At 47.1% G+C, this 142625-nt stretch overlaps 3 protein-coding genes and 1 pseudogene across 3 annotated transcripts; 2 read left to right on the top strand and 2 right to left on the bottom strand.

Moving 5' to 3' along the window:
- Positions 1-22934: 22934 nt before the first annotated feature.
- LOC117038894 lies at positions 22935-23251 on the bottom strand (annotated as a pseudogene).
- Positions 23252-31185: 7934 nt separating this feature from the next.
- Positions 31186-48461, top strand: P2RX2 (purinergic receptor P2X 2). Its single transcript, XM_033174365.1, has 12 exons — positions 31186-31337; positions 34772-34907; positions 36470-36541; positions 36725-36791; positions 37447-37540; positions 38456-38536; positions 38794-38932; positions 43083-43213; positions 45656-45746; positions 46667-46732; positions 46848-46925; positions 48354-48461. The coding sequence occupies exons 1-12, from the start codon at positions 31207-31209 to the stop codon at positions 48456-48458; spliced, it is 1191 nt and encodes a 396-aa protein (XP_033030256.1). The 5' UTR covers positions 31186-31206; the 3' UTR covers positions 48459-48461.
- A 3808-nt stretch (positions 48462-52269) lies between these two features.
- POLE (DNA polymerase epsilon, catalytic subunit) lies at positions 52270-109432 on the bottom strand. Its single transcript, XM_033174364.1, has 49 exons — positions 109347-109432; positions 107258-107393; positions 105994-106074; positions 104661-104705; positions 103505-103597; positions 102185-102339; positions 100723-100864; positions 100447-100527; positions 99785-99892; positions 99357-99467; positions 98581-98666; positions 98205-98324; positions 97840-97972; positions 96556-96669; positions 94889-95101; positions 94167-94274; positions 93255-93383; positions 91330-91432; positions 91044-91190; positions 89553-89698; positions 88468-88616; positions 87777-87869; positions 86316-86460; positions 85893-86050; positions 85113-85308; positions 84590-84804; positions 82816-82918; positions 82623-82703; positions 81979-82101; positions 80797-81015; positions 79218-79427; positions 77784-77927; positions 75711-75851; positions 73994-74147; positions 73792-73898; positions 71258-71434; positions 69255-69478; positions 66539-66759; positions 64999-65203; positions 63736-63909; positions 61885-62010; positions 60259-60391; positions 59359-59554; positions 58098-58229; positions 57013-57206; positions 56603-56803; positions 54677-54802; positions 53517-53606; positions 52270-52785 (listed from the first exon to the last, which is right to left on the bottom strand). The coding sequence occupies exons 1-49, from the start codon at positions 109430-109432 to the stop codon at positions 52672-52674; spliced, it is 6888 nt and encodes a 2295-aa protein (XP_033030255.1). The 3' UTR covers positions 52270-52671.
- Positions 109433-110011: 579 nt separating this feature from the next.
- On the top strand, positions 110012-121992 carry PXMP2 (peroxisomal membrane protein 2). Its single transcript, XM_033135940.1, has 5 exons — positions 110012-110159; positions 116681-116785; positions 117783-117945; positions 119755-119874; positions 121471-121992. The coding sequence occupies exons 1-5, from the start codon at positions 110050-110052 to the stop codon at positions 121537-121539; spliced, it is 567 nt and encodes a 188-aa protein (XP_032991831.1). The 5' UTR covers positions 110012-110049; the 3' UTR covers positions 121540-121992.
- The last annotated feature ends 20633 nt before the right edge of the window (positions 121993-142625 follow it).

The following is a 142625-nucleotide window of genomic DNA, read 5'->3' as shown; positions in this document are numbered from 1 at the left end:
TGTAGATAAACACTTAAAGGATACAGTCGTACCTTGTTTTTCAAACGCCTTGGGAGTAGAACGTTTTGGCTCCCGAACAATCGGAAACCAGAAGTGATTGTTCCGGTTTTCAAATGTTCTTTGGAACCTGAAAGTCCAACGCGACTTCCGTGACTTCTGATTGGCTGCAAGGGCTTCTGCAGCCAGTCAGAAGCCGCGCCTTGGTTTTCGAACATTTTGGAAGTCGAATGGACTTCCAGAACGGATTTTGTTCAACTTCCAAGGTGCCACTGTACTTACTTTTGACAGTGAGTGAGCCACTACCAAGTCTCCACTGAGCCCAACTGATAGTGGACGGAAAATTAAGGGAGATCTGAGGGCCACTCTATCTGGCCCTTGAAACACTCCCCAGGTTGGGGTGTGTAATTGAACTCTGATCACAGGTGGGTAGCCGTGTTGGTCTGCCATAGTCAAAACAAAATCAAAAATTCTTTCCAGTAGCACCTTAGAGACCAACTGAGTTTGTTCCTGGTATGAGCTTTCGTGTGCATTCGTTTTGCTTGTCTCGATGCAGGACAGAGAGGGCTGTGTGCAGGAACTTGCTTTACCTGCAAAGGTACCACCTGCATTGGGTTGCCCCGCCCACTTTGCCTCTGGCCCTGCCCACTACTGTCTTGCCAGTCCCTGGAAGGTGGCCCAGAATGGAAGGTGTGCAATGAGTAGGACATAGCCTCCCTGCACCTCCCCCCTCCCCCCGATCTGCCCCATGGCTCCCATGCCCCATTCAGGCAAACCGACCCTGGGAGAACCCCATCCCGGATAGAGTCTGGAATTAGTTCCCCTGTGAAGAAAGGTTGCAGCATTTGGATCTTTTCAGTTCAGAGAATAGGCAAGTAAGAGGCGTCATGATAAAAATGTATACAGGTAAAATTATCTATGGCGTGGAGAGTGAAAAGTATTTATCCCTCTCTCATAACATCTGTGGTTGTCTGAACCTGGCCCAGCTGAAGTCTGAATCCCTCTGAATAGTCCCAATCTGGATCAGGATTCAGGCTTTGGATGACTCAGGCGTACAGCCCTAGCAATGGGATGGAGGACTACGAAGTGTAGTTGCCACCACGCTAAAGGCCTGATTCCAATATCAATGCATCACAAGGGGTTGGAGGAGATGACCCTTGGACTCCCTTCCAACTCTAGAATTCTGTGATTCTATTGATACATGTGAAATTGACACAAGCTAGAAATTGACCAGTCTGCCCACCCCCTGCCTGGAATCAACCGGTACACATTCATCAGAGTGCAAGGAAGCAAGGATATTCTGTGAAGCATCATCGGATTTCCCTCCCCAGGGTGGCTCATCCGGCAAAGGCACAGCTCTGAAAAGGGACTCAGATGCTGACCTTGTGCTGTTCCTTGATATCTTCAATGGCTACAACAAAGACCAGGAAACAATCAGGAGCTCTATCATCCAGGAGATTGAGAGGAGGCTCAAGGAATGCCAGAGAATAATACGGAGAGATATAGAAGTAAAGATTGAAAAATCAAAGTGGGAGAACCCACGTGTGCTCAGCTTCAAGCTTCGTTCTGACGATTTCACAGAGTACATTGAATTTGATGTCCTGCCAGCCTTTGACGCTCTCGGTAAGTCCACTTGCCTAGGGATGGAGGCCCCATTCACACCACCTATGGTTTAAAGCACTATTGATAGCACTGTGAGCAGTCATAGCTTCCTTGAAGGAATCCTGGGAACTGTAGTTCATTGAAGGCACAAGCCCCTCTAATCCCCTCAAGGGACTACCATTCCTAGAGTGGTTTAGCTGTCAATCCCTCATCATAGGGAATGGTGGGAATTGTTTCTGCAAGGAGGGATGGGGCCACAGCACCCTTAACAAACTACAGTTCCCAGGAAGGGAAGCCATGGCTGTTCCTTCTCCTTGTACTTGTGACTCCATTTTTGTTTTGAAAAACAGGTCACTACTGGGGTGGCATGCCTGACCCCCAGGTGTACATCAGACTGATTGACAGCAGCGACGGCCGTGGGGGTCAGTTCTCTCCCTGCTTCACTGAGTTGCAGAAAGACTTCATCAGGGATCGCCCTGCCAAACTGAAAAGTCTCATCCGTCTGGTGAAATACTGGTACAAACAGGTATACCCCCCCAAAAAAAACCATATGAATTTCGGATCACATGTGAATTCAAATTAGAAGCCTAGCACTGGAAACCCAGTGAGCGCACAGTAAATGGGAGAATGGACACAACCCAAGACTAAAAATGAGTACAAACTCTAAAAATCAGAATTCAGTTTAAAAACCTGCTGGAAAGAAAAGGTCTTCAGTGAAGTGGCAGGACCAGCAATCAGGGATGATGGGAATTATAATCCCAAAACAGCTGGAGACTCAAATTTGGGAAACTGTGTTCTAAAGGAAAGTATTTTGGAACACTGAAAACTCCAGGTTCTTCAGTTTCAAGAGAATAGGGTGCAAGTTCTGTTATGTACAATGGAACTTCACATCAAACACGATTTAAGTCTTTCCAAAGGGGGATATTGGAGCACTCCAAATCATTTGCCCATCTGTGTGTACAAAAAATAGTAAGTCTAGCCAAAAGGCAATACCTGGAGATCTGCACTGATAGCTTTGGTGCATCTCTATTTATTTATTTATGTATTTATTATTATTATTATTATTATTATTATTATTATTATTAATTAGTGTATAATTACAAGATCATTGCATAATCTTAGAAGGGGGCATGGCTGTGAATTCTGGTTTTAAGTTGTCAGGTACTGCCAGCCCATTCCGCTGCCTGATCCTTTCATATTCCTCCATTGGTCCTATCCTATCACATTGCTGTGGGTTATATTTAGTATGTCCTCCCATGTAACTGTAGCTGTCAGATTGGAAATCCAAGCCCCCAAAGTACGCGCTTGAGCTGCTGGCTGTCTACGCCTGGGAACAAGATGGTAAGAAGACTGATTTCAACATGGCGGAAGGTTTCCGGACGGTCCTTTGGCTCATCCAACATCATGAAGACCTCTGCATCTTTTGGACAAAGTACTATGACTTTCAGAATGAGACTCTCAAACAATACCTGCATAAGCAGCTCCGGAAACCCAGGTCAGTCTCCTCTGGGCCACTTTCTTATGCGCTGCCATTTTGCAGGTGAAAATAGGGAACCTCTTATGGACTAGTAACCCGCCCCCCAATTCCCACACCATGGATCAAATGAATAGCAACTACTCCATCTATATTGCCCAACTTTTCATCCTTCCCCAACTTTTTCCTGCATAGAGAGAGTTCTTCAGGCAAATCTGTTGTAGGTTTAAAGTGAGAGTTGAAATCCTGAGAATGGTGGTTCTCTGGAGAGATGCAGGAGATCTCTAGGGCTGCCATATTTTGAAGAGCAAAAAAGGAGAGACATTTGCCAACAGCAGGTGGTGCTGTGGGTTAAACACAGAGCCTAGGACTTGCCGATCAGAAGGTCAGTTGTTCGAATCCCCGCGACGGGGTGAGCTCCCATTGCTTGGTCCCAGCTCCTGCCAAGCTAGCAGTTCGAAAGCACCTCAAAGTGCAAGTAGATAAATAGGTACCACTCCGGCGGGAAGGTAAACGGCATTTCCATGCGCTGCTCTGGTTCGCCAGAAGCGGCTTACTCATGCTGGCCACATGACCTGGAAGCTGTATGCCGGCTCCCTCAGCCAGTAAAGCGAGATGAGTGCCGCAACCCCAGAGTCATCCGCAACTGGACCTAATGGTCAGGGGTCCCTTTACCTTTACCTTTACTTTTAACTATGGATCCCTGTTACGGCTCTACCCATAAAAAAGGAGGACGTGTCCTGGAAAAAGAGGACACATGGCAACCCAATCTCAAGCACAGGGTTGATCCCACTATAGAAGCAAAGTGGGTGTGGCTAGAGTGAGTGTGACCCATTGGGACTGGTAGGGCAAAAGGCAGGGAGGCCAACAGTAGGTGGCGCCAGAGCTCAGAATAAGCAGATCCAGAAAATGGACATGGTGAAAGTGAAAGTGAACCTTGCTTTGGCGCACTTTCAAACCCATGAACACACAGGTGCATCACAAACAAACAAACTGGCGTAAATGCAGCAGATCTTCAATGTGGGCTTCTATTCAAATACAGACCATAGCAGTGGTGAGAGGTGAGGAGAGGTATGTTTATTCAGGGCTGGTGATTCCTCATCTCCTGATACTTCTGGCCACAACCACCATGAGTGGGTTTGGAGGGGGAGCCTATACCACCCCAAAAAATTGCTTGGTGGACGATGGACCTGGCTTCTAGGACAGGGCTCTTTTGCTTCTCCCTGAGGCTAATGACTCTTTCCTGTTCCTGTATTTTAGGCCTGTTATCCTTGACCCAGCAGATCCAACCGGGAACTTAGGAGAGGGGAAACGCTGGGATCTGCTCGCACAAGAGGCCGATGATTGTGCTAGGCAGGCATTATGCTTCAGGAAACCCAATGGCTCCATGGTTCAACCCTGGGATGTGCCGGTGAGGGCAGCAGACAGTAGAATCATAGAATTGTACTGTAGTGTTGTAAGAAAAACTGCTCCCTTTCCCTTATGGAGTATTTTGGAGCCTGTATAGAATTCTTAAGTGGGTTCCCTATCGGTAGGAGAAAATAACAGAGGCCAACTAGAGCAGTGTTTTTCAACCTTTTTTGGGCAAAGGCACACTTGTTTCATGAAAAAAATCACGAGGCACACCACCATTAGAAAATGTTAAAAAAATTAACTCTGTGCCTATATTGACTATATATAAAGTAATTCTCTTGAATTTTTCAATTTTTCCCACAGCACACCAGGCAACATCTCGCGGCACACTAGTGTGCCGCGGAACAGTGGTTGAAAAACACTGAACTAGAGTATATTGAGAAGCAAAGCGGCTAGTAAGCCTCATCTTTATTAAACTGTTGCAACAGGGTCCCTGCTCACCACATGCAGGAGGGAGGAGAGAACCCGGAAAAATAATGTGCAAGCCCTAATATAGACTTTGGAAATTGCCCACCCTGTAGCCCAGGGTCAGCAAACATTTTCAGCAGGGGGCCAGTCCACTGTCCCTCAGATCTTGTGGGGGGCCGGACTATATTTTTTGGGGGGAGGGGAATGAACGAATTCCTATGCCAGACAAATAACCCAGCGATGCATTTTAAATAAAAGGACACATTCTACTCATGTAAAAACATCAGGTAGGCCCCACAAATAGCCCAGAGATGCATTTTAAATAAAAGACACATTCAACTTATGTAAAAACATGCTCATTCTCGAACCGTCCATGGGCCGGATTTAGAAGGTAATTGGGCCAGATCTGGCCCCCAGGCCTTAGTTTGCCTACTCATGCTGTAGCCCAAGACCAGCCCCCAAAACATCATACATACATCACAGAAGGTCTACAGCAGAAATTCATCACAGAAGGCAGCGGTCTACATCAGAAATCCTGTCTGCCAGGATACCTGATAATGGTCACTTGATTGCATTACCTGGGCAGCCTGGCTATTCTTTTGTGGTGGTTAATAAGTTTTCCATTTTAATAATCCCAATATAAACCACATTAAAACATTCCAAATTACAATAAAATAAAAAAGCCAACTATAAATGCCAAATTATAGATCTGTGGGTGACTTCCCATGCTCTGAATTTTGCGAAGTGCTGGTCATCTAATATCACATTGCATTTCAATAAACCATTCTAATATTAATCCTTCATTTAATTTTCATTTGTTTTTGCAACCACTGGTCTGTTCAACTTTTGCCTTCATAGTTCTGTATGAAATATTTCCCCCCGTTGTTATCCACACTCCGGCAATTCCATTTTTGGTTTCTGGTCACAGGAGCCATAATACACCACATCCCAAACATAGAGACGCCATTAGCCCTGGGCAGACATCCAGAATTCCCCTCTGGAGTCTCCATCTCCCAACATGCTGGTACCTCTGCAAAAACACAGTAACTCCAGTCCAAAATTCTTTCCATCCTTCCGCTGAGGGTAGCTGGCAGAATCCTCACCCAATCAGTATTAGTTATAGGTAGGTAGCCGTGTTGGTCTGCCATAGTCGAAACAAAATAAACAAATTCCTTCCAGTAGTACCTTAGAGACCAACTAAGTTATTTTGTTATTTAGTTTGTTACCAATAACAAACTTAGTTGGTCTCTGAGGTGCTACTGGGAGGATTTTTTTTTTTGTTCCAATCAGTACAGTCATACCTCTGGTTGCATTCGCTGTGGGTTGCGTTTTTGCGGGTTGTGAACGTGGCAAACCCGGAAGTGTTTACTTCCGTGTTTTGCCGCATGTGCAGAAGCTCGATATCGCCGCTCGGGATGTGGAGTTTTCGGGGTGCGAACGGCACCCCGGAACGGATCGTGTCCGCAACCCGAGGTACCACTGTATTATAATTAAATGGTAGCAGAATGCTCTTTCAGGCCCGCTTGTGTATTTCAAACAGTTGCCTTTCGGGGGAGGTTTACCAGGTAAAACTCTAAGTACAAATATATCAAAAGAGAATAATAGAGGCTCACCTCCCCCTGGGGCTATAAAAGTAATCCATCAGTTAATTCAACAAGCGGGTCAGTCCCTTGTCCTGTTGTTCTTGCTCCTCAACGATGCTACTTTTGTTTTCTGCTCAGAGAGATCATTTTAACTGCGTCACAGTCCACCATTAATCCCAGGCAGATAACTAGAATTGTCCTCTTTGGTCTCCTTCCAGCTGCCAATTAGATGGTGCCTCCGCACTAACACAATAACTCCCATCAGGAATTCCTTTCATCTTTCCCTTAATGGTCATTGCCGGAATCATAGTCAAAATTTCACACAGTCCATTTCTTAGTCAAGCTTAGCGTCCACTTACATATTTCAAACAGTTGTCCTTTAGTTACGGCGAAAGTCTTTCTCCAGATCAAATCCTTCTCAGTGGCTGGTTAAATTAGCAAGTTATTTTATCTCCGCTAGTTCAGAGCATGCCTGTTAATTAAGTCTGAATTTTTTTCTCAAAAAAACCAGGTGTCCTCCGCTCATGGCACTGGCTTTGAAGAGTTACTGAGACACGAGATGCGTTGCACTCAGCGGCCCCAGCCCCCCGTGTTCCTTCAGGGTGGGCAGCAGGTATTGCATGATCTGCGGGTGGGCTGCTCCCCCCCCTGGGGTTTTTTGGGGAGGATAATTACTCCCATCTTATCCTCAATTGGGCTCCGCTGCTTTGGGAACGGCTGTTCGCCATGGCAACCAAACAGGAAGTCCCTATCTGTGCTGAGTCCTAGAAGGGCAACACTGATACACAGTGAGGAGAAAGCCGGTAGGTGTGGTCACCCCTTGGACTGGTTGCAAGTAAGGAGGCCGGGAGCCGGTGGGGGTTGGTAGGGCAATATCCTATTTGCCCTGATGGACCGACCTCTACTGAGTGGGGATTTGCAATCCAGGTGAGCACACTCAACAGAAACTCCAATCTATATCATCTTGCATTTATGCAGGGGCGTAGCAAGCCTCTTTGCCACCCAGGGCGACGTGCGCAGAGGCAGCCTCCTGGGGGCGGGGCGCCGTGATGCGTGTGCCGTGACATCATGATGCATGCGTTATGGCAGGCTGGGCAGAGCCGCAGTACAGAGGCGAGGGGCAGGCCAGAGTGGGGGGGGGTGTCAACCCTCTTCGCTGGCCCGCCCCCACCTCCCCGCCGAGCCGAGCGCTGAAAAAAGCTCTTTTTAAAGGGCTTTTTTCAGCGCTTGGCTGGGTGCTGGGCAGAGCGAGGGGCGGGCCAGAGAGGGAGGGGTCACCCCAAGTGTCACCCCCCCAGGGTGATACATGGGGTGGACCGCCCCCATGCTCCGCCCATGCATTTATGTATCTCCTCCTTATTCCCCCCCCCCCAGCTTTAACCATCCTTCAAGCCCTCCCCTAATAAAAGCAACAGTTGGGTAATGGGAAGCTTGCCCCTCAATTTATGTACACAGAAATGCTTTGTTTCCCCAACATCTCTCCTGAATGGAACTGGAGTTTCTAGGGCCACATTCATACCATGCATTTAAAGTGTTAAGACACCATTTTAAACAGTCAGGGCTTCCCCCAAGGAAGCCTGGGATGTGTACTTTGTTGAGATTGCTGAGAGAAGAGGCCCCTCCAAACGTCTTATTTCCCTTCCAGAGCTACTACTACTACTACTATTATTATTATTATTATTATTATTATTCATTTCATTTCTATACCGCTTTATATTTTTAAGAAAAATATCAAAGTGGTTTATGGCATATTAAACATCAATAAAACTACTCAGAATCAAACATTTCTGAAGGAAGTCAAATATAAAGTATACAAAGCAACATATTTTTTTTAAAAAAAACAACCAATATTAACAAACTTATCAAAGCAAATTATCACTCAATATAATCAATTACATTTTTGCTCTAAATGTATGCTGTGACTGTGTTAGGGATGTTTATAATTCCAGCAGACCTCGTGGATTCACCAGGAATCACTTACGGACAGGTCTCTGTTTGCTTAATAAACAATTCCAGAAGCATTGCTTAATAAACCACTGAGAGATTGTTCCAGTATTAAGCGGCATGTAAAATACACAAAACGTGGGCAATTTGCAAACTACATTTTTGTTCATTTTCCTTCCAGCTGCAAGTGCCCCAGGAAGAGCCGTACTCTTGCGCCATACTCTGAGGAGACCCCCTTCCAGCCTCGTCATAAGATGAAGCACTCCATGGGGGTCTGAAGAGGGGGCATCTTATATTGCTTTCCAAGCTATTTATATAAAAAGAGGGGAGGATGCATCTTGGGAGCTGGGTTTCTGAATGCTAATACTGTAGTTGCTTGAGGTCTGTAGGCAGGGCCGTCTCATCCATAGGGGCTGGTGGTGCGGCGCACCAGGGCGTCAGGCCCCCCAGGGGCGCCCCCGCCGGCATACCGGGCTCCCCCTCCCCTCCCCAACCCCCACCCCACCCCCACGGGCAGGCTGCAAGCCGGCCGCCCTCGCCTCCTGGAGCCCCAGCTGGAAGACGGCCCTGTCTGTAGGTCCAAAGCCATGAACATTCTGGTCTCTTCTGGATAGAATTAGATGCCCCCCTTTGCTGCGACAGCACGGCACAGGCTTTAAAATTTTAAACCTATTTTAACCTATTTTAATAATTTTATTGCTTACCCTTTTATGGTGTTGTATGGTGTTTCGTGTAAAGGCATGGGCCTCACAAACCTAATAAATGATTGATTAATGGAGGTTATCCACTTGCAAGTCTCTGTAGCAAGAATTAGATGCCTGCTGACATCACAAAGAGCTCATAGCCCACCTACTCTCAGCAGCCAGAAGCATCATAGCCAGACACTGGAGAGACCTGCCAGGAGTAGGCATAGACCAATGGTATCGAACACTATGGGAAACAGCCTTATTAGAAAAACTAACCAACAAACTGAAACTGACACGTGGACAAACAGAAGAAGACACCTTCACCCCGGTATGGTTCCCCTTTATCACATACACAACCCAACAAGACAAGAACAAGAATCCACCAACAGCATTCGGATCAATCTGGCTAACCTGATCCAAACACACACACACACACGCACACACACGAAAACAAAGTTCACCATAGCCAATCACAAACAAACAACCACACCCTAGACCAGGGGTTGCCAACCTGGTCCCTACTGCCCACTAATGGGCGTTTCAGGATTCTAGGTGGGTGGTAGGGGGTTCTACGGCGCAAGCTGAATCCCTCCTTCCATCATGCCCTGGTGGGCGGTAAGGAAATTTTACCATAAAGAAAGCTGCATTAGTGGGCGGTAGGTATAAAAAGGCTGACTACCGCTGCCCTAGACCCAGGGTCGGAAGAAGAGGGGGGCGGGGGGAGCATACCGCTCCTGGAAGCGTGATCCCGGTGGGGTTCCATCAAGGCTGCCCCCCCCATGCTAGGTGCCCCGCCCCCAGAACACGCACTCCACCCCCAGGATGCCCACCCCGCCCCCAGGATGCATGCCAACCCCACACCCGCCTGCTCTCCGCCCCCGGTGCTGGAGCATGAAGCTCCACCACTGCCTAGAACAGTGTTTTTCAACCTTTTTTGGGCAAAGGCACACTTGTTTCATGAAAAAAATCATGAGGCACACCACCATTAGAAAATGTTAAAAAAAATTAACTGTGCCTATATTGACTACATATAAAGTAATTTTTCCATTTTTCCCATGGCACACCAGGCAACATCTCACGGCACACTAGTGTGCCGCGGAGCAGTGGTTGAAAAACACTGGCCTAGAAGACCAACCCCAACATCTCACACCACCAAAGGAATACAAGCGAATAGTAAAGAGAACCCACACAAGTGACGCTGACACAAAACCCCACACATGCACTAAAGTAGAGGAACAGAAGCATTGCCACCCTGCCCCACTCACCATTCCCCCCTCTACCTCTGTCCCCCTTTTCTTCCTAATGTAACACTAGTGTCTCACAATAAATGAAACTGATCTGTAGAAAGCGTTACTTGACAAAAGGGACATTGCACATACCATATTGGCCTGAATAGAAGCCTTACTTTCCCCCCAAATTCTGACCGTGAATTAAGTGCGGCTTAAATTCGCGACCATACAAAAATGGGCTACTGAAACAGACATACGGTAGAAGGGAACAGGTGTAAGTGCCTGCGGAAATTTAAGGGAGCTGCTTATATTTGGGTATTGTCTTCTCTCTCTCCCCCCCCCCCCAAGAATTTTAAAGGTTTGGCTTATGTTCGGGTGCAGCTTATATTCGGGCCAATACGGTACTTTTGTAAACCAAGAAATGTTTATGAAAAATATATGAAAAAACAAAAAGCAGCAGAGACTTAGCTCAGTGGTAGAGCATCTACTCTACTCACAGAAGATTTCCGGTTCAATCCCCAGAATTTCCAGGTAGAGCAGGGAATACCCAATGCCTAAAACTGTGGAGACTCGCTGCCAGTCAGGGTAGTAGACAGTACTGAACTAACTGGACCAGTGGTCTGACTTAAAGCACTGAATCAAAGTTATTTTGCTTCCTTCGGCGCTTAATACTTCTCTAGCCTTCTGCTGAGCTTCGAGCACTATTTCTATGGCCTTCGACATTAAATAGCAGGATTTTACCATTATAAATCTTCAAGTGCTGGAAGATGCCAGCTCCCATCAGCCCCAGCCAGCACGATCGCATTCTATAATTTAATAGAAAAGGGACGGAACCTGAAAATAAATAAATCTGCTTGTGCAATAGGATACTGTGTCTCGCTAGCACTCAGGTCACTGGGAACTGTCCAATAAAATATATTTTGTGAACCTTTTTGAATCCGCCTCTGTTTTCTGGGGAAGGGAAGGGAGCCTCAGGTTGGGGGGAGGGGTATGTGGCCCTCCATGCTCCTCTATCTGGCCCTTGGGGGTGGCTCCCTGGGCCACATTTCTGCACATTGTCCTAGAATGTTTTTGTCTGGCTGGGATGTATTCTTCGCTGGAGCTTGGTAAATATATTACCGCTCTATGCAGGATGAAATGGTAAGGCTGGTGGATGAAGGATAAAGAAAACTTAAGGTTTATTACTCAGAGTAAATAAAGCCAAGCACAGTGGTACCTTGATTCTCTAAATCTCTTCCGGAAGTCCATTCCAAAACCAAAGCGTTCCAAAACAAAGGCGCACTTTCCCATAGAAAGTAATGCAAAACAAATTAATCCGTTCCAGACTTTTAAAAACAACCCCTAAAACAGCAACTTGACATGAATTTTACTATCTAACGAGACAATTGATCCATATATTGACAGCAATAATCAATGTAAAGGGTAAAGGGACCCCTGACCATTAGGTCCAGTCGTGGACGACTCTGGGGTTGCGGCGCTCATCTCGCTTTACTGGCCGAGGGAGCCGGCGTACAGCTTCCGGGTCATGTGGCCAGCATGACTAAGCTGCTTCTGGCGAACCAGAGCAGCGCACAGAAACTTGCACTGGCGTGTTTTCGAACTGCTAGGTTGGCAGGAGCAGGGACCGAGCAACGGGAGCACACCCCGTTGCAGGGATTCAAACCACAGAACTTCCGACTGGCAAGCCCCAGGCTCAGTGGTTTAACCCACAGCACCACCCGCGTCCCTTTTTCAATGTAATCAATGTACTGTACTATAAAATAAATAAGACAGTATTGTAGATGATAAAAATTAAAATTTATTTTTCTTACCTGCACTGATGATAGTCATTGCTTATGCCTTCCCGCAGTTACACAATCAATCACACTAGACAACCTCAGCCAGTACAGGGCTAGTGCTACATGTACACTGGTTTGTAAGGAGATTAGCCCTATTTCAGTTCTTAAAAAGGGGGCGGGTGTACATTTGGGGACAATCAACAGTGACTTCAGGAAAGAGTTCTGCACCACTTCTAACGGGAAGACATTGCTATATCCCCAAATTTCTGCACCGTACAATAATTGTGGCACAATCTTCTTTTGAAATAGCTCAACTGTGGGGGCAACTATACTCCCACCCCCACCCGAATTCTGGAAAACCGCAATAAAGAGTGAATAGAGTGAGAGGATTCCAGTTTAGCTGAGATTAGGTGTGGCTTCCAGGACAGTTTTGAATTAAAACCCAAGCCCAGGTATTTATAATAGCATTGTTGTTCAATAGGTTTATTGTCCAAACTCCCATCTGTGAGGTTTTCTCTTCCATTCCCAAAAATCCCCACTTTGGTTTTAGAATGGTTGACTGTTAACTGCTCTTTTCTGCCAGTCAATTGGGGGAAATGGAATGGGGAAATAGATTCAGAAAGTTTAAGCAGATCCAAATGAAGCAAGTGCTATTGACCTAGGTCAAAATTACAAGACGTGTGTCGTCATCCTCGATGGCAACCCCAGAGAACTCAGAGAATTGTATGGCCATTTCTTTTACGTCCAGGGATTGCTCCACAGAAGATGAGAGCACTGTTCCCCCCCCCAAAAAAAATCCTGATACCGGTTTTGTCTTTTAAACGAGGGGTGGCGAACCTGTGGCAGGAGGTGGTTTTAAGCACCTCCTCAAAACCCATCTCCTCGAGACCCCCCTCCACCAGAGGACCCGAGGGGGGCAACACGAGAAAGGGCCTTTTCTGCAGTGGCACCCAGTTTAGTGCCGGGAAAGAACATTCCCCTTGAACCAGGCCTTTGGCTGATTGACATCCAGTGCCCTTTTAAAAGGTGTGTGCAGGGGGCATTATTGAGCTGGTTTTGTTTTCATTATGTATTTTGTGGTTTTTATATTGGGATTTTATGTTGTGAACTGCCCTTGAGACCTGTGGGTATAGAGCAGAATACAAACAAACAAACAAACAAACAAATGCCACCTCCAACTGTGAAGGCAGAGCATAGCCTTCGCGTCTAGCTGCCATGGATAGCTTTCTGTTCCGTGTATTTGTCTAATCCCCTTGTAAAGCCATCTAAGTGGGCGGCCGTCGCTGCTCCCGTGGCAGTGAGTTCCATAGTTTAACCACACGCTGCTTGTAAATATCAGCCCTGACTCTCCCAACATTCACTTTCATGCGAAGCCAGCGAGTTAAAGTGTTGTGGGAGCGTGGAAAAAACTTCATTTTCTCCATGCCACGCATCCTTTTTTTAAATGCACTTTTATCTCCCTGAATAGCGATTCCCATCATCGTGTCCCTATTTGCTCGAGCCTTCTTCTCTAAGCTTAAAAAGTCCTAGGTGTCGAAATCTTTCCTCTTGCAGGAGCCGCTCCGTCCCTTTGTTCGCCTCTCTCTCTTGCCCTTTGTTGCAAGATCAAAACAACGACCGGATCGTCAAGGTCTCTAATCGGTTTCCTTTTCTCCTTTGCTCGCCCAGGAAAAGGAAAGTGAAATCATCCCGGAGACGCTTCGCTCCGTTTTGCTTTCCCCAGAAGCGCCCCCTGCCGGTGATATCGCGAAAGCGAGGCGGCTATTAAACGCCAGTCGAGGCGGCGCTGCTGCCAAACCGCGTCAGCTGAGCATCCGACAGCAGCTGTTGGCTTCGGTGTCTCCATCGCTGTCTTCAGGCGTTGCTGCTACGATCGAGACGGCAAAAGTGCAGGATGGTAAGGAAAAGGTCCGCTAGCGGAGTGTGGGTGCCTGCATGGGTGTAGCCAGGATTTGGGGCGGGGGCGGGGGGGGGGAGACCGGTCTGTCATCATCCTCTTTCTGGCTCTATCTAGCGGATTCGGAATGAAACATCTCCACAACAGCTGTTTTAAATTACGGTACTTTCTTTTGACCCCAAGTGTTCAGGAAAATCTGCCAAAATCTTCCTAATAATGATAATGATGGTGATGATGGTGATTTATTTACACCCTGCCCATCTGCCTAGGTTTCCCCTGCCACTCTGGGCAGCTCCCAACAGAATATATATACAAAAAACAACAAAACATTAAAAAACTTCCCTAAACAGGGTTGTCGTCCCCTAACCCCCCCCCAACACCCATAGGTGTGTGTGAGGAAGAGGATGAAATGGGGCTGCCAACTGACCCAGAAAAAAATGGGCTTGTACTGCTCTGCCTGGTTCCCTGCAACCTCACTTTTCATGGTGAGGGGGGCACCAGAAGGCCCTCGGAGGTGGACCTCAGTGTCAGGAGCTGAATGATGGGGAGGGGGCGGGGGGCCCCGGGCAGTGCCCCTGCTGAGGGTGACAATTCGGGTGTTGGCCCCGCCCCTGGACTTTTTTTTTAAATGTAAAAAATTATTTAAAAATTTAAGGCTATTTTCGGCTCCGCCCCAGCAGCGCCGAAAATAGTCCCCCCCCCTTCCAACGGTGGAGCTCGGCATGGAGGCAAGGGGCGGGCCAGCGAGGTGGGGTGCCACCCTCTCCTCACTGGCCCGCCCCTTGCCTCTATGCTGAGCTCCGCTGCTGGCTGGCTTGCGGAGCCGGGCATGGAGAGGGACGGGCCAGCGAGGAGGGACACCCCTCCTCGCTGGCCCGTCCCTCTCCCTGCCCCAACTTGCGCTCCGCCAAGGGAGCCCGGGCGGTGGATTCAGGAGTCTTTGCAGCCCACAGAGACTCCCGAATCCGCTGCCCAGCACCCCTTCGTGCAGCCGCGGTACGAAGGGGTGTCGCCCCCGGGTCATGATGCACGCACCGCGATGCCCCACCCTCAGAGGTGCCCCTTGGGCCTTGGCTTCATGCCCCGGGCAGCCAAGGGGCTAAAAACGCCCCTGGTTGAGACGCTTTCAGGACCAGTGTTAGGTGGTCTCGGCGGCCACTCCCAGTCACCAGTCTAGCTGCCTCATTCTGTCTGGATTAGTTGTAGCTTCTTGATCACCTTCAAAGGTAGCCCCACGTAGTGCGCATTGCAGTAACCCAAGAGGTTAACTGGTTTAGGTTAGAAACACTGGTTTGTGCTTAGAGAAACACCTGAGAGCAGGATCACGTGCTCCTTCAGCAACAGATAACCCTAATCTCCCAGGTCCTAGTCTGATATTAACCACTACACCACACTCTCTGCTTCCTTCCCAGGCCCTGCAGTTGAATGTAAAACTCCTGTTGGGAGAGTCTTACTCCCTGGACACATTTGCCAGCAAAACTGTCTGGGATTTCAAAATCCAAGTAGCGCAGAAGACAGGGTTTTCCCCATATCAGCAGAATCTGCTCTGCCAGTCTAATGGCATCGACTACCTTCAGGACACCGACCAGCTCTCCAAATTCAGGCTGAAATCCGGGGACACCATACTGTTGGTGGTCAAGAGCGAGGAGTCCATCCCCATTTTCCTGCGTAATGCCAGGGGCCAAACCAAAAGCTACCTCGTCATGCCTTCGGATTTGGTTGGCCAGTTCAAAGCTCGAATTCGGCAGCAGGAGAACATCCAGGCAGATCAGATCTTGCTGACGTATGGAGGGAAACCCCTGGATGATGGCAACAAGCTGTCTCACTACAACATCGCTCCTCACACCACCATCTTCCTCAGCTCCCCGCCTAGTTTAAACACACACACAAACACACGGAACGCCCCGCAAGGAGAACCTCAAGTGAAGTTTAAGCTTGTTTTGGTTGGTGACGGTGGTACTGGTAAAACAACATTTGCAAAACGTCACTTGACTGGTGAATCTGAGAAGAAGTATGTAGCTTCTCTGGGTGTTGAAGTTCATCCTATGGTGTTCCACACTAACAGAGGTCCTATTAAATTTAATGTATGGGACAGAGCTGGACAGGAAAAATCTGGAGGTCTGCGAGATGGCTTCTACATCCAAGCTCAATGTGCCATCATAATGTTTGATGTAACATCAGGAGTTACGTACAAGAACGTACCCAACTGGCATAGAGATCTGGTACAGAAGTGTGAGAACATCCCCATAGTTTTGTGTGGCAACAAAGTGGATATCAAGGACAGGAAAGTCAAAGTAAAGTCAGTTGTCTTCCGCAGGATGAAGAACCTGCAGTACTACGATATTTCAGCCAAGAGTAACTATAATTTTGAGAAACCCTTTCTTTGGCTGGCAAGAAAGCTAAGTGGAGATCCCAACTTGCAATTTGTTGCCAGGCCTGCTCTTGCACCACCAGAGGTTGTTATGGATCCAGCATTGGCAGCACAGTATGAGCAAGATTTACAGATTGCTCAGACCACTGCATTGCGAGATAAAGATGATAGCCTGCTAGCGCAGGAACAGAGGTACAGGCAGGGCCGCCTTAAGTATATGAGGCGCCCTGGCGCGGCCGGCGAACTCGCGCTCCCACGCTCTGCCGGGCAGCTGGAGAATGCGGCGCGGCCGGCTAACTCGCGCTCCCGCGCTCCGCCGGGCAGTCAGAGAGCGTGGCGCGGCCAGCCAACTAGCGCTCCCGTGCTCTGCCAGGCAGCTGGAGGGCGCGGCTGGCCAACTAGCGTTCCTGCGCTCTGCTGGGCAGCCGGAGGGCACGGTGCGGCGTGGCCAATTCGCGCTCCCGTGCTCCGCCGGGCAGCTGGAGGGTGCTGCCGGCGGGCGCTGCTGGCGGGACTGGAGGGCGGAGGCACCCTCCAGGCCATTGCACCCTGGCGCCTTGCGCCAGTAGGCTCAATGGTTAAGACAGCCCTGGGTACAGGCACTTCCGCCTCCTAGGGGGCTGCAATTTGGGGGGTGGGACAGCTTTTTCTGGCTCGCTTCTAAGTTAGATCACTCTCTGCCCCCATCCTCAGTATGCCGCCAGCCTTATGGTCTATGTATTTGCAGCTGTACTGAGCATTTTTGGAAAATTTGTTAAGCCACCTGTTGCGCAAAGAGCTTCCGCCGGTGCAACTGCCAAGTTGAATTCCTCCATTGCTCAACATTAAAATCCAGCTAGCGCAGGTACAAAGAGACCTCACTATTATAGAAAGGTTGCAGCAGGTATTCCACCTGGCTGCAGACATTGCACATGGCTGCAGACATTGCTCTGCCCCCATTTGGCTACTCTTTGCCCTGAATTCTTTCCATTCAGGCTGGCTAATTGTCAGAAATTAAAACTTCCAACAGTTGGGCTTCCTTGTTTTCCTCTTCCCTCACCATCCCCTTTTCCTTTCGTTGTTTTATGTGAGCTGCTCTGGGAGCCTTCTTTGGGGGGTGGGAAGAGGGGGGCGAAAATGCTTAAAATAAATAGCAAGTGTTGATTGGCTCTTTAATTACTATTTTGTCCCTGCTTGGTTTCGCTCCGGCATTGTACTCAAGAGCTTTTTCGTACTTGCTTTTAAAGACACTGCTTTCAAAAATAAATACAAGAAAACACAAAAATGACTTGTGTGATTGCTGCTCTTCCTGTTGACAAAGATTTTTTGGTGGTTTGTACAGCTGTCAGATGTGGCAACGTCATTGGCCACAGTGAGTCATTTTAGGGCATTGGGGTGATCATATTGTGAAATTATGGGTGTGGTAGCTGACATGGGATGGGTGTATACATTTAAAGAGCATTCCCCCATCTCCATAGAGCCATGGGAACTGTAGTTTGTTAAGCGTGCTTGGAATTGTAGTTCTGTGAGGGGCAAACTACAGCTCCCAGGATTCGGGGGGGGAGGGTTGGAGATGTGCATTGTCAATATGAAGAAGAAGAGGAGGAGGAGTTTGGATTTGATGTCCCACTTTATCACTACCCGAAGGAGTGTCAAAGCGGCTAACATTCTCCTTTCCCTTCCTCTCCCACAACAAACACTCTGTGAGGTGAGTGGGGCTGAGAGACTTCAAAGAAGTGTGACTAGCCCAAGGTCACCCAGCAGCTGCATGTGGAGGAGCGGAGACGTGAACCCGGTTCACCAGACTATGAGTCTACCGCTCTTAACCACTACACCACACTGGATCTTGATGGTGCTTGTTGCCCGAGTCTGATGGTAGCCTGAAACAACTGGAGGTCACCAGGTTGGCTAAGACTGTTAACTGTACTTCTAGGGAGACCCCGGTTCGAATTCAGTCACAAAGCTTACTGGGCTTGAGCACCACATTAGGAAAAATGTTCTTGCATTGCAGAGGGTTGGACTAGATGGCCCTCATGGTCCCTTCCAACTCTACAATTCTATGATTCTAAGATGGAGAAGAGGAACCCAGGTGGCGCTGTGGTTTAAACCACAGAGTCTAGGGCTTGCTGATCAGAAGGTCAGCGGTTCGAATCCCTGCGATGGGGTGAGCTCCTGTTGCTTGGTCCCAGCTCCTGCCAACCTAGCAGTTTGAAAGCTTGTCAAAGTGCAAGTAGATAAATAGGGACTGCTCCGGCGGGAAGGTAAATGTCGTTTCCATGTGCTGCTCTGGTTCGCCAGAAGCAGCTTAGTCATGCTGGCCACATGACCTGGAAGCTGTCTGTGGACAAACGCCGGCTCCCTCGGCCTATAGAGCGAGATGAGCACTGCAACCCCAGAGTCGGCCACGACTGGACATGATGGTCAGGGTCTCCCTTTACCTTTAAGATGGAGAAGGGAGCGGGACAGATCTCTCAACGATTTTGCCACCTTGGTGACTGAAAAAAGGACTCTGGATTAGCAAGAGTCAAGAGCACTGTGGTTATCAGCTCAGCTGCTGTTTTCTGAGAACCAGATGGGAAGAGGACTCCCCTTTGTGTCTGCCACCTTATCAAGGAAGCAGCCAGCTTGTCAGGTTTGGCACACAGCCACTAAGCTCCCATGGCACTGTATTTATTATCATTATTAAATGGTTTAATAAAATTTATGCACAACTTAATTGTAAAAAAGGTCCCAAAGCAGTTTACAAAAAGGCTGAAGCAATAAAATGACCAATAAGAAAAACGAACGACAGTAATTCAAGCTAAAATAACTTAAAAACAGATTTTAAAAAATTACGCATCAACTTTCTAAACATTCAGGCAGGCTTATTTAAACAAAAATGGTTTTAGCAGATGCCGAAAAGAGTACAGCATTGTCATGAGGCAGGGAGTTCCAAAGTTTAGGAGCTGCTGCACTACAATATCAGGGGCGGAGCAAGGGGGCAGGGGGGCGATTCGCCCCGGGTTCCAGGGGAGGGGGGTGACACTTTGGCCTAGCCCCACCCAACTGGCCCAGCCAGGCGAGCCCCGAACACTGCCTTTTTCCCTTTTCAGTGGCTTTTTCGGTGCGAGAGGCAGGCCAGCGAGGAGGGGGCGTCATGCCAGCGACAAGCGTGACGCCCCCTCCTTGCTGGCCTGCCCCTCGCTCAAAAAAAGAGCCGCTCAAAAGGGAAAAAAGGGGAGGCAAAGGAGGTCCTTTGCCTCCCCTTTCCCCCCTTCCAACGTGCGTCATGCCGTCATGTCACGATGCACGTGTCGTGCCCTGCCTCCAGGGGGTGCCTCCGCGCCACCGCCCCGGGCAGCGTGAAGGCTTGCTCCGCCCCGGAATATCACATGCTTATAAACGTGGAATGGGTATTACGTTCTGCTGATCAACTGGAATTCAGAAGCATTACTGGCTCTTGCACGTCTTGCATCCCAGTTTTTACAAATACTAGTTGGAAGTAACTATTAGAGTTCACCCAGAGTTCACACCTCCACCCCCACCCCACCCCCAATTGTAACTGGAAATTGGATACTTCCAGGCGTAATACTGCAAACAGGTTACAGTATTGAGATATCACAAACTCTCAGCAGTCAGTCGCTCTCAGCAGCCAGGAGCATCATAGCCAGACACTAGAGAGACCTGTCAGGAGTAGGCATAGACCAATGGTATCAAATAGAAAGAGCCTTATTAGAAAAACTAACCAGCAAACTGAAACTGACACGGGGACAAATAGAAGAAGACGTACACAACACAACCCTTTATCACGTACACAACACAACAAGACAACAATAAGAACCTGCCAACAGCATTCGGATCAATCTGGCTAACCTGATCCAAACACACACACACACACGCACACACACGAAAACAAAGTTCACCATAGCCAATCACAAACAAACAACCACACCCTACACCAGGGGTTGCCAACCTGGTCCCTACTGCCCACTAGTGGGCGTTTCAGGATTCTAGGTGGGCGGTAGGGGGTTCAATGGCCCAAGCTGAATTTATATCCACAAAAATTTATATCCACAATTAATTTCTTCAAGCAATTTTTTTTCATAAAATCCCAACAGCTTTCTGTTCCTCTTTTAGATGACCCAGTTGCTCACTATTTTTCTCCAGCTTGTCAACCTTGATCTCTAAATTATTAACCTTGTTGCCCAATTTCCCAAATTATTCTGTCAATAAGTTAGTATTTCCCCCCCCCCCAAGTCTGAATGCACTTGCTGCACCAAACTTTTCATTGACTGGGTCATCTCTTCCCTAAAATCAATGAATTGCTGTGTAAGAAAATCAGTATAATCTAGCTTCCCTGTCTTTTCTGAATCTGTCTCTTCCTGTACGCTTGCACACCGCTTATCACTGGTGGCCTTCCTGGTAACAGCTCCTGTCTCATATTTCCCTTTTTCCATGCCTACTCTAAAAAGTTTCCCACATTGAGGTCTTTGTTATGTTTGACTCAAGATCACACCTGCAGTTCTTGACTCTGCCCAGAAGTGAAAGTATTTTCCCACTCCAGAGCTAAGCCAAATGTCTCAACAACCAAAACTGATTTGTAAAAATGTTACATGGGAAAAAATACGAAAGAGACATCGCACACACTTTTGTAAATCAAGAAAATCTTTAATAAAAAGAAAAAAGAAAAGAAACCAAAAATCCTTTTACCATCCTTACCAAACCCTTCAGGACGCTTAAAAGCAAAAAATATATAACTTAAATTTGTATATATATATATATATATATATATATATATATATATATATATATATATATATAACAAATTTAAGTAGAATAAGACCAAAAAAATAAACATCAACAGGAACAATCAATACCAGTTTATACTTCTCTTCCTTACTTCTTTCCAGTTGCAAAAAAAGTGGCAATGAATATAGAGTAGTCCAACTTTTAATTGTAATCCAATACGTTATACTCCGGTTATTAATTGTAATCCAACATGTTATTATTAAATTTGCAATTCAATATTTTGTATTCCAGGTCTCCTAATCTTCTGAATCTCAAATCTCAAATTAAAAGTTGAAGAGATATGGTTCCATAGATGTCAGAAAAAATTGTTTGCTGGCAGGTAGTATTGCAATAAATTCCCTGGTCTTCAGTAAGCACTGCAGTTAATCCACTCCAACTGCAGCTATTCCAGGTTCTCTTCCTCTTCTGAGAGATTCCTCCCCCAGTATAAGTAGAGAATTCTCCTGCTTAGCTTCGGTTTTGTGCCACCAAGTTCCAGGGTTTAAGAGTTTAAAGCCAAAGTTCAAAGCTCTTATGAATAAAAGACTTCCTACCTTCTACTCTGCCAGAATACCAATCTGTCCAACTTTCAACTAAATTGTCCTATTGAAGAGAAACCAGACGCAATTGTTGCCAACTGTATCTAAAAGAAAGGGAAATATCTTAAATTCAAAGTTGCTGAAAGGTCTCCATTAGCTGCTACATTGTACTCTGCTCCCATTCACAAAAAGTCCTTGGTTCTCTAACTTTTAATCCGTTCCGGAAGTCCATTCCAAAACCAAAGCATTCCAAAACAAAGGCGCGCTTTCCCATAGAAAGTAATGCAAAACAGATCAATCCATTCCAGACTTTTAAAAACAACCCTTAAAACAGCAATTTCACATGAATTTTAATATCTAATGAGACCATTGATCCATAAAATGAAAGCAATAATCAATGTACTGTACTATAAAATAAATATGACAGTATTGTAGATGATAAAAATTAAAATTTATTCATTTTTCTTACCTGCACTGACGAAAAATATTTTTGGGATGGGGGGGGGGGCTTTTGTCCCTTTCCTCAGTCACACAATCACACTAGACAACCTCAGCCAGTATAAGGCTAGTGCTACATGTACACTGGTTTGTAAAGAGATTAGCCCTATTTCTTAAAAAGCTGAACTTTTACCTTTGGGGAAAATCAACAGTGATTTCAGAAAAGAGTTCTGCACCACTTCTAACAGGAGGACATTAATATATCCCCAGATGTCTGCACCGTACAATAATTGTGGCACAATCTTCTTTTGAAATGCCTCAACTGTGGGGGCAACTAAACTCCCCACCCCCCGCTCTGGGAAACCGCAATAAATGGTGAATAGGGTGAGAGGATTTCAATTTAGCTGAGAGCTTCCAGAACAGTTTTGAATCGCAGTAAGACCCAAGCCCAGGTATTTAGAATAGCATTGTTGTTCAATAGCTTTATGGGCCAAACTCCCATCTGTGAGGTTTTCTCTTCTTCCCAAAAATCACCACTTTGGTATTAGAATGGTTGACTCTTAACTGCCCTTTTGTGCCAGTCAATTGGTTGAGGGAAATGGAATAGGGAAATAGAAACAGAAAGTTAAAGTAGATCCGAATGAAGCAAGTGCTTTTGACCTAGGTCAAAATTACAGGACTGTGTCATCATCCTCGATGGCAACAACAGAAAACTCGGAGAACCGCATGGCCATTTCTTTCACATCCAGTGGTTGCTCCACAGAGGATGAGAGCGCTGTCCCCCCCGCCCCCATCCTGATACTGGTTTTGTCATTTATTTATTTATTTATTTTAATGTCATAACATTTTTATTGTAATGAAAGATTAGTTTTCATCCACATTAACAGTCTGTAGGCTTTTGAAAGATGTAACTGGCACATATGTGACCAGGGTATACAATTTATTAGACAAATCCTCCTATATCCCCATCTCCTTCATTGCAAATTTACGGATCTCCTTGAGAGCGCGAGGAGCCCGCTTATTGAAGCCCATGCCATGGATCCCTTTGTGAATGTTTATGGTATATTCCCGAGTAGCCACCTCATTGATGGCTGATCGTCCTTTCTTCTTTTCACCACCTTTCTTTGCAGGAGCCATCCTGCTCAGGAAACAGACACAGAAAAGCCCGTTTTTGTCTTTTAAACGAGGGGTGGCGAACCTGTGGCAGAAGGTGGTTTTAAGCACCTCCTCAAAACCCATCTCCTCGAGACCCTCCTCCACCAGAGGACCTGAGGGGGGCAACACAAGAAAGGGCCTTTTCTGCAGTGGCACCCAGTTTAGCGCCAGGCAAGAACATTCCCCTTGAACCAGGCCTTTGGCTGATTGACATCCAGTGCCCTTTTAAAAGGTGTGTGCAGGGGGCATTATTGAGCTGGTTTTGTTTTCATTATGTATTTTGTGGTTTTTATATTGGGATTTTATGTTGTGAACTGCCTTTGAGACCTGTGGGTATAGAGCAGAATACAAACAAACAAACAAACAAACAAACAAATGCCACCTCCAACTGTGAAGGCAGAGAGCATAGCCTTCGTGTCTAGCTGCCATGGATAGCTTTCTGTTCCGTGTATTTGTCTAATCCCCTTGTAAAGCCATCTAAGTGGGCGGCCGTCGCTGCTCCCGTGGCAGTGAGTTCCATAGTTTAACCACACGCTGCTTGTAAATATCAGCCCTGACTCTCCCAACATTCACTTTCATGGGAAGCCCGCGAGTTATAGTGTTGTGAGAGCGTGAGAAAAAACTTCATTTTCTCCATGCCACGCATCCTTTTTTAAAATGCACTTTTATCTCCCTGAATAGCGATTCCCATCATCGTGTCCCTATTTGCTCGAGCCTTCTTCTCTAAGCTTAAAAAGTCCCAGGTGTGGAAATCTTTCCTCTTGCAGAAGCCGCTCCGTCCCTTTGATCGTCTCTCTCTCTCCGCCCCCCCTCCCTTTGCTGCAATATCAAAACAATGACCAGATCGTCAAGGTCTCTAATCGGTTTCCTTTTCTCCTTTGCTCGCCCAGGAAAAGGAAAGTGAAATCATCCCGGAGACGCTTCGCTCTGTTTTGCTTTCCCCAGAAGCGCCCCCTGCCGGTGACATCGCGAAAGCGAGGCGGCTATAAAAGGCCAGTCGAGGCGGCGCTGCTGCCAAACCGCGTCAGCTGAGCATCCGACGGCACCTGTTGGCTTCGGTGTCTCCATCGCTGTCTTCAAGCGTTGCTGCTACGATCGAGACGGCAAAAGTGCAGGATGGTAAGGACAAGGTCCGCTAGCGGAGTGTGGGTGCCTGCATGGGTGTAGCCAGGATTTGGGGCGGGGGGGGGGGAGACCGGTCTGTCATTATCCTCTTTCTGGCTCTGTCTAGCAGATTCGGAATGATATATTTCCACAACAGTTGTTTTAAATTAATTTCTTTTGACCCCAAGTACTCAGGAAAACTTGTCAAAATCTTCGCTAGAATAATAATAATAATAGTAATAGTAATAGTAATAGTAATAGTAATAGTAATAGTAATAGTAATTTATTATTTTTACCCTGCCCATCTGCCTAGGTTTCCCCAGCCACTCTGGCCAGCTCCCAACAGAATATTGAAAACACAATAAAACATCAAACATTAAAAACTTCCCTAAACAGGGTTGCCTTCAGGTGTCTCCTAACCCTAACCCCCCTCGCAACATCCATAGGTGTGTGTGAGGAAGAGGAGGAAATGGGGCTCCCAACTGATCTGGAAAAAATGGGCTTGTACTGCTCTTGTGGCTTTAAGAGCAGCTTAACTTTGAGATTTTTGGCCCAAGAAAGAATTAGTTTTATTTATTTCTATTGCTCTGAGTAGACCCACTGACAATAATTTTATTGCATTTCTATCTTACCTTTTTTCTCTAAAGAGTGGCAGTCACGGTTCTCCCCCCCCTTATTTAATCCCCACAACAACCCTCTGAGGGAGGGAAGGCTGAGAGAAGGCAGTGACTGCCTCTCACATCTGAGCGGAGATTTGAACCCTGGTCTCCCAGCTCTTAGTCCACTGCTCTAACCATTACACCACCAATGGCTCTTTGTGTGGAATGGACAGCAAATGAGAGTGGGTTGTATGAACAATGTGTGTATGTGTTTGTGACTTGAATTTTACGTTATGCTGCCTTGCAGTGCTCTCTGATTTTATTAATACTGACATCACATATGAACAAAGATATTGTTTAGGCCAGTGTTTCCCAAACTGGGGTCTCCAGCTGTTTTTGAACTACAATTCCCATCATCCCTGACCACTGGTCCTGCTAGCTAGGGATCATGGGAGTTGTAGTCCAAAAAAGCTGGATACTCTGGTTTGGGAAACAACAACAACAACAATTTGTTATTTATACTCCACCCATCTGGCTGGGTTTCCCCCAGCAACTCTGGGCAGCTACTAACAATATATTAAAAACATAGTAAAATATCAAACATTAAAAAGTTCCCTATACAGTACTGGGCTGCCTTCAGATGTCTTCTAAAAGTCAGACGGTTGTTTATTTCCTTGACATCTGATGGGAGGGCGTTCCACAGGGCAGGTGCCACTACCAAGAAGACCCTCTGCCTGGTTCCCTGCAACCTCACCTCTCGCATTGAGGAAGGCACCAGAAGGCCCTTGGAGGTGGACCTCAGTGTCTGGAGCTGAATGATGGGGGTCGAGACGCTTTCAGGACCAGTGTTATGTGGTCTCGGCGGCCACTTCAAGTCACCAGTCTAGCTGCCGCATTCTGGATTAGTTGTAGTTTCCGGATCACCTTCAAAAATAGCCCCACATAGAACGCATTGCAGTAACCCAAGAGAGTTACTGGTTTAGGTTAGAAACACTGGTTTAGGCTAAGAGAAACACCTGAGAGCAGGCTGTCATGCTCCTTCGGCAACAGATAACCCTGATCTCCCAGGTCCTAGTCTGACATTAACCACTACACCACACTCTCTGCTTCCTTCCCAGGCCCTGCGGTTGAATGTAAAGCTCCTGTCGGGAGAGCAATACTCCCTGGACACGTTTGCCAGCAAAACTGTCTGGGATTTCAAAATCCAAGTAGCCCAGAAGACAGGGTTGTCCCCATATCAGCAGAAGCTGGCCTGCCAGTCTAATGGCAACATCAACCTTCAGGACAGCGACCAGCTCTCCAAATTCGGGCTGAAACCCGGGGACACCATACTGTTGGTGGTCAAGAGCGAGGAGTCCATCCCCATTTTCCTGCATAATGTCAGGGGCCAGACCAAAAGCTACCTCGTCATGCCTTCCGATTCGGTGGACCAGTTCAAAGCTCGAATTCGGCAGCAGGAGAACATCCATACAGATCAGTTTTGGCTGACGTATGAAGGGAAACCCCTGGATAATGGCAACAAGCTGTCTCACTACAACATCGCTCCCCACGGCACCGTCTACTTGAACCTCCGCCTCCGAGGGGGCTGCAATTTGGGGGGTGGGCCAGCTTAGCAGACCCCGGGGGTCCCAAGGCTGTTTCCTCTCTGCTTTTATCTGACTTGCTTCTAAGTTAGATCACGATCTGCCAGTGCAGCTGCCGAGCTGAATTCCTCCATTGCTCAACATTTAAAATCTAGCTAGCGCAGGTACAGAGAGCATTGCCAATAGACCTCAGTATTATAGAAAGGTTGCAGCAGGTATTCCACCTGGCTGCAGACATTCTGCTCTGCCCCCATTTGGCTACTCCTTGCCCTGAATTCTTTCCATTCAGGCTGGCTAATTGTCAGAAATTATAACTTCCAACAGCTGGGCTTGCTTGTTTTCCTCTTCCCTCACCATCCCTTTTTCCTTTTGTTGTTTTATATGAGCAGCTCTGGGAGCCTTCTTTGGGGGTGGGAAGAGGGGGGCAAAAATGCTTAAAATAAATAGCAAGTGTTAACTGGCTTTTTAATTACTATTTTGTCCCTCCTTGGTTTCGCTCCGGCATTGTATTCAAGAGTTTTTTCATACTTGCTTTTAAACACACTGCTTTCAAAAATAAATACAAGAAAACACAAAAATGACTTGTGTGATTGCTGCTCTTCCTGTTGACAAATATTTTTTGTGGTTTGTACAGCTGTCAAATGTGGCAATGTCATTGGTCCCAGTGAGTCATTTTAGGGCATTGGGGTGATCACATTGTGAAATTATGGGTGTGGTAGCTGACATGGGGTTGGTATATACATTTAAAGAGCATTCCCCCATCTCCATAGAGCCATGGGTACTGTAGTTTGTTAAGCATGCTGGGAATTGTAGTTCTGTGAGGGGCAAACTACAGTTGCCAGGATTCGGGGTGGGGGGTGGGGTTTAGATATGTGCAATATCAATATGGTGCTTGATGCCCGGGTCTGATGGTAACCTGAAACAACTGGAGGCCACCAGGTTAGGTTGGCAAAGACTGTTGGTTGTACTTCTACTATGGAGACCTGGGTTTGAATCCTCATTCAGTCACAAAGCTTACTGGGCTTGAGTGCCACATTAGGCAAAATGTTCTTGCATTGCAGGGGGTTGGACTAGATGGCCCTCATGGTCCCTTCCAACTCTACAATTCTATGATCCTAAGATGGAGAAGGGAGTGGGACCGATCTCTCAACGATTTTGCCACCTTGGTGACTGAAAAAAGGACTCTGGATGAGCAAGAGCACTGTGGTTATCAGCTCAGCTGCTGTTTTCTGAGAACCAGACAGGAAGAGGACTCCCCTTTGGGTCTGCCACCTTACCAAGGAAGCAGCCAGCTTGTCGGGTTTGGCATACAGCCACTAAGCTCCTGTGGCACTGTATTTATTATCATTATTAAATGGTTTAATAAAATTTATGCACAACTTTAAAAAGCCCCCAAAGCAGTTTACAAAAAGGTTGAAGCAATAAAACGACCAATAAGAAAAATGAAGGACAGTAATTCAAGCTAAAATAACTTTAAAACAGATTTTAAAAATTCACGCATCAACTTTCTAAACATTCGGGCAGGCTTGTTTAAACAAAAATGTTTTTAGTGGGTGCCGAAAAGATTATACAGAGTCGTCAGGAGGCAGGGAGTTCCAAAGTTTAGGAGCCGCTGCACTAAAATATCATAAGCTTATAAACGTGGAATGGGTATTACATTCTGCTGATCAACTGGCATTCAGAAGCGTTACTGGCTCTTACACGTCTTACACCCCAGTTTTTACAAATACTAGTTGAAAGTAACTATTAGAGTTCACCCAGAGTTCACGCCTCGCCCCCCCCACACCCCCCCCCAATTGTCACTGAAAGTTGGATACTTCCAGGCTTAATACTGCAAACAGGTTACAGTATTGAGATATCATGAACCAGTTGCTGGCAACGGATTTTTTAGAAAGGAATTGGGGAAACTTCACATTATAGGGGTACCAAAAATTTGGGCTGGGATCTTGATGCAGACCATAATAAGCACCTGGCTGGGAGAAGCCCTGTGAGTGAGAGAGAGGCTGTGTATATGCTATAGCTTTAAAGCACATTAGAAACACATTTTTTTGGTCCTACGCTAAATTCCTTTCTGAATTGTGCGAACTGTTATACTGTAAAATTTTGGGGTATACATATTTATTTTCCAAAGTAGTAGTAGTAGTAGTAGTAGTAGTAGTAGTAGTAGTAATAATTTACAAGGTTGATATGCCAAGAAATATAACAATAAAACTGTTCAGGGAAGTATCATATTAAAACAGGATGTGAGTAAATCAGGTTGGTACCAATTCTTCAAATAAGGCAGATGAACAAAGCACAGAAATATCTTAATGATTTTCTTTTTTATAGGGCAGGGTGGAACCAAGGGTGCGGTGGCCCCAAAAGTTTGGGAACGACTTCTCTTTCCTTTCTTTTTTAACATCTTCATTGAAAATTCAAAAAATACATAACCATACGTGCAACAAACATGGTGAGATGCAAACGAAAAGGAACAAGAGAAGGCCACTTCCGCATCAGCAGGAGCTGGATTTGCGGGCATCACGACCCGATCATGCGCGTAGGGGGCTGTGCGATTGGTAGATTATTCCCACGCCTCCTGCAGGCTGACCAATCCAGTTGGCCTGGGGGGCGTGTCTTAGTCCCTTTAAACTAATGACGGGCAGGAAGCTCGCCCTCTTTGTCCCGCTTCCCCCAGTTGGTTAGGTTCACCCACCCACCCACCCTTAGATTTAGCTTCAACCTTGCTATGGACTTCAGTTGGTTGCCTTGGTTGGCTAGGGGGGTCTGGTAGGACTTTTCCCCAATTGGACTAGCCCAATGGGTTTTTTCACCTACCTCGTAGCAATCGTCACAACTCTTGGTTTGGCGGTTAGGCATTGGAAAATTTCCATATGAAGCGGGGAGGGGAGGTAGGGGCATCAACTGCCCCTCAATGGAAGGGTATTCCGTTAAAGGATTCTGGGGGCGTGGCCCTGTCCGAAGCCAGGGAGCTGAGGGCCTAGGGCACACCCCTAACGGTGATCACAGGGGGAATTCCGGGCGATGTTATCACTGGGGTTCCTTACTGGTGGTTAACCCTTCACTGACTTCCAACACACGGGTTGGGGTTGGATATAGCTGATAGGGTCCAATGCCTAAAGCCAATACCACTCAACATCCATAACCAATAAAGTTGTGGCCTTTACGCCCATTAAAATTTGCATAATGTGTCTGTGTCATTAATTCCTCGGGGAGGGGAGGGACATTGCCACGCAAACAGAATATTACAGTATTTGTATGAATGGATTCCGAATATCATGGAATTTGTCCGTGACAACTTTGTGTTTATATGGAAGTTGTTCAGATGTTGCGAGTTTGTATAAGTCAGGCACGTGTAATTCCCAAGAGACTGCAATCTACTCACATTATAAAAATACTGGCTGTGATCTACCCATTGTTATTGACAGTCAGAGTTGTTGAGCTTTTGTGGGGTGGGGGTGGGGTGGGGAGATCGCTAAGCATCACATGATCGACTGCAATCTACCATAGACCTACCTGTTGGACATACCTGGTATAAATCTTTGATCCAATCACAGAAGGGAGCCGCATTTTTATTTTTCCAATTCATCAGTATTGGTCTTTTTACTGTGGTAAGAGCATGGAGAGTCCACTCATGTTGTCCTTTTTTAAAGTTCCAATAAATATGTGATCAATGTGCTCAGAGGGACCTGCTTCCGGGATCCCCCCTGCCGCCCACTTGCCTCTTTGCACCCCACTGGGTATATAATTCAAGAGGACATTTTGCTCTGTAAACGTAAGGTTGTTCCGTACAGTTCTGTTGATAGTTTCAGTTACCACCTGCCAAAAATCTTGCAGTATGGGACAATGAAAAAACATATGTTTTAGAGAAGCATTATCCCTATTGCATCTCCAACAGTTAGATACCTTAGTCAAAACAAAATAAAAAATATAAAAAATTCCTTCCAGTAGCACCTTAGAGACCAACTAAGTTTGTTCTTGGTATGAGCTTTCATGTGCATGCACACTTCTTCAGTGTGCATCTGAAGAAGTGTGCATGCACACTTCTTGCTCATACCAAGAACAAACTTAGTTAGTCTCTAAGGTGCTACTGGAAGGAATTTTTTATTATTTTTTATTTTGTTTTGACTATGGCAGACCAACACGGCTACCTACCTGTAGTTAGATACCTTAGATAATAGCCCTTTTTAAAAAACAAACGTAGTGGGGTCCAGTATATTCTAAATATTATTTTTTGTTGAGACTCCTGTATGCACCACCTTCGAGAGATGGATGAAGGCAGCTCAGGTGGTTGCTCTGAGGCGCACTGTTGCTCTCTGGCTGCAGAGGGCGCCACGGCCACAGGGATGAGCGTCTATTGTCTCGCTCCAAGGGAGCCTCCAGGCAGATGTGATTTGGTCCTTGCAAGAGGAGCGAGCAAGGAGGATAAGGTCTCCCTGGCGTCGACCAGAATGTGGAAACTGAGGATGGGGTGGTTCTTGCTGGGACATCGTGAGCAGAGCGTGCCGGAGTGAAACACTATACGGTTGCAGCAGGGAGAGCTAGATCCCTATCTTCATCATCACACCTCTCCAGAAGACTTCAGGGGGTTTGTGTGCTGCTGTTTGCCTGGAGTCCGCCCCCACCCCCCCCACCCCACGCTTCTAACCCTGGGGGGAAATACATGATGGGGTGCCTGGATTATTTCTGGGAGTTCTGGAACTACGAGACTCCCAAAGTGATTGTGGTGAAGAACAGGAACCTTGGGGTCATCTATAGACTTGTTCAGCTTCTCATCCTGGTCTATTTCATCTGGTAAGTCTGGGCTGTCTATGGGAAGTGGTGCAATCCGGTGTTTGTTTGTTTGTTTGTTTTTGAGACTCAGAACTGAGCATTTGGATAGAGCTCAGTTGGTGCCGACAGTGCTACCCCCCCCCCCCATAAAAAATGTTTGGGGGGAACTCTCATTTTGACTCAATAAAACCACCGTTTTATAGTTCAAATCGGGGAAAATAAATACAGTATATGGACCAAAGTGCAAAGATTCACAAAATGTTTAGGGGTATGCGTACCCTTGTGTCCCCCCTCCCAAGAAAAAAAGCACTGGGTGCCATAACACCAAAGTTGCAGGTTTGATCCCAGCTGCATCTTCTTGCATTGCAGACAGTTGGGCAAGAAGATTCCCGGGGTCCTTTTCAACTCTACAGTTCTAGGATCAGAACTGAATGGGGTGGCCAGTGATGGGGAAATGTATTTTCCATTAAATTTCTTATAAATGTGGGAAGTGAGCCCTGCTGCATTTGGGGGGGGCAGTGACTTTTGCTTGTCTTGCTTAGTGGGCTCCATAGCTGTCAAGTTTCGGATTTGAAAATAAGGGATCAGCACCCTCACCTGTCCCGGGGACAGTCTACAGTTCTCAGGGACAGTCCACGCTGTGGTAATCCCCCCAGGCTACAAATTAATTTACACCAGGAAAGAGCTCCCAGGAAAGAGAAATCAGGGCAGAGAAAAGAAAGCACTTATTCATGCAGCACACGGTTAACCTCTGGAACTCCCTGCCACAGGGAGCAGCGATGGCCACCAACTTGGATGGCTTTAGAAAAGGATTAGGCAAATTCATGCAGGAGGAGAGGACCACTGATGGCTTCTGGCCAGGTTGGCTCTGCTCTGCCTCCAGTTAGGGGCAGCAATGCTTAATCTGAGAACCTGTTGCCGAAAAACATTTGTCTATTTTATCTTCTTCTTTTATATGTCTGTCTGTCTGTCTGTCTGTCTGTTTGTTATTAGGTATTTATATTCCACCTTTTTCTCCAAGGAGCTCCCTGGTCCTAGTCCTCATTTAATCCCCACAACAGTCCTGTGAGGTAGGCAGGCAGGCAGGCAGGGCTGAGAAAGGCAGGGACCCAAGGAGTCCCCGGACTCCAACTCTCCTTCCCGGAAATTAGGGAAATTTAAGGGATATCAACAATAAGGGATAGCTGCGGGAAATGGCTTGGAATAAGGGAGTTTCCCGCAAAAAAGGGAGACTTGACAGCTATGGTGGGCTCCTATTTGTGCTTTTTTAAGTTGTTCATCGATTATCTAGAATTAGGGGTGAGCAATGAGGTGGGGACGTTTGCTGATGATTCTAAATCATTCAAGGTTCTTAGAAGAAAGAGAGATTGCTCAGAGCACCAATAGGACCTCTCTCCAAACTGAGTGAACGGGCAGCAAAATGGCAAATACAATTATGTGTCAGCAAATGTAAATGTATCTGAAGAAGTGTACATGCACACGAAAACTCATACCAAGAACAAACTTAGTTGGTCTCTAAGGTGCTACTGGAAGGATTATTTTTAATTTTTTTCAATTTTGTTTTAGCAAATGTAAAGTCAGGGCAAAAATTAATAATCTTAATTTCATATAGGCACTCATGGGATCTGAACTGGCAGTGGCGGACCGGGGACGAGAGTTTGGGATCGTACCAGATTTCTTAGGGAATACGTCAACCTAGTGTGTGGTTTTGCTGTGAAAAGGGCAAAAGTCCATGCTGCAGATAATTCGGAAAGTAATCGAAATTAGAACTGTCAGTATCATAACCAGGGCTATTTTTCTAAAAAAAAAGGTGCCGGAACTCACCTCCCTTATATAACGGCAACGACGCCCTCCTGAGAGGTGCTGGAATGGAATTAAAAAAGCCCTGTTGATAGACGATATGTGACCACATTTAGAGTACAGTTCTGGTCAGCACACCTCGGAAAGGATATTGTATAATTGGAAAAGGGGAATCAAAGAGATCAAGGCGATGATGGACAGACTCCCGATGAGAAAAAGTTGTAGTGTTTGGGAATTTTTAGTTTAGAGAACAGGTGAGTAAGTGGCCACACGGTAGAAGTTTTTTAAAAATTATGCAAATAATAATAATAATAATAATAATAATAATAATAATAATAATAATAATAATAATAATTTACTTATACCCCGCCCATCTGGCCCAGTCTGGGCATCTCCTATCATCATCATCATCATCATCATCAAGCAATAAAACATTAAAAACTTCCCTAAGTATGGCTGCCTTCTGATGTCTTTTAAAAGTCAGATAGTGGTTGATTTCCTTGACATCTGACGGAGAGGTTGGATAGAGAGAATCTTTCCTCCCTCTCTCAGAACACTAGAACTAGTGGACATCCCCTTTGTTGGAAGATTCCGGAGAGATAAAATGAAGTGCTTCACACAATGGATAGTTCAACTTTGGAACTCACTGCCACAGGAGGCAGCGATGGCCACCAACTGGAATGGCTTTGAAAGATGATTGGACAAATTCAGGAAGGAGAGGGCTATCGATGGCTGCTAGCCATGATGGCTATGCTCTGTCTCCACAGTTGGAGGCAGCACTGCTTCTTCTGAATCCCAGTTGCTGGGAACCACAGGTGGGGAGAATGTTGCTCTAGTGCTCAGGTCCTGCTGTGGGTCCCCCCCCCCAGGCATCTAGGCAGCCCCTATGAGAGCAGGAGGCTGGACTAGGTGGACCAGTTACCAGGGTCTCCTCATGTTCTTAATAAAAGGTTTTAGTCTTTAAGGTGTTATAGGAAAAAACTGCTCCTTTTCCCTTATGGGGTATCCAGGAGCCCGTATAGAGTCCTTAAGTGGGTTCCCTATCTGCAGGAGAAAGTAACAGAGGTCAACCAGAGAATACTGAGAAGCAAAGCGGCTCCTAAGCCTGATCTTTATTAAACTGTTGCAACAGGGTCCCCACTCACCACACGCAGGAGGGAGGAGAGAACCCCAAACAATGGTGCACAAGCCCTTATATAGACTTTTGAAATCGCCCACCCTGTAGCCCAAGACCACCCCCAAAAAAATCATACATACATCACAGAAGGAGGCAGTCTACAGCAGAAATCCTGTCTGCCAGGATACCTGACAATGGTCACTGATTGCTTTACCTGGGCAGCCTGGCCATTCTTGTGTGATGGTAAATACAGGTCACAGGCTCACCCTATTCAAACACAAATGTGCCCTTAAGACAGGTAAGCAAAAGACAGTGGGGAGGGTTTCCCATTTCCTTCCTCCTTGCAGAGAAATATTGGAGGTCAGTTTGGGAGAGTCAAACTGGCATCAGGATTGCTCTCCTGTTCTATTTTCAGACACGTGGTTTATATACTTATGCATGTGTTTGCCTTGTACATTTATGAATGTTTATTCTATATTTGGGACCTTAGAATTCTTATAAACAAAGGTGCTACAAGACTCTGCTGTTTTCTCAACAGGTACGTGTTTATCATCCAGAAGGGCTACCAGGAGAGCGAGTCGGGCCCAGAAAGCTCTGTCATCACTAAAGTGAAGGGTGTCAGTCGCTCTCAGCACAAGGTCTGGGATGTGGAGGAATATGTGAAGCCCCCAGAGGTGAGCACGCGAGAGCGCCCTCTGCAGACAGGGCGAGGAACACGCACCTGAACTCAGCGGCGGAAGAAGCACAGGGATGTCGCCTCTGGATTATGGAAGGCAAAAGGAGGCAAAGGGTGCCCTCCTGACTGGGGTGCCAACTTGAATAAAATATTTGGTGGTGGGGCTTGCATAATCAATCACATGACATGACACACGCACACCATTTGAATGGCAATGCCCAGTAACATAGGGGTGGCCTAGCACCCTCAACTGGGGTGTGTGTGTTTGTGAAGGGACCCCAAGGAGTTGGCTCTTATGCCTCCAGATGGTTCTGGACTACAACTCCCATGATTCCTGATGTGGCCACAGACCATGCTGGCTGGGAAACCCAACCTCTGCAGGACACCACAATCTTTCTCCCTGGTGATAAGGTCTCCAACGATGCCATTTGATAAAAACCTGTGTGGGACATCGTGTAGAGCCTTTGGGGCAAAAATGGGGCAAATGCTCTGCTTCCAGAACCATTCTTTTTTGAGGGGGAGGAGACTCCAGAACCCTTTTTTGGGGGGTGGGGAGACTCAATTATGTTTATTGGGTAACTCAAATAGGGAGAGAGCTGTGTACTCAGGTCCTGCTTGCAGGCTTTCCACTGAGGCAGAGCCGGCCCAACCACGAGGCAAGTTGAGGTGATTGCCTCAGGTGGCAGAATCCACAGGGGCAGCAAATCCTGACTAGATCTCTATTCCCCCTTTGTTCCCGATGTAGATCATCACTCACCTCTTCTTACCTGGTGGGAAGGGGACACCCATTTTGTGGTTTGCCTCAGGTTCCAAAATGTCTTGAGCCGGCCCAACACTGAGGTATCTGTTTGGCCACTGTGAGAGGAGAGCAGAATGATGGGCTAGAGGGACCCCTCCCCCCTTTTAGCCTGACCCAGCAGCCAGTTTAGAACTTCTCAAGTTCTAAAAGTGCCCAGGATTCTCACGAGGCTGGTTGGTTGGATGCTTTGCCCACAAACACCTTTGGTGAAGCATCATGCATACATCATAGATACATCATACATATGTCACAAACAGGGCAGGGTCATCTGGCAGAAACTGGTTCATCAGGTTTGCCCCCAACCCACCCATGCTCTCCACCTTACACCCATCAAGTGATACAATGGAAATATTTACAAGTTCGTGGTTTTCCAGGCCAGGTAACCACACTTCTTTGTCCAGACTGAGAGCTAATCCATTCCTGGATGGTTTGCTATTGTCCATGGGATGACTACCTGTCTGGCACCCATTTGCCAGGATGCCAGTAATTACAGGTATCTCTTGTGCTAGGGGCTGCTGGGTACATGATCCCAGGTTTCAGGGATTATGGCTGTCTTTACTCATTTCCCAAGTTTCCCCTTGGTAGCCATTTCTTTCCCTGAGTCAAATGAAGTTGGAATAGTGTGGTGTCATGCGTTATGTGGTGCTTTGAGGAGACATTGTATGTGTGAACAAATTGGGGGGGGGGTTCACACTGCATGCTGCAGGGGCAACCCCCCCCATCATTCCTGTAACACCTCTAACTCTCCGTCTCGTCTTCAGGGAGGCAGCGTCTTCAGCATCATCACCCGTGTCCAAGTCACCCCCTCACAGACTCAGGACACCTGCCCCGAGGTAGGAATTGGCCGTGCCAAATATTTCACACCCCTGATTGGCTATCCACTTCCCGATTCCTTTATCTCAAAAGTTTGCCCGTTCATCAAAAGAGGCGCTACTAACCATCCCGCAAATGTTGTGCCCCGGGAACTATTGATCTTGCCGTGCTTCTCACTACTTTCTCCTGTCCGCCTTTTGCAGAACGTGAGGGCTCTGTGCCGCTCCGACAGGGACTGCGAGGCAGGAGAGATGGATATGCTGGGGAATGGTGAGCAATGGGGGTTGTCTCGTAACAGGAACCGGCGTGACTCAGGCTGTAAGCGAGCGAGTTGTGAAATCCCTGGCTTGGCTCTCTCTCCTGGGTTTATTTCTTTTCTTGCATCTGTACTCCGCTTTTCACCTGTTGTGGAACCTTGGGTTGTTCCCAGGTGTGCATGCAATTCCCAGGTGGCCCCACCCATCCAGGCACTGAGCAGGTTTAGACATTCAGCAAGGTGGTGCTTCTCCAGACCATGTCTTGGGACCCACAGCTGCAAACTTCCCAATCTTCTGCCTTCCAGATGTTCTTGAACTACAACTCCCATCAGCCCCAGCCAGCGACGTCATTTGTGACTACAACCCCTATTAGCCCCAGTCAGCACTGCCATTTTGAACTACAACTCCCATCAGCCCCAGCCTCCACAGCTGCATGACATTACGGCTGATGGGAGCACAGCTGTCCTGGCTGGCGCTGCTGGGAGTTGTAGTTCAAAACATCCATCTAGCAGTTACCAGGTTGGGGAAGGCTTCTTCGTGCAGATGCCATTCTCCCAGATGCCACCCCTCCTGGCAATATTGAGGTGCCAACAACCCATCAGGCTCAAAAAATGGGGTTGTGGGGTGACCAGCTTTCACCTGTGCCCCTGTTCTTTCATTCCTTATAGGAGAGAAGACAGGGCGCTGTATCTCCTATAACTACAGCAAGAAAACCTGTGAGATTAGAGCTTGGTGCCCAGTGGAGGACGCAGCATCTGTCAGGTAAGGAAGGACATGGAGATAAACAGAGTTAATAATAATAATAATAATAATAATAATAATAATAATAATAATAATAATTTATTTATACCCCGCCCATCTGGCTGGGTTTCCCCAGCCACTCTGGGCAGCTCCCAACAGAATATTAAAAAACACAATAAAACACCAAACATTAAAAACTTCCTTAAACAGGCCTGTCTTCAGCAGGGGCGGAGGAAGGGGGTGCGGTAGGTGCGGTCCTCCCTGGGTGTCACCATTAAGGGGGGTGAGAAAATGCCAGGTGGCACTCACCGCAGGGCCTGCAGTGCGCCCGAGCCACGCCTCTCTCCTGGGAATGACGCAGCGGCTTAGGCGCTCGCAGGCTCTGCGCTGCCCAAACGGTCCACCCCACTGCCTCCCCCCAGCTGTAGGGCGGCTGAGTGGGAGGAGGCAGGCAAACTCCAGAGGCCCTGCCCCTATGGGTGTGCCCTGCCCCTATGGGTGGCTCGCCCCGCCCTGGGCGCACTGCCCCAGGCGCCTGAGCGGCTTCCTCCGCTGCTGGCCTTCCAATGTTTTCTGAAAGTCAGATATTTGTTCATTTCCTTGACATCTGATGGGAGGGCGGGTGCCACTATCGAGAAGGCCCTCTGCCTGGTTCCCTGTAACTTCACTTCCTGCAGTGAGGGAACTGCCAGAAGGCCCTCAGAGCTGAACCTCGGTGGCTGAACGATGGGGGTGGAGATGCTCCTTCAGGTACTCTGGACCAAGGCCATTTAGGGCTTTAAAGGTCAGCACCAACACTTTGAATTGTGCTTGGAAACGTACTGGGAGCCAGTGTAGGTCTTTCAGGAGCGGTGTTATATGTGTATGCTAGTGTATGTGTTTGTGTGCGTGATCTTTTCTATCCTGACTTTAACAGCAGACATCTTTGCTTCCTAGTGAGAACTTGTCAAAGATGGCTCCAGAATTCACCATCCTCATCAAAAACAACATCCATTTCCCTCGCTTCCGGTTTACCAAGTAAGAGCACCAGCGCATCCAGGTTGGGTTGGTCGCCTGACCCAAGTCCTAGGCCCTTGGAGGGAAGTTCCCAAACTGGGTTCCAAAATCTTGACCTGCCCGGTGACTGCGATGCATGCAGAATGAAGTCCGATGGCGGATTTGCCCTTGTGTGCCAACTTGGCTTTTTCTGATGCGCTTTTGCTTGCCAGAAAAAGTCCAGCAGCACACAGGAAGGAGAGTTTTGGCTCCTGATCCTTGTTCCGTCTTCTCACCAGAGGGAACGTCAAGGACAACGACGACAGCTACCTGAAGAGCTGCACCTTCAACGAAACCACAGGCCTCTACTGCCCCATCTTCAAGCTGGGCTTCATCGTGGAGCAGGCGGGAGAGAACTTCACCCAGCTGGCTGAAAAGGTAAAGATTGTGTAGGATGTACAAAGTCAGGTCCATCTGGTTCAGAACTGGTCGGCAGCCATGTCTCTCCAGGGCTTCAGGCAGGGAGTATCTCCCAACTCTACCTGGAGATGCTGCCGGAGATGGAACGTTGAATCTTCTGCATGCAAAGAACATGCTGGACTCTGAAAAAGAAGTTGGGTCCCTATGATTGTAAGAAAATCTAGTCCCTATGATTGTAAGAAAAAATAGTGCTGAACTAAACATGTAGATGGGACACAGGTGGCGCTGTGGGTTAAACCACAGAGCCTAGGGCTTGCCGATCGGAAGGTCAGTGGTTTGAATCCCCGTGATGGGGTGAGCTCCTGTTGTTCAGTCCCTGCTCCTGCCAACCTAGCAGTTCAAAAGCATGCAATGCAAGTAGATAAATAGGTACCACTCCGGCGGGAAGGTAAACGGTGTTTCCGTGTGCTGCTCTGGTTGGCCAGAAGTGGCTTTGTCATGCTGGCCACATGACTTGGAAGCTGTACGCCGGCTCCCTCGGCCAGTAAAGAGAGATGAGCACTGCAACCCCAGAGTCGTCCGTGACTTGACCTAATGGTCAGGGGCCCCTTTACCTTTACCTAAACATGTAGGTGCCTCCTATTCAACCAGACCCCTGGTCCTTCTAGTGGTTCTCCATGGTTTCAGGAGTCTTTCCTACCAGGAGATGCTGGCAGAGATTGAATCTGAGGCCTTCTACATGCCAAGCAGATGCTCTGCTACTGAGCTACATTTCCGCTATTGCAGGAATGTCCAAAGTCCATTTTGGGGGCCTAATTCGGCCCCTGTGGCAGTTTATTTCAAGTTCAATGCTTAAAAAAGCTCAACAACTTTGGGGTAAAATTGGGGGGGGGGGAGCTGAACTTGAACAGTGCCAAATGCAATCGAAGGAATGACTGGGAACAAACTCAGTACCGAAAACAAGTTGTGTTGCTTTTGTCAGGGGTTGGCTCAGATCAGGAGCGCCTAAGTGGAAGCGTTCTTAACAGGGCTTGCGTCGGGCACCAAATTTAAACATTGCTAAAGGCAAGCCCCATTGCAAGTGTTGAAAACCAACAGCAAACATCGTCCCTGAATGTTGGTCATGCTGGGTGAGGCTGATGGAACTCCAATGACCTCTGGAGGGCAGCAGGTTCGAAAGGATGGCTTAGATTTAGGACCTCTGTCTGGGGGCAGGGGAGAGAAATCCAATCCAATTCAATTCAAATTTAAGGAGCACCTGCCTAATTCACACTTCCCAAAACAATACTCAAACCGAAACAGCCGTCCTTTGAAATTTGCATATCTGCAGTTTCCCCCCCGTGCAGTTATACAGCCAAACAACGGGTGCAAAAATGTGCAAATGTTAGCTTAAATAATTGCACAGAATGCAAAATGTATATATATCAGGAGGAGAGGAAATCACATTAAAACGCTGATGGATTTTCATAAACCACAAACTCGTTTGGAAACCTGGAGAACTGAACTTAAGTTTGGGGAAATTCTCACACGGAGAGAAACAGAAATCGACAGATTTGCCCATCGTTGTATCTTCCGGCAACTGGGCAAGTTTGCTTTGGTGGGTGGAGGTGGGCGGGCTTCCCCCTTGCCCACTTCAGAAGCTCCAGCCTGATGCTTCCTGCTCCACAACCCCCGCCAACTTGTGGGATGCCCACAACCTCCCTCAGGTTGCCAATTCCGGGTAGCTGGCCGCCCTCTAATTGCCTTTCTCTTCATATCAATCAGCCCCAATCGACTCTCATCGCTCTCCTGGGATGGAAGGTATATTATCGGTTGCTTCAGTGAAGCTCATCTCTCAGCCATCCCGGCTGCTCCTAACCCTGTGGGATTAGCTCTTCGGCTAGATGGACTCCACACTCTCACTTACCACAGCAAGGATTTCATTGACCAGGGGAGTAATGAAGTGGGGCAGAGAGTCAGTGTGGCCTAGTGGTTAGAGAGCTGGACTATCGCCTGGGAGAGCAGGGTTCAAATCCCCACTTGGCTGTGAAGCTCTCTAGGCAAGACCTTGGGCCAGTCGTAGGCACATGAGAAGCTGCCTTATAGTGAGCCAGGCCTTTGGTCCATCTAGCTCCATATTGTCTACACTGACTGGCAGCAGCTCTCCGGGATTTCAGGCAGGGGGTCTCTCTCCTAACCCTACTGGAGATGCTGGGGATTAAATGAGGAGGAAGAGAACCACATATGCCACTTTGGGGTGAAAAAGGTGGGATATAAATGCAATAAAGAAATGCTACCAGGGTGTGAAGGGCAGTAGATTCTGTATCAACAGGGTTGAAAATGAAGCGGCCGATATCCTGATGCCACCATACAAATCTATGGATCAGCTGTGCTTGGAATATGGTGTGCTGTTCTGGTCACCTCCCCTCAACAAGGATACTGTAGAGTTGGAGAAGTTTCTTTCTTTTTCTTTCTTTTTTGACAACATAATAAATAAATAAATAAGAATAAAAATGTGCACCCCACCACCAAGACCATTCCATTGTAACCATCTGACCTCCCAAAATTTCAGCACCTTTTGCGATGGTTTGGCCCTTTTCCGTTTTAGCAGTAGAAATTCTACAAACGCCCCCCGTATCGCCTCAGAATCACTTCTCCTGCATATTCCCCGTCTTGCCTTAATCGCACATGTTAATTTATCATTAATAGCTATATCCCACACCTCTTTATACCATCTTTCCATTTCGGAGGAAGAAGGGCCTTCTCGGTAGTGGTGCCCACCCTGTGGAATGCCCTCCCGCCAGATGTCAAGGAAATCAACAACTATCTGACTTTTAGAAGATGTGAAGGCAGTCCTGTTTTTAATGTGTGATGTTTTATTCTGTTTTTAATCTGTTGGGAGCCACCCAGAGTGGCTGGGGAAACCCAGCCAGATGGGTGGGGTGGTGGTGGTGGTGGTGGTAGTAGTAGTAGTAGTAGTAGTAGTAGTAGTAGTAATATATTATATTCAGGTAGGTAGCCGTGTTGGTCTGATGCAGTTGAAATACATATATAATTAAATAAATTGTCCAGTAGCACCTTAAAGGTAAAGGGATCCCTGACCATTAGGTCCAGTCGCGGACGACTCTGGGGTTGCGGTGCTCATCTTACTTTATTGGCTGAGGGAGCCGACGTACAGCTTCCGGGTCATGTGGCCAGCATGACTAAGCCGCTTCTGGCGAACCAGAGCAGCACATGGAAACGCCGTTTACCTTCCCGCCGGAGTGGTACCTATTTATCTACTTGCACTTTGTCATGCTTTCGAACTGCTAGGTGGGCAGGAGCTGGGACTGAGCAATGGGAGCTCACCCTGTCGCAGGGATTCGAACCGCCGACCTTCTGATCGACAAGCCCTAGGCTCTGTAGTTTAACCCACAGTGCCACCCGCATCCCTCAGCACCACCCGCCACCTTAGAGACCAACTAAGTTTGTTCTTGGTATAAGCTTTTGTGTGCATGCACACTTTTTCAGATCTCCCATCTCCCACTACTCTCCTGATAAAAACCCCACCCTCCCACTAAATATAAGGGTCTGGTGACTTCTGTTTCAGTGTATCTGAAGAAGTCCTCCCCGGCCGAAGTCGGGTTCAGGGTGGCTAACATCGGATACATAACATTGGTATAAAATCAAACAATAATTAAATTACCTCCTAAAAACATCTCAAAATCAAATTAAAGTCTAATTAGATGGCTTTCCACAGGGTTAGGGCTGGGAACAGTAAGTGCTCCACTGAACTGAAATTTCAGCCTTCACGACATAGGAAGACAGCCAAGTGAACAGCTATTTTGGTGGAGGAGGGTCAAGATATTAACTGATATGCATGAAATTTCATATATAGCTATATAATCCCTAGTATAGTAAGATAAGACCTTCGGAGCAGGCATTAAAAAAAAAGTTTCTTATGAACCGTCCAGAAGGGCAGTAATTGTTCCTTGATAATTTGTCACCCTCTCCATTATGGAACATGGGCGAACCGCCCCCTACGCCCCTCTTGCTACGCCCCTGTTTGTACCCTCCCTGCATCTCCAACACCTCCCCTTTCAAGTGGCAGTGGTGATGATGTGGGCACCATGGAGACACTGGCCAGGGTGGGCTTGTGGTGTTTGGAAAGAGGTCTTCTCCCTTAGCTGATCCCACTTTCCCTCGGCAGGGCGGCGTTATTGGGGTGATCATTAACTGGAATTGCAACCTGGACCTGCCGGATACGAAGTGCAACCCCCGCTATTCCTTCCGCAGGCTCGACCCCAAGTGGGCCCAGGCCTCCTCCGGATACAATTACAGGTAACAGCACCTCCTTCTTCTGGAAGGAAAGGCTCAAGCTGTTTTGCTACCTTTGGCAAAGGAAGATCCCTTCATTGTGTCATAAGAAAAAGCTGTTCCTTTTCCCTTCTGGGGTACCCTGTATAGAGTCCTTAAGTGGGTTCCCCACTTAACAGAGAAAATAACAGAAGCCAACCAGAGAATGAGGGGTGTGGGTGGCGCTGTGGGTTATACCACAGAGCCTAGGGCTTGCTGATCAGAAGGTCGGCGGTTCGAATCCCTGTGACGGGGTGAGCTCCTGTTGCTCGGTCCCTGCTCCTGCCCACCTAGCAGTTTGAAAGCACGTCAAAGTGCAAGTAGATAAGTAGGTATCACTCTGGCAGGAAGGCAAACGATGTGAGGGTAAACGGCATTTCCATGCGCTGCTCTGGTTTGCCAGAAACAGCTTAGTTATGCTGGCCACATGACCCAGAAGCTGTACACCGATTCCCTCGGCCAGTAATGCGAGATGAGTGCCGCAACTCCAGAGCCGGACACGACTGGACCTAATGGTCAGGGGTCCCTTTACCTTTAACCAGAGAATATTGAGAAGCAAAGCGGCTAGTAAGCCAGATCTTTATTCAAGGAACTGTTGCAACAGGGTCCTCCCCACTCGCCACACACAGGAGGGAGGAGGAACCCAGAACAATGGTGTGTAAGCCCTTATATAGACTTCTGAAATCGCTCACCCTGTAGCCCAAGACTACCCCCCCCAATACATCATACATACATCACAGAAGGAGGCAGTCTACAGCAGAAATACATCACAGGAGGCGGTCTCCAGCAGAAATCCTGTCTGCCAGGATACCTGACAATGGTCACTGATTGCATTACCTGGGCAGACTGGCCCTTCTTTTGTGATTGTAAATACTTCAATTCCTGAATCCAGGTCACAGGCTCACCCTATTCACACACAAATGCGCCCTTAAGACAGGTAAGCAAAAGACAGTGGAGAGGGTTTCCCATTTCCTTCCTCCTTGCAGAGAAATATTTGAGTTGAATTTGGGAGAGTCAAACTGGCTTCAGGATTGCTCCCCTGTACTATTTCAGACATGCGGTTTATATACTTGTGTATGTGTTTGCCTTGTACATTTACGAACGCTCATTTTCTACTTGGGACCTTAGAATTCTTAAACACTTGTATCGTTTGTGCTGGTGGGATTTCAGTGGTTTGCGGTGAAACTTTTCGTAGGGCCAGAGGTGCCAGCTTGCGATGGTGATTGGAGCAGGGCAGAAGCTTCCTGGGCTTTGGGAAAGACGCCCCAGGCCTCTGACAGGATTATGAATCCCCGCTGCCTCCTTTCCAAACCTGCAGAGGCTTTGGGTAGATGGCAGGATAGCTCTTGGACCCCATCAGAGCATCACGCCTCTTCCCTAAGCCGGGCAAAAACTTCCTGGGCTCCGGGAAGGAGGCACCAGGCTTTAATACTTTAATTTACCTAATCCCCCTGGTCCACTGACCACACACCACGGGTGCATTTGTGTGTTTGTGGTGCAGTGTGACAAATGCATCTCCTGGCTCGCTTGTACAGCGCCAGAGCCAACTCAAGACATTTAGCTGCCCGAGGGTGATCAGAGCAGCCTCTTCTTCCACACTGATCCTCGTAGAGATAACTACACAGGAGCTGGAATCTAGTACCCAGTTTCTTCGAGTGGTCAATCAGATGCCTCCAGGATGCCCACAAGCGCGCATGAAAGCCATAGCCCTCCTGCAATGCTGTTGCTTCCATGTGGCCACCGTGCTAAACCAGGGGTCAGCAGACTTTTTCAGCAGGGGGGCAGGCCCACTGTCCCTCAGACCATGTGGGGGGCCCGACTGTATTTTGGGAAAAAATATGAATGAATTCCTATGCCCCACAAATAACCCAGAGATGCATTTTAAATAGAAGCACACATTCTACTCATGTAAAAACACCAGCCAGGCCCCACAAATAACCCAGAGATGGATTTTAAATAAAAGGACACATTCTACTCATGTAAAAACACGCTGATTCCCGGACCGTCCGCAGGCTGGATTTAGAAGGTGATTGGGCTGGATCCGGCCCCTGGGCCTTAGTTTGCCTCGTTTCTACAGCTCCCTATCAATCCTCCATCCATAGAAGCAAGAGGCATGATCAGAGTTCAAAGGCACATTCTAGTGAGGGGTGTGGCCAGGGAGGGAAGAGTACACGGGCATTCCATGACATCACAGCTGTTCAGCCAATGAGTGAGTGGAGCAGCACTCACCATAGAATAGTGACCTTTTAAGCTCCAACATTTTCTACCAGGCGGCATATGTTTAGGTGGGGGAAATAAGTATTTTCTCGACAGCCTTGCTTACTGCCACTGCAGCCACGCAGGAGGGCCAGGATTCTCTGTGCCAAGGTTCTGGGTATTTTACAGCAGCAGCCAGCCTTGCTCACGCCCCTTGCTTTTGACCCCCAGGTTTGCCAAGTACTACAAGCACAGGGGCAAGAGCACACGCACCTTGATCAAGGCTTACGGCATCCGCATTGATGTGATTGTGCACGGGCAGGTAAGGGACAGAGATGCTTGCTGTAGGAGGGACATGGGGCTGGGCTACCAGGAAGCAGGCACTGCATTGCAAAAGTAGCATTTGAAGCAGGGCTTAGCGGAGGGTCTGGAGGAACCGTTTTCAGGCCAAGAGTGGCCTTCCCTTACAGACAAGCTTCAGGAATCACACGCCAGTAGAGGTTGGGGTGAAAGGCGAAGTCGGCAGGTACAAGAGAGATGCAACAGGTACATCTCTCTCTTACATCTCCTCCAGGGGTGGCTGTGGTCTAAACCACTGGACCTCTTGGGCTTGCTGACCAGGAGGTCAGCTGTTTGAATCCCCGCGACGGGGTGAGCTCCCATTGCTCTGTCCCAGCTCCAGCCAAACTAGCAGGAAGGTAAAGGCTCTTCCATGTGCTGTTTTCCGTCACTTTATTCCGTTGCGCCAGAAGTGGTTTAGCCCTGCTGGCCACATGACCCAGAAAGCTGTCTGTGGTCAAATGCTGGCTCCCACGGCCTGAAAGCGAGATGAGCGCCGCAACCCCATAGTCACCTTTGACTGGACTTAACCGTCCAAAGGTACCTTTACCTTTACAGTAGGCTACATTCTCTGGGAGGTTTGTGGGCATTCCTCCATGCATACCTGTCCCCCACCTGCCATCCAGGTAAGCAGGCAAGCAAGCAGCATAGCCCTAGTTCAAGGACATGTTCTAGACATGTCAAAAGCACTTGAGGTTACTATTATTGTTATCATTTATTTATTTACTTTGACTAGCCAAAGCCACTACAAAAGACAAAACGCATAAAACAGAGTAGAAGCAAAATAAAATGCATCGCAGTGTCAAAATAGTCATCAAAACCGGACATACTGTCAGATCAGTTAAATTCTTCAAGGTCACTGCAAGCGAGGCTAAGAGTGATTCTGTCCCTTTCTCCCCTTAGGCAGGGAAGTTCAGCCTTATCCCCACAATCATTAATCTGGCCACGGCGCTGACGTCAGTGGGAGTGGTGAGTATCACGGACCGTGGCCTCCTCTATCTTGCTTCATTCAATTTAAAAAAAAGGACTTTTCCTGTTCTGGTGTCAGTTGATCACTCTCCTCCTCCTCCTCCTCCTCTGGCAGGGCTCCTTCCTCTGCGACTGGATCTTGCTGACCTTCATGAACAAGAACGACGTCTACAGTGCCCGGAAGTTTGACCAGGTAGCGGGGAGGGTGCCCCTGAATGGACGGAGTAGATGGGGCTCAAGCCATCTGTGATCCTAGACCCCAAATGCTTGTGCTCCGTGACAAATCCACTGGGGAGCTCTGCCAACCCTGGGCCATCCGAGAGGGGCAAGAATTCTCAAAGAGCACCCCTCCCACCTTGGCAGAACTGGGGCTCTTTCTCACACCAGCTTGTTGGCCAAGCGCCGTTCAACGATGGGCTATCAAAATGAACCCAAAGGTTGCTCAGTGCACAGAGGAAAGAGCCCTGGAGGCTGGTCCATTAAAGGCAAATGGGGCACTGCCCCCCAACCTCAGTCTGCCCTCAGCCAGCCCCCCCCCCGACCTGCCTGCCTTCTTTCTTACAACCAGTTTGGTGTCTCTGCCTGTCATTGGTTCCGCTTCCTGTATTGCAAGGGGTTGGACGAGATGGCACATCAGGTCCCTTCCAACTCTACAATTCTGATTAAAAAACCCCATCTATTTATATTGCATCCCTCCCTGCCCCAGAGCCCCAAGGCCTTTTTCATTCTATGTGCTAAGAGTCCTCCACGCACCTTCAGTCTAAAATGGAACAGTCCATTCTATCATCTCGCTTTCTTGCAAGTGTAGGTCAGGCTGAACCATTGAGGGGATGGGGTGAGCAAAGCAGATGCTTTACCCACCTCCTTGCCAACCAGCCTTCAGTCTCTAGGTGGCGTCTGGCTGGGTTGGGACTCTGATCAGTCTTGCAACTGTTATAAGAAAAAAACTGCTCCTTTTCCCTTATGAGCTTTCCAGGAACCCGTATAGAGTCCTTAAGTGGGTTCCCTATCAGCAGGAGAAAATAACAAAGGCCAACCAGAGAATATTGAGAAGCAAAGCAGCTAGTAAGCCTGATCTTTATTCAAGGAACTGTTGCAACAGAGTCCCCACTCACCACACGGAGGTAGGAGAACCCGGAACAATGGTGCGCAAGGCCTTACATAGACTTTTGAAATTGCCCACCCTGTAGCCCAGACCACCCACCTGAAGCATCATACATACATCACAGGAGGCGGTCTACAGCAGAAATCTTGTCTGCCAGGATACCTGATAATGGTCACTGATTGCATTACCTGGGCAGCCTGGCCACTCTTTTGTGATGGTTAATACTTCAGTTCCTGAGTTCCAGGTCACAGGCTCACCCTATTCATACACAAAAACGCCCTTAAGGCAGGATTTGTAAGCAAAATGACAATAGGGAGGCTTTCCCCATTTCCCTCCCTTACTGCAGAGGAATATTTGAGGTCACTGGGAGAGTCAACAGGGCTTCAGGGTTGCTCTCCTGTACTATTTCAGACACGTGGTTCACCTTGTACATTTATGAACATTTAATTTATATTTGAGACCTTAGGATTCTTATAACACTACTGATGGCTTGTCCTTTCTCCCACATCTGGCCAGATGCCCAAGCTCCAAGAAGGAACTCCGACGACCGACTGCAGCATCACCGATTCCTGCACTCAAGCCTCCTCACCTGCAGACTCCAAAGCGCCCATCCATCTCTGAGGGCTCAGGCTGTCCCATTTCCTCAGGGTGGTCTTCTCTGCATCTGATAAAAGGCAACTTCATCCTCCTGTGGCCCCCAGCACAATAAAGCGAGTCGGTCCCGAAGGTGTCGGGTGAGGAGTCTCATTTTGACCACAAGACCGGTGGAATCCGTTCTTCTCGGGGTACAAAAACAGCCCTACGAAATTCCTGAGAGGCGAATGGGAGGAACTGAGCCATTGCAGACCTACAACCTGCTAGACCTATTCTGGCAAAGGAAGGACAGCGTTGCTGGATCAGACTAAAGGCCTATCTAATGCAGCATCCTATTCTCAACAGTGGTCAACCCAAAGCCTCTTCCGGGAATCCTGTAAGCAGCTCTCTCCTCACCTGTCATTCTCAGCAATTGGTACCCAAAGGCCCACTGCCTCCGACAGGAGAGTCAGCCAACATAGCATGATCTTCCCTGCCTGGAACTCTATAAAGAGCTGCTGCCAGTCAGTGTAGACAGTATTAAGTTACAGACCACTGGTCTGACGCAACCTGTTCTTGTGATTGAATCCCACCTGATAATAGCTGAAGTCTGGAAAAACCCTCTGTTTCAAAACTGGGTTCAAAACCAGCTAAGTGGAGTCTTCCTTCTCTTGTTTTTGCAGCGCCCCCTCCTCCACAAATGCCCCAGCTTCTGCCATCGAAACTCACTTCCTCTGTTCCATTTGAGAATTGGGAATGAATACGTCATAACAAGCCCACCAGTCGCTTTGCTCGACGGCAGGCGTTTGACCTAGCTAAGTGCTCACGGAGAAGCGCTAAGTCAATTAGAAAACCATTCAGAGGTAATTGAGCCAGCTCGGGGGAAGATATTCCTTTCCCCTAATCAGATTGCCCACCTCTTCTGTTCCCAGAGCAAATCCCAACACATTACAGGCTCCCCCTCAACCCCATTAAGGAGAGGACAGCAGCCGACAATAATTCTCCGGTTCCCTCCGCTTCCCGCCCCCCCCCCGGCAAATATAAAAAATTCAGTATCTTTGCGGGGGAAGTGAGTGATGTTATTTCAGAGGCAGCAAGTGGGCATTGCAAGACCCCTGGAAAAGAAGCAGCAGGCAGGCTTTCTGGGAACAAATTTCAGAAGAACAAATACCCTTGCTGGAAGCCAGAGGGGGAAGAGTCCTTTTGGGCTTGGGGGTCCTGCTTGCGAGTTTCCTTTTTAAAATTATTTTTTATCGAAAGTTTTCAGCATATGAGACAATAAAAACCAAGCAACTATAAAAAAGAAAAGGAATATAAATCCCCCCAACTGTATCATACCCTTTATCCATAGTCATACCTGGGATCACAAATGCCGTGGCTCCCGAACAAATCGGCTCCCGAACGATCAAAACCCGGAAGTGAGTGTTCCAGTTTTTGAATGATTTTCAGAAGCCGAATGTTTGGCATGGCTTCCGCAGCTTCCGATTGGCTGCAGGACACTTCTGCAGCCAATCGGAAGCTGCGCCTTGGTTTTCGAACGGTTCTGGGAGTTGAACCGACTCCTGGAACGCATTCTGTTTGAGAACCAAGATACAACTGACTGCAGAAAAGTAGACCTTTTCAGATCTCACCTGGGAGTTTCTTTCTGTCCTGTCGCTCAAACACAGAGCCCACCTATCTGAGCTTTCTTTGCATGTCCTCATCAATCCAAAACAGAGGACTTCTAAAAATTAAAGATAAAAAAGAAACAATGCAGAAAGAGAAATAAAAGATACAGAAGAGAGGGAGGGAGAGAGAGAAAGGAAAGAGAAAGAAGGGAGATACTTTCACCTCTCTATCTTCCAATTATATATATTACAATTACTCAAATTATTTAACCCATACACTCCAGGGTAGTTCCTTGTTGCGTGTAATATCCAGCTTTTCTCCTATTCTGCTAAATGGCATTTTCTCAAATTTTTCATCCTAGGCCTCCAGAAAACCACTTTTGTCACTCAGCCAGCCCAATGTAACTTTTCTTGCCATAATGGGCACCTGGTTGGCCATTGTGAGAATGGGAAGCTGGACTAGATGGGCCACCGGCCTGATCCAGCAGAGCTCTCCTTATGTCCTGAAGGCGACGGAAGCATACTTGCCGGACTCTTTCCCCCTGAGGAAGAAGTCTCTTGGCATCCTCTCTGCAGGTACCCAAAAGGAGACTACGAAAGATTTCTCCCTCCACACCGAGTAAACTTTAACCATCACAGCATTTTTGGCATCCTTCCATCTCTTTCCCAAGGACAGGGGGAAAGAAAAAAAAGAGAGTCAGGCAGATAAAAAGACCGGCGCTAATTGAATCTGTCGGCTTTTGCAGTCTAGTTAGTTTCCAGTGGTGAGGCCTCTTTGGAGAATTCTCAGGTTGCTCAGGCTTTTTGAAGGGAATGTTTACTGATTCAGCTGATTTTTTTTACGTACAGTATATAAAAAAGGTCAGAGGTGGGACCCCTCCAGAGCCACTCCCAGGTGTGCTCCTGGGTTTTCTGTAATGGCCACGCCCACTGCTGCATATCACAGGTATGGGGAAAGGGAAGTTTCATTGAGAGATCAAAGCCACAGGGCATGGCAGCAGTGGAGAATTGAGTACTATTATTTTATTTGATGAAATTAAATTAAATGAAGCTTTGGCCCTCCGGATGCCGAACTACATTTCCCATCAGCTCTGGCTAGCATGGCTGAAGGCCAGGGATGACGGCCTTCAGCTGCATTTTTAGTTTAGAGCAGTGGTTCCCAACCATTTTCCTGGCCACGCCCCACCTAAGCATCTCTAAAATCCTGATTACCCCCCCCCACCTGTGACATAATTCTTATATTTCAAAACGTGAACTCCTATTCATGTAGAGGAAGCCTAAAAGGCCATTAACTGTTAATAACTCATTCTCGAATTGCCCCCCTTAAAAATCAAATTGCCCCCCCCGTGGGGTATGTGCCCCACATTGGGAACCATGGGCTTAGAGAAAAGGCAAGAGGTGACATGGTAGCAGTTTATAAAGGGAGAAAAGTGGGCAGAGAACAACTTTTCTTCCTCTCTGATGATGCTAGAGCTCGAGGACATCCATATTTTCCCAGGACAGACAAAAGTACTTCTTCATGCAGCGCACAGTTAAACTATGGAACTCACATCCACAGGAGGCAGTGGTGGCAACGAACCTAAATGGCTTTCATAAACGATTAGACAAATTCACGAGGAAGAGGTGCACTTGTAGACGGTGCTGGAAACCGCAGGAGGGGAGAATTGCTCTTTTGCTCAAATCCTGCCTGTGGGTTTCCTACAGGCATCTGGTTGGCCACTGAGAACAGGATGCTGGACTAGATGAGCCATTGGCCTCATCCTGCAGGCAGGCTCTCAGGTGCCAACGAGAGGTGTGTGGGCAGCTCCATACTTGATTAGAACCACGGGGCTGGGAGATGCTTGAACGTCTTGCCAACATTACTTCCCCAGGTCAGAATTGCCCCCCAGGATGTGGACTAGATGGGCCTTTGGACAGATCCAGTACCCAGGCTCTCCTTAGGTGCTTCAATGTCCACTGGACGACCAGGTCTGCCTAGAATCCTGTGTTATCTCCCTGTTAAAGGACTCCTTTAACAACCTTGATCAACGGCTGACAAGCAGCGGCTCCATGATGCACTTTTGTCTGCTTGCAACTAAATGCCAAAGCTTCACTTATACTCACTGCAGAACAACGACAGGGACAGCCGCTGCCTTCCCATCCACAGCAGGAGAGTAGCGAGAGCAGGGTTGAGAGTGTGTGCCTGTAGGACTAGGCATCTAGCATATTAGCAATTAACAATGTGGAAAAAGGGTTTATTTACAGCATTAAAAACACACACAGAAACACAGAATAAAATTGGGGCAAAAAAAGGAGAGCTCCGTGATTGAAGGCTTTTTTTCTGTGTCTTGCACTCCCAAATCCCAGCAAAAGGGGATCAAAGAAGCAGGAAGTTAGTTAGCCTATTTGTGGAGGCCTCTTCACTTGCTCCTGGGCTTGGTTTCAGAGGATGGTCCCCCTCCCTCCACAATTCGCTCACCAAAAGGCGTTGCCTGCTTCCCCGCAGCACGCAACAAACGTCAAGCCTCTGAATGTTTTTGTCCCAGGGCGAAGCTGAACCTGCAGCCTGGCCAGGAGAATAGTCTAGGTCCCAGGACCCCATGGCAGGTGTGTGGGGGCTCTGACGCTGGGGTGCAGGTGTGCGCCAGCCTGTCCACAGCGGTAGTATCCTCATCTTACAAGAGAAGCTGAGGGTTCATCTGAAGCAGCCATTTAATATTTTCCAGCAGGTAGCCCATGTTGTAGTGGCGGGCGATGCTTTGAAAGACCTTCAGCTGTTCCAAGAAGGCCTGTGAAAGTAAGAGAAGAAGAGGCAATGAGGGGAAGTTTCTATAGGATGAATGTGCTTGAGGTAAGGTAAAAGGTCAAGGACCCCTGGATGGTTAAGTCCAGTCAAAGGCGACAATGGGTTTGCGGCGCTCATCTCACTTTCAGGCCGAGGGAGCTGGCGTTTGTCCACAGACAGCTTTCCGGGTCATGTGGCCAGCATGACTAAACCGCTTCTGACACAGCGGAACACCATGATGGAAACCAGAGCACATGGAAATGCTGTTTACCTTCCCGCCAGAGCGGTACCTATTTATCTACTTGCACTGGCGTGCTTTCGAACTGCTAGGTTGGCAGGAGCTGGGACAGAGCAACGGGAGCTCACCCCGTCGCAGGGATTTGAACCGCCAACCTTCTGATCAGCAAGCCCAAGAGGCTCAGTGGTTTAGACCACAGCGCCACGGTAGAGGAAGGGACATAGCTTAGTGGGTGGGCACCTGCCTTGCATGTAGAAGGTTGCTGGTTCAACCCCCAGCATCTCCATGCAGGGCCGGGAATATCCCCTCTTTCTGAAACCCTGGAGAGCTGCTACCAGCCAGTGTAGACTATCTTGAGCTAGATGGAACAATAAACCTGTATATGACAGCTTCCTATGTTTCTGGGAGGAGAACAGCCACATCCAAGGGAAGGGGACTGTGATGGTTTGAGGAACAGGGTGGAAAAGGGGAGGTTGGCAGGGTCAACCAACACGTACCTTGGTGGGCAGCAGGAGGTCGAAATCTCCAGCACAGCTGCAGTAAACAGGCATGTGTGTGTCTTTGATGCCTTTGCACTTGAGGCACACCTGAAACACAATGGGGTGCTTGGGATAAGGCCCCGTCTGCCTGCCTGGTCAACACGCTGCCCCTGCTGCACCTTGCAGTGCTTGAGCCCTCCCTGCTGGGAGTAGCCTCAACCTCTCCTCCAGCACAGAACCACAAAGCCAAAAAGGACCAGGAGGCCCCCGCTTGTGCATAGTGCCAGAAAGCAGAAACAGCACCCCCACCCCGGCTTGGTGGGTCCAGATAATGGAATCACAGAGTTGGAAGGAACCCACAGGGCCTTCTAGTTAAACTCCCTGAAATGCGCAGGATGTTGCAAAGGGTAGGATGAGATAAGGGGCGCACAGGCATGTGCAACAGGTAGATCGTGATCTACTGGTAGATCACTGGACGTCTGTGGTAGATCACCGGTAGATCAGTGGTTCCCCCCAAAGAAGCTAAAAAACTTTGGCTCCCCTAAAAAAAAACCTCAACGTCTTTGCCCTGCACCCCAAAAATGACCTGAACCACCAAAACAGGGCATTCCTTCCTAAAAAAAGCTCAATGTTGCTTTCCTCCTCCCTAAAGAAGCTCAACAACTTTTACGTGAACCCCCCAAAAGGGGGTAGATCACTGCCAGTTTTTAACTCTGTGAATAGATCGCAGTCTCTTGGAAGTTGGCCTCCCCTGCTCTAGATCATAGAATCACAAGATTGAAGGTACCCCCCCCTCCCCAAGGATGATCAACCCCCTGCAATTCCGGAATCATGGCTAAATAATTCCTGACAGATGTCCACGTTTTGGACCATGGCAACCACCGGTGGAATTTGTAGTCCAAAGCATTTGGAGAGCACCAGGTTGGGGAAGGTTGGTACACGTACACACACACACGTTTCTTTAAGATATGCTAGTTCTCAATATGGAAATTGCATTCATCGAGCTTCAGCAGACCAGTCTTGTTATATGCCTGGCTCCTGGTCCACCTCGTGTTTCAGTGCTATCCGGGGTCAGGAATCAAGGGGGGCACATGGAGGTTGCAGGAGCTCCCACTGTGGTTGAGGAGCCAAGTGGGGCTCCACAGGCAAGCTGGGAATTGCCTCTCGTCTCTCCTTACCAGATCTTGAAGGGTGAAGGCCATCAGCTTCTTTTGCAGGGCTTCCACCAGGGCCATCTCAATGGCATCCAAGTCGTACTGGGCCTGGCAGTTGGAGCAGGCCCAGGTAGGAAGCACAGAGCCATCCTGGGAGGGAAGGGGGAGAGAGAGAGAGAGCGATGACTGTGAGAGGGCTCCAAGTTGGACAGGCTGAGCGGGAAGCTGCATGCAAGAAGTGTGGGATGTAATCCATTGGAACAGTCAAATGCAACATTCCTTGTTTCCCTAGAGTGGGCACAGGCAGGGGGACATCCGGTCAGTGTAACTTCCTGTTCCACTGGTCTGGAATATCCTCCCCCTGCATGTGACCTGGGAGATGGGCATGGCTCTGGCTGATTCTGTAAAAGAACCGAGTCATGCAGCCAGTTTCTCAGTTCGTCTAGTCTTTTGATCACTTGCCTTGTTTTGTTGCTCTTTTGCTGCCATGCTGCTTTCCTGCAGCCATTTTGTTGTCTTAATATAATTCTGCTGTCTGCTGCCTTTCAGCCAGCAGCACATGAGCTCAATCTCCATATGAGATGAATTCACAGATTATTATGTAACTACTAAGCAAAGCCTGCCTTTCAGGGATCAAATCGTGAACTGAAATGTGAGTAAACTTCTTGTTATTTTTAAGGAAAGACTCTCGTGTCTTTATTCTTTTAAGAGGGATCAAAAGGGGATATCAGGAATAATCCATCTGGGCAAACCAGATTGGATTACTTAACTAAAGAGATTCAAACAAATCTGCAAACTAGCTTCCTGTTGTATTGCGGGGAATCTGGTCTGCTATGTCACTCACTAGCGTGAGTGAAGGAAGGATAATAGTTATTCAATATACCCTTTTCCTACTATTCTTAACATTCCCACAAGGTTCTGGGTTCAACCAGCCACCCCAAAATCCAGGTAACAGCTGGGATGCAATGCTGTTCAAGATATAATAATTTAATAATAATAATTTATTATTTATACCCTGTTTCCCCAGCCACTCTGGGCAGCTCTCAACAGAATATTAAAAACACGATCAAACATCAAACATTAAAAACGTCCCTAAACAGGGCTGCCTTCAGATGTCTTCTAAAAGTCAGATAGTTGTTTATTTCCTTGACATCTGATGGGAGGGCGTTCCACAAGGCAGGTGCCACTACCGAGAAGGCCCTCTGCCTGGTTCCCTGTAACTTCATTTCTCACAGGAGGGGAACCACCAGAAGACCCTGGGAGCTGGACCTCAGTGTCCGGGCTGAACGATGGGGGTGGAGACGCTCCTTCGGGTATACTGGGCCAAGGCCGTTTAGGATTTTAAAGGTCAACACCAACACTTTGAATTGTGCTCGGAAACATACAGGGAGCCAAAGTAGGTCTTTCAGGACCGGTGTTATATGGTCTCAGTGGCCACTCCCGGTAACCAGTCTAGCTGCCGCATTCTGAATTAGTTGTAGTTTCCAGGTCACCTTCAAAAGCTGCCCCACGTAGAGCGCATTGCATTAGTTCAAGTGGGAGATAACCAGAGCATGCACCACTCTGGCGAGATAGTCTGAGGGGAGGTAGGGTCTCAGCCTGCGTACCAGATGGATCTGGTAGACAGCTGCCCTGGACACAGAATTAACCTGCGCCTCCATGGACAGCTATGAGTCCAAAATGATTCCCCGGCTGCGCACCTGGTCCTTCAGGGGCACAGTTATCCCATTCAGGGGCACAGTTACCCCATTCAGGACCAGGGAGTCCCCCTCGCCCCCTCCAAAACAGTACTACTGTCTTGTCAGGATTCAACCTCAGATAGCCGCTGCCACCCAGAGTAGACAGTATGGGGCTGAACAAAAGCAGAGATGGGAGGCTGCATATTCTTCCATCGCCTGTTCTCTAAACTAAAAAGCACTGCTTTTGAGTCAATCATGACTTAGCTGGTACCTGAGAGAGGGCCGGGTCCTTGCAGAGGTCCAGGTCTCGGCAGAAGTTGCAGTTCCTGCAGATCATCTCTGGGAGGACGTAAGAGCGACAGGGGTCCCGGAACTCGGCCTCTTCTGAGAACTCCCCCACTTCAATCAGGCGCAGCAGGTCCCGTTTCAGCTTGCTCACCTGGTTGGCGATGTTCGTGTCCAGAGACAAGACCTTTTGGGGGTGGAGGGGAGAAGAGAAGAGAAGAGAAGAGAAGAGAAGAGAAGAGAAGAGAAGAGAAGCAAGAGATGAGCCAACTGGGCTCGTGCAGAGTGAGGTGGGAGGGGGCAGGAGAGAGAACAAGGCCCCATTGTGAGATCACAGTTCACCCGCTGCTGACACGGTCGCAGCTGTCTCTCCCCTCTGCCTACAGAGATGCTCACCTTGCAGACGTACTTCACAAACTCCAGCGCTGGATTGTTGAGCATCAGGTGGGAGCCGGGCAGAGCGGGGAACATCTCGGAGGGCTCCGTGGTCCGACGGGAACCGGTCACCTTCTTCTGCACCTTCTGGGTGATGGTGAAGAAGCTCTGGGTGAGCTCGTTGGTGACGTACTCCTGAGAGAAGGTGATCATGCCTGAGGGGGCGGGAGAGAGGAAGAAGATGTCTCTGAAAACGGGATGTGGCTCGGCCAGCAGAGAAAATACTGTATTTTTCCGTGTATAAGATGCCCCCATGTATATGACGACCCCTATTTTTTAAACCCAAAATTAAGAAATTAAGTTGTTTAGCTTTTTTGTGGGGTGGGGTGGGATCCCTTCCGCCAAATGCTCACCTGCCTGTGCGCCACTGCCAATCACTTGCCACAGCCACTGCCAATCACACACCTCCCCGCAGCCGCCAATTGTTTTCCCACTCACCGCCACCATCAGGCCACTTTCCCACTTGCTGCAGCCACAGCCAATTGCCAGAGGGCCTCGCCACAGCCACCAATCATCCGCCCAACTGCTGCTGCTAATCTCCTTACTGCTGCCATTAATTGCACGTCCCCCCTATGCATTCACAATCCGTGTATAAGACAGCACCCAATTTTTTTTTAGCAAAAAGCATCATCTTATACACGGAAAAATATGGTAAAGAACAAGATCCCTATTTCACAGGTGGGGAAACCGAGACCTGGCCATAGGGATCTGCCTACCCCTTCAGGAAATTGTCCCTTTGTTTTAAATTGTGCGTGTAGGTTTGGAAAAAAAAGTCAGTTACCTGCATGTAGGAAACAGGAAGAAGCGACTTGCCTAGCAGTCATAATTAAAACTACTTCCAACGTTTATAGAACATTGTTCAAAGCCCTACCTATAAGGGTTTGGTTGGGCAGCAGAGGGAAATGGGAACTGGCCTAAGGTTACCTCGATCTCGGTTAATTCACGGTGGAGGCAAGATCTGAGCCAGAGACTCCCCAGCTCACCCCAAGACTGGGCTATCTCACCCAAGGTTGCAAGTCCAGGGAGGGACATGGCAGGGTACTCACCAGGCATGACACCTCCCTCTCCCACAGGCTCCTGGGAGACCTGGCTGCTTGCTCGCCTCTTGACGGGGGTGTTCCCAGGAGCGCACCGACGCATCTCTTCCTTCATGCTGTGGTAGACAGCAACGATGTACGCTGGGGAAATGGCAATGGAGTCATGAGAGGACAAGCAGAGACGCATTTGCCTCAAACTCTGCTTGCAGGGACCTCTCTGGCTCCTCCCAGCCCCACCTGCTTCACCTCATTTGTGGAAAAAATGGCGGGCACCTGGAGGGTCAAGCATAACACCCCCCCCCCGCAAGCAGCTGCTTTCCCCTAAGCAGGGCCTTCTTGGGAGCCAAGGCATGAGCCTTCAGTTGTTTTTGGACTACAATTCGCATCATCCCTGACTGCTGGTCCTGCAAGCTAAGGATGATGGGAGTTGTAGTCCTAAAAAACAACAAACCACAGCCGGAGACCCAAGTTTGGGAAACCCTGTCATAGTGGTTAGTGTTGGAAGAGGGCCTGGAAAAAAACAACAACCCAGGTCACTGGGTGATCCAGTTACTGCCTCTCAGCATCAACACGACCTCGCAGGATTGTTGTGGGGGTTAAACGAGGGGGAGAACCATATTATCCTTGAGTATAAGCCTAGTTTTTCAGCACATTTTTTGTGCTGAAAAAGCTGTCCTCGGCTTATACTTGAGTGAGGCGGGCGGTGGGGGCGGCGAGAAAGAAGCCCCTTCTCTCCGCTCGTGCCGCCACCCACTCTCCCCAGTTAACCATTCCTTAAGAAGCGTACAAGAACGGCGGTTCTTTACTGTCCCCAGGCAGCTTGTTCCATTCCTGAACTGCTCGCATAAATGCAAACTTGGCAAAGGAGGAAGAGGAAGGAGCAGCCCAAACGGCTGCTCGTTCCTCCTCCTCCTCCACAGCAGCAAAGGTGAACCGGCTTATACTCGAGTCAATAGGCTTTCCTAGGTTTTTGTGGTAAAATTAGGGGCCTCGGTTTATATTCGGGTCGGCTTATATTCGGGTATATACGGTATGTTACCTTGAGTTCCTTGGATGGAAAGGTGGGAAATAATGCAATAAATAAGCAAGCATGCAAGTCATAGGGAAAACAGGCAGTAAATGGGATCTGAGCAGACTCTGTGCGCACCGGGATGGTTGCAGAACTGAGGGAGGAGAGGGGCTCTCAGCGCTAGAAGCGAAACCCTTTGTCCTTCCCCTCAGGTAGGATTCAGCTTCAATCACTGGGGCAAACCTAGGAGCTCCTCCTCACCAGACACGATCATGAGGAAGTAATTCTGGCAGGAGGCTGCTTGGGGCAGGTACTGCATGATGTTCCAATTGTTCTCCAGCAGTTCTTCCACTCCATTGTCCTCTTCAGCCCCTTCTTCCTTCTCCTCTTCTTCTTCTTCTTCCTCCTCCTCCCCTTCACTGCCTTCAACGGAGACTGCCCGTTTCTCGCTGATCCCCTGCAAGGAGTCGACGGAAGACAAGATGCCGACAGTCTGGCAAATGCCCCCTTCCCACTCGGTTTCTGGACCTGGGGCAGGGAACCCTTTCTCAGGCCAAGGGCTGCATTTGTTTCTGGGAAACCTGCCGGGGGCCACATGGCAGTGGTGGTGGGGGGGGCAGAGGCTGAAGTGGGAGGAGCAATACTTTAAAAAAAATATCTTTGTATAGTAGGCTAGTTGCTGCAAACACAACTCCCTATCCTCCATCCAGAGAAGGAAGGGCAATGTTAGAGTTCAAGGACATATTCCAGCCAGGGAATTTTTTTTGGAGAGGGGTGTGTGGCTGGGGAAGAGCCCCAAGGGCCAAACAGAGAGGCTTGGAAGGCCATACTGGGGCCTTGGGCCAGGGAGAGAGAGAAGCCTGCACCCCCCCCCCCCACCTGCAGCTAGAAGATCCCAGGGGATCAAATACAGTGGTAACTCGGTTTTTGAGTGTCTCGGAAGCCAAACGTTTTGGTTTCCGAATGCTGAAAACCTGGAATTGCTTCCGCTTTTGAAGCAATTGGAAGTTGAACGGTTTTCACCACTGAAACTGAAATTCTCCCTTTGTGCATCAGTTGTTGAATGTTTCAGAGGTCAGATGGTCTTCCAGAACGGATTACGCTTGACAACCGAGGTACCACTGTACTCCCAAAATGCACCTTCTTTGCTGGTTTTCTCACCTCCCCGTAGTGGATCTGGGACGGCACTTTGCCTTTGATCCCGCCGTAATTAGCCGGGTCCATCCACAGCAAGAACTCCCAGCAGCGCGAGAAAGAAATGGTCAAAGAGTGGAAGATTTCTCTCGAATGGATGCTGGAAGAGGAAGGAGGGTGAGCCATGCAGGATCTCTCGGGGAGGCAGAGAGAGCGCTCCCCCCGCAGCCCCAGATGGAGCCGTCAGGAGAACAGCCACAATGTGATTATGAGAAAAGCCCAGCCGCCAACTCCCTTGACTGGAAGCAAGTCCGTTGTGTAGCACCCATGGCCCTGAAGGGACACGAGGCTACAAGGAGCATGAGCTGGCAAGTCCCGGGTGCCTCTATCATCCTCTCCATATTAAAAGAGAACTGGTGTGGTGCAGTGGTTAGAGCAGGGGTGCCCAAACTTTTTTCAAAGAGGGCCAGATTTGATGCAGTGAACATGTGTGAGGGCCGACCAAAGTAGTTGAGCTTTTTTTAGAATTGAAGTTTCTGAGCTTTTTTCGGATTTTGGACATATACTGCCACAGGGGCCAGATTATAGGACCCCAAAACCGACTTTGGACATGCCTGGGTTAGAGAGTTGGACTAGGAGCTGGGAGACCCAGGTTCAAATCCCCATGAAGCTCCCTGGGTGTGACCTCTCTCAGCCTAACCTACCTCAAAGGGTTGTTGTGAGGGCAAAAAGGAGGAGGAACAGAACTACTACAATTTTTATGTGCTGTAAGCTGCCCAGAGTGGCTAGGGAAACCCAGCCAGATGGGCGGGGGTATAAAGAGTAAAATTATTATGATGCTGATGATGTATGCCACCTTGAGCTGGTTGGGAGGAAAGGCAGGGTAAAAATACAACAAAAAATAAATGAAATGAAAAAGGTCAATATAGGAATTAAAAAAGAAGATATAAAACTTTTTCAATATATGGCTACAGCAGCCAGAACGTTAATGGCTCAAAAATGGAAACAGGACATATTACCAACGAAAGAGGAATGGATTTTGAAAATGGCAGACTATGCGGAGTTAGATAAAATGACAGGGAGAGTCAGAGAACAGCGAGATCAGAAATTTATTGAGGATTGGAAAAAATTTGCTAATTATTTGAGAAAAAATACACAAGTGAATACGTTAGTAGGATTACAGGAAGCTTTGTAGCAAAAAATGAATATTGTTGTATGATGAAATAACAGAGACGATATTAATTATGAAAATTAAAGCAATAATATTTGGAATAAATATAAAAACAAAGAAACGATATTGTGGAAACCAGAACAAAGGGTTGAGGGAAGTCCAGACCTTGAGAGGTCAAAATATAGAAATGTTTAATAGAAAAGAATTGTAAATATAATGTATGTTTGTAAATCCTGAATAAAAAGATTATGAAAAAAAGAAAAAAAAAAAGAAAAAGGTCAGTCTCCTTTCATGGTGGCTAACAAGCGGAAATCAGTAAGGAATGGAAGAAGGAACTTAATGGAGCGAAGGAGACAAAGGGGAGATTTAGACTAGGTGCAAAGCCAAAAGGCACGTCTGAACACAGGGTTCCTTCACCAGGCATTTGAACGTCAAAAGGGAGGGGGGGGCCAGGTGGACACTTGAAGGGGTTCTAGAAGCACCTGTTGGTGATGTACTCCATGTACGCCAGGGCATCCTCGATGCGCCGCTTCTTGGTGCATAGGATGATGCGGTTGAAATTGGCGTAAACCACCGAGGAGCCGAGGCGCTTGAACTCTGCCACCAACCTGGGGGAGAAGAGAGAGTGGAAGGTGGAAAGAAAAGGGGTAGCTGACGTTGCAGTTGTGGATGGATCTATGCTACGTACAAGTGGGACAAAAATGTGACATGCGCGTGTCTCCGACCCCCAAAAAGGAATGTGGATCTGATGCAGGGATCCAGCCCTCCATAGGAAAGAGGGCTCTTGTGGGCTTGCTCAGCGGAAAATTTAGGAGGGAAAAAATCACCAGCCCCAAATCTGGTGGGCTTTTTTTGGGGGGGGGGGGCTATATACCAGGGAGTCTGGAGTTCGGAGAAAGGAAAATATATCCCTCCCTCCCTCCTGAAACAGGGAAGGGAGTTTTTAACCTCACGATGCACCACTTCCCACAAAGCTAATCCTCCTATTTAGGACTTGAGCAACCAATTTTCTCCCCCCCCCCCCCACACTCTGCTCTCTCTATAATTTTGTTGTTGTTGGAGGTGGGGGGAGGTTGTAAAAAAAAAGGGCAGATTTATATTAAAATGTGAGCTATTTATTTAGTTATTTAATTTTCAATTATTGCATGAGGTATAGCAAGTTTTGTTTTATTATTAAGGGAAGTGATATACAGACAATTGGAAACCAATTTTTAATTGTTATCTATAATTCTTTGCTTTTTCATATATTATTTTTTGTGGATTATTATGTCTAGATTATATGCTTTTCATTCTTTGTTTATTGTTTATTTGTTTCTATTGGTTGATTTGATATGCTTGTATTTTATAAGTTTGAAATTAAATAAAGCTATTTTAATCTTAAAAAAAAAAATCCACCAGGTCGAGGTCCACCCAAACATGCTGATATTATTAACCTGTATGTTTTACTCAAGAAAGATGTACTGATATATTTCACGAGAGTTGATGGTGGTTTTCATTTATTATTATTTCTTTTTCCATTCTCAAAAAAATGTATTTATGGTCCTTTTATTTCCCCTTCCCTCCCCCTTTGTTAAATTTGCACATAATTGTATGATGCATAAAATAAGTTTTTAAAGAAATTTGCACGTAAGAAAGTTCGTAATGATAAAAAGGGATTGCTGAGCATGGCAGAGAGGCACCACCTAGTGGGCTAGTCCAGGATTACAGAAGCGAATAAGTTTTTGGATGTTTTTCACACCACCAGAAATCAACCAGCATTGCTTAGAAACAAAAAAACATTTTTTGTGTGTGCAACATTTCAGTCTGCCATCTTGATTCAGAATGGCACCTGAAGCAATACATCCATACATCAAAACTCTCTCTTCAATCCAAAGAGATTGCACCAAATTGGGTGGCAAATATCTTCAGAGGTGTCTAAAATCACTGCAAATCACAATGGTTTGGGTCCACCACCTTGATCCAAAATGGCAGCTGATGGATGTCCAACCGTAGCCCAAAAAAAATTTGTGCCAAATTTGGCAATGGTATCTCAAGAGGCATCTGAATGCGAAGAGAAGAGAGGAACAAACCAATCTCTAAAATGTACAATAGGCAAGTTGACTGTCTAAAATATTTATTTTTTATATTTATTTTTTCATATTTATATGAGCACACGAAAGCTCATACCAAGAACAAACTTAGTTGGTCTCTAAGGTGCTACTGGAAGGAATTTTTTATTTTATTTTGTTTTGACTATGGCAGACCAACACAGCTACCTACCTGTATTTTTTTTATAAACACACACACAAGGAAGAGAGAGACAGAGACAGAAAGAGAGGGAGAGACAGACTCACTGGAGGAAGAGCTTCTTCATCATGCTGTGCAACATGCGGTGCAAGGCAGGATCGTAGAGCAGCGAAGTCGGGGAGCGCAGCCAGCGGTAGAAATGGATCACCTGGTTGTCGGCGTAGACGTTGTGGTACTGCGTGATCTCCTTCACCCAGCCGACCACCACGCTTTTCAATACCCTGCGAGTGAGCAGAAAGTGGGAAGCTGGCCACTAGGATCTACAGAGCTGCAACTCGAAATCCCACAAACCGAAGCAATTTCTCTTCTGACGCCATTGCTGCTTTTCACTGCACTGTCTACCCGTTCTTCTATTTCCCCCCCGATGAGAAGTATCCAAAACCGAAAAGGTGGTTGGTTATTTCCTCCTCCCTCCCAAACCATTTTTCCTTTGGTGCTGCATCTTATCAAATTCTAAGTTTGAGGGTCCCTTAAAAAACCAAAACCTTCCCTTTAAGGTACAGTCGTACCTTGGTTCTTGAACTTAATCGGTTCTGGGAGTCTGTTCGACTCCCGAAACCAAAAACCAGGGTGCGGCTTCCAATTGGCTGCAGGAGCTTCTTGCAGTCAAGCGGAAGCCATGCTGGATGTTCGGCTTCTGAAAAATGTTCACAAACCGAAAACACTTACTCCCAGGTTTGCGGCGTTTAGGAGCCAAAATGTTCGAGTACCAAGTCGTTTGAGAACCAAGGTACAACTGTAAAGGTAAAGGTAAAGAGACCCCTGACCACCAGGTCCAGTCGTGTCCGACTCTGGGGTTGCGGCGCTCATCTCGCTCTATAGGCCAAGGGAGCCGGCGTTTGTCCGCAGACAGCTTCCGGGTCATGTGGCCAGCATGACAAAGCTGCTTCTGGCGAACCAGAGCAGCGCACGGAAACGCCGTTTACCTTCCCGCTGGAGCGGTCCCTATTTATCTACTTGCACTTTGACGTGCTTTCGAACTGCTAGGTGGGCAGGAGCTGGGACCAAGCAACGGGAGCTCACCCCGTGGCAGGGATTCGACCTTCTGATCAGCAAGCCCTACTCTGTGGTTTAACCCACAGCGCCACCTGGGTCCAAGGTACAACTGTATTTGTAAGCAATTCTGGGAGGCTTTCTATGGCTGAAGAACAGGATTTTTTTTCATTTTTTAAAAAAAACTATAATCTCCCAAACCCATGGCAGTCTGGAGGGTCAGTGGGGTGGGATCCCTCACATATTCCACCACCGGGGGTGGCCAGCTTGTGGGGGAGAGGGCAGGAATCCCTGCAAAACCAAGCCACGGGCCAGACCTGAATGTGTTGGAGCAGAGGGCCGTTTCGTCGTAGCTGGCCAGGGTGCTGGTTGCCTGGTTCCCCGTGACCATGTCCTCCAGCGATGCCTGCTGGATCACGTCAAAGCTGATGCACATGCTGGAGGCCCCCTCCATGTCGTTGACGTGATGGGACTGCAGGACGGTGTTCACCGCCAGGCTCTGGATGTCGAGCTCCACGCAGACTGCAGTGAAAAGAGTGAAACAGAAAGAAAAAGAATTATTGGTGTTTTAGTGGTGGTTTGTATTTGTTTTTCATTATGTTTTGATTGTTGTGTATGTGTTGTATGTGTTTTGTTGTTCTTTGTTTTGCAAAAAAACCAATAAAATTCTTATAAAAAGAAAAGAAAAGAGTGAAACAGGGTACTGGGTTCAAGGGCAGGAAACCCCAGCGCTGCATCGCAAACCCTGGCCAAAAGGAACATCTCTCTCACCATCCCAAGGGGAAAGGCTTGATATGAATGAAGGCCTCTGACTACTAGAAAGGAAGCTAAGGGTTCGAAGGCACAGAAATGGCATACTGTCATTTGGGAGATGGTGCTTACTGAGAAAACCGACGCAAATGTAAGAAGGTGAGAATGTATTGGGATATGATATATCATGAGTTAAGAAAAATGTTGAAATATAACTTTGTTAAGAAGCCTTATTAGCTTTCTTATTAGGTATTGTAGGTACAGACACTGAAAAGAAGGACATTAGATTTTTCCAATATGCAGTGACTGCAGCTAGAATTCTTCTAGCACAAAAATGGAAACAAGAAGAATTACCGACGAAAGAAGAATGGACAGTGAAATTGACGGAATATGCAGAACTGGACAAAATGACGGGAAGAATCCAGGAACAGCGGGACCAGAAATTCATCAAAGACTGGTTAAAGTTTGCGAACTATTTAAAAGACAATTTACAATTGAACACGTTTACAATTGAGCTGGTCTGTGACCGTAAAAATAAATTCATTCATACAATTGAATACACTAATAGGACTTCAAGAAGTTTTGTAGTTATTGTGTAGATATATTATTGTAAGTATGGTAGTAAAAATAAGAAGGAATTCTATGATAATGTAAGCAATGGTTGATTAAAGAAGTATAATATCAAGATATAATTCCGAAAGCCATGTGGAGGGATTGAGGGAAGTCATGGCTTTGCAAGACAAAATGGAAAAAGGTATGAAAATGTTTGATTTAATTTTATATTGTAGTAGTATAGTGTAAAAATAATAAAAATTATATTTAAAAAAAAGAGAAAACCGACGCGAAAACTTCAAGCCACCAGAGTCCAAGAAAAAGAAAGCAGAGACTTTCATGGTGGACTGGTTGCCATGTACTCAACATATGAACGATGACTCTGCAGGACAAATTGGAGCTGCCGCATTCCCTGATACGGGTTATGGTAACGGCTTCCTTAATGCTGGTATTAGCAACCCTCGGAGACTCGTCAGGTCATCTTCCAACATTCTGTTTGAATATCTGAATACCCACGGAGCAGAGAACTGCAGACCCGTCTTCCCCGTTGCTCACCTGTGGAATAGCAGCCCGGGTTATTGATCTCGACGGAGACCCTCTCGTCGAACTCCATGACCAGGCGGCTGTCGTCTGCCTCCTTGCCCCCCAGGTCCGGGCGGGAGGTGGGAGAGAGCCACAGGAGGTGGTTGTGGCGGTGGAGGTGGCGGGAGAAGAAGAGGTCCGTGCCAAAGGTGGAGATGTCGTCAGGGAGGTTCCCGATGGGGATGTGGTAGTACCTGGGCGGAAGAGAGGGGTGGAACAGGGAGAACACAACCTTCAGAACACCAGCCAGAAGCAGGATTGGAACTGCAGAAACAGACTAACTGCCTTAACCTGGGCTTTTTAAAAGGAAATTGGCGTACTGATTCAGCCACCGCCACCATGGCCAGCTCGCCTGACCCTTCTAACTTAACCAGTGCTTTCCCACACTGGAAAAATACAGGTGAAACTCGAAAAATTAGAATATTGTGGAAAAGTCCATTTATGTAAGCAATTGTTTTCATTCGCTACTGGAGTTTAATATATGAGATAGACTCATGACATGCAAAGCGAGATATGTCAAGCCTTTGCTTGCTATAATTGTGATGATTATGGTGCACAGCTGATGAAAACCCCAAAGTTGAAATTGTTAATTTGGGGTTCTCATCAGCTGTACGCCATAATCATCACAATTATAACAAATAAAGGCTTGACATATCTCGCTATATGTCATGAGTCTATCTCATGTATTTGTTTCACCTTTTAAGTTGAATTACTGAAAGAAATGAACCTTTCCACGATATTCTAATTTTTTGAGTTTCACCTGTAGGTAGGTGCCAGTCATCACCATGAAGTTGTTACAGTAAATGCCACACTTTTTAAACAAACAAACTAAAAAAGAGAGGTGCTGGTACTGTGTGCCCTTGAGTACCCCCTGAAAAAAAGCACTGAACTATGAAAGTTAGAGATCAAGAAAAGGTAGATTTAATGCAGGAGTGGAAACCTTTTGTTGAATATTCAAAGAACTACTGTACACACGTTAGAATGTACTTAGGATTTGTTTTCGGTTTTTAAAGTTTTTATTTATACCTTTCAAATTTATACATTTAATTAATTTTACAATAATGTTAACATTTCAAAGTTTGACTCCCTTCCCCCTCTTACTGCTTTTCTTTAAATTTATTTTTTAGTACTGTATATTCTGGCGTATACGACTACTTTTTAATCCAGGAAAATCTTCTCAAAAGTCGGGGGTTGTCTTATACGCCGGGTGGAGAATCTTAAGTCAAGTATATATCAAACTCTATATTTTAACTGGGAAAGTTGGGGGTCGTCTTATACGCCCAGTCATCTTATACGCCGGAAAATACGGTATCTTCTGCATATCCAAATTAATTTGCCCATTTAATTATCTACTTTAAATATAAACTCTTATGAAACTGCAGGTTATTACAATAATGCTGCCAATATTTTTATCTGTTTGCAATTTTTCTGTAAATATTCAATAAACTGTTTCTATTCATTTATAAAGTTTGTTATCTTGATTTCATTCATATATATATATATAAAATAAATTGTTGTTGTTGTTATTATTATTAAATGCATGTAGGATTTGAAAGAAGAACAGCAGTGGAAAAACCCAATGGACTAATTCAAAAGTCATAGCAGTCTTAGTGTTTCCTGTATATATAGAGAGCCAACAGGTGCAAAGGAAGGTTAGATAAAGTTGACCTTTTGAAGATTCATGTGGAACCTGAAAAACTTTATCAAACCTTTTTGAATTAGTCCATTGGGGTTTTCATCCACTTGGTCGCTCTTTATTTGTTCTTTCTTCATTATTATATTATATATTTTTGTAGTGGTTAATATTTATTTGTAAATGCATCCAGCTGGTTACGTTTGGTGTGTGTTTGCTTATGTATTTATGTAACCGTGGTATACTGCTGGTTGTATAATGTGGAAAAGGCGAGGCACAGAATATCTACAACAGGGGTGGCTAACTTCCAAGATACTGTGATCTACTCACAGAGTTAAAAACTGGCAATTCAAGGTTGTTGAGCTTTTTTAGGAAGGAAAGCCCTGTTTTGGGGGGTTCATGTAAAAGTTGTTGAGCTTCTTTAGGTAGGAGGAAAGCGACGTTGAGCTTTTTTTTTTTTTTGGGAAGGAAAGCCCTGTTTTTGGTGGTTCGGGTCATTTTAGGGGTGCAGGTCAAAGATATTGAGCTTTTTATAGGGGAGCCAAAGATTTTTAGCTTCTTTGGAGGGAGCCACTGATCTACCGGTGATCTACCACAGACATCCAGTGATCTACCGCAGTGTTTTTCAACCTTTTTTGGGCAAAGGCACACTTGTTTCATGAAAAAAATCACGAGGCACACCACCATTAGAAAATGTTAAAAAAAATTAACTCTGTGCCTATATTGACTATATATAAAGTAATTTTTCAATTTTTCCCACGGCACACCAGGCAACATCTCGCGGCACACTAGTGTGCCGCGGAACAGTGGTTGAAAAACACTGATCTACCGGTAGATCACAATCTACCTGTTGGACATGCCTGATCTACAATATGCAGCACATTTAGAAATTACGGGGGGAGCCATGGAGGGGAAGTCGAACGAGAAATGGATGTGTATTTGGAAGTTTGCACCATCTTGTAAACTTTCGGAATTTAGAAATAAAATATAAAATAAAAACAAGACCCTTGCCGTTCCACAGAACCCGTGAGCTTCCTATGCCACTGCCTGCCCCACCTGCTCATCTCAAAGGCCTGAGAAAGGCAGGTGTCCAAACTGAGGTAGCGCCGGATCATGTGCCGCGCAGCATGCCGCTGCCAGTCCAGGATGCTGTAGTTGACGTCGTCGGCCACCTGGACGGGAACCAGCGGGAACTCCTCGAAGACGGGCATCCCTCCGACCAGCCTCTTCAAGTCCCAATTGGACTGCACGGCGATGAGGGTGGGACCTCGGCGCTCGTCCTGAGTTAATAGGGAGAGAGACAGCGGATGAACACCAAGGATGGTGGCATAAGGTAGGACGGTGACCTCAAGGGATGCAGGCAGGGGCTTCCCTAAGAGCTAGCAGCAGGGTGGATAAAAACCAATGATGTTAAAAAAATATATCAAGAAAATCGGATTTTTTTTTTATTTAAATCGCCTTTTTAAAATAAAATGCTTTTGGAGGAAATATCTTTCTAAAGATAGTTTTTGTAAGGTTTTCAGTGGCTGCTCATGAGTAACCAGGCTGACTCCGAAGCTTCTGAAACTAAGTTTCTTTATTGTGCCAATATATACAGTGCAGCTATAAAAAGACGTCCAGCTCATCCTTCGGCAGAGTCCGGGAATGGCCCCTTCCGGTTCTTTGCCCAGCATAAAAGGTGTGGGATGCGGAACCCCCGCCTACCCCCTCTGCGTCTTTCCCCCCTGCGCAAGTGGGGAGACGGAAGAGGTGCCTCCCCTCCAGCCTCTGCTTGGTGTGCGGGCTCTCCTTCCCTGTCAGAGCCCTGACTCCTACTTCCCGCTCCCATCTCTCCCTCCCCACTAGAGGGATCACTGCCTTCCTCACTGGAGGAAGAGGAATTGCTCAGCAGTTGGGGCGGGGGCTCACGATACCGATAAAGCCCTGACAACTCCTTGCCTTGAGGTGAGGGCAGCTCCCTGACAGTTTTCTATTTAAGTTACCGTATTTTTCCATGTATAAAACGACCTATTTTCTGATTTTTTTGTGATAAATTGAGGGTTGTCATACACGGGTTAATATGCTAAGTGAGGGCTGGTGCTGCAGCAGTAGCAGGAAAATGTCGGAAAGGAGGTTGCTTACCCGCTCTTCCCGGCTTAGGAAGAGTAATTGGCGAGTGCCAGTATGTGGTGTATTACAGCACCAGTTCCGTCAGCCAGAGCCGGGGATCGCTGAAAAGCTGCTCAACAGCTCAGCGGACTTACAAAAGAAGCTCAACAACTGTTGAGGGCTCCCAAAAATAAGCATCATCTTATACATGGGGTCATGTTATACCCGGGGATATATGGTACAATATACCGTAGTCCAAAGGCTATTCATCTGGAAATAAGGATTTGTTTTAAGTTTTTCATGCGTGCTAAAACTCAGTCTAAGTTTCTTTTCTCCAATTTTTTTTTAACCACATCAGTTAACAAACATGGAAAAATACGCTATCATGTTATTGTTTTAGATAAACAAATGGTTTAAATTGTTATTAAGGAAATGGTTGTTTTTCTCCTTCCAATAAAATACAGCAGAAAAGTTGTCGAAATATAAACAGTTAACTTATTAAATCTCAAAATAATTTCATAATTATCGGTCTATGTATTTCTAACGGTATAACCAAATCAGTGATTTTTGATATAACTGTAAAAGCTACTCTGAAAATTTATTATTCCCAAAATGAAACCTTCATCTGGTTGTAAATATTAAGATTATAACCAGCAAGAATGAGTCTTTCTGTAAAAATAAATAAATGATTTAAATCAAGTCTTACTGACTAGTGATTTAAATTGTGGTTTAAATAGATTTGATTTATCAAAATCCACCCTGGTTGGCAGCGAGCAGGGCTAGCTTTAGGGTGGGCTGCGCCGAGGGCTACGCTGCAGGGGGCACCACAACAGTTCTGGAGAATGGAGCGCAAGAGGCGGGCACTGAATTTTAGCGCCGCAGGAATTGGAGAGAGCCTAAAGTCTGCCACTGCTGGGGGGCTCAGGGTTGGCCAAGGAACGGAGGTGAGCGCTGGACTTCCCTGCTGTTACCTTGTAGCCCAGCAGGAGGCGCTGGATGGCCCTGCAGACGGTCTTGAGGTCTGTCTCCGCTCGCACCTCGAAGGCATGCTTGTTGGGTGGAAGGAGCTCCTCGCCCACCTTCGCCACCATGGCGCTGTGCTCCGCCGAGTACATGTTGCTGAGGTTGGGCATCTGGTTGCTCCGCACCTGGAGCCGAGGGGAGAGAAGGATGCTGGAGACACAGCTGCAGGCAAAGATCTGGATCCATCTGGGTGAAAGGACCCTCGGGCAGGGAAGCCAAGGAATCTGCAGCTGCCAACCAGGCTTCTAAAACCGCAGAACCCGATACCCATAGAACCCTGATTTCCCCCTTTTTTAAAAATAAATATTTTTTACTCATTTTTGCCTTTAACAATTATCATCACAATTAAATCATATATACGTAGGATTCTCTGAATCCACGGACTTCCCTCCATCGTTATTCTTTCCCAACTGCATCTTATAATGTTCTCTATATTTTCTTAATACAGCCAAACCTTGGTTGTCGAATGTAACCAGTTCCGGAAGCCCGTTTGGCTTCCAAAATGTTCAACAACCGAGGCGTGGCTTCCGAATGGCTGCAGGAGCGTCCTGCACTCAAGCGGGAGCTGTGTCAGAAGTTCGACTTCCGAAAAACGTTCAAAAACTGGAGCATTTACTTCTGGGTTTGCAGCATTTGGGAGCCAAAATTTTCCAATACGGAGGTGTTCAGGGCCAAGGTTTGACTGTACTCCATTCTCACCATAGTTCTCACTGTGTTTTCCAAAATCCTGCCAATGTTTTTACTTGTTTACAGTGTTCTTTTAAATAAAATTTAATAGGGAATGGGGAAAATTTGAAAGTTATTATCAGAACCCTGATTTCCACCCAGCTAGACCAGCCCATTACAACTGAGCACAGATCATTATGTGAATGTGGTTTTTTTTTCATGAACTGAATGGAAGACTATGAGACCTTGGGTGGTGAGAAAGTGTGTGAATCCAACAGGTAGGTAGCTGTATTGGTCTGCCATAGTCAAAACAAAATGAAAAATAAAAAAATCCTTCCAGTAGCACCTTAGAGACCGACTAAGTTTGTTCTTTTTATGAGCTTTCGTGTGCATGTGTGTATGAGCTTTCTGTGTATCTGAATAATAATAATAATAATAATAATAATAATAATTTTATTTATACCCCGCACTTCCCAGCCAAAAAAAAAACGGGCGCAGGGCGGCTAACACCAATTAAAATCACAGCAAAAAAACAAACACAATCAATTTAAAATAACAGATTAAAATACAAATTTAAAAATTCAATTAAAACTGCGGTCTCAATTTCAAAATAACCCACCAATAAAAGAATGAAGCATAAATATTAAACAGAAACCAACCCAAAGGCCAGGTGGAACAGCTCCGTCTTGCAGGCCCTGCGGAAAGATGCCAAATCCCGCAGGGCCCTGGTCTCTTGTGATAAGACTGTTCCACCAAGTCGGGGCCAATATTGAGAAGGCCCTGGCCCTAGTTGAGGCCAACCTAGCATCTTTGTTGCTCAGGACCTCCAAAAGATTATTATTTGAGGACCTTAAGGTCCTACACGGGACATACCAGGAGAGGCGGTCCCTTAAGTACGAGGGTCCTAAGCCGCATAGGGCTTTAAAGGTCAAAACCAGCACCTTAAACCTGACCCTGTACTCCACCGGGAGCCAGTGCAGCTGGTAAAGCACTGGATGAATGTGGTCCTGCGGCAAAGACCCCGTGAGGAGCCTCGCCGCGGCATTCTGCACCCGCTGGAGTTTTTGGGTCAGCTTTAGGGGCAGCCCCGCGTAGAGCGAGTTACAATAATCAAGTCTGGAGGTGACCGTCGCATGGATCACTGTGGCCAGAAGAAGAGTGGATGCATACGAAAGCTCATACCAAGGACAAATTTAGTTGGAAGGATTTTTTTATTTTTCATTTTGTTGTGAATCCAACAGTTTGTTTTTGGTTGTTAGCTTGTTAATGTTGTTCGTATTGTTTTGTGGATTACGAGTGCTGTAATGCTTTGCGAATTTTACAATGTGACTTTTCTTGCAGTTGTGCTGTTTAATAGCGCTTTATAGAAGGGAGTCGCTTTACTGAGGATTTGTTATTTTTTTATATACAGTGGTACCCCGGGTCTCAAACTTAATCTGTTCCAGAAGACCATTCGAGTTCCGAAACGTTCGAAAACCGAGGCACAAAGGGCTGGCTGCCAATGCAATTGAGAACACTGGAAAACACGCAGCGGAAGCTGTTCGACTTCCGAGGCACATTCGAATATGGAAGCATTTACTTCTGGGTTTTTGGTGTTCGGGTTCCGAAACGTTCGTCAACAGAGACGTTCGAAGACCGAGGTATCACTGTATACAACTTACGTTGCAATTGTGATGTTCTGCTACGCTGATATTTACTGTACGTAAGTTGTTTTGTGACTCACGTGAGTGAAAAAGCGACGCAGAAATGTAATAAACGAAAGGAAAATGTTTCAACAAGTGTCAGCAAGCCCCACCCCCCCGGCCTCCGACCTTACCGTGTCAAGCACAAAAACAGACGCCTTCCGCTGAGATGGGACGAAGAGGCCAAACAACGCCTTGTTGCCTTGGGAGTTGTGGTACAGGTAGATGTGCCGGATGCTACCTAAACAGACACGGAACAGAGCCCAGCATTAGACAGCAGGAGCTGCCTCCCCGGGTCTTGCCAGCCACCCGAGTATCGGGGGCGAGTCTTCTTACCTGGCTCCAGGTAGCTGAACTGGGCCAGGGAGCGCATCTCAAGGTGCTCCAGGTTGAAGGTTTCAGCCTCCCGGCCAGTGAGGTGCCTCACCAAGTTCCTGTTGACCATGCACACACAGCCCAGGTGGATCAGGGCCCGCAGCAGTAATGGGATCTGGGCAGGGAGGAGAAGAGGAACCAGAGGTTACACCAGAGGTGGGAAGAACTGGCAAATCTTCTAGAATTGTAGGATCTACTGGTAGTTCTCCGGGTTTGATCTGAAGTCGACCGGCAAGGGTATCTGGCCCCAGAGCCTTTTTTTCCTGGAGGCACTCAAGGGTATGCAGTATGGGCACCTTTTCTTCTTCTTCTAGAAGAAAAGCGCTGTCTGGCTCCCTTTGGTTTTTAAAAACCCGCAATGCGAGAACTGAAGTTACAGAAAACCAGGGTGGATAAAAATCAATGTGTGTGTGTTTTTTTTAAATAATAACCCAGAAAATCATTTTTGAAAAATTTAAATTGGATTTATTGAAATTGGATTTTTTAAAACTTAAATTGGATTTTAAAAATGAAATGCTTTTGGAGGAAAAATCTTTCTAAAGACAGTTTTCTATTTAAGTTACATTACAGTCCAAAGGTTATTCATCAGGAAATAAGGATTTATTTAATTTTTTATGTGTGCTAAAACTCAGTCCAAGTTTTTTTTTAAATAGAAAAACCTGTTTAACCACATCAGTTAACAAACACGGATACACGTGCTATAATGCTGTTTTAGTTAAATTGTTATTAAGGAAATGATATTTTTTCTCCTTCCAATAAAGTACAGCAGAAAAGTTGTTCTGCAGCAATGAAGCTCATAAAAAGAGCTCTGGGCTCCACCTTTAGCTTTGCCTGATGTGTTTTGAGCAAGAGACTGGACAGGTCAGGGCAGGAGCGAACCTGCAATAGTGAACTACCCAGAGCAAGATGCTTCCTGCTGCTGCCTCAGAGGTTTCAAAAGGAAAGCCGAGGAGGATGCTGAATGCAGCAGGTTTCACCTGTGGCCTCTGCCCAGGTAGAGGATTTTGAAACCGAGAAGCCTAAATAGACCCATTTACAGAAGGGAAAGCATAAATGACCCAGGTGGTAGTATTTTCAAGTCAACTTCAAGTTTCAAAAGAAAGAAAAGGGGGTTCTGTTCTAGCCAATTCTACTCTGAATATACCCTCCGAAATTACTACATTACCTGCCCTTCACCCTAAGGTCCCAGGGCAGGTCACATTAAAACACAAAAATCATTTAAAACAATTATAATCACAGGAATAAGAAGAAGAAGAAGAAGAAGAAGAAGAAGAAGAAGAAGAAGAAGAAGAGGAGTTTGGATTTGATATCCCGCTTTATCACTACCCTAAGGAGTCTCAAAGTGGCTAACATTCTCCTTTCGCTTCCTCCCCCACAACAAACACCCTGTGAGGTGAGTGGGGCTGAGAGACTTCAAAGAAGTGTGACTAGCCCAAGGTCACCCAGCAGCTGCATGTGGAGGAGCGGAGACACGAACCCGGTTTCCCAGATTACGAGTCCACTGCTCTTAACACCTACACCACACTGGCTCTTATAAATATACACCTCAAGTGTCAATTAATTGTGTCCATTGAGTCTACTTGGAGTTGGACTAGCATGGGGTGCAACCATACGACTCATCTCCAGATCTAGATCTCCCCTCTTTCCTGCATCAGACCAGCCAAAGGGAGTTAGTTACCTGGGTCTCGTACACCCCCTCGATATCTGGGGCAGAGAGGCTGGCGTTAATTTCGTTGATGTGCTCCTGGTACATTTCCTCGGGCACAGAGTACTCATAGAGGTTGTAAACCAAGTTGGAACGAGGAAGGATCCTGTTTACCTGCCAAGATAAAGGTCAAAGACAGGTGAGACTCCCCCCTCAAGTCTATCTGCACCCATTTTTACCATGCAGGGCGTGGATGGGTGGGCCCAACCACACTCTCCATTCCTTGTCATAGTAGTTCTGGGTCAACTGGCAACTCTGCCCCAGAATTGTAGACACCTCTCACTGGCTTCAAACGAAAAGCCTTTCGCTTTTGGTCTAACCTGGCTCTGAGCTGCCAAAAAAGTCATGTGCAGTCAATTTCAGCATACAAAGGCATTGTAACTCTTAAATACTTCCACGTTGTTTATTTAATACGTCTATATATTGCCTTCCCTCCAGTGAGCACAAGGTGACGTGCATGATTCATCCACAAAACAGTCCTGTGAGGTAGGCTAGCCTGAGAGGCAGTGACTGGCTCACGGTCACCCAGTGAGCTTCAGGGAGTGGCTTCGGATAACCCAGCCAGATGGGCAGGGTAATAATAATAATAATAATAATAATAATAATAATAATAATAATATATTATTTATATCCCGCCCATCTGGCTGGGTCTCCCCGGCCACTCTGGGCGGCCTCCAACAAACATTAAAATACAATACACACGTCACAAATTAAAAACTTCCCTAAACAGGGCTGCCTTCAGGTATTTTCTAAATGACAGGTAGTTGTTTATCTCTCTGACCCCTGATGGGAGGGCATTCCACAGGGCGGGTGCCACTACCGAGAAGGCCCTTTGCCTGGTTCCCTGTAGCTTTGCTTCTCGTAGTGAGGAAATCGCCAGAAGGCCCTTGGCGCTGGTACAAATAATAAAATTGTTATTATTAAACCCTGGTCTTCCAAGCAACTAGTCTGATGCTCTAACCATGAATACAGGCCCTCATTTTGTCCGACATACAAATCTTCATACTGAACATTTTGAGTGAGTAAAACCTGGTTTTAAGAAGCATTTCGCTCATTCTAAAAGGGAGGGGGGGAAATATTTCACAGAAGTTCTCCTTGCCATCTGGTGTTCTACATTTTTTTCCTGGAAAAACGAAGTTTTCAGTGTAAAAGGAAAAAGTGACAAGATGAATATTGACCCAGAGCAGATTCCATTGTATAGTTAGCAGAGTAAAAACATATAAACACGTTGCAGGATTCCCAAAAAATAGACCAGAGATAATTGTATTTCATCCCGCAGATGAAACTGCTACTGAAGGCAAATGAGCGTAATGGTCACAAATCCAATACATTCAGGATTGGCGCTGTCCATAAGAAATCCAGTTGCAGCAGACTTATCTTAAACTTACAATAACTTATAATAAGTCTAAACCTTAACACTAAGCGTACTACAGTGGTACCTCTGGTTATGAATGGGATCTGTTCCGGAGCCCCGTTTGTAACCCGTGACGTGCGTAACCTGAAGCACCGCGTCTGCGCATGTGCGCAACGTGTTTCGGTGCTTCTGCGCATGACGTCATTTGATGTGTCTGCACATGCGTGAACCGCCGAACCCGGAAGTAACGCGTTCTGTTACTTCCGGGTCGCCGCGGTGCGTAACCCGAATGTATGCATCTTGCGGTATACGTAACACGAGGTATGACTGTATGTACAGAACACCACACCATAAGGAAAAGAGATAGAAAGAGAAAGTGAAACGCAGGCTCCTTCTGGCCTTACTTTTATAAGCATGACTTTTGACAGGAAGGATAAGAGAACTAGTTTAAACCAGCTGTACTCAGCTTCACTGAAGGTATAACCCATCATGAACCTTCTGCTTGTTTCTTTCACACAGAGAAGCTTCCAGAAGCCTCTTGAATTAATTAGAATACGAACGATCTCTACACATCAGATCAATACTTTCTGGACTACGAAATGCAATGCAAACACATGAATACCCTACTTTTCTTGGACCAAATCACTTGTGGCAAACATTTACTGCTTCCCCAAGGGACTGATTCCACGCACCTTACGATACGCAGTGCTCTCTTCAGGTTTAGGGACGCGTTGGTTGACGTAGAAAACGCGGGGGACATTCAGCTTGAGGCAATGCAGGTCGCTTCCAACGACGGCCCACAGCTTGAAGAGGCCTGGCTGGCTGGTCTCAGCGATCTGGGGAAAGAGAGATCACGTCAAGCCGGGCTTGCAAAGGCATAGGGAGGCAAGGAAGCCGCCTGGACTATGCAGAGGCTGGAAGCACAACCCAGGGGCAGCCCTTGATCTTATCCAGCGTGGGGGGGGGGGGGGGGAGGCTTGGAAGCTGAAAAGAGGTGAGAAAAAGGTACAGAGGCTGTGGCATTTGCCGGCCTTTCAAAAGCTCATTAGGGCAAATGGGGCACGGCCCCACCAACCTCCACCACCCTGCCTTCTTTCTTGCAAGCAGTCCAGGGACTGGCCCCGCCTGTCGGCTTCCCCCTCCTTCTTAGCCCTTGGACAGAGGTTGGCAACCTCTCGCCCGTGGGCCAGATGCGGCCCACGAGCCGCTCGCTCGGCGAGCCCCCCCCCCGTGCTGCGCTAAACCCGTGTTTTGTTAGCCCCAAAATGGAAAACGAGCGAGGTCCCAACCAAAGAAGAATGGCAACCTAAGCTGATGGGATATGCACAGCTTGCAGATTTAACATATAGAATAAGAGAAGAAGAGGAACATACATTTAGAGAAGATGTTTATGGAATATATGGGGGAAATTGCGCACACTTGAAAACGGCAGCATTAAGATAAATTCAACAGTGTAAATAAGTTTTGATGGATGTAATGATGGAATAATGAACGGTTCAGTTTATGTAAAATATGCAAGGATTTACGATATGCAAAATGAACCATGGAAAGAGAAGGAGGGAAGTCACTGATTATTTTAAGGATGCTTAAATGAGTATGATTACCACTAACACAACGGGGTCCCCTTCTCTTGCATGTGTCCTGCACAGTCCCTTAATTTGCTCGAGGGGGTTGGGGAAACCTCCAAAACCTATTTTGGGATGTGTGTGTGTGGGGGGGGGGCAAGCAGGTTCAATTGCTCAATGAGAAATCCTTGTGCCAATGGAACATTCACCATATTACTATGTTGAATATTATTTATTTCATTGCATTTACGTCCCACCTGTCTCCTCCGAGGACTCAAAAGGCAGCGTACGTGGTTCTATGCCTCCTGATTCAACCACAACAACCCTGTGAGGTAGGTCAGGCTGAGAGACAGCAACTGTGAGCTTCATGGCCATGTGGGGAATTTGAACCCTAGTCCCTCCCAGATCCTAGGCAGACACTCTAACCACTATGCCGCACTGGCTCTCTATTATCTACAGCCTATGCCTCCACGCATCTGACTTTATAGCATGCTCCGCCGATGGCAGTCCTAAACCCCCTCCCCTGGCAAAGAGCTCCCCTTGCCGCATGACGCTTCTCACCTGCACGATCTGCCAGGGCATGTCCAGGATGCTGCGTGCCGTTTTGCTCAGGTAGCTCCCAAGCCCCATGGAGGTCCTTGCCCGGATCACACCCCCGGCCAGGACCGACTCGCCATCTGCCAGCCGCCGCCTCTTGCGGCGCTCCTGGCGCTGGCGAGCCTGAATCTCCCACTTCTTCTTGTGGTAGCACAGCCAGACCAGGCGCTCCTCCTGCGGGAAAGAGTAGGAAACGGGCAATGACCATTGGGCAAACCAAATCCTAACTTTCATCGGCTTGGGTGGAAAGTCAAATTCTTCACATCGGAAATGGTGGGAATGAATGACTCGATGGCAGGAATCTTAAAAACGTTATGCAATCTGTAATTTCTGATGTAGTCAGCATTACAGCAACATGATGGCATTACACTTATCTATACCACACACACTTGTGAAACATGGACCACTTATAACACCATCTCCAGCTCCTTGAAAGATTCCATCCATCAATGGTGTCTCTGAAAATTTTCACATATCACTTGGGAAGACAGGAGAACTAATGCCAGGAAGAAGCAAAGATCACCAGTGTCGAAGCAATGATTCTTCAACATCAACTTTGTTGGGCTGGTCATATTGTTCGGATGCCTGATTATCATCTTCCAAAGCAACTACTCTATTTCAAACTTAAAAATGAAAGCATAATACTGGTGGTCAACAAAAGAGGCTTAAAGTCTCTCTCAAGGCAAATGTAGTATAAACACCGAAAATTGGGAAAAACTGGCCCGAGAGCGCTCCAATTGGAGAACAGCCTTTACCAAAAGTGTCATGGGCTTTCAAGACGCTCGAACTCAGGACGAAACGTGCTAAGGGGAAGGCACGTTTGGCAAACCCTCACCATGATCAGTTCCCACCAGGAAATCTACGTCCCCACTCTGGAAGGATGTATGGATCCAGAACTGGCCTCCACAGTCACTTACGGACTCACTGCTAAGATCGTGTTCATGGAAGACAATCTTACTTGGGTACGAGTGATTGCCAAAGAAGAAGAACACAGATCTATGGTGCGACAGCATTAGGGGCTTTTGTTTAGAGAAATGCGCACAAGTTGTAGTGTAACAGAAGCTGATAAAATTCCGCATGGCATGGAAAGAACGGATAAGAGAAAAGCTTTTCTCACTCTCTCACAACATGGACGCGTCCAATGAAGCTGAATCAGGAAAGCAAGCCCTACTGCATAGCTGCAACTATGGAATTTTCATCAAGTCAGATGCCTTAGACAGATGAAGCTATCAATGGGTTCTAATCCCAACAGTTGCATTCTACCTCCAATGTTGATGGCAATACGCTTCTGAATACCAGCTAATGGAAACTGCGGTAGGGGAGTGTCAGCTGCACTCAGGTCCTGCTTGTGGACCACAGAGGCATCTAGTTGGCCCCTGGTTGACCAGGATGCTCTACCAGTCGAGCCACTGGCCTGGTCCAGCTGGCTTTTTAAAGGTCCATATACAGTAGGATGTTGCTGCTCCCCCATTGTCCAGCCCCAGCCCCACAGCAATCCTTTGTTCCTCTTTTTAAATGAAGTTCTCTCCTTCTGCTACCTTACCTTGGTGGTTCCAGTGGGAGGTGGCGGACCCAAGATCTCCCTCCAGGACTGCGTTAGTTCCGGATTCTGGGACTGCTGCTGGCTCTCCTCTGCTGTAGGGATGCGTTTACGTTTATTTGACACGGGGACCCCCGGCTGCAGAGACTTGGCGACCCCAAAATCTTCCATGTCTGCCACCTGTGTGGAGGGCGTGCCCTCCTGGATTACGTTGGCGGAGACCTGCGAGGAAACACCGGCAGGTGGGGAGTGCAATGATGGAACCCTCCTTGACTAAGTAACCCAGTTACCCACAAAAACTGCCCGTGGCCTCCACCTTCTTCTCAGCTCTGGGATAAAAGTGTATTTTACCTGCAGATGCCCATCTCAGAAAGCACCGGTTTATTTTTATTACAAAAATTAAAAGCAGCCTAAAGGGGCTGCCATCTTAAACAAGGAACAGACGAGATGTAAAAATCAACCTGTCCATTTTGAAACCTATATAGAGTGGTACCTTGGTTCTCAAACACCTCGGCACTCAAACAACTTGCAACCCAAACACTGCAAACCCAGAAGTGTTCCGGTTTCCGAACTTTTTTTGGAAGCCGAACATGCTCCGTTTTGAGTGCCACACTTCCGATTTGAGTACCACACTTCTGTTTTGAGTGTTATGCTGAGGTTTGTCTGTTTTTGCTACTTATTTTACCTTTTTGTTTTTGCAGCTTTCTGTTTTTGTGACTGTGTGGAACCCAGTTCAGCTGATTGTGTGACTGCAGTACATTGTTTATTGCTTTCATTTTATGGATCAACGGTCTCGTTAGATAGCGAAATTCATGTTAAATTGCTGTTTTAGGGGTTGTTTTTAAAAGTCTGGAACGGATGAATCCATTTTGCATTACTTTCTATGGGAAAGTGCGCCTTGGTTTTGGAACGCTTTGGTTTCGGAACGGACTTCCGGAACAGATTAAGTTTGAGAACCAAAGTACTACTGTACAAAGCAATTAGAAGCCAGGAATATAATTTATGCACATTTATTTGGGGATTAAGTCCTAGTGAACAAAGTAGGAATTACTTCCAAGTAAACATGATGAGGCAGACATTTACTACAACTGATTTTTTGTGTGTGCGTGTGTAAATGCATTTTAATTAAAAAACTGGATTCATTTTTAAATCCCCCCTGTGTAGGGAGAGCCCTGCCCCTCTTACCTGTCTCTTGCCCTCACTTGTGAACAGCTCACTGATTTTCTTCTGCTTGTACATGTCGTTCTTTTCCAAGAGCTTCTTGTGGAGCCAGTCGGGGTGTCGGACGCGAGGAACGGGGTTTTTTACCTGACGGGACACAGCATTCGTTATTTATTTGGGAGGTTCCCTCTGACTTTCATTCTGCCTGATCCTGCGAGGATACTACTGTTTTTGACCAGAAGCAGAAGGAAACTAGCTATGCTAGAACACAAGACGCTTGCACTGACAGTGCTGACATCCAAATCAGACTCATAGTGCAGAAACCCCAGCTTCTCAGCTTTCGTTTGTACAACCCCGGTCCCCAAAAACCAATCACAGAGGAGTAGAAATATTTTAAATCAATAGCTCTGGAGTCCCAGGTGTGCTCTTGAGGAATGCACAGAGCCCTTGTGCACTTGGAAAAAGGCTGGGGTCAGTTCCATGCAGGAAGGTTCTACCTTTCTGAAATGAATGGGAATACTCAGAGAGCAAGCTCAATTTTGGAGCTTTGAGTTTTTAGCTAGCTATTGGACCAGAGCAACCAAGTGTGAGAGTTCTGTAGCCACCTCCTGAGCCTCGTAACATCCTGGGGGAGCCCACAGCCCTTTAGCCACCAACCCGGCAGTTACCTGCTGTAGGGCTGCTGGGATGGTGATGATTTTCTGAATTGTGCTGCCCAATCTCTCGATGTAATAGTCCCAATCCAGGATCTACAAGCAGAGAGACAAGAGGATTTTGGTCAAGTCCAAGGCTGGGGACAAGAGGTGTGTCACAGTCAGCCTTAAGTCACAAACTGCCGCAGGACAGCCCCACACAGCTTACCGTCCGGATGTCAAAATCCTGCAGGGAGGGGCTCTTGAGCCATTTCCGGAGATAGTGCCTGCGGACCGAGAGCTCAGCCTGGAAAATGGCCAGCGGAATGGCCCTGGGGAAAATAAATCAAAACACATCACTTCTATTTCCAGAAGAGGAGCAGCCTTGTCAGTCTGTTGCATCTTAAAGACTATATGGTTTGTATCCGATGTCCGTTCTACTCAGAATAAACCCATTCAGTTGACCAAACGAAAGTTAGTCATGACAATTACAGTCGTACCTCGGAAGTCAAATGGAATCCATTCCGGAAGTCCATTCAACTTCCAGAACGTTCAGAAACCAAAGTGCGGCTTTTGATTGGCTGCAGAGACCTCCTTCAGCTAATCAGAAGCTACGGAGGACGTTCAGGTTCCAAAGAATGTTCGCAAACCAGAACGCTCACTTCTGGGTTTGCGGCGTTTGGGAGCAAAAACGTCCGAGTACCAAGGTGTTCGGGATCCAAGGTATGACTGCACTTTAAACCAGTCTACTCTGAGTAGAATTAACTTTTACCAGCTTTGTCTGGTTTGCCAGCTGTGGCTGTTCCTGGGCAGGGATAGCCTGGCCACTGCAATCATGGGCATTTAAGGCTGTATGACTGCAATGCGCTCTTATGTGGAGCTGTCCTTGGTCCTGTTTCGGAAGTGTGGGAATGCTGCATCCACAATACTATGCAAAGGGTTAATGCTGTAGCATAGAATCCTGTGATGTCATATTGAGGCATTTCCCTCCCCCCCAGTTTCCTTATCAACTGTGTGTGTTTTAACTGTGAGAGCAGCAAGTGTCTTGTGTTATGCTGCTGCCTGCATCAGAGTCAGTCTGTAAACGTCAGTCGGTCTCAAGATACAAATTCATGTACATTCAATCTGACAACAAGTACAGCAAGCCAAAGCCCTTATGTTATTGTTAAACTTTAGAAATGTTGCTTGGTTTTTCCTGGGGTGGGGTGGGGAAAGAGAACTATTTAAAATAATAATAAATAATAATAATAATTTATTATTTATACCTCGCCCATCCAGCTGGGTATCCCCAGCCACTCTGGGTGGCCCCAACAGAATATTAAAAACACGAAAAAACATCAAACATTAAAATCTTCCCTAAACAGGGTTGCCTTCAGAGGTCTTCTAAAAGTCAGATAGTTCTTTATCTCCTTGACATCTGATGGGAGGGCGTTCCACAGGGCGGGCACCACCACTGAGAAGGCCCTCTGCCTGGTTTCCTGTAACCACACTTCTCGCAGGGAGGGAACCGCCAGAAGGCTCTCAGAGCTGGATCTCAGTGTCCGGGCTGAACGATGGGGGTGGAGGGTCAAAGCTGGTGCAGAATACTGCAGCCAGGGTGCTGATGGGGCATCTGGCCAACGGCATGCAACTTTGTTGGAACAAAAGTGGGGTTGTTATCGTTTTTGCTTTTTACTATGTTATGCATTTTGTGTTTTCATAAACTGCCCTGTGCTCCTCGCATGAAGGGTGTTATAGAAATTTAATAAATAAAAATCACAACATCTGCACTGGCGGCCCATCTGCCAGCTTCAAGGTCCTTGCGTTAGGTTACAGAGCCCTGAACAACTTAGGTCCAGGGTACCAGGTGAGCTCTTCTACACCAGTTCAATCGCCAAAATCATCTGCAGGAGATTTGGTCATTCCTTGAGTTGGCGAGGCTCATTTCATAGCAACAAGAAACAAAGCCGTTCGTGTCAACAGCATTGTGGAATACTCGTGCCCCTCTGATCGATATATAATACCTCTCTGTGACTGGGGATCCTTCTGGCTTCTTAGAAATGATAAACCGGCAGCTCAGACCAGCATCCTTCACCATCTGATCCCCCAGGAACTCAGCCAGGCGCTTGGCAGTGCTGATGGAGGTGGATTTTTGCTCCCCATAATCCTCCAGCTTGCGGGACATGGACCGGTTCTCGGAGATAAGCTCAAATAACTCAGAGTCAGGCATATTGGCAGCCTGGAAAAAAGAGAGAAAGGAATGCTTGCATGTGCCAGCCACATTCCCCTCCTGGACCACTTTGGAGGCAGGGCAGCTTAGCATCCCATGTTGGCCGCACTAAAAGCTTCTGAAGACCACAGGAAGCCTGGGAGATGCCCATGTGTGGACTACAGAAGGGGAGAAGAGGACTTTACAGCAGCAACAGGAACCTTGTCTTCTTTCCAATAAGCGGTTCTGCCCTTAGCTGGCCACCAATTCCCAGTTGGATAGATTTGACCATACCGTCCCAGGAAAACCGGAAGACTCATCTTGGAGCCTCCACCCACCTTGCTGTAGAGCACATCCAGCCAGTAGTCGGCCACTTTGGCGACGGAGGCATAAACCTCTTCCAAAGTGGTGCCTTTCAAGAAGGCCTCAAAGACGGACGACTGGAAGATCTTGACCAGCTGCAGCTCCCCCCGCCGCTTCACCTCAAACCCCTTCAGCTCAGCCAAGGAGCCGTCTTCGTTGAACACAGCATACCTGGCACGGAGCAAAACAGTCAGCCTGTGCACAATTGGCACCTTCCCTCTCCTGTATCTTCTCTTTTCTGTATTGGGGGGAAGGGTCTCACCTTTTTACCAGTGGTGTCTGGTGCCCATTGGGACTGATAGGGCGGAAGGCAAGGAGCCCAACAGTAGGTGGCGCTACAGCCAATGAGAGGCAGAGGCAACCAAAGACTAGTTTTGTCCCGCTCCTCCTCCCTGCTGAGTTCTACAAGGGGCAACCCTGAAAGCAAGGAGGAGAAAGCTTGCCACAGCCAGGCTATGCCCTGGGGCTGGTTGTAAGTAAAAAAGACAGCTGGGGGCTGAGTGAGGTTGATGGGTCAGTGCCCACTTCGTCCCAATGCCTCTGCTATCTGTTGCCCTCCAGATATTTTGGACTACAGGTGGGGCAGTGCCCCCTTTGCCCTACTGGCTTCTTACAACTAGAATGGAGGGAGTTCTGAAAATGCACATCTATTAAGGATCTAGCAGCGATGTTTCAAGTCCTGCCATCTTCCAGGTTCAGCTTTGCTGCCTGCCGGTATCCCTGAGCCGAGGAGGAGCTGCCTCCCCAGACCTCACCTTTTCTTCAGCTTCTTGCCTTCTTCCTTGGAGGCGGGGAGAATCATGGCCAAGTATGGGCCGTCCACTTCAAAAAAGATGCTGTTCTCCGAGCGGGAAACGTAGGTGAGCGAGGCTGGGTCCACCAGCTCCTGGTATTGATCGTTTGTAAACCCTTCCTGCAAGTAAGTGACACACACGATAGGCGTTTTGGCCTTGCAGGCTCATGCTGCACCCCAGAACAATTTAACGGGAGGCCTGGAAGGAAGCTATATATGATGTAACCCCTGCAGGGGGGAAGCTAAATCTCAAACACACCCATGGTTTCCGTGCCCCATTTCCAGGCTGTCTTTATGGAAGGCCGCCCCCGCCCCCCGCTCCCAGATCCTGACAATTCAAGTTGTCCCCACCTCCTGCTGAGGATAAAGGCTTGACGCTCCTCACCTTCACCATGATGTTCAGCATAGCACCCGGATAGGAGATTGTCACCTTGGGCTTCTTGGCGTGGGTCGATTTGATGACAAAGTTTTCCGGGAAGCTGTTTGGAAGCACACACCAGATCCCGTCTGTGTCCAGCTCCAGTGGCCTCCTGGGGAAGGGGAAAATGGGAGAGGCGTTTCCATACGGGAGCCCAGAGGGCACTCTGCAAAAGCAACCGCCTTATGAGGAATGGTTGCAGCAATCGGAGCTTTTCAGTTTAAGAGAAAAATCGAGAAAGATGTAGCGATTTATAAAATTATGCACGGCAAGGAGAGAAAGCGGATAGAGAAACGCTTTTATCCCTCCCGTAACATTAGAACTCGTGGTCATCCGAGGAAGTTTAATGTTGGAAGGTTTGGGACAGATAGAAGAAAAGAGTTTTTCACACAGTGCATAGTTAAACTAGGACCACCAACTTGGATGGCTTTAAAAGAGGTTTGGACAAATGTATGGAGGACTATGGATAACTAGTAGTCATGATGGCTATTTGCTCTGCCTCCACAGCCACAGAGACAGCAAATGATTCCTAATACCAGTTGCAGGGAACTGCAGGACGGGGAAAGTGTGTCTCCACCCCCATCGCTCAGACCTCATTACTGAGGTCCAGCTCCGAGGGCCTTCTGGCGGTTCCCTCCCTGCGAGACGTTAGGTTACAGGGAAGCAGGCAGAGGGCCTTCTCGGTAGTGGCGCCTGCCCTGTGGAACGCCCTCCCGCCAAATGTCAAGGAAATAAACAACTACCTGATATTTAGGAGACATCTGAAGGCAACCCTGTTTAGGGAAGTTTTAAAATGTTTGATATTTTATCGCTTTATTATTAATAATATTGGGGGGGGGCACGCAGAGTGGCTGGGGAAACCCAGCCAGATGGTTGGGGTATAAATCAATCAATCATCATCATGTGTTCGAGTCCTGCCTGAGGGTTTCCCACAGGCATCTATCAACCACTGTGAGAACATGATGCTGGACTAGATGGGCCATATGTTCTCATGAAAGCTGATGAAGTTTACAAAAGCAACAGTCTGCAGAGACACGCAGTGGGTCTTCATCTGAGTTGCTTAATAGACCTGTTTTTTTTTCTGGGCCAAGGCAATAAGGAGAAGACCATGGGGCGGTGTGCCTTTGAGTCCAGATCCAGACCAGTCATTCCTTGTGGTTAGAGACAGAAGAGATCCAGAGCTGGACAACTCATATTTGCGTCACACACACACACACACACACACACACACACAAGCTTTGTTTACTCATAATGGCCTTCCTCTTAAAGGAGCCCTGGACAACGCACCACAGCAAAAAACACACATAGTAAAAACACTGTCAACCATGAAGAAGGAACAAACCACCTTCGGTCAACAGGCACACAACATCCAAGCTCAGAATCTCCTCGCCTCCAGCTGCCACAGCCAGCCACTATTCGACTACTCACCCAATTTGCTCTATCAGCTCCCTGGCCTGTGTGATGATGTTGGCGCCAGTGAAGCAGACGATGCCAGCCATTTCCATGGAGTACCACCGAGCTCTGTGTAGGGGAGAGGACTAGTGAGAACAGGAAGAGCTGTTCTGGGTCCCAAACAAGGCTTGAGTGACCTAATTATTGTAAACTCGGCTTGAGGACTGATCTGCTAAAGATGCGGCCAACAGCATGAGCTGGGAGGCCTCCTGGTCAAGGAGCTGCAGTATTTATTTATGTGCTAGGGGGCTGCTTCCCCCTGCTCACACTGCTTGCCAATCCCAGCCCCTCCCTTCACACCTCATCCAAGTGCCCCACATCCTCACTGCTCCTCAGTGTCCCTCCAACCCTGCTTCATTCAAACGTCTGCTGTTGCTTAAAACCCATCTTCTCTCTCTTGCTCTCCTCCCTGGCTTCATGCAAATCCAAGATTGTGATGCAGAACTACAAATCCTCCAATGGGGGCTGCATGAAGACAGCCTTACATTTTTATGTGTATAGGAGGAAGTGTTTCATTTAATTGTGCTAGGATTTAGTTCTTTGTCTTAATATTGAACATTTAAAGGCCCTAAGGAAACTGCACCAACTGGGAGCCAAGGCAGGGGCAGATATTAAAAGGGGCATTTAAAGACCCACCAGCAGCCACACTCTTTGGTTCCCCCCTCACCCTTTGCGCATGACGTATCCGTAAAAGGAGTTGAGGATGCACTTGTGTGCCAGCTGCAGGGAGTCGTACAAGATCTCCATGTTCTTGCAGCGCTTCGCTTCCGAGGCGTCACCCGACTCCATGGCGGCAGCCAGCTTCTTCTTCCACACCTGGGAAAGGAAGAGGAAAAAGGGCCTGTGACTCAAGCAAGCCATGGGATGGGCTATGGTCTACCTTTGCTCCAGCTGGTCTCCATCCTCCCTCCACATCCCTTTCCTTGGATGTCTTGTCTCCCCCACCCATGTTGACAAAAGCTTCTGTATATTACAGAAGGCACATGGATTGCATGCCCAGAGGTTTTTGGCTCTGCTTAGCTGCAGATAGAAACATTTTATGTGTATCTAAAAAAGGGACCCCTGACAATTAAGTCCAGTCGCGAACGTCTCTGAGGTTGCGGTGCTCATCTCGCTTTAAAGCTCGAGGGAGTCTGCGTTTGTCCGCTTCCGCAGACAGTTTTTCCGGGTCATGTGGCCAGCATGACTAAACTGCTTCTGGCAAAACCAGAGCAGCGCACAGAAATGTTGTTTACCTTCCTGCCAGAGCGGTACCTATTTATCTACTTGCACTGGCGTGCTTTCAAACTGTTAGGTTAGCAGGAGCTGGGACTGAACAATGGGAGCTCACACCATCGCGGGGATTCAAACCACCAACCTTTCGATCGGCAAGCCCAAGTGGGACAGTGGTTTAAGCCACAGCGCCACCCGCCTCCCTTATGTGTATCTAGCAATCAACTAATATACAAGAATTTGTCTGTTAAATCTATGAGTAAGTTGAAAACTTGAAATAAATCAATGCTTTTTTATTACTTTAAATTCATTTCAAGTATTTATATACCACTCAACATTCCGAATTTCTATTCAAGCATTCTGGCCCCAGGAACCACAGCATCCCCTTTCAGCACCCACCAACAAGGAGAGATCAGCCTGGCTATAAATGCCTGCCTGCATCTCATCGCTTTACGAACGTAAAGATCACCATGAACAACTTTAGAAACTCACCTTTTTGCTGCGCTATCGCAAATCTGGCAAAGTAAAAATAAAAAGCACCTTATGCAGCCCCTTGAACTCGTAGCGGCGGTCGCGAAAGGCCCGCACGGTGTCCACATAGAAGGAGTTTTCCCGCTGGCAGATGGTGGTGACACGCTCCTCAACCTTCGTCACATGGATTTTCTTGTAGGCTTTGCGGCAGTAATCTGGGAAAGAGGTGTGTGGCAGAGGCGGTTCACTTGCAATTTATCCTGGAACGTTCAACACTTCCCAAACTTATTTCATTTCAAAATGTTTATATGCCACTTGATTAAGTTTAAAAAACACACACCTCAGTTTGCAAAAAGAATTCTAAAAATTAAATTTTCAGTAAAAAAAGAAGCTAAAAACAATTGGAAAAAATGAAAATCAATTAACTGAAAACAGATTAAAACACATGTTGACATTCTACATGTCTGAATGGGCTGCGCCCAGCAGGTGCTAAAAAGAGTGTAGCCAAGGCACCTGCCTGATGTCAATAGGTAGGGAGTTCCAAAGTGTTGCTGCTTCCACACCGAAAGACTGATTTCTTACAAATGCAGGAGTATAATGTGGGTACCTGCAACAGTGCCACAGCAGCCGAGTGGGCGTAATATATGGGGGTAATGTGACAAACTGGTCCCAAGCTGTTAAGGGCTTTATGGACTAATGCAGTGGAACCTCGGCTCTCAAATGCCTTGGGAGCCGAATGTTCCGGCTCCCGAATGATTGAAAACCGGAAGTGATTGTTCTGGTTTTCGAACGTTCTTTGGAAGCTCCAGCAGCCAATCGGAAGCCGTGCCTTGGGAGTCGAATGGCCTCCCGGAATGGATTAAGTTTGGGAACCAAGGTTCTACTGCAGTAACACCTTCTCTGCTCACCGCTAGAAAAAGCTCTGTTTTGGGAGTGGCAGCTGACCCCAGACCCCAAGTCCTCAAGCGCTAAAGGGCATAGCAGGGAAAAAGAGGTGAGCAGGAGGGGAAAAAGTGTGGCACCTTGAGCTCCTCAGGGGAAAGGTAGGGGCTGAATCCAAGAAAATAAAAGCTTCAAGACAAATCAAGCCATAACCATGTACAAGCTTTACTTTGGTGCGGAAAAAGGTTTGCTATCTTATAAGCCCAGAGATGGGAGAAAGACAAAGTCCCTACCAGAGAGGAATGCTGAAATGGCAAATCTGATTGGAAAACTCAGGAACCAAGACGACAAAAACTTTTTAAAAGAACGGGGAAAATTTATAATTTATTTAGGAGACCACTGCAAGCAGATGGAAACATTAGCAGGATTTTAATCCTACTTGTAATGCAACAAATACCATGGATAATTCGGATTGATAGAAAATATAGAGCATGGAATAATATGCAGTTGTAAATGTTGATAATCGAAACCATGGAGGGGGTGTGTGTGGGGGGAAGTCGCGAGATTCAAGCAATCTCTATATATGGATATACATTTGGATTGCTATAATTTTATATTTGTAAAATCAAATAAAAATGATTTCAAAGAAGAAGAAGAAGAAAAAGGTTTGCCCCTCACCTGCCAAGCGCTTCTTCTCGTATTTGGCTTGCTCCTCCCGGGAGAGCCCGTGGAATACCCGGGGCGGTCCATCTGGGAAGAGAGGGGGGAACTTCTCCGACTCCAGCTGCTGCTGGATGCGATGGTACTCGCTGCGGCTCGCGGGCACTGCAAGGGGAGAAGAGAAGGAGGGCAGGGAAGGAAACAACCCAGCTGACCATCACTCCAGACTGTGAGAGGAGGTTTTATACACAGCAGAGGAACCGTGCCAAGTTGCATACGAGACAGCAGAAGGGAAAAGACTCACTGAATTCTCCTCTCCACTGCCAGGTCATCCGCCGCTGACAGTTGGCGCCTGGTTTGTTAAAGTCGCAGGCGGCACACGTGGCCTCGTTCACCATCGCCGAGGGCTGAAGGGAGGGAAGCAAAGCAGAAGGGAGGGAAGCAAATAAATGCAGAAGTACATTTAAATAAATAAAAATAAGTTTTTAGGCCTTGCCTCTAGGAAACCAGCAGGTGGACCCAGGATGCTTTCGCGAGATTATTAAGTGTCAATCGTTAAATTTCTATACAGTGGTGCCTCGCAAGACGAAATTAATTCGTTCCGTGAGTGCTGTCGTATAGCGAAAATTTTGTCTTGCGAAGCACGGTCGGAGGAAGTGTGGCTTTACGGAAAAAAACACACCGCAGAACGTTTTCGTTTTGCGAGTCGCGGCCATAGGAAACTTCGTCTTGCGAAGCACCCTTTTGCTAGCGAATGCTTTTCGTCTAGCGAGGTACCATTGTACCACCCTTCAGCCGAAGTTCACAGGGTGGTTTAAATATAAAAACAATATAAATATAAAATATAAATATAAACAATATAAATATAAAAACATGTTAGATTTCAGAGTTGCCTACATGCAGAAATGCAGCTGTCTTATCTCCAAGCAATTAACTAGTTGGCAGAAAGCCCAGATCTGCTCTCTCTGACCCTTAGCAACGACCTGTGATTGGTCAATGAGTTCCTAAAGAACTGAGCTCTGTGTGAGAGCTGTGTGGTTAGTGTGTGGTGCAGGTGTTGGTGTGAGAAAGTGGTCAGTAGAGAGGGAGACAGAGAGGAAAAGATTTTATGTTTTTGTTTCTTTTATTTTGTAAAGTCTGTAAATAGTAACATGGATGCTAGTTGCTTCAATCAATAAATACTGTATATAGTTATCCAGTGAGTTGCTGAGTTGCTGCGTTGAGCTGTCTAGTCAATTTCACAACAGCCAGAAACTTCAAGAAAAGTCTGCGTCTAACTCTGCGGTGTCCAGGAATACGTTATACGCCTGACACTAAATCTTAAGAAAACAAACGTACATACCATAATAACTAACAAAAACTTATTCCCTCAGTTTAAAAGACCCTAGATTGCTTAATTAGCTAAAGGCCTGTGAGAAGAGGAATGTTTTTGCCTGGTGCCTAAAGATATGTAAGAAAGGGACCAGGTGAGCCTCCCTGATGTATACTGTGTGTGCCGAAGCTCTGCTGCACCTGTGTTTCAAACTCAAACAGCTACTATGGGCAGCAGAGGGCGGAGAGCTCTATTCCAGCCTTCCCTTCCTGCACTGCATACTCCCAAGCAAGAAAAGAGTGATCCCCAACCATCTATTCATTCAGCAGTCTCTTACTAGGAGGAACATTGCAACACTGGCCTTTTCCCTCTGTCCCTCTATCCTTGTTGCTATAGAGGCAGCAACTCTTTGCGAAGGAGAGGGAGAGGTTGCCTGGAGTGCCTACCCCAAACTGGAGGCTATTACAGGCTCAGGGAAAGCTCCATATATAGCGTCTCCTATTAAGAAGACAATGCTGTTGAGCTTTCATAGTACAAATTATAAATCACACTCCGATTCTCCCAAACAGAAAAACAACATCCTTTCATCCACCCCACAAATCCCAAACTGAAATAGCACTCCAAAATCTTAACCATGCAGCTTGTTATTGTGTCTGATACTATAGTGATTGCAATGTTTGTTGCAGGTTTTTTTTAAATGCAACTGTGCTTATTGTTAGCCACTTTGAACTCAACATTTGCCATTGGAAAAGCAGAATAGAAATATTAAATCAAATCAAATCCCTGACCACTGGGCAGTGCAGGCTGGGGCTTTGGGAGTTACGAGTCCAAGAGCATATAGAGATTAAGTCTAAGAGGCCACAGCAGAGATTTAGACTTTGGTATCCAATGCCCAGGAGCACAAACTCTTCACTCACCTGAAGCCGGTTGGTTAGGATTATATTTGGGTACATGGCCCCCACGTCCAGGTGGTATATCAGAGGACATTCAATCCTGTTGGGGACTTCCTTCAGGGAGTTCAGCTTGACTTTGATTTCATCGCAAACCTGTGGTCCAGAGGAAGTAGTGGAAAGCAGGCAAGAGGATAAGGTGGGTTGTTGTTTTTTGCCAGGGAGGGCAGTGCTTTACCATGCTCTTCGGAATGCAATAGAGAGCCCGGCAAAAGAACACCACACATAAGGTAAGGTAAAGGACCCCTGGATGGTTAAGTCCAGTCAAAGGCGACTATGGCGTTGTGGCGCTCATCTGGCTTTCAGGCCAAGGGAGCCGGTGTTTGCCCGCAGACAGCTTTCTGGGTCATGTGGCCAGCTTGACTAAATCGCTTCTAGCACAATGGGACACCGTGACGGAAACACCGTTTACCTTCCTGCTGCAGCGATACCCATTTATCTACTTGCACTGGCGTGCTTTCGAACTGCTAGGTTGGCAGGAGCTGGGAAAGAGCAACGGGAACTCACCCTGTCGCAGGGATTCGAACCGCTGACCTTCTGATTGGCAAGCCCAAGAGGCTCGGTGGTTTAGAGCACAGCGCTACCTGCATCCCTACACCACACACATACCAGGACTGTGCTTTTTGTAGGCCACAAGTGGCTCCCAGGACAGTTCACTGTAGTAAATAGCAGCAGATTGGCGGCCAAGGTTGAGGGGGTGGGGAAACAAAGGGTTGAAGCAGGGGAAAAGATGGAAGGAACAGCCAAGATAACCTGGGGACTGGAGAGCTAGATGCTTAAAATGAACAGAAACTAGAGTAAAGGAGCTGTGTCAGGACAATAACAACCCCATTGCTATTGCTGCCTATGCAGACATTGCTGTTCGGCCCACAAGGTTACCTCCTGGAAGTTGGTCACTTGGTCAAGGAGTATTCCCTCCTCTTCCTCAATGGCGTGGCGCAGAGTCTTCTCCACACGCTGTAAAAGGAAGTCGAAGGCAGCAGGGTTCTAAGAGACACAACCGGGGTGGGAGGGGGGGGGGACATGAGTGTGACAAATTTTCACCAAGGATTCTCTCCAGGCAAAGCCAGCGCAGCCCAAATCACCGGGGGAACATGGAGCCACATGGGGCAGGTGGAAACGAATCTGCAAAGGATGGTCTTATGCTCTTTGTAATCCACAAGATCGGGTCGGAGGTCTTCCTCCAACAGCCTTTGTTGGCCACCAGCTACAGGGCAGTGTGCTCCCTCCCTCTGAAGATCAGTTGCCGGGAAGAATCACCAGCAGAGAGGAGTTACTCTTGCACTCACATTCTTTCGGGCTTCCCAAAGGTTGGCCAGTGTGAGAACAGGACGCTGGACTAGATGGGCCTGATCAAGCAGCCTCCTCTTAGGTCCCACCTGGAAATGCTGCGGATTGAACCTGGGACTTTCTGCATGCAAAGCATATGTTCTATCACCAGCCTCATGGGGTCAGGCACTTCTCTCTCTTTTTGGGCAATTTGGACTTTGTTGTAGCTACCTGCTACCTGTGGCAAGCACGGGGAGGGGGGATTTATCCTGGCACCCCCTGCCTCCCCCCATGAGCTTTCAAGAAGTCTACTTCCAGGGCAGGACTCGTACCATCTTGAAGCGGCAGGGGATGTCGCTGCGAAAGACCCCCGACTCCAGGGCCTCCACATGGCCCCCAACATAGGTCTCCGAGTCCAGCACGTGCCCATCGTCGGTGAGCTTGTTGAACTCCTGCTCTTGCTTGTTGGGGAAGATGATGTTGGCGTGATAGGCCTGGACCATGAGCAGCGCCTCGCAAAGAGTCCCTGAGCCCTTTCGCAGCACCTGCAGGGAGGGAGGGAGAGAGAGGGAGGGAGAGAGAGAGAGAGGTGGGCTGGTGGCAAAAGGGAACTTAGGGGAAGCCAATTTGGTCTCTTGAAGGGGAGGGGGGAAATCACAAGCCAGAGAGCTTTCAGGTACCTGAAAGTAGGGCTGGACGATATCAGCTTTTAAACATCACGGTGTATCGTAAGCCAAACATATCGGTTTGGCAATATACCGTGATGTTGAAAAAACAAGCTGCACCGGCCTCTGCCTGTGAGGCACCTAGTGAAACTGCCCCAGCTCTCACCTCGGGAATGAAGGCGGTTTCACCCAGGCCCCCACAGGCTGGGACAACACAGCTTGTTTGCGCAGCTCAGCTGGGGATCCAGAAGGTTCCCGCTCTGTAGCTGAGTCAGCCCCGGCGCTCTTGCCACTCATAGGCGAGTGGGCAGAGCCTCAGGGCTCCTTTAACTGCTCACTGCAGGGAGTGCCAACCACATTCCCCTCAGCCGAGCAGGAACCAGCGCTGGGCTGGGGGCTCCGTTAACTGTTCAGCTGAGGTAAGGGCAGCTGCACACTCCTCAGTCGAGCAGTTCAAAGATGCACAGGGAGGAACAAGCTGTACTGGTGCCTCACTGACACAGCTTGTTTCTCCCCCTGCATCGTATGAGGGGCAGAGTGTGATGGCAGTTTCACTCAGCAGTCTATTGCGGGTGAAACCACCACCGCTCCTGAGTCCCCTCTGCTAGCAGCGCCGCTAGAAGGAAGCAATACACCGCTGAGTGAACCCGACATCGCGGTCTGTTCCTCATACCGGTCCTGGACGATATATTGAGATATTTCCCAGGCCGACCTGAAAGACTAAAAAACATCTGTCTCACAGTGGAATCCTGGAACAACCAAGGGGCCACATATAGTGAGATAATCTACATTAGTACTGAGACCTTCACTTTACTCTTTTTGGTGACTACTAAAAAACATTTTTGTGCAGACAAGCTTTCTCGGACATGTAGAATGTTGGTGTATCTTTCAATCTGTTTATAGCTTATTGCTGATTTTATCTGGTGAGCATTTTAAAGAGCTTTTTACTGTAATAATAATAATAATAATAATAATAATAATAATAATAATAATTTATACTCCGCCCATCTGGCTGGGTCTCCCCAGCCACTCTGGGTGGCTCCCAACAGAATTAAAAACACAATAAAACATCAGACATTAAAAACTTCCCTAAACAGGGCTGCCATTAGATGTCTACTAAAAGTCTGACAGTTGTTTATTTCCTTGACATCTGACTGGAGAGTATTCCACAGGGTGGCCGTCACTACCGAGAAGGCCCTCTGCTGTTTTGCCGATAATTGTATTGTTTTATTCTCTTTGCAAACTGCTTTGGGTTTTTTTTTTTAAGCAATCAACTGGTGTTTAAATTTTACAAAATAAGGAAGTAACTGAGCCTTGGGCTCCGCTCTACTCACTTCATCCGGCTCCATGGGAATGATGGTACACAAAGCAAAGATGAAAGGGTGGACATATTTCATGTACATGTAGTAAGTAGCAACAGCGTCGGACACTGAGTAGGTGGCCAGAGTCTGGAGGAAGGAAGTGGCATGGAAAGATTCGCAAATTGCCAGCAAGAGCAGCTCTGTCCTTCCTGAGCGTCTGAGCGCAGGGAGAAGATCAGCAGGCACTGTAAGTTCAACACAGCCTCCTCCCCACCCAATGAAAACGTCTGCATGTTGCCAACATTCATTTAAGCAGCTCGATTTATATGGGCAGTGCTGAATGAAAGGAGGGTCCTTGGCTGCATGTAAAAGTTAACGATTAAAAAAACAGCAACAATGGAAAATGGTCTGCGCGCTGAAAGCCAATTTGATAGCGCAATTATTATTATCCTTTTAAGAAGCTGTAACCACTGGTGACCAAGCTTTTGGGCCAGTGAGTCACAAATCAAGTTCAAATTATGATACAGTGGCTACACTCCGCTGACAGCTTTTCTAGCTCTTGGTGTGATCTTGCCTTTAGCCTAGAAAGACAGGGAGCAGAATGTCCAGAGGCAGGCAAGATACATGGCAATGGCCTAGCCAGGCCTACAGGTCTCTAGGCTCTTGTCCAGATGCCCAACTATACCTTGCTGGCCTGTGCAATGCATGCTGGCTGCTGCTGGGTTAATCATTTAGAAGCACTTGACATTCTCCCGCGTAACAAAACCTGATTGCGGAGAGAAGATTGCCCTAAAGGAATAGCTCCCTAAATGTACAGATCTAGCATTCTGAACCTAGAAAGCCATGATTCTCTGCGTGGAGCACATAAACCCCCTATAAATTGCTCTGGAGTATCACATGCACAGAGGCAGAGGGGGCTGGAATTGAGAGCAAGCCTTGAACATCACAAACCTCCCTTAGAGCTTCTCCGATTCCTAAGTCTACAGCAGAAATTTCTCTCTCTCTCTCTGGTTGTCAAACTGTTAGCATTTTATTTTACAGCGAAAGCCAAATTGTTCTAGATTCTGCACGGATGCCAGAGTGCACTGCACCAAATGTTACATTTGCAACCACAGCTGCACAATTCCTACATGCTATCCAATCCTCCTGGATGTTGGAGGGTGAATTCTGGCCAGGGCCTCTTAGGGGCACAGCAGGCCAAGGGGACTCCTTCCAGTACTCCTTCTCTTTTCCCTCTGCCGTTAATTGTGGGGAATCCGCCATGGTTGATCACAGTTGAAGACACACGACAGAATCGCACAGGGGTAACCAAAGTACCTGAGGTTCCTCAGTAGCCATCCGGCACATCTCTTCAGGATCCAGCTCCACGGGGTCATAGCCCAGCTTCGCTTTGGCTGCCGCTTTCAAGTTATGGCTTCCCACTGGGAGGTAACTGTCTCTCTTAACCCACCTGCCAACAGAAGCCACAGCATTGGTTGCTGAATTGGGAGAGGCAGCCCAGATTACAAGGAGCAGGGCAGAAGTATTATGAGACAGAGTCAAGCTAAGCTTACTTTGGAATACAAGTCAAAGGCTAGGGCCACTTCCTATATCTCCAGGGAACCTTCTATCCCCCTCCAACTGAAATGTCTGAAGAACCTTTGCATGCTTTTTGTTTGCTGTAGGTGCTGAGCATCATGTACCTGAGACAATCCATGTGGATGCACGAAGGAGCTTTGTATTCCCCCTGGCTGTCCTTTTGGAATCCGATCTCCTGCTGCATATTCATCCCGTGAGCTGCTGCTCTGGTTTCCACAAAGGGCCTGGAGACAGATAAAGCAAAATAAGCCAGGGAGCTTCTACAGATCTCACTATTTAGGCATTGCAACAAAAAAAATCCTGCAGCTGGCGATTGCAGGGGGAGGGCCAGGTTAGCAGGCAGGTTTGCTGGCCAGCTTGGTTCCCCAGAAGGTAAAGCATGGTTTTCCCATTAAAATGAAAATAACCCAATGTAATTTTTAAACATTTAAAAAGCTGGACACCCACAAGGCTCAAGAACAGAGTTCGCTCAATTCTCACCAGTCAAAGAAGTCTCCGTTGTATGTCACCATGATGGTTGGCTTGGTCTCCTGAACATGTTCAAACCACCTCTGGATGAGGTGGGCCTGATTTTAAAACAAGAGGAGGGAAAAACGAATTTAAAAGGTCATTTATTGTAATGGTACAGGTGCCTGTTGTTTTTAATTAGATGTGCACACTTCCCTTCATCTGTAGCTCATAGGGCAGTTCACAACATAAAATTACAATATAAAAACCACAAAATATCTAGTGAAAATATGAACAACAACAAACCAATAATCCTCTCTCCTGCTAGGTTCTTCTTATGACCAGCTCTTCTGCCAGGGGACCAAAGTTACCATGTGTGTCCACCAAACACCACCTCTCACATTCTGCAACCATCGGGAAAGGTGCATTTATCTGCATGGTAGTTTGTTCAAATTTTCTAATCATGTAGTCTGGTAATCAGAGAGGGTATAATGGGATGGGGAGACCAGGGAACAGTATACAGAACCCCCCTTTTCTATATTTATTCACAGCATTTGTGTACCCTGCTCTTCAGCCAAAAGAAGGAGGAAAGGGCTCCCTGAGTGGTTTACACTCAATTAAAACAAGTTAGTCCTTGCCTTCAGGCTTACAAGCAAAATGACGGATATCCAGAACACATCCATGTCGCTAAATGTAACAAACGGGACCAGCGACGTGTGACCAAAACCCCCCGGCTCCAATGGAATTCCGCGATTTCACTGTATTGTGGTTTTAAGGGGAAACCGGCCTTCAAAATGAAGCCTACCTACCTCATCTGGTTCATTAAAGACACAGAAAGGCCCCTCATACTCCGGCTTGGGAGTAAACTCAAAATCTTCAATGTCCTCTGAAACGATCTCTCTGTTTGTGATCAAGTAACCCTGGGAAGAAAGAAACGAAAGGGGAATTTTGCTTAACTGAAGCAACAAAGAGTAAACCGACGTTACTTTATGAGTTCTCGCAAAGATGTTACTGAGTAGGAAATCCTGACTATGAAAACAAAACACGGGGTGAACTTTCTCTCCACCCTGCCACAAACACCTTCACAATCCACCTCTTGTCCTATACTTCAATTGGGAGCCAGAGGTTTAGGGCCACCTGCCGTTCCATACTCTTCCATTTCTATTGCTTAAAGGGGGCATTTATTCTGGCTTGTTCTGCAACCTCACCAGCCACGGAGGCAGCTGCCCCGGTTTACCTGGCCATCAATCATGTAGGAGATCATCATGATCTGGTCCGTTTCTGCATCAGGAAACTTTAAAGGGAGTTTGGTGGTCTCGATGTCAAAGGCCAGGACGACAGGATCCTAGGAAGAATTGGAATTTCCAAGTCACTACCAGCTGCTGGGATCCACTCAGGGCAATACTGCAGTAACACCTCTTCATCGACAACAGGGATGCGGGAACCTCCGGCTCTCCAGACCTTGTTGGACTCCAGCTTCCATCATCCTTAGCTAGCGTGGCCAAGAGGGATAATGGGAGTTGTAGTCCAATAAGCAGCTGGAAGGCCACAGGTTCTCCACCCTTGATCTGCAAAATCCACTTCCTGTGAGTGTACCTCGCCCACCTCAAAGGCACAATCGGTCAGGTCAAAGCACCTGAAAGCACAGAGTAGGCTCAGGCGGAGGTGTGGCTCGTCCTGAGGGGCAAAACAGATAAAATAGGGAGGGCCTCATTCCGCCCCCTAGGCATCAGTTTACCCACCCAAGCTGCAGACTCACACAGCACCCAGGAATCCTGAAGACATTTGGCTATTGGTGACAGATGGATGCAGCATTAAAAAACCAAAATAAAGCTGGGAAGCGAAGGAAACACACACACAGGTGCTGAGACAGGAGCTCTGCCCCACAGGAATACTCACCGGCCGTTCAACCAGGTCATCTCGCCGGGTGATTTCAGGCGGGAAGCTGCTGCCTCGGAAGCGGACATTGTACCAGTGAGCCTGTCATGGGAGGAGAGGGACTGAGAGAGTCACGCTGAGGTAGGGTCTGTGGCCAGTAGCAAAGGCTCAACCCCTGCCCACCACAATTAAAAATCTGGAAATGCATTTTTAGAACTTTTGGCACAATGCTTTTGTATCTAGCTGTTCGGGAATCAAGGTAGGAAAGAAGGCGGGTCTCCCCCAGCTGCCACTCACCACGTGGATCTTCAGATCAATTGACAGGCGGATGTGGTAGGGGACGTCGTACTCCCGCATGTCCACTATGTTGTCCATCTGGTCAGCAGTCTTCTTGGAGGGAGCGTCCTCCTTGCTGGACAGGCTGTTCCCAGCAAGGGCACTGCAAGGGAGAAGGAGCTGGCTTAGATTATCAGGACTAACTGCACACAGGGTTGACAGGCAAGTGAAGTACTGTTCTGCAGTTGTAAATGGCTTAGAAGCCATTTAGACATATCAGCGGTATAATTATGGTCATGGTTATTACTATTGATAGTTGCAGCAGTGCAGGAGCTGATTCTCTGGGGCTTCTTTCCCCATCACTCAGAAATGTGCATGAACCACATTTAAGGCCCATGATCTGGTTCTTCCAGTCTCCCACTTGGATGCAGAAATCTTCTTTATGGAGCCTCCAGATGTTTGGCTCTGTAAGCTTTGTGGCTTGCTTGATGGGAGAGCCCTATTGGCCTGGCAGCAACAGGTCTGGGCAGAGCCTGGAAGAAATGTTTGCTGGGGACACTCCCAGCTCACGGACGAGTAACTAGGGCAGCAGACCACCTTTCTGGGATGCACCAGGATAATTCCTTGCAAGTCCAAACACCCCCCCCCCCAATTTCTGATAAACCGGAAACTCTGTGAGGAGGAAGCAACAGAGCAGGGGGTAGGGAACTGCATCAGAGATGGAAGGAAGAAACAACCCTGACTACAGAAGAATGGCAAACCAAGTTGATGAACTATGCTGAAATGGCAAAATCAAGAAGACAAGAAATTTAATAAGGAATGGGAAAAGTTTATAATTTACATAAGAGACCACTGTAAGCAGGTTAAAACATTAGCAGGATTTTAGCCACACTTGTAAAGTAACAGAAAGTATGGGTAATTTAGGAGGATAAAAATTTAGATAAATATTGATATGCAGTTGTAAGTATTATCATTAGGACCCATGGAAGGGATGGGGGGGGGAGTCAGGAGATTCAGAGTAATCTTGATATTTAGACTTTGAATTGTTGTTTGTATTGTGTTTATATTATTTAAAATCAAATAACTTTTTTTATAGGGAACTGCATCTGTCTAGTGGGCCACATCCTTGTCTCCCCCACCTGTCTACCACAAGTCATCACAATGATGTCAGGCAACCTGCATTTACTCAGGGGGTTTGAAGTCAAACCATGCCAGCAAAGGCACAGCACTTTGGAAGCCCCAGTGGCCTACAAAGCCTCTCTTGGACCAGGGATGTCTTTATCTGATGTATATAGGACCTCAGATGTACGGCATGTGGCTGTGGTTTGGCCAAAGCAGTTTGGCGGGCCAAATGGGGAGACATGGTGGGCACAATCTGGCCCACAGTATAGAGGTTCTCCATCACCGCAAGGCGGCTCAAATGGTGTTTTTTTTGACTCGGTCCAAATGGAAATGCCCGTGAGGCCTAAGGCAACTCCTCTACCTGGTCAGCATGGTGGTGTAAGTCTCCATCGCTTGGTCCCGTTCCCTGTTTTTCTTCACAGCAGGTGTGATCTCCTTGCGCACCTTTACCAGGTCATCCACAGTGTTGAAAGACAGCTTGAGGTAGCTCCGCTTCAGGCCGACCAGGTGATTTGGCTAAAAGGAAAAGAGAGAGAGCATTAAAAGAAGGCAAGCTTTAAAGAAGAATTCATTTAAGAGATGTGTGTGGACTAGTGGGGGGTGGTAAGTAAAGATGAAGCAAAATAATACCAACTGGAGACTAGAGGGGTGATTACTATTAATTAATTGCCGTACACACACACACACACACACACACTCTCAAGGTGATGTACAAATTGCAAAAAAGGGGGAAACGAAAAAGTATTTGCCTGGTGCTGAACGATGTTGGCACAATGTTGGAGTCACACTTAGGAAGGGGCAGCCTGTAGACCACAGCTTTTTTGAATCCCGGCCTTCACACCTCCTTTCCTGCCCCCACCCGTAATTTTTTTATTGAATTTTTCATAATTTTATACATATAAAACATAACCGTTTCAAACATTAAAATACAAGGTTCTTTTGAACCTTTGGACTTCCTTCCCTCCCTCCATGGGTTCCATGTTTAAATTTGCTGCATCTTTTACCGTGACCCATTTCTTATATAACCACCAGAGGCATAACAAGCCCAAGTGGTACCCGGTGCGGATTTTTGTGTGTGTCACCCCCCCACCCCTTCAAGTCACAGTAAGCGTTTTGCATTCCCCACAATGCTTTGCAGCACCTCGTTTGCATACACCAAACATCCAACAAACACCCAGCTTGAACATTTTTATATTGTTAATACAATTTTATGAAATTGTAAAACGGCATACAAAAAATTTATAAATGGTTTGTGCGTGGCCTTTTTAAATATTTCAATGGAATATACCTCATTTTAGTCATTAATAGGCAAAAGTTCATCCATTTGTGCTACAGGAAATAATTTTTGAGAAAAAAATTGAAAAAGTCATCACCCTAGTGGGCATGCTGAGAGTCGCCCCCTCCCCTGGAACCTGGGGCGCCCCTGATAACCTTACTTATCATAAATAGTTCCACATTACAAGTGTCATTCCATCCCTGCCAAAGATTTTAACTGTTTACAGTGGTCTTTTCAATAAATTACGTATTTACTTCAGTCTTTAGGAAATGCTTGGATCTTCCTTGTTTAGGATCTTCCCCGAGTTTTGCCATCTCCGCATACTCCCATCAGTTCACCCCCTCCTTTCCTAAATGCTTTGCCAACTAAAACATTTACAGCCATATCAGCAAAGGCATTTCTCACCAGGTCCAGGTCCTCTTTGGGTACAGTGTCCAGTTTTGTTATTTTGCCTTGGAACTTCTTGGAAAGGAAGGATGACACTTCTCGGTCACAACCCTGAAGAGACAACCAGGCATCAGAGACTCTAAGAAGAGAGGCCACAGGCCCAAACCCCACCCAATCATAATTATTTCCGACGCTCTATCCTCAGGGAACAGTTGTTATAAACAGGGTATTTTTTACTCAACCTTCACCATAAGGTCCCAGAGTGGGTGACAGAAATACAGCATCAGAATCAGTTAAAACAATTCACAGCCAGAAGACTGGAGGGGATCCCATATTTGTCTACCAGGTGTCAAAAGTCAGGAGGAATTTAGGCCACTGGAAGGGGTCCACTCAAATCAAGCTTTGCCTTGTTAGGCCTCCCTGTTGATCCGAGAATGCAACTAAAACACGCCCAAAATCTCCTGCAATTGTACATTACAGTAGTGCTAGGCAAGCCTCAAAGAAGACACCCATTGCTGATTATTATTTATTTCATTTATACCCTCCTGAAAAAGCAAACACATCCATATTCTTTCATTTTTTTAACGGTTTAAAAACATGCTTTTAGCCAGTTATCTTAGGGCTGCCAGGAACAGTGCATTTCAGACATCAAATGCTTGGGGGGGGGGGGGCGTGGGGCGCGAATGGATGTTTTTAATCTCCTCCTGGACATCAATAACATGGGAGACAGACACACTTCAGCAGGAAGGGCATTCCTCAAATGGGGAACTACCACCAAGAAGGCCCTGTCATGTGTTAAGACCAAGTAGGCAGCCCCCGATGGCACCAGCAACAAGGCCTCACCTGCCCAACAAGGTGGTTTATATTGGGATATCTTTAGGTATTTGGGTCCCAACCCATCTAGGGCTTTATATGCTAGTATCAACACCTTGAATCGGGTCCAGAATCTCACTAGCAGCTGAGCTCGTCATTGAGAGCCCTTCATTTCCAAGGAACCCCTTCGGTGTTAAACCACAAACCAAGTATAGTGGCCATGAAATTGGAGCTTTTTAGCCTGCCTCATCCCTCCTCCTTTCTTGTATGGCATGCTTACAGCTAAAGCATTTCCAGTGGTGGAAGGGTTCATTCAAGGATAGCAATTTCGGGTACAAGTCTCTCAGATGTCTATACTAACCTTTTGGGTTGCAATGTAGAAGTATGGCCTATAGGGCAATGCCACCTAGGAAAACAAACCAAACAAAAAAACAGTGGGCCCCACGCAAACATACATTATGAAGGCAGGGAGGAAAATGTACTGAAAAGTTTTCCAGTGCTTAACCTTTCTTTGGGAGGTTTCCAATTTTGTAAGTTCAATAGCGACAATGAATTGTTGTAAGTACAGCATCAGGCACAGCTGACAGTTTAGCTTTGTTTACGAATAGAAGTTAAATAAATAAGTACCGTATATCGCGGCGTATATCGCGGCGTATAAGGCGACTCGGCGTATAAGACGGCCCCCCAACTTTTTATGTGAAAAAACAGAGTTTGGGGTATACTCACCCAGCCCGGGCTCCATGGTGGCTGAGGTGGTGGCGGCGGCTGGAGCGGCGGGGAGAGCGTCCCCCGCGCCATACAGGAGATCTCTGCGCTTGCCGGCCAAGCGCACAGCGGCCTCCATGGCTGCTGAGGCGGCGGCAGCAGCGCTGGAGTGGCGGGGAGAGCGTCCCCCGCGCCATACAGGAGATCTCCGCGCTTGCCGGCCAAGCGCACAGCGGCCTCCATGGCTGCTGAGGCGGCGGCAGCAGCGCTGGAGCGGCGGGGAGAGCATCCCCCGCGCCACACAGGAGATCTCCGCACTTGCCGCCCAAGCGTTCAGCGGCCTCCATGGCTGCTGAGGCGGCTGGAGCGGCGGGGAGAGCCTCCCCCTCGCTGCACAGGAGCGCTCCGCGCTTGCCTCCATGGCGGCTGAGGCGGCTGGAGCGGTGGGGAGAGCCTCCCCCTCGCTGCACAGGAGCCCTCCGCGCTTGCCGGCCAAGCGCAGAACGGCCTCCCTGGCGGCTGAGGCAGCGGCAGCGGCGGCGAGGAGAGCCTCCCCCTCGCCATACAGGAGCCCTCCACACTTGCCTCCATGGCGGCTGAGGCAGCGGCAGCGGCGGCTGGAGCGGTGGGGAGAGGCTCCATGGCGGCTGAGACGGTGCACGCACACACTCAGCCAGTGGCGGGGCGGATGTTGCCGGCGTACAAGACGACCCCCGACTTCAGAGAAGATTTTTTGGGATTAAAAAGTCGTCTTATACGCCGCGATATACGGTAGGCCAAATTAGATCACTCTGGGTTCAAGGCTCATGAGGACATAGTTTGAAAACCACTGCTCTGCAGACTCCCACATCGAAACGGAGGCGAGAAGCTTGATTTGGCGTACGTTAAAATGTCCCATCACCTCCCCACCCTGCTCCCTCCTCAAATTTCCAGTAGGCTCTTAATGTGGTCTGCCATTAATTGGTCTCACACTGCTTCGTTGGACTCACCTTAAACCTACTTCCGTCCTCCTGAATGAAATAGTAATCCACAGCGCTGACCAAACGTTTATCTTCATCTAACACCTCCGTCTAAATCAGACAAGCGCAGCAAGATCAATCAATCAGAGACAATGCCATTTCCTCAACATATGACTTTTCATTTTACATGTATATTGTTGTCCGACTCCTTAGTTATACTAAACTGCTACTACCAATAATAGTAATGTTTCACTTTGGAGCAGAAGGATTCTCAGGATCCTGGAATCTTGAAAAAGAAACCTTCATTTTAATTTCATGTTGTTGTCCCTTTATATCATTTCAGGACTCATTTTGAGCAAAGAGTTACATCAACCATGAGCTTATCCACACTTACCTTTTGCTTCGCTCTATGTCTAAGTGTTTTCGTTTGCCCTGAGCTTCCCCTGCGAAAACCCACTCTTTAAAGTTCAATCAGACCAAACATCAATTCATGTTTTCCATGAATTTAACATTTGCTCCGATTGAGCTTTAAAGAGCGAGTTTTCATGGGGAAAACTCTGGAGAAAGGGAAAAAAGGGTGCTCAGGCATGAAGCTTTAAATTGCAGACCACACCTGGAAAGAGTGGAGGAAAGGTAACCATGGATAAGCCCTATAAAACTTTAATATAAAAGTGTGAAGTACTAAGCTGGCTGTGTGGTGAAATGAAGGCTCCAGGCAGTTTATGGTGACATTGAGAAACTCTTGAGTAACATTAAGGGCACTCTGGGGTTTGTTGCCTCATAAAGTGTATTACTGTGATGTCACCCTGACAGGACAGGTGAGTGGAGCTAAGCATAGTCAAGCAATGAACCTTATTAGTTGATTTTTCAACTGGGGCAGAAAAACTTCAGGAAATAAAACCAAAGGTCATTTTCTGTCCCTATCTTAGCCAACTGCAGACAACATTTGTTCTCTGTACTGAACCTTCCAATGACGCAGTCTTAAAATGGTCCGCTGTTAACTCGATTTCTCACAACTCCCTCCACGGCAACCACAGAAATAAACCAATTTAAGCATGCTATTGTTATTTCCTTTCTTACAAGGAACTCAAGGTGGCATATATGTCCCCTTTTATCACCAGAACAGCCCTGTGAGGTAGGTTAAGCCAAGAGGGGATTTGAACCCTGGTCTCTCAGGTCCTAGCCCAATATTCTAGCTGCTGCTGCTTCTGCTGCACACAGGCTCTTTAGCAAAACAATCATCACGTCTGAGCTTTACACATGAGACGCTAAAGGAAAATGTGCCGGTACCCACAGGGTGCATGTTGATCAACCACCCTGTCCTTTCGCCTGGTTCTTTCATCCTCTCAAACCCAAATTGTGCATCGATCTTGTCGGTCCACTGGCTGCGCTCCAAACGCTTGAGGGCAGAAAACGAGGAGCTATCATCCCTGTGGCAAGAGAAGGGAAGAAACATCAGCAACACATAGAACAGAAGCTGGAGCAAACACTGAGAACAGTGAAAAGGAAAAAAAACACCTTTGCTACACAGCTACCGAAGTGGTTGTAGCCAGGGACATAAGTAGGTTCCCCATGACTCAACTTTCAAATAAAAAAAGGAAAAACAGGCTTTTAGTCCTAAAGGCTGCAAAAATATGTTTGAATACCCCAGAAGCTAGAAGCAAACATATTTACTAGTGGTTGGAGATAAGAATTCTTTATTCTCCAACTGAAGTAAATAACAATATTTTATAATGCAAAATTGGGGTGGGAATTACTCATGTTTACTTAATTTACCTTATTACTGATTTTCACAAGCTGTTCTGAGCTTTTTCAGATAAAGCAAGACACAAAATGCTTCAAATAAATACATTTATTGAAAAATAAAAACTGATCACCCACGGCAACAAAAAAACAGGTTGTAGGACCAAGAGCTGAACAATTTCAAGGGTGAGGGAAATTCAATCTGTACATGTTCAAACGCCTTTGTGTTTATTTTAAAGGTTGTGTCTACTTCAGCTCTAGGTCCTATAGGGAGAAGGAAAAACCCTTTGCAGGCATCCGAGACGCCTTCATTTGTTGACAAAAATGGCAGGTGCCCTCTGACATTATTTTATTTAGTTAATAGACTTTTAAAACCAATTTTTAGGCAAAAATGCCTTCCAAGGCAGTTTGCAGCCATATACAGCACAAACCCATTAAAAATACAGTAAATAATTAAACATTTAAAATATCCATTTCTAACCAAGTTATACAGTAACATACTACAGAATCTTTGGCAATCACTTTTAGCCAAGTAAGATTGTCTTCCATAAACATGGTTATAACAATGAGTCCGTAAGTGACTGTGGAGGACAATTCTGGATCCACACGTCCTTCCAAAGTGGGGACATAAGTTTCCGGAAAGGAGTTAATCACGGTGTGGATTTGCCTCCTCTTCTCCCAGGCCTTTGGCTAATTAAACAATATATGGCCTTTTAAACTGTATGTGGGGGTTTATTGTTTTATTTTGTTACTACGTTATGCATCTTTGTGTTTTTATACTGTAAACCACCCTGCTTTCCTCGGATGAAGGGCAGTATAGAAATTTAATAATAATATAAAGAAATTAATTAAATCAGTGTGCAATGGGGCTTGTGTGATCCCATTGGGGTCGATGGGAGTGAGGCACTATGGAAAAGGTTCTGGCCTATAGTTCCTTCTAGTAGTTAAGGAGATGCAATCTGCAATACACTTTCAGGTGCACACTGTACATGCCCAGATTATTATTATTATTATGAGGTTGCAGGGAACCAGGCAGAGGGCCTTCTCAGTAGTGGCGCCCACCCTGTGGAACACCCTCCCAACAGATGTCAAGGAAATAAACAACTATCTGACTTTTAGAAGGAATCTGAAGGCAGCTCTGTTTAGGGAAGTTTTTAAAGTTTGACCTTTTATTGTGTTTTTAATATTCTGTTGGGAGCCGCTCAGAGTGGCTGGGGAACCCCAGTAAGACGGGTGGAAAATAAATACTGTAAATAAATAAATAATTTACACCCCGCCCATCTGGTTAGGTTTCCCCAGTCACTCTGGGGAATTATTATTATTATTATTATTATTATTATTATTATTTTTCACTGAATTTATATACCACCCTGTACCCGGAGGTCTCAGGGCAGTTGTTTTTCATGTTATTAATCAAATGCCAACCCCTTTCCCAATAAATACACTATAAGTATATCCGGGTTCCTGTTACTTGCGAATGCACTCTGCACATGTTCAGAGGACCCGCTTCCCTAACGGATTCAGGAGAAAGCACCCTGCACATGCTCAAGTGCTCCCCACCCGCCAATAAAAGTCCTAATCCCTGCCAAATGACACTCTGTACATGCTCAGAGGGGCCCCCTCTGCCCCCCTTTCCTCACCGCTGCGGCGCCTCTCCCTCGCCGCTTTCTGCGGGGGGCTCCGTTCCCCATCGGCGACGCCGCCCTCCGCCTCTCCAATACGCCATCCCGGCTAGACTGAGTTTCGCGCGCTCGCAGAAACCGCGCGGGGTTCCCGGTTCTCGCGAGCAAGCAAGCGCGCCGCCCACAGTCATTCCGCCTTCGGTAGCCGCCGCCAATCGTGGTTCTGCCAGTGGGACCGCCCCTATCCTCCTGCAGCCAGTAGGAGAACAGGAATCCACCCTGAGGAGAAAAGAAAGAAAGAAGTGGCTCCGCCTTCCCGCTCGTTGTCAAAGTCTCCTCACAAGCAAGGATAGCTCCGCCCCTCGCAACAATTCCCACCCCTACGCGCACCACCCACCCGGCTCCTTATCCCTCTTTTTATTGGCTAATATTTTTTCGCCTCTGCTAACCGTCCCGCCCACTTTCACGTCCGCCTCCGCCCCGCTCCTAGGCGCAAAAGTTTAGGACTTTTGTGTGTGACTGTTTCGCCTGCTTTCTACGGCACGCCCACGTATTGTGCCGTAATGCCCGCCCTCTCCTCTCTGATTGGCTCATTTCGGGGGTTGATACCGCCGCGTGGGCGAGGCTAGCCCAGCTTCTCGGAGGCAGCCGCTGAAGCGCATGCGCAGCGGACCTCCCGGAGAGCTTTTTTCTTTGCTCGTCCGTCCGGCTCTTCTGCGCGATGTCTCCGGCGCTTTCCAAGCCCGAATCGGGGTCACTGCCCCAGAAGGTGTTGGCGCGCTACTTGCTCCTGCTGCGCCTTTACCCGGTGCTCACGAAAGCCGTCTCCAGGTGCGTGGGCTGCGAACCTGAGCATGCTTTTACTCGGGAGTAAGAAACCCACTCAACTCAATGGGATTTACTCCCGAGTAAACGTGTTCTGGAACCAGCTGTTGCGGTTCAACTAAGCTATACTTGGAGGAGACCCGTTGGAATGAACGGAACTAAGTTAGTGATTTCTTTGGAAGCAAGTCCCATTGAACTTAGTTGGGGCTTACTCCAGAGAAAGCATTTCAGAAGCCGGGTAGTCCTGTTTTAGAATCATGCAGTCTTAACTGATACGGAGCAGGACCCCATGGAATTCAGCAGGACTTACTTCTGAGTAGCCATGGTGAATCACTCATCGTGGGGTCCTGGGCATGCAAGTTCTATTGAACTCATTGGAAATTCATTCTAAGCAAGCAGGCTTAAACTAGTTCTGTGTGTCCGTTTTTAAGAAATCTTATTGCTTTTTTAAAATACATGTTATTTGCTAAAATGCACGGCAGTGCTGGTGGAGGGTGATGGGAGTTGTAGCATTTCAACAACACCAGTTTGAAGGAAGGTGCTTCGTTCTTCTGTTTGCAGAGATGGGCCGGGGCACCGTATCATTTTCTTGCAAGGAATCTCCTGACTTTCCCCTTCCTAGAACTGAGTGGTGGTTGTCACTCTCCCATGTCAAACTATTTTATCTTCTTACACTTATATGCTGCCCTTTGCCCCCAGAGCTTGTTTTGTGTGGTCAACTATTGCTGTTGCCAACGACCCAGCGGCTAGGCAGGGATTTGAAGCCAGTTCTCACCCCCAGACCTAGGTCACATTCGTGCTGTACATTTAAAGCTCAACTGTACCACTTTTAATAGTCCTGGCGATTAAAGAATCGCGGGAACTGTAATTCTGCATGCTGAGATGTCACCTCTGCTGGGGTTTTTTGGTTGGGCATGTAAAGTCTGCAAGCCAACTTTAATTTGCATTAAAAGGTTCCATCCCAGGGCCAACAGGTTTATTTGGAAATAATCTCTGGTAGTTGAACTGTTTGAAAGATCTCAACCTTCAGATTAGAACCTTCAGTGAAACTTCATCAGCGTCTTGCAGGACTGGTTTCGCAACCTGATCCACCACGCTGCATGGAACAGGATTTGCCCAACTCCACATTGCATTGTTGTGGAAGCCAGATCCTAAGCCTGAGAAACAGGTCTTAACTGAGCTGAAAGGTGCTTATACACCCAAGTATGCTTATGTAAGGGGACGCAGGTGGATCTGTGGGTTAAATCACAGTGCCTAGGGCTTGCTGATCAGAAGGTTGGAGGTTTGAATCCCCGCGACGGGGTGAGCTCCCGTTGCTCGGTCCCAGCTCCTGCCAACCTAGCAGTTCAAAAGCACGAAGTGCAAGTAGATAAATAGGTACCACTCCAGCGGGAAGGTAAACGGCGTTTCCTTGCGCTGCTCTGGTTCGCCAGAAGGCGGATTAGTTATGCTGGCCACATGACCCGGAAGCTGTACACTGGCTCCCTCGGCCAGTAAAGCGAGATGAGTGCCACAACCCCAGAGTCATCCGCAACTGGACCTAACGGTCAGGGGTCCCGTTACCTTTATGCTTATGTAGGATAACAGCCTTAGTCTGCAAAGCGTTCCCAGCTGGGTGCAAGAGTTGTTTCGTGAAGGCAGCCCTGCTTAGGGAAGTTTTTAATGTCTCTTGTTTTATCGTGCTTTTAGTTCCGTTGGGAGCTGCCCAAAGTGGCTGGGGAAACCCAGCCAGATGGGCGGGGTGTAAATAATAAATTAATAGCATTATTATCTTTTTATTGTCAATGATTTCTGCCGTGAATTGTCAGCGTGCTTACTCTGCCCTAAGCCTCGGCAGGACACATAAAAGGAAGCACTTCTTCAAACGGTGCTTAGTTAAACTGTGGAACTCACTCCCACAGGAGCATAGCTGTCAAGTCTCCCTTTTTTGCGGGAAACTCCCTTATCCCGCTGCTATCCCTTATGGTTGATATCCCTTAAATTTCCCTTATTTCCGGGAAGGAGAGTTGGAGTCCGGGGTCTCCTTGGGTCCCTGCCTTTCTCAGCCCTGCCTGCCTGCCTGCCTACCTCACAGGACTGTTGTGGGGATTAAATGAGGACTGGGACCAGGGAGCTCCTTGGAGAAAAAGGTGGAATATAAATACCTAATAACAAACAGACAGACAGATATATAAAGAAGATAAAATAGACGAATGTTTCTTGGCAACAGGTGCTCAGATTAAGCATTGCTGCCCCTAACTGGAGGCAGAGCAGAGCCAACCTGGCCAGAAGCCATCAGTGGTCCTCTCCTCCTGCATAAATTTGCCTAATCCTTTTCTAAAGCCATCCAAGTTGGTGGCCATCGCTGCTCCCTGTGGCAGGGAGTTCCAGAGGTTAACCATGTGCTGCATGAATAAGTGCTTTCTTTTCTCTGCCCTGATTTCTCTTTCCTGGAGCTCTTTCCTGGTGTAAATTAATGTGCAGCCTGGGGGGATTACCATAGACTGTCCCCGGGACGGGTGAGGGTGCTGATCCCTTATTTTCAAATCCGAAACTTGACAGCTATGCACAGGAGGCAGTGGTGGCCACCAACTTATTATGGCTTTAAAAGAGGGCAGGACAAATTCACGCTAGCCACAGTTGGAGGCAGCAATACGTCTGAAGACTAGCTGCTGGGAACCACAGGTGGGGAGAATGTTGCTCTTGTGCTCAGGTCCTGCTTGTGGGTTCCCCCCAGGCATGTAAGCGGCCGCTGTGAGAACAGGAGGCTGGACTAGGTGGGCCAGTGACCTGACCCATCAGGCTCTCCTTATGTTTTTAATACAAGGTTTTAGTCTCTAAGGTGCTACGAGACTCTGCGTGATCTGAAGCTTCTTTGCCTCATTGCTCTGTGGGAATAAGGGTGCTCTCTCGGGTTGGCCACCTAGTGTTGAATTTTGAAAACAGGCTTTCTGATGAGCTGGGTCATGTCCGGCTTCATTAATGCAGCTGTTAATTCCACTTCCCCAGAGTTTGCCTAACTGCTAATTCCCACATTGTGCTTGAGCTTTCACACGGTATAAAAGCCACTTCTGGAAAACTAATGTGGTATATAGCATGTTTAACACTCATTTCCATGTTCCTTGATTCCAGAAAAAACCCACCAGTATTCTTAACCTGGGACTATTATTATTAACCTGGCACTATTATTATTAATCATCATCATCATCATCCCACCTTTCCCCCAAGACCAGGACCCAAGCCAGTGTGGTGTAGTGGTTAAGAACGGTAGACTCGTAATCTGGTGAACCGGATTCGTGTCTCCACTCCTCCACAAGCAGCTGCTGGGTGACCTTGGGCTAGTCACACTTCTCTGAAGTCTCTCAGCCCCACTCACCTCACAGAGTGTTTGTTGTGGGGGAGGAAGGGAAAGGAGAATGTGAGCTGCTTTGAGACTCCTTCGGGTAGTGAAAAGCGGGAGATCAAATCCAAACTCCTCCTCTTCTTCTTCTTCTTACACAAAGTAAAGCTAGACAAATAAAATACAAATAGCTAAAATTATATAAAAGGTAATATTTAAAAAGTAAGTAACTGGAATAGAGTTTAAACAGTATATAAAACAAATCTATTGAAATACAGGTAATTAAAAACAGCACAGCACTCTTAAAAGTCCTTTTATTAGAAAGAAAGAAAGAAAGAAAGAAAGAAAGAAAGAAAGAAAGAAAGAAAAAGACAGTTTGCAAAGGCCTGTAGGAATAAAACAGCCTTTGCCTGCCAGCAGAAGGAGAACAAGGAGGGAGCCAGTCAAGCTTCTCCTGGGAGGGATTTCCAGAGTCTGGGAGCAGCCACCGAGAAGGCCCTTTCCTGTGTGCCCACCAAGAGCATCTGTGTGGGTGGCGGGATTAAGAGAAGGGCCTTCTCTGGAGTTCTCGAAGATCAGGAAAAATCCCATAACAGAAGCAGAAAGGGCAGAGGATTAGCATCAATGCCTAGTGACGGTCTTTGTTACATCACACCCTGCCCATCTTTGTTACATCACACCCTGCCCACTGATGTGAGTGTGATTCAGTGTGACTTATCAGCCAAAAAGCTGCAGTTCCAGATAAAGGCACAAGATACAGGACATAATATACAAATGGAAGATTGGGAAAAGTTACGGAAAAGTAATTTAAAATTTACGGATTGCATATTGCTGAAAGAGAATTATATGAAAATGATGTATAGATGGTATATTACACCGGCGAAAATGGCAAAAATGTGTAGAACAAGTTCCAACAAGTGCTGGAAATGTAAAGAAAAGGAAGGTACCTTTTTCATATGTGGTGGAATTGTAAAAGAATTAGAAATTATTGGGATATGATTTATAATGAAATGAAAAAAATGAAAAAAATGTTTTTTAACCTTTGTTAAAAAGACCAGAAGCGTTTTTATTAGGTATCGTAGGTCAAGATTTACCAACAGACAAGAAGAATCTATTTATGTATACGACAACAGCGGCTAGAATTTTAGTAGCTCAAAGATGGAAAAGTGATGAAATGCCAACGGAAGAACAATGGCAAGAAAAGTTGATGGAATATGCTGAAATGGCGAAGCTAACTGAGAGCCTGGCGTGCTCTGGTCCATCGGGTCACGAAGAGTCGGACACGGCTAAACAACTAAACAACAGAAACAACAACAACTGAGAGACTCAAAGATAAGGACAACAATGACTTCAAAAAAGATTGAGAACCTTTTATGATGTATATACAGAAACTGCATTAAAATGAACTCACTTGCAGGATTCGAGTAATACACTTACAATGGACAAATATAAATAGAAAATATAAAAATGAGGTTAAAATGTTAAGAACAGGCTGACATGGTATAACTTTAATTTTAGTACATAAGGCATATAAAATTATATGCAGAAGAAATGAATATGCTATAAAGCAGAAAGGGAAGTTGGGGGGGGGTGTTAACTGAAAATATAAAATGTAATTTGAAGTTTTGATTATGCTAAAACTTGTTGTAAAATCTTAATAAAAAATAAAAAATAAAAAACTGCAGTTCCATGACGCAACAAGCACCGCAGTGCGAAAGGAAAGTTCAAAAATGGGATAGAAGCTCTTGCCTTATAATCAGAAAAGCAAATGCAATGCTCCCCAAAGCTAAATGTATCCTCCGGCTGAGTAGATGAGTTTCTTTGCCAGAGTATTGAGCAAAAGTGCTTGAGCTCTCAAGGGCTTATTTGGGTCCCCATCCCATCCATCTCTTGAGAGCTCTTGCAAACCTCAAGTTGAAGAGGTTGGGAGTATTTCCAAATCCCAGTAACCCACGCTTCTGTTGATCTTTTTTGTGTGTTTTGCACAGGTGCTCACCTGGAGAAAGGAGTGGGGCAGAAATTTGATTCCTTTCTCATTTCATAGAATCATAGAATTGTAGAAGAGTTGGCAGGGACCCTGAGAATAAACCAGTCCAACTCTCTGCAGTGCAGGAATATGCAGGGATCGAACCTGGAACCTTGGCATTATCAGCACCACACTCTAGCCCAGGCACAGGCAAACTCGGCCCTCCAGATGTTTTGGGACTACAACTCCCATGACCCCTAGCTAACAGGACCAGTGGTCAGGGATGATGGGAGTTGTAGTCCCAAAACATCTGGAGGGCCGAGTTTGCCTATGCCTGCTCTAGCCAACTGAGCTATCCGGGTTAAAAGCAAAACTCCCCAGAACAATGCATGAACCGAAACTTAGCCATCTGTTGATTCTTCGTGCTTCTCTGAATTTTGCAATCTGGTTCTCCGACCAAGTAATGTGCTCAGAGATTCATTGACTAAGGTAAAGTGTGGGAAGAAACACATACGTCAGAGGAACTAACATACAAAAATGTGTTCTGTTAGATTGCACCAGGTTGGGCAAAGCTAAATGAGATAGACCTTTGGTCTGGTCCAGCGAGGTCGCTGTTAAATCCTGGACGAGCTGCAGAAGTATGTTAATAATCTCCCCAAGTAACCTACAATTGCATGAACTGACTCACCTTGAGATTCCGAGCACGGCATGGGCTCAAGGAGGAACTTGGAGGTGCCTCCATGTGTCAAGTTAAGATACAGGTCTCTGTGTTCACGAAGCCAGTTTGCCAAATTCCTCTTCTTTGGCCCGGTGATTTTAACGCTAGAACTCGTGGACATCCTGCGAAGCTCAACGTTGGCAGATTCGGGACAGAGAAAAGAAATGACTTCTTTGCTCAGCGCATGGTTAAACTGTGGAACTCGCTGCCACAGGAGGCAGGGATGGCTAGAAGGGTTCGAAAGAGGATGAGACCAATTCATGAATGAAAAGACTATTGATGGCCACTAGCCACAATGGCCTCTCCATCATTGGAAGACAGTAAATGCTTCTGAATATCAGTTGCTGGAAATCACAGGAGGAGAAAGTACTGTTGTGCTCTGGTCCGACTTGCAGGTTTCCCTTTGGGGCATCTGCTTGGCCACTGTGAGAGCAGGATACTGATCCAGCAGGCTCTTTTCATGAGTGGCTTTGTTGCTTGACCCAGGCTGGCCCCTGAGATGCTCTCTCCTTTCCTCCCTGTAGTGCGGTCCTCTCGGCCCTTGGGAGCTTCCTGGCTCAGATCCTTGAGAAGAACCCGAAGAAAAGAGGTGTGGATTTGGCTGGTCCTTTGAGGTTCTTCATCTATGGGTAAGTGTGGGGGCCAGAATGGGGTCCCTTTCTTCCGAGGGCAATATTTGCAAAGCGTGCTGTGCCGGTTTGGAAACACAGGGAGGTTGGCAGAGCCACAGCCAGATTTCACATGCCACATAGTTAAACTGTGGAACTCGCTGCCACAGGAGGTAGCAAGGGCCACCAACTCGGATGGCTTTGAAAGAGATAGTTACAATGCTCTGCCTCCACTGGTGGAAGCAGTAATTTGAATGCAATTTCCTGGAAACTGCAGGTGGGTCTAGTGCCCTTGTGCTTGGGTTGTTCTTGGGTTCTGCTTGCAGGCTTCTCACTGTGAGAAACGGATGTTGGACTAGATAGATCATGGGCCACATCCAGCAGTCAGGCTCCTCTGACATTCTTAACCTGCACAATTGGAATTTGTCTTGTGGGGGGGGGGCAACAAGGATTCCCCTTTCCCCATATACATTGCAACCACTGACCTGCAGCCAAATATTTATCTGGCAGTGGCTGCCCTTTGGAGCCCCCTGCCCATTGTTGGCACCCTCCCAATGCCCCTCGCTGCTCTCTTTTTGGTGAGTGCTTAAAACATTTTTTGCTTAGGCCAGCTGAGCCAGACATGTCAAAGTGACACGTGTTTTATTCCTTGTTAGCTGCTATTGATTTTAATCACCCGTTGAATGCTTTTGAATTTCTGTTGTTGTTGTTTTTTTAAAAAACAACAAAACAAAACACTTTTAACATCGGCTCAGAGGTTTTCTGACGAACAGGGTTGTGATGTAGTAAAATAATCTTGCGAAATAGCGAACAATCCCTTTTCCTCTTAGCAGCCAGGAGGTTGCATGATATCACAGCAGCTCAGCGAATGGGGGGAGCTTATGGGTTTTGTTGCTGGGGTTTAAACTGTCTGGAGCCAAGTTTTTACAGTTAAGCTGACATTTTTTTGAAGAGGCAGAATGATGTCTGTATGAACAATGTACAATCTCCCTTCCTGCCCCCCTTCCCGCTTTTCCAGGTTTTTCTTCACTGGGCCACTGAGCCACTATTTCTACCTCTACTTGGAGCGATGGTTCCCATCGGATATGCCTGTTTCCATCGCCAAGAGACTTCTGCTGGACCGGCTTGTGGTTGCCCCAGCCTTCCTAGTGCTTTACTACTTCGTCATGAACCTGCTGGAGGTATGTCCCTGGGCCTGCCCTGTGATAGAAAGGCTTGTGCCCATCAGTTGATGCTCGAATCAGGGTGCCGGTGATGGTGGCTGTATGTGGAGCAAGCTTTTCTCCTCTTGCTCAGGAGTTTCCTATGGTGTTTCTTGCTTGGCAGGGGGTTGGACTGGATGGCCCTTGTGGTCTCTTCCAACTCTATGATTCTATGGTAGTGAAGTGTAGGTGAGTTCTCACGAGGCAAGACATAGTGATAACGGCAATAACCTTTCTTGAACTAACAGAACTGGGAAACAGGGGCAAAACAACTGCTTATATACGTTTCTGAAGGCCTGGGCCACTCCCACTCCCAACGCGATTGGCTGTCTAAACTTCCAAGCTGCGAATTGTGACTCAGAGTTTAAGGGCCAATGGCAGAGGCCCAAATCCTGAAATGTTCTGTGATTGGATATCATGTATCGAATCAGAACACAGGAGCTCAGAATCCTTAGTCCAGACTCAAGCTCAGGCAAACACAGACCACTGAATACGTAACAGGTAGGACCCGAACCAATGGCTTCAATATACAAGAAAGGCGATTCCAACTAAAGGCCAGGAAGAACTTTCTGACAGTAAGAGACGTTTGACAGTGGAGTTTGTGGATTCTCATTCACTGGAGGTTTTTAAGCAGGGTCTGGGTAGCCACCTGCCATGGGTGCTTCAGCCGAGATTCCTGCATTGCAGGGGGTTGGACTAGATGACCCTTGGGGTCCCTTCTAACTCTACGATTCTGTGATTCTAAAAAGCGAATCCCTGAACAACGTAGGTCCAGGGTACCTCAGGGACCGGCTGAGCCCTTATATCCCAACTAGATTGCCGAGATCATCTGCAGGAGCACCACTGGTCATTCTTCAAGTTGCTAAGGCTCATTTGACAACAACAAGAAACAAACAAACAAACAAACAAACAACAGCAATAGCCTTTAGTATTATTGGTCCAGGCTTGTGGAATATCATGCCAGTAGAGATTCAGCAGGCATCTTCTTTTAAACACCTGCTGCAGACTTTTCTATTCTTTCAGGCTTATTATGTGAGCAATTAAGAACGCATCCTTCAGGCAATGATGTCCGTTTTATACGGTGTTAGTTAAGTTTATTATTGCTCTGATTTTCTTTTAATGATACAGCAGTATACACTTCTTTTTAAAAAAAAGGAAATAAATAAAATGTAAAAGGCTTGGTTTTTGCTGATAAAGTAGTGCTATAAACCTTGCAAAATAACCTGCATGAATCCCAGGCCAGTTTCTCTCTCTCTCTTGGCCTGAGCTGCATCACAGGGCAGTTGTGAGGCTAGAATGGTAAATAAACAACAACAACAACAACATTATTTATATCCCACCCATCATGCTGGGTTTCCGCAGCCACTCTGGGCAGCTCCCAACAGGATATTAAAAACACATCAGACATTAAAAACTTCCCTAAACAGGGCTGCCTTCAGGTGTCTTCTAAAAGTCAGATAGTTGTTTATTTCCTTGACATGTGATGGAAGGGAGTTCCACAGGGTGGGCGCCACTACCAAGAAGGCCCTCTACCTGGTTCCCACAGTGAAGGAACCGCCAGAAGACCCTCGGAGCTGGACCTCAGTGTCCGGGCTGTACGATGCAGGTAGAGAGCTCCTTCAGGTATACTGGGCTGAGGCCGTTTTGGGCTTTAAAGGTCAGCTCCAACACTGGGACCTGGATTGGCTGGGACTTGAACCACTGCAGAAGAGGTGCAGGACTTTCCGCTGGTCCGCCCCCCTCCCTGGAGGGCTCCTCTGGCTCAGTTTATCCCTCCGTGTCTTTCAGGGGAAGGATACCTCTGCTTTTGTCAAGAGGATGAAATCCAGCTACTGGACATCCCTCAAGATGAACTGGAAGGTGTGGACGCCGGTCCAGTTCATCAATCTGAACTACGTACCTATGCAGGTGAGAGGACTCGCTTTTCGGTCCGGGGGGGGGGGGCGGGGCGGTTCCCACTCCGTGGGGTGCTGAGCCGGGGGTGGGGGGGGAGACCCACACGATTCCCTCCACGCGCCCCTGGGCATTCAGTCCTCGCATGTGTGTTTCCCAAGTGGTTGGGGTGCATCCATGAAGGTATCTGTCCTCTTAGGACTGGGATAACTGGGACCTTCCAGACGTTGGACTCCAAATCCCATCAGCTCCAGCCAGCATGAAGGGCAGCCAGGAATGATGGGAATTGGAGTCCACCGACACCTGGAAGGCCACAGGTTTTCTCCATCCCTGTATTAAGGCAGTCCTGAACTTGTAGCACATCTAGTCTTATGAAAAGTGGCAATGGCCATAGCTCAATGAGAGGGCAACTTCCTTGTGCCAGCTTCAATCCTTAGCCTTGTGAGAGCTGCTGCCTGTCAGTGCAGACAGTGCTGCAGGAAATGGGCCAGTAGCCTGACTCGGTAAGTCAGCTTCCCGTGTCTTAAGGGAATGGCTATAGCTCAGTGGTAGAGCCAGGGCCGGCCCAGCCATGAGGCAAGGTGGGGAGACCGCCTCAGGCAGCAGAATCCACAAGTGCAGCAGATCCCAAAGTACATCTTTATTTTTCCCCTTGTTCCTGATGTAGAATCATAGAGCCATAGCATTTTTAGATTCGGGAGGGACCCTGGGTATCATCTAGTCCAGTGTTACACAAACTTAGTTAAAACAAAATCGAAAATTCTTTCTAGTAGCACCTTAGAGACCAACTGAGTTAGTTGCTGGTATGAGCTTTCGTGCACACGAAAGCTCATACCAGCAACTAACTCAGTTGGTCTCTAAGGTGCTACTAGAAAGAATTTTCGATTTTGTTTTGACTATGGCAGACCAACACGGCTACCCACCTGTAACACAAACTTAGTTGTTGGACTACAACTCCCATCATCCCTAGCTAACAGGACCCCTGGATGATGGGAGTTTTAGTCCAACAACAGCCGGAGACTCAAGTTTGGGAAATGCTGATCCTAGTCCAACCCCCTGCAGTGCAGGAATAGGCATCTGTCCCTCCACTGGGATCAAACCTGCAACCTTGGCGTTATCAGCACCACGCTCTAACCCAGGGGTAGGCAACCTAAGGCCCATGGGCCGGATGCGGCCCAATCGCCTTCTCAGTCTGGCCCACGGACGGTCCGGGAATCAGCATGTTTTTACATGAGTAGAATGTGTCCTTTTATTTAAAATGCATCTCTGGGTTATTTGTGGGGCATAGGAACTCGTTCATTATTTTTTCTCTCCAAAATATAGTCCGGCCCACCACATGGTCTGAGGGATGGTGGACCGGCCCACGGCTGAAAAATGTTGCTGACCCCTGCTCTAACCCATGTAGATCTTCACCCACCCTTTCTTCTCTGCTGGTTGAAGCGCTCCATTTTGTGGTTTGCCTTAGGTGCCAGAATGCCTTGGGCTGTCCCTGGGTAGAGCCTCTGTTTTGCATGCAGAAGGTCCCAGGTTCATTCCCCGACAGCACCTCCAGGGAGGTGAATGTGGTAGGTCAGAACTTAAATCCTAACCAAATTCCTCCCTTGAACACAGTTCCAGGTGCTGTTTGGGAACCTGGTGGCCCTCTTCTGGTTTGCCTACCTGGCCTCTGTGAAGAAGTGACCCTGTAGGAGCTGCCGTCAAAGAGGAAGCTGCCTTTCACGCTTGGTAAAGTTGCCTGCCGGGGCAGGCAGCGGAGGACGAGGGACTGTGCTTAGAGAACTGATTTGCTGCCTGCCGTTGCAGAGCTACTGTCCGACACTCTTCTGCACCTTGAGGAAAGCAGGGATGGGAATGGGATGCGCTGTGCCATCTTCCAGCTGGGTCCTTCTGGGCCCTGTCACTTTAACAATCACATCTGGTTCACTATGTTTATTAATTTTGTTTCTCATTTCTTAACGTTTAGTTTTTCTGGGGGGGACAGATAGCAGGCAATAACTTTTTTTTTTAATGGTGCTTTAATGAGAATGGTTTAAAAAAATGTGTACTGGAATTGGGAAAACCAGCACAAGCCATTTTATGTGTGTGTTTTTAAAAGAAATAAAATTGAGAAGATTAATCTCTTAAACGATAAAAGGGGGGAAATGACTGGTGTTGTTGAAGAGTTGAAAAGGATTGCAACCCTATTGCGAGCTGAAGGTGAGCCAGCAAGGTGAGGCAGCTGCAGAAAAGGTGAATGCAATTTTTAGGCTCCATTAAAACAACCTCAGATATGCAGATGACACAACTTTGATGGCAGAAAGTGAGGAGGAATTAAAGAACCTCTTAATGACCATCACCTTGCCAACAAAGGTCCATATAGTTAAAGCTATGGTGGTAATAATAATAATAATAAAATTATTTATACCCTGCCTATCTGGCTGGGTTTCCCCAGACACTGTGGGCGGCTTCCAACAAAATATTAAAATACAATAGTCTATTAAACATTAAAAGCTTCCCTAAACAGGGCTGCCTTCAGGTGTCTTCTAAAAGTCTGGTAGTTGTTTTTCTCTTTGACATCTGGTGGGAGGGCATTCCACAGGGTGGGTGCCACTACCAACAAGGCCCTCTGCCTGGTTCCCTGTAACTTGGTTTTCCCAGTAGTGATGTTTGGAAGTGAGAGTTGGACCATAAAGAAGGCTGATCGCTGAAGAATTAATGCTTTTGAATTATGGTGCTGGAGGAGACTCTTGAGAGTCCCATGGACTGCAAGAAGATCAAACCTTTCCATTCTTAAGGAAATCAGCCCTGAGTGCTCACTGGAAGGACAGATCCTGAAGCTGAGGCTCCAATACTTTGGCCACCTCATGAGAAGAGAAGACTCCCTGGAAAAGACCCTGATGTTGGGAAAGATTGAGGGCATAAGGAGAAGGGGACGACAGAGGACGAGATGGTTGGATAGTGTTCTCGAAGCTACTAACATTAGTTTGACCAAACTCCAGGAGGCAGTGAAAGACAGGAGTGCCTGGCGTGCTCTGGTCCATGGGGTCACGAAGAGTCGGACACGAATGAATGACTAAACAAAAACTGAGCCATGGTTTTCCAAGTGCTATTTCAGCACTTACCGTATTTTTCGCTCCATAAGATGCACTTTTTTCCTTCTAAAAAGTAAGGGGAAATGTCTGTGCGTCTTATGGAGCGAATGGTGGTCCCTGGAGCTAAATTGCCCAGGGGCCAAAAGAGGATCATGCTTTTTATTTTACAAAGAGAAAAGGGAGTGTTGAAAGGACCCCGCTCAGCAGCTGAACAGCAAGAGATCGGGAGAGAGATAAGAGTCCCCGGCTCCATTTCAGCCCCGCCCTCCTTTGTTGAATCTGCTGCAGAGGGAGGTTGTTTGTTTCCCCAGCAACATGTGACTGGCTGATTACATTATCTGTCTGGAAACTGTAGAAAAGGCTCTCTTTCCTTTAGAAGCTGCAGAAATGTGAGTTGAACCCCATAAAAATGGGGCTTTTCCTCTTTGCTTTTCCCCCTTTGCAAAAAAAAGCTGCAAAAATTTTAGCTGATCCTAAAAAACAGGGTTTTTCCCTTTGCAAAAAAGCTGCAAAACATTTAGCTGATCCTCAAAAAAACAGGGCTTTTAGAAGAGGAAAACCAGAAAAATATTTTTTTCTTGTTTCCTCCTCTAAAAACGAGGTGCGCCCTATGGTACATACTGCAGCCAATCGGAAGCCGTGCCGGACGTTCAAGCTTCCGAAAATCATTTAAAACCAGAACACTCACTTCTGTGTTTCGATTGTTTGGGAGCCAATTTGTTTGGGATCCAAGGCGTTGGAGATCCAAGGTACGACTGTAAATGATGATCAAAAGGAAAAAAGAAAGATTAAAACACACATCAATAAGCTAAATATTTTTAGCAGGTGCCAAAAAGAGCACAGGGAAGACCAGTGTGATTGTAATTGCTAGAGACGTGGGTGGCTATGCTCAAATCTCCACTCTGCCAAGAAGCTCCCTTGTTGAACTTGGGCAGTCGCCATCTCTCAGCCTAGCCTACCTCTCAGGGCTTGTGGTGAGGCTAAAATGGGAAGGAGGAGCACCATGCTCCTTGGAGGAAAAGGTGTTGAACTAAATAAATAAAGGTGCCTGTCTAATGTCAATAGGCAGGGAGTTCCAAAGTCCACATGCTGCCGCACTAAAAGACTGCTTTCTTACAAAGGTGGAAACGCTATTACACGGCACCTGTAACTATGCCAGTTCCGCTTGTTGCTGAATATATGCAAAATAGTATTAAGATTCTGCCTCTTAATGTTGATTATTGAGCCGATTTTTTTAAAATAAAAAATAAGCTTTGTTAGGGTTTATAGAGAAAAACACAAAGCTTAATATCAAATATACCCCCCCTTTTTAATCCAAACTAAGACTTTGTTTTAAATACTATCAAAGCACAAAGAAGAAGGGGAAAAAAGGGAGAGGAGAAAGGAGTAGAAAAAGGAAGAGTGAAATGAAGAAGAGTAGAAAAGAGGTTGAAAGAGAAAGATAGAATAAAATCCAGAAAGTAAAGAGCTTCCCATTCTTCATCTGCCCACTGTGCAGTATATAAACAATATTCACTTCATCCTTGAGACTGTTTCTGGTGGGCTTCCCAGCTTCCCCAAATCTGCTTGCCATTTAACCCTCTACTAGGCACAAATTAATGTCTTCCCCCCGCATCCCATTTTGGAACGAGAGCCAGTGGCTGGACCCAGTTGGTATTAAACACCCCATTGGTATTCTGCAGGCTTCTTTTCTTCTTTCTTTTGCCAATGAAAGAAGCTTCACATTAAACTGCAACGGGATGGTGGTGGGGTCAGGGCTTGGCAGGATGGCAAGAATCTGGTTCCCCTATTAGCATGAAGGCAGATGCAAAACTTCGAAAAGGGGTGTGTGTGTATGTATGGGGGTTGCATTTCAGATGTTAGAAGAGAAGCAGGAACACTTTACTCCAGCCACTTTCTCCATGGCCTGCAACATTTTATAAAATTAAGTCAACATATCCAGAAGCTGTGCCTCTTTTAAATTGGCCTTGTCAGTTTCTCCATTCTGTTGATTTGTACGTTGGTATGTAATACAGCAAAACATTACAATAGCGGAACAAAATAATAATAATGCAAAACGTTCCAAGTGACGCTGAGAGCATCTAAAAACATTTGAAAAACTGTCACAATATCTTCACAGCTAATAATCGCAAGGTTGCCAGTAGGGCTGGGAGATAATATCAATATACCGTCCAAAACCGGTTTGAAGTCAGTTTCATAATTTTTGGCTTCTCTATGTAGCTCGAATCATGTGTGCGTGCCATGCAGAAATCACAATGTGGGGGAAACCGTGAAGCCAGCCAACGCTTCTCTCGATTCCTGCAGTCCCTGTTAACTCTGCCGGCTCAGCTTTCCCCTGACTCCTGCAGGGGGGCAGCGAATCACGAGAGCAGGCGCCAGCAAAAATCACCATGTGGGGAAAACCGTGAAGCCAGCCAATGCCTCTACGCAGCTCCATCCTTATTTCAGACATTGTGATATATCAGTATATCACGATGTTTAGCTGGCGATATATCATGATGTTGAAAACCCGATATTGCCTGGCCCTGGTGGCCAGGAACGGTATCTTTATATCATCGTCATCAGTAGCAGCAACAGCAGCTGTTGCTGCCGCCTTTGGTATAGAACTTTGTTGTTGTTCTGTCGTTCAGTCGTGTCCGACTCTTCGTGACCCCATGGACCAGAACACGCCAGGCACCCCTATCCTCCACTGCCTCCCGCAGTTTGGCCAAACTCATGCCAGTCGCTTCAAGAACACTGTCCAACCATCTCATCCTCTGTCGTCCCCTTCTCCTTGTGCCCTCCATCTTTCCCAACATCAGGGTCTTTTCTAGGGAGTCTTCTCTTCTCATGAGGTGGCCAAAGTACTGGAGCCTCAACTTCAGGATCTGTCCTTCTAGTGAGCACTCAGGGCCGATTTCTTTAAGGATGGATAAGTTTGATCTTTTTGCAGTCCATGGTATAGAACTAGGGAAACTAATACCGTGGTACCTTGGTTCTCAAACTTAATCCGTTCCAGAAGTCCGTTCCAAAACCAAAGCGTTCCAAAACCAAGGTGCGCTTTCCCATAGAAAGTAATGCAAAATGGATCAATCCATTCCAGACTTTTAAAAACAACCCCTAAAACTGTTTTTCAACCACTGTTCCGTGGCACACTAGTGTGCCGCGAGATGTTGCCTGGTGTGCCGTGGGAAAAATTGAAAAATTACTTTATATATAGTCAATATAGGCACAGAGTTAATTTTTTTAACATTTTCTAATGGTGGTGTGCCTCGTGATTTTTTTCATGAAACAAGTGTGCCTTTGCCCAAAAAAGGTTGAAAAACACTGCCCTAAAACAGCAATTTAACATGAATTTTGCTATCTTAATGAGACCGTTGATCCATAAAATGAAAGCAATAATCAATGTACTGTACTATAAAATAAATAAGACACTATTGTAGATGATAAAAATTAAAATTATTATTTTCTTACCTGCACTGATGATAGTCATTGTTTGGAAGAGGGGCTTTTATACATTTCCGCAGTCGCACAATCAATCAGTAGCTGAACTGTGTTCCACAGAGCCACAAAAACAAATTAACCAAAAAAGCCTCAAAAACAAAAACGCAAAATAAATAGCAAAAACAAAAGCGCCAAACAATCTGTTCCGGAAGTCTGTTTGACTTCCGAAATGTTCGAAAACCAAGACGTGGCTTCTGATTGGTGCAGGTGCCCCGGAAACAATAGCCGACAGCCGCATCGGGCGTTTGGCTTCTGAAAAACATTCAAAAATCGGAACACTTCCAGGTTTTTGGCGTTTGAGTACCAAGGTGTTTGAGAACCAAGGTACCACTGTAATAGCTATATCACCTGCATTAAAAATATGAATATTTATTTATTTATCCCACCTTTTGTCAAAGCAGCTCAGGTTTTGTGCACCTAAGTGGCCACTCTGTGCCTCTGTTCTCTTCTCTATGATGAGGCTGCCTTATTCTGTTATGTGTCTGCAGAGCTCACGCTCTTGCTGCCGGATCTGAACGACACAAAGAAGGGGAGCAATATTTTGCCCATGGCCTTTTGAGGAAAAAGAGTGGCTGTTGCTCAGCTCCACCAGCAGGTGTCAAGCTTGCTCCACTTAAAGGCCAGCAAAAGAGTTTCAAAGTGTTCAGGGAAATCCGCCCGCAAAACTCTGCTTGCCCAGAAAGCAGCCACGGTGGCACATCCTATTTATTTAGGAACTTAAAAGGATTTCCTGCGGCAGGGCATGGTGTGAGGAACGGAGGGGGCAGCTGAGGGACTGTGTGGGCCAGGAACCAGGAAAGGGTTAATAAAATTTAGCATTGATATAACAGTTTCCAAGCGCGCAATAGGTGTCGTTCAAATACAACAGCCTTGTAAGGTAGGCCAGTATTCTCATTTTTGCAGATGGAGGGCTGATAAGAGAAGGGCAGGGCTTGAAGTCTTCATAGTTAGAGGACACATTCAGACGGAGACCTGATCAAATACTTCAGTGTGGTCTATATCTAACCCCCTGTCTAGTGGGAGAAGACCAGCAGCCCAGCCGTGGCTTGGCTCATTTGCTTGAGTGACCTGTAGCAAATATTCTGCAGGCACCTTAAGAAGAAGAACCTATTCTGGGCTTGTGGTGTGGCTTGGTGATGGTAAGGAAGCCTTTTAATGTGTAATGCTTTATTGTGTTTCTATATATGTTGGAAGCCAATCATCATCATCATCATCATTATCGTGCCATCACCGGGGGCTGCCTGATTGGCACTGACTCGTGGCAGGGCCTTTTGGGTGGTGGCTCCCCAGCTGTGGAATGCCCACTCTAGAGAAGTGCGTCTGTCTCTGTCATTTGTTGATTTCCAGGAGGAATTCCTGTTCACCTAGGTTCATTTGGTGCCTGGAGAATACTGTTCCTGGGAGCCCCGGGATCACTGGGTTGAAGGATGTTCTCAATTATTTTTCATTGCTAATAATAATAATAATAATAATAATAATAATAATAATAATAATTTTATTATTTATAACCCACCCATCCGGCTGGGTTGTCCCAGACACTCTTTTAGACCTTTTTAAGTAAGCCGTGGTTAACAATTTCATTGGCCTGCATCCCAACTAAGTTACTTTCAGAGAAGACCCACTGAAATGAGCTGCCCATGGATTTCAGTGAGTCAACTCAGTGAGTATGACTTAGAGACAACCCACAATATTGATACAGCTGTTGAGAGCTAGATGTCGAGCCACAGCAAAGAAAAGAATGAAGAATGAAATGAATGGTTTGAATTGGAATAACCCTCTTTGCGTCATTGACAGAAAGGACTGTTTTCTTTCCAAGTCATCGATTTTTTTCTGCCTGGGGCTCATGTATGTAACACGAGCTTATCAGCCGTAGCAGCTGAATGGAACTAGCATGTGAGTAGCAGGATAACGCTGAACATCAAACACTTTGGAGATTGGGTCCTAGGGGAAGGCTATAGCTAGAGCATCAGCTTTCCATGCAGAAAGCCCGAGGTTCAACCCCCAGCATCTCTAGGGCTGGGACGGACCACTGCCTGAAACCTTGGAGAGCTGCTGCCAGTTGGTGCAGACAATACTGACCTGGACAGGCCAATGGTCTGACTTGGTAGAAGCTGTGTTTGAAATTAGCCAGGCGCCAGGCGCATTTTGCACCCGGCTATCAACCACTTGCAAACAAGTAAAGATGCCTGGGCGCCAGGATGGCACCTGACATCAAAATCTGGAGGGGCATGCCTGGGGGTCCTTGGCTGTTTTCACACACACTAGTACCACATCCTGTAGAATTCTATGTTTTACCTGCACAACCAGAATGACTTTCTGGAACCAAGATGCTTTTTCTGTGCAGCCTGAGCAGGAGAATGAAGAAAAAGAGGTAAGAATGGACCAAGATATATGTGAACTGTCCCTGGATCAAGCAACTTTTCTTCCTTAAATTTTTAAATCAGCTTAAGGTTGTCATCTGAACTAGCCAGATGTTTAACTGAGAATCAATCGCAGCCCATCATTTGAAAAACAAGACTTTAGATCTTTCTTACCCCAAAATGGCAAATACAGTCAAACCTCAGATCCCGAACGCCTCCGTTTCGGGACGCTTTGGCGCCCGAACACCGAAAACCCAGAAGTAAATGTTCCGGTTTTCGAACGTTTTTTGGAAGCCGAATGTCCGACGTGGCTTCTGCTGAGTGCAGGAAGCTCCTGCTGCAACCAATCGGAAGCTGCTATTGGGTTGTCAAACCTTTTGGAAGCTGAACGAGCTTCCGGAACAAATTACGTTCGACAACCAAGGTTTACCTGTAGACATTCTGTTTTGGCAACCGTAACCTTGGTTTAAGGAGCCATTTGGTGTGTAGCATATACAGTGGTACCTCTGGATGCGAACAGGATCCGTTCCGGAGCCCCGTTTGCATCCTGAGCCGAATGCAACCTGCAGCACTGCATGCGCGAACCGCTGAACCCGGAAGTAACCCGTTCCGGTACTTCTGGGTTCGGCGCATTCATAACCCACAGCGATCGTATTTAGAATGACTGTGTATATCTGAGTTTCTAACACTGGGTAGAAGGCAGCTTTCTATCTTCCTAAACAGGAGGTGTGAGAGAGGCAGAAAAGGGGACTCTCTCCATCGTAGGGAGGAAGCAGAAGGCAGAACCACAGTCAGAAACCGAAGAGTTGGAGTTTGAAATTGCTTTGGATAAATTTGCAGCTGGGACGGATCTTGAACTGGGAGCCTGGGTGTCGCTGATCACATGCTCCACCCCTCCCCAGCCGCTGCAGTTTTAAAGCAAGATATTTTGGGCTGCACAGATGCTGATTCCAACGCTCAAATCTTTAAAGCTTATCAAAAACCTACTCTCTGCCCCCCCCCCCTTAGTTTGGAGCCCTGAACATTCTTAACCACCAAGATCTTCTTATGTATAATAAACACAAAAAGGTCTCTCTTCCCAGATTTCCTGCTAAACCCAGAGATGATTATAAGCTAAATCCCTTGCATATGGTGCCGTACTTTGCTAAAAAGTTGCAGCGCTGCCTTAGGCAGATTAACCCCTTCCCTGCACCTTTGTCAGGCCAGACTTGTCACAATAACATCTCCAAGGAGCACCAAGGCCTCTCGTGGGATGAGGGTCAAGGTCAGAACCAGGGGGCTGTTCTACCTGCATGGAAAGCTGTGCGTAGGTCAAGCAGATAAAGCAAATGTCCTATTGGCCATAGAATTCGGCTTCCAGAGAATCTACGGTTTCCTGAAAGGGTAGTGGGCCTGGCCTGCTGAAATTTCTAGTGTATCTTAAATTTTAGATAGATAGATAGATAGATAGATAGATAGATAGATAGATAGATAGATATACTGTATTGGCCCAAATATAAGCCACACCTGAATATAAGCAGCACCTTTAAAATTCAAGGGGGGGGGGAATACAATACCTGAATACAAGCCACTCCCTTAAAATTACACAGGCACTCACACCCATAAATGGCAATTGTAGAAGAAAATCCTACGGGTACTAGAGAGCACCCGCGAGTGGGTTAAACACCTGTTCGCAGCACCACAAATGCAAATAAAAAAAAATCAATACTGCACTGTAAAATACGGGGAAAGCGATGAATGACATTAGAATTAATTGCACAACAGTCTCAAGCTCGCAAATTGGCAATAAAACATTTTTTTTTTGTTCTGTTTTACTGTATGTCTGTTTCAGCAGCGATATTGTAAAAGCCAATTTTGGTAAGGTTGCGAATCTAAGCCGCACTTTAACTTTTCATGGTCGGAATTTGGGGGGAAAGTGCAGCTTACGGTATATTCAGGCCAATATAGTGTGTGTGTGTGTGTGTGTGTGTGTGTAAGCCTCTAAGTGGTTTTATGTAAGATGTTCATTTAAAAATAGCATTAAAAACAACAGACGTAATAGAATTACCAAAATAATAGATCAACTCAACAGATTATTATTATTTTTAAAAAAAGCTAAATTACATGTCTGGGAAGGCTTGCATTAAAAAATAGAAGTTTTTAGAAGGCCTCACAAACAGTACAGTGATACCTCGGGTTACATATACTTCAGGTTACATATGCTTCAGGTTACAGACTCCGCTAACCCAGAAATAACGCTTCAGATTAAAAACTTTGCTTCAGGATAAGAACAGAAACCGTGCTTTGGTGGCACAGAGGCAGCGGGAGGCCCCATTAGCTAAAGTGGTGCTTCAGGTTAAGAACAGTTTCAGGTTAAGAACGGACCTCCGGAACGAATTAAGTACTTAACCAGAGGTACCACTGTATATCGAAGGCGCTTTCCTTCAATGGGCAGGTAGTTCCACAGGGAAGGTACTATCACACTTAAAGAGCAATTTTTTTCCCCTAGTTGTTACTGTATAAGCTTTTCTGACGGAATCAAGGCAGCTTCAGTGCCCTGGTTACTCCATGCTCTTCCCCATGACCACCAGAACAAATTCTGGGGAAGTTTTTTTGGGGGGGGTGGGTGGGTTCTTTTTAATCACAGAATGAATTAGACGAAATATACAAATTATACAATTTGCTCAGACCTTCAGTATTGATGGATAGCGCCAATTGTGTGCGGCTCAGCAAGGTGAAATGTGAGGCTGTCAGAGGGAAGTTCAGAACGGAGGAAAGAGGAGACCCAGGAATCCTAGAGACAAAGCTATCGCCGGTACTAGCCACAATGGTTATCTTCTACCCCCAGCATCGGGGCAGTATACCTTTGAACCCCAGTTGCTGGGACTCGCAAGTAGGGGAGATTTGCTCAGGTCCTGTTTGTGTGCTCCCTATAGGGACGTCTAGTTGTCCCCCATGAGACTAGAGGAGCCAGTGGCCTTATCCAGTAGCTATGCTCTCCTTTGGAAGGACATCTTGAAAGGGGAGGAAACAGAAGACAAGACCCCTTAACTTAGGAGAAATGTATACGACAGGATTTATTTCAGTTGCGCTACGCACCATCAGCTTCGTTTCAAAACATGCGTTCAGCAAGAAGCTCGCTGTCCTCGGGGAAACAGAGCTTGTGGTGGTTAATTATTATTCCTTGTGAATGTTCTTATTTCATTTATGGATCGCTTTCCTGGGAAGCCCCTCAAAGCGATTTCGCAGTACAATAAAATCGTATGTAAAACAATTGCATATATAATGGCAGTTAGAACAATGGCCCGTGTAAAGAAAAAAAAAAAAAAAAAACCCCGGAAGAAAAAGCCATTGCAGTTTCTGCAGTTACATATATAAGGAAAGCACTTCAAATCCAATACAGATCTCAGCTGGCATAAAAATCTCCACTTAGGAGGTCTGGAGAAAGAGGGAAGTTTCCAGCAGATGCTAAAAAGTGTTGTTTGATTGACCCCCTCACCAAAAAAAAAAATAAAAAAAAAATCATTTCATTTAGCAATTCCATGAAATATAATCAGGGCCAACGAGACCTTCCTATTCATCGTGGCATAACCCACATGCCGCACATCGCTGGCAACAGCCAGGTATGGACAGACCCTCCAGCGCCATCCCAGAATAGTTTAACAATCAATCCCCTTTTCCCAAGGAACTCTGAGAATTGTAGGTCCGTTGGAGGGGGGGGAGTAGGGGTTGCCAAGCAACGCTCAGCACGCTTAACCAACGACAATTCCCAGCATTCCTTGGGGTGAAACCATGAGTTTTGCAATGGCAGAAGAGTGTTTTATATGTAAGGCGACGGTGTGGTCATAGGTTGCACATGTGGAAGATGTGCGGGGTATACATGGGTGAGACAGCAGGCGTGGCGTAGTGGTTGGCGTGTCGGACTGGGACCCTGAAGACCAGGGTTCGAATCCCCACTTGGCCCTGTTTAGGGAGGTTTTAAAGTTTGATGTTTCATTATGCTTTTATATTTGTTGGAAGCTGCCCAGAGTGGCTGGGGCAACCCAGTCAGATGGGAGGGGTACAAATAATAAAATTATTACCATTATTTATTAAGAGGAGTCTGTTAACTGAACAGAGGGTGCTTCTTTGACTTGGACTCTGTAGGTTTGATTCATTTCAGAGTTGGTCCATCTGCAGTGCGGGGTCCCATTACCTTTTCACACAGAGAGAAAAAAAGGGTGGTGGTGGTGGGAATATATTGAGCAGGGAAAGTGCTACAAAAGAAAGACACTTGGGTCCTTTCCTACCATTGGCCCCCTGTTTCTGATTTAATCTTCCCACAACTGCCTGAATCACAGAACCACCAACCATCATAAGTCAAGTGGCCTCAGTCAAAGTTTGGAGAGAGCATTCTGAAATAGCACACGAAAAGATTATGAGCTGACCTGGGTACTCTTGCTTCATTTTCCATTTGTAATGTTCGTGTCATGGCTTTTCCTTCTCCCTTTTCCAGTTGTGTCTCTGACCTCTGGAATGTGGGGCCATTAGCCAGCCAGCCAGCTGCTTATGGGGCTACTGTTTCCTCTTCTGAAATGACAGCGGTCAGCTCCTTCTCCAAGGCATTTATGGTATGTCGCTGTGTGTTTTTGACACACCAGATCAGTCTTCTCCCAAGCTGGCACCCTCCAGAGGTTTGAAACTGTGGTCCCCATCAGCCCCACTTGGCAAGATCAGCAGGGGCAGCAATGGACAGCTGGATGAAAATGTTGACCTGGTGTGTGGCAGCTGTGGAAAAGGCAAACGATCATCAGGAAAGGAACTGGAACTGCCGATCGTAGCTCCAATGAAGCTGAATGTTGGAAGATGCAGGACAGAGCAAAGAAAGGACATCTTCATCAAGTACATAGTTAACCTGTGGAACTCACTGCCACAAGGAGGCAGTGATGGATGGATTTCAAAGAGGATTGGACAAATTCAAGGAGGAGAGGGCTATCAAAAGCTGCTAGCCATGATGGCTATGCTCAGCCTCCATGGTCAGAGGCAGTAATGTGTTTAAATACCGGTGAAACTACAAGAGGGAGAATGCTCTTGCAATCAGGTCCTGCATGTGGATTTCCCACAGGCATCTATTTGGCCACTGTGAGAACAGGATTCTGGAGAAGGAGCTGTAGGAGGTGGCAGAATGCTTTTCAGGTGCAAACTCTTGCTTGACGCCAGAGAACCAGGGACTGCTCCTGTCTCCAGATTGCCTCTAGAGGGCAGGCTAATCCACTCTCTAAGATAACAGGATTCAATTCATTGCTGGCTTTGAGCTTGCCCCAGACACCTGATTGTTACAAGAATAAGAAAGGCTTCTTCCCGGGCCAGGATATTTTGGTCCCTCCACTCTTGAAACCTGGACAAATTCTTTTGATTCCCCTGATGTCACACGAAGAGAGGAAGTTTCCACCTAGCAAGTCAGAGCATCACCCTATATTGTTCAGCTATGTTTCCTTGGATGGGCAGTCAAGTCTCCAAGGTCTCAAGAGAGAAAGAGAGAGGTCTTTTTCTAGCCCTGTTTGCAAATGGCAACTTACCGTATTGGCCTGAATATAAGCCTTACTTTCCCCCCAAATTTTGACCGTTAATAGTTCAGCTTATATTTGTGACCTTACGGTATGCAGCCAGGAGGACGGACAGTGCCAGGAGCGTGGCAAAGCAGTGCCCCCCATAGTCCCACATCCTCTCCCCCATGGCCAGGAAGGCGCTGGCAATGCAGCGCGGCTCCCACCCCCTCCCCCAGTATGCAGCCAGGAGCAGCAAGGAATGCAGCAGCTTATATTCAGGTACAGTGGAACCTCGACTTACGTACGGCTCTACTTACCTACGATTCCAGTTACGACCTTCAGTAGGTGCTTCGACTTATGAACTTCCCTTTAGATATGAACAGAGGCCTTGTTGGCCTCCTGGAGCTCGCCCGGCCGGCTGTGGGGCAGCGCTGGGGCCCCCGCTGCCGGGGAGAGGCCTCCGGTTTGCCAGAGCTCACCCCGCCAGCTGCGGAGCAGTGCTGAGGCCTCTGCTGCCGGGGAGAGGGCCCCCATCCCACCCCCGAAGCTGTGGAAGAGGTGCCGCCTGCAAGAGGCACAGCAGGGCACACCGCAGCCCCAAACCCCGCCGACGAACTAACCTGAGGAAGTCGCTGTCCCACGAGTACCTCCTAAACCCCCAACTTCCCTCTCTCCACCTTCAGTTTGCCCCAGTGTGTGCCACTTGTGGCGACACCCCTTGCCGGCATCCTCTTCCTCCTCCCCATCGTCCTGCCAACTCATGGCAGAGTGGTAGGATGGTAGGCATGGAGGCTAACAGTAGGGGGCGCCAGAGTCATTGACAGGCAGAGCCAGCGAATTCTAGCTTTGTCCCCATCCTCCTCCCATCTGAGGGGCAACATTAAGACTAAGGAGGAGACTGGTTGTAAGGCAGGCAGGCAGTATGATGCACAGGGTGCCAACTCTATGCGGCTCCCCCCAAGTATGTGGGTACATGGCTAAGCCCACCCACAATCTTGAGGGTCTGGGCTTTTGCGGGCCTCCCCGCAGCGGCAGCAGGCTCACCAGCCCTCCTAGCCAGCAGCATCAGACCTCCCCAGGCCTCCCCATGGTGGCAGCGGGCCCTGTAGTCTCCTTCCTCTTAAGGAAATTACATGCCCCCCCCCATCTTAAATGTTACAAATATTATGCCTGAATGTATCCTTTCGACTTGACAGTTCAGGGAAGATACCTAGCTTTATGAATCATATAAAATCAACCCCTTTGCCAAGTTCCTCCATTTCAACGCCATTTTGCCCTTGGGAAAAGGACTCTTTCCCCTGCCACCTCCCCAAGTTTGAAGACACGTGTATACACACACCTCCTACCCCAGGAAATGCCCAGAGGTGACAATTGCTGGGCTCATTGCTTGCCAAGGGATGCCGAATTTCATCACCAGACTTGCCTCAGGTTCCAGACATTCAAAGGAAGTTCTATTGTACCTTTGGGTGTTGGGTACTTAAAACATGATTGCCTATGCTAATCTTATACTTGGGTGTTGCCCTGACATATCTGTCTGTGCTAATCTTGTGTAACCCTCCCCTTTTGTGACATAGTGTTAGTGATGTAGCAATGATGTATTGATGCTGCTGTGCGAACTCTATTCTGGGATACGGTGGGGAAAGTTTTAAAGTCATGTACAGGTAGGTAGCCGTGTTGGTCTGCCATAGTCAAAACAAAATAAAATAAAAAATTCCTTCCAGTAGCACCTTAGAGACCAACTAAGTTTGTTCTTGGTATGAGCTTTTGTGTGCATGCACACTTCTTCAGATACACTGAAATGGAAGTCACCAGACCCTTAAATATAGTGAGGGAGTGGGGAGGGGTATTACTCAGAAGGGTGGTGGGAATGGGTAATAATAGGTGTGGAAAACCTAATAGCTGATAGGTGTGGAAAACCTGTTGACGACTCTTAACGACTGCAATTGGTCTTACAGGGAAAGGCAAGGGGTGAGATGAGTAAAGACAGCTTTGTCATGTATAATGAGATAAGAATCCAATGTCTTTGTTCAGACCAGGTCTCTCCATGGTTTTAAGTTTGATGATTAGTTGCAATTCAGCCACTTCTCTTTCCAGTCTATTTCTGAAATTCCTTTGTATTAAGACAGCTACTTTGAGATCATGCTCTGGGTTCACTCACTGCTGTTGAACCTGTTGCACAACAATAAAGGATCTAAGTCTACTGACTGCTGTTTTGCTCCAAAATTGCTTGGCTGGGATTTCCTTCTTTTACTGACCGCATGGACCCGCGGGGGACTTGTACCCCGACAAGCTGGGCTGTGTTGTAAGAATTTTAAGGTATTTTATTTATATATAATAATTGTTATTAATGTACCAAAACAAATAAGGCCACATGTCTGAAAACCAGCACAGGAAGACAGGCCTCACTCCCAACAGACCAACTATTTCTTTGTCTCAGGAACAAAGGGGGGGTGCCCTCCAGCTACTCAGCAGCCCTCTGCCTGAGTGATAATCTCTGGCATCCTGATATCTGAGTGTCAGACAAAAAGGTGTGATTAACTTGGCTGGGATATAGGGAAATGTAAATATCTTTTGTTTCAATTGATGGGTTTTTGGTGGAGGGCGAGAGGAGACATGGGGGCAGGGTCCAAGATACTCAGATCACTGCTACCAGACCCTCCCAATTTGTGATGTAATTCTAATGTATGGAGGGGTGGTCTTGAGCTGGAGGGGGGCAATTTCAAAAATCTATATAGGAGCTTGCACGCCTTTGTTCGGGGTCTTTTGCTTGCAAAAGCACCCTGCTGCAGCAGTTCTAATAAAGGGCAACCGCCTTGCTTTGGGAGATTCAGTATCGTCTCTATTTTATTCATAAGTGCTCTTGAGAGGAGGGGAGCCCTACTAAGGCTCTTCCCCGGGTTCATGGACTCCCTTCTGGGGTTGAACCTAATTTTTATAACAGCTGCTGAGTAGTCCCTCAACCCAGAATTTTCCTTAACAGATGGTGCCCAACATGGGGCTAGCGGTTCTGTCACCCATGTGATGTCACACGAACCGGACGAGTCCCCCCCCCCCAAGTGTCGGGTAGAACTCGGCGCCTCCGGTATGGTGGAATGCTGGGAATGGCTAGGAAGATCCATAGGCAATGCTTTCTCAAGGAACACAGACAAAACGGCAGGCCTCTTCCTGCGAGGAAGCCATCAATCTCTTCTCCTCACTAGCAGTTCCCCGCGAGGTCAGCCTGCAAGCTTTTCGTTAACATTCTTCTACCTTATTCCTGAATGAACCACCTGTTGTTGCAACAGCCCTGATCCTAATAGAAGAGAGCTGCAAAAAAATTAAAATTTCAGCATTATAGGCAAGGAAGAGGAGTTTTTTTTCCTGGCCAGCAATAAAACATCTCTCTCTCTCTCTCTCTCTCTCTCTCTCTCTCTCTCTGATTTCATTGTCCTATTAGCCATCGGCACATCCAGCTGGTTGCAGCTCTCAGTGACTCAGAAAAAAGAGAGAAAAGAATAAAAAAGCCAGCCCTGGTGACGCCGGTCCCCTGATATTCTTTCATGTGAAGATCTTACAGCCTGTTTCATGTCGTAGGGCACGATTCCTACAATGCTCTGGGGCGGCATCATTAAAATGGTGTGTGGGGGTGGGGCTCCGATTCAGACACAATGGGTTTTGCCTGACAAAAGGCAATTCCATCTCTCTTCTCCACCTGATATTTCAGACCCCTATCAGAGAACGATTGACGTTTGGAGGAGGAAGAGAAAGCAACCTGCTCTCCTCCGCAGGCTGGCCGGCATGCATGGTGTTGGCGTGGGTCAGGGGGACAGCCTGCTGCTCTGCAGAGCCACCACAGCTGATTACAGCTCTTTAAAAGGGAGGGTCATGGCTCAGGGGCAAAGCATATGCTTGGCATGCAGAAGGTCCCATCACCAATCTCTGCCATCTCCTCACAGGACTGGGGAAGAACCCTGCCTGAAACCCTAGAGAACCACTGCCAGTCAGCGCAGACAGTACTGAACTAGATGGACCAGTTTGTCTGCAATAGGTACCTTAAAAAGGGCCGTAGCAATGTGGGAGAGGATCTGCTTGGCATGCAGATGGTCCCAGCTTCAATCCTTGGCAGCACCTCCTGATAGGACTGGGAAAAACCCCTGCCTGAAACCATAGATAGCCGCTGCTGGTCAGTGTAGACAATACTGAGCTAGATGGACCAATTGTTCTGACTCTTTATAAGGCAGTTTCCTACATTCCTGGGGATGGGATTAAAATATGGGAGAGCATGGGCCCAAATGTGGTGGTCCTTCAAGCCTGGATAGCACAGCTGGTTAGAGTGTGGTGCTGATATCGCCAAGGTTGCAGGTTCGATCCCCGTAAGGGACAGCTGGATATTCCTACATTGCAGGGGGCTCATTCCATATGAGCCTCAGGGTCCCTTCCAACTCTATGATTCTACGATTTACACTTCTCCAAAGGCAGGGCAAAGGAAAGCACCGAAGGCCAGAAATAAGAATGAGGAGACCGGAATCGAGGTTTACTGGCTCAACAGATTTCTATAGATTATTCTACAGCAGCACTACAAAAAGGGATGAATATTTTATACGCTGCATGAATGAACCATCAACTCATGCCAAATGTATAAATGTCCAATTATGTGTCATTCCAAATCAAAACGATTTCTTCCAGCCCTTGTGTTTCTGCCACCCCTGGTTCTAACCAGAAGTCAGCCCTGCGCCATCAGGAATCCCAGAGAGCAGCCAAGGTGGAAGCTGCCTGTGTCTCACCTGCCTACCAAATCAATGAGGCTTTGGGATCTTGGCTGAGTCATCCCAAGTATGTTTCAGATGCTTTGATAGATCGATTTCCTGACCTTTTGTGGTTCCCTCCTCTAACCTTTTGATGTAGCTCGAGCGGGAACATCACCATGGCAGACTTTTATGGATCCTGAATATCCAATTGTTCCTATTTTTCTGGGGCGGCTGTAAGATTTTGCTGGCAATCCTAAACTCTGCAATGAATGTGGGTTAATTCCAGTTGCTGGAAGCCACTGGAGGGGAGAGATGCTGTTGCTCTCAGGTCTCTAGCGAACTATTGCCTGCACTGCAGTTCTCCAAGGTTTTGGGCAGGTGTCTCTCTCTTTCCCAGCCACACCTGGATATGCTAGGAACGGAATCTGGGACTGTCTCAGAGCTGTCAAGTTTCGGATTTGAAAATAAGGGATCAGCAGTCTCACCTATCCCGGGGACAGGCACATGTCAGTGATGGGCGGAGCCAGAAGCAAAAGTGGGAGGAGCAGCAATGTAAACTCCAAGCGGGCTCGGAGCGGAGCATAGAGGAGGGCAGTCATGTGCTCCGCGCGATGGAGCCCCATCGTCTTCTTGTCTGATCCCATCAAAACAGGACAGGAAGCAGCAGCTGCTCAAAGGCAGCCAGGCTCCGCCCGCCAGCTAACCCTATTGGCTGCCTGAGGGGCTCGGCGGCAACGGATAGGGGCTGATGCAGGGGGAGGAATACACCCCCCTGTAAGCACGGGAAATGGCTCCCACTTGCTTTGAGGGCTGAAGCTTTTCTCTCCAAGTAGGAGCTGCTTCCATTAAAAACGGGAAATTTAAGGGAAATAAAAAATAAGGGAGAGCAGCGGAAAACTGCTTGAAATAAGGGAGAATCCCGGGGAAAACGGGATACTTGACAGCACTGGACCTTCTGCAAGCAAAGCAGATGCTCTGCCATTGACCTATGGCCCTTCCCCTGTCTCTCTAGCGCCACCTGCTGTTGGGCTCCCTGCCTTCTGCCTCGCCAGCACCATTGGGCACCAACGACCACTGGCCAGAGGAGGAAACCATAATGTCATCCCATTTCTCAGGCCCACCCTGTTCTTGTCTCTCCCTCCTCGCCTAGTTGATTTCCTCACCCAGATTTCTTTTTTCCCCAGCACCCTTCTTCTCCCCCTCCCTGAAACCAATCAATCTGCAGAGCCTCTTCATTTCTCCGCGATCTTTATCTCTTGTCAAGTGGAAAGAGGGAGAATGGTTTGAGATTTGCACATCAAAAGGAAGCCACGTGTGCTATTGGGGGAAATTAATAAGCATTAAGGGCCCTTTCACAAAGTGTCCAGGCCCAGCGTCAAAAGAGATCCAATTAGAAATGTTCTTGACTAGGAATTGCCCCTCTTCTCGCTTTGGGGCCTGGAATGAATGGGCTTTCTTGCAAGAAAGCTCTCCTCCTCCTCCTTGTCCTGTCTACGCAGAAAAGCAGAGAGAGAGAGAGAGAGAGAGAGAGAGAGAGAGAGAGAGAGAGAGAGACCATCAAAATGCAGAGCGCAGAAGCACAGAAAACTTCCACCTCCCAAGTGGTGCAAAAGTATCTGGTAAGAAGAACGAAAAACAGCTGGAGATGGTCATCACGGGAATGTGGCTGGCAAATTAGGAAAACCATGGGCATAAATACCATAGAAGCTGGAAAGGCACATAAAGAAATAATTAAAAATAAAAACCAATGGCTACTAGCCACGACGACTAGGCTCTGCCTTGCTGGCCAGAGGCAGTAATGCTTCTGAATGCCAGTTTCTGGGAACTGCAGGAGAGGAGAGTTACTCTTGTATTCAGGTCTTCTTGCTTGCAGGCTTTGCATTGGGGCGTCTTTTTTATGTTCATATGGTCTTAACCTGCATCAATGTGTCAATTTATCCCCCACACCCCAAAAGAAAACAGGGCTTTGTTTAAATAGAACAAAAATGTGTTTGTGTCTGTTTGACAACCCTATGGAGGAAATCTACTGCTTATATATATATATTTTCACCCCTTCCCTCTCCCATTAGTGGATTATTCTCTCGCTCGCTCTCTCCTTGCCCCCACCCCGTTCCTTGCAGCAAGGAAGCCGAGCTGGTTATTAAAGTTGTATTTCGTGGGCTCTCTCTGCTCTGAGCATCTGGGGAAAACCTCTGACAACAGGCAGCTCTGCCAACCATCACAGGGTGAAAAGGGATGGAAGATAAAGTAATTAGAAGCCAGAAGAGTCTTGCAGCAGCTGGGGTGTCAAATGAGTTCCACACCCATTGTGCTGCAGGATCTTAAACCTGTAACGTTGGAGGGGAGGCAGGTGTCCTGTTTTGCAGAGGACGGTCCTCTGCTTAGAGGCCTTCCTTGGTGTATCTGCAGAATCCCACACCACAGCTGAAATCAGACTTGAAAGCAGGGCCATCTTAAGGAAATCCTGTGCCCTGGCATGAAGATCCCTCCGGCGCCCCTCACACTCCGCTGGGCAGGGCCAGGTGCAGCGGGCAGCTGGAGGGCGCGGCGGGGCAGGCAGGGACGCCAAACTCGCACTCTGCTGGGCAGGGCCAGGCGCAGCGGGCAGCTGGAGGAGAATCCACCACTTTCCAAGTGAGATCATTCATTCCACTGTCGAACACTTCTTACCGTCAGAAGGTTCTTCCAAATGTTTAGCTGGAATTTCCTTTCTTGAAATTTGAATCTATTGGTTTGGGTCCTGCCCTCTGGAGCAGGAGAAAACAAGCTTGCTTCTTCCTCCATACACTTCAGGTATTTGAAGATGGGTCTCATATCACCTCTCAGTCTTCCCATCTTTAGGCTAAGCTAGCGTGGCTCAGTCAGTAGAGCATGAGATTCTTAATCTCAGGGCCGTGGGTTCGAGCCCCACATTGGGCAAAATGATTCCTGCATTGCAGAGGGTTGGACTTGTGGCCTTTTCCAACTCTACAGTACTATGATTCTACAAGGTGTGACAGGAAAGTTCGATGAATGGTCACGGAAATCAGACAGCGAGAAATTTTCAGAATACATACCTTACAGGCCTTCAAAACAGGCCCCCTCTGATATAATGCACCATTGACAACGTTCGTAGAACTGTTGGAAGCGTCTGGAGAAGTCCTCTTTTCGTACTGCTTTCAGTTCCCTCATCACAGCAGCTTGGATGTGTGAAATGTTGGAAAATCTGTGCCCTTTCAGTGCAGATTTCAGTTTTGGAAAAAGAAAGAAACCCGGTCGGGCCAGATCTGGAGAATATGGAGGGTGGGACAACTCAGTAACCTCAGTAACGATTTCACACGGAATATGCAATTCTTCTGCCATCATTCAGATGGACAAATGCTGATCCTGCATCAATAACTCACAAACTCTATTGACATTTGCCACCATTTTGCTTGTCAACGGTCTGCCAGACCGAGGGCCATCTTCGATGGTTTGCTGCCCTTCATGGAAATGCTTAAACCACTCATACACTCTCTTTCGAGTTACAGCTTCATCTCCGTACACAGTTGTGAGCATTTCATGGGTTTCCGATGCCGATTGTATGTTTGAATATTTCTGTGACCATTCACCCTACTTTCCTGTCACACCTTGTATAAA

This window comes from Lacerta agilis, chromosome 17, assembly GCF_009819535.1.
Source record: "Lacerta agilis isolate rLacAgi1 chromosome 17, rLacAgi1.pri, whole genome shotgun sequence".
In the NCBI taxonomy this organism is placed as follows: Eukaryota; Metazoa; Chordata; class Lepidosauria; order Squamata; family Lacertidae; genus Lacerta; species Lacerta agilis.
The sequence above is the reverse complement of the archived record's forward strand: the minus strand, read 5'-3'. Positions and strand labels throughout refer to the sequence as shown.

What these genes read in the sequence shown, in the direction of transcription:
- P2RX2 (XM_033174365.1), top strand. Translation starts at nt 31,207, where the DNA reads ATGATGGGGTGCCTGGATTATTTCTGGGAGTTCTGGAACTACGAGACT. An exon ending in AATATGTGAAGCCCCCAGAG is followed by an intron (nt 34,908 to 36,469) that starts GTGAGCACGCGA and finishes TCTCGTCTTCAG; the next exon opens with GGAGGCAGCGTCTTCAGCAT. An exon ending in GAGGACGCAGCATCTGTCAG is followed by an intron (nt 37,541 to 38,455) that starts GTAAGGAAGGAC and finishes TTTGCTTCCTAG; the next exon opens with TGAGAACTTGTCAAAGATGG.
- POLE (XM_033174364.1), bottom strand. Translation starts at nt 109,432, where the DNA reads ATGGCGTATTGGAGAGGCGGAGGGCGGCGTCGCCGATGGGGAACGGAG. An exon ending in GGATACGTCATGCGCAAAGG is followed by an intron (nt 87,870 to 88,467) that starts GTGAGGGGGGAA and finishes TCCCCTACACAG; the next exon opens with AGCTCGGTGGTACTCCATGG. An exon ending in CTTCCTCATGATCGTGTCTG is followed by an intron (nt 58,230 to 59,358) that starts GTGAGGAGGAGC and finishes CCATTTCCCCAG; the next exon opens with CGTACATCGTTGCTGTCTAC.
- PXMP2 (XM_033135940.1), top strand. Translation starts at nt 110,050, where the DNA reads ATGTCTCCGGCGCTTTCCAAGCCCGAATCGGGGTCACTGCCCCAGAAG. An exon ending in CTCACGAAAGCCGTCTCCAG is followed by an intron (nt 110,160 to 116,680) that starts GTGCGTGGGCTG and finishes TCCTCCCTGTAG; the next exon opens with TGCGGTCCTCTCGGCCCTTG. An exon ending in TCGTCATGAACCTGCTGGAG is followed by an intron (nt 117,946 to 119,754) that starts GTATGTCCCTGG and finishes CGTGTCTTTCAG; the next exon opens with GGGAAGGATACCTCTGCTTT.